This window comes from Salvelinus namaycush, chromosome 13, assembly GCF_016432855.1.
Source record: "Salvelinus namaycush isolate Seneca chromosome 13, SaNama_1.0, whole genome shotgun sequence".
Taxonomy (NCBI): Eukaryota; Metazoa; Chordata; class Actinopteri; order Salmoniformes; family Salmonidae; genus Salvelinus; species Salvelinus namaycush.
Window position 1 is genome coordinate 12,633,315 of NC_052319.1, and position 115,296 is coordinate 12,748,610.

General features: G+C 41.4%; 6 protein-coding genes, 1 non-coding gene and 3 pseudogenes across 8 annotated transcripts; 7 read left to right on the plus strand and 3 right to left on the minus strand.

The window, feature by feature from the left end:
- The first annotated feature begins 17,407 nt into the window (after positions 1-17,407).
- Positions 17,408-62,529, plus strand: LOC120057775 (collagen alpha-1(XXVIII) chain-like). The gene is made up of 35 exons (XM_039006245.1): positions 17,408-17,579; positions 18,765-19,336; positions 21,396-21,416; positions 21,549-21,608; positions 23,607-23,660; positions 23,869-23,913; positions 24,847-24,873; positions 24,969-25,013; positions 25,133-25,177; positions 26,060-26,113; positions 35,948-36,016; positions 36,101-36,169; positions 36,372-36,440; positions 43,293-43,361; positions 45,530-45,598; positions 48,815-48,883; positions 50,969-51,037; positions 52,341-52,412; positions 52,532-52,600; positions 52,690-52,761; positions 56,969-57,037; positions 57,195-57,263; positions 57,909-57,977; positions 58,101-58,169; positions 58,282-58,350; positions 59,750-59,818; positions 59,954-60,022; positions 60,114-60,194; positions 60,284-60,319; positions 60,415-60,451; positions 60,552-61,109; positions 61,335-61,636; positions 61,829-62,019; positions 62,227-62,432; positions 62,522-62,529. Exons 1-35 carry the CDS (start codon positions 17,408-17,410, stop codon positions 62,527-62,529), a joined length of 3,693 nt encoding a protein of 1,230 aa, XP_038862173.1.
- trnat-ugu lies at positions 49,493-49,565 on the minus strand. Its single transcript has one exon. It is a non-coding gene; the product is annotated as a tRNA-Thr (tRNA).
- A 4,712-nt stretch (positions 62,530-67,241) lies between the features above and the next one.
- On the plus strand, positions 67,242-69,611 carry LOC120057776 (annotated as a pseudogene).
- A 1,257-nt stretch (positions 69,612-70,868) lies between these two features.
- Positions 70,869-73,439, plus strand: LOC120057862 (kelch-like protein 41a). The gene is made up of 6 exons (XM_039006330.1): positions 70,869-71,969; positions 72,136-72,293; positions 72,389-72,496; positions 72,651-72,836; positions 72,917-73,063; positions 73,236-73,439. The coding sequence occupies exons 1-6, from the start codon at positions 70,869-70,871 to the stop codon at positions 73,345-73,347; spliced, it is 1,812 nt and encodes a 603-aa protein (XP_038862258.1). The 3' UTR covers positions 73,348-73,439.
- A 733-nt stretch (positions 73,440-74,172) lies between these two features.
- On the minus strand, positions 74,173-77,580 carry LOC120057777 (annotated as a pseudogene).
- Positions 77,581-80,150: 2,570 nt separating this feature from the next.
- Positions 80,151-85,258, plus strand: LOC120058240 (peptidyl-prolyl cis-trans isomerase G-like). Its single transcript, XM_039006760.1, has 13 exons — positions 80,151-80,260; positions 80,684-80,760; positions 80,876-80,950; positions 81,053-81,160; positions 81,258-81,302; positions 81,384-81,471; positions 81,629-81,658; positions 81,805-81,944; positions 82,087-82,276; positions 82,378-82,560; positions 82,653-82,734; positions 82,829-82,974; positions 83,207-85,258. Exons 2-13 carry the CDS (start codon positions 80,700-80,702, stop codon positions 84,240-84,242), a joined length of 2,184 nt encoding a protein of 727 aa, XP_038862688.1. The 5' UTR covers positions 80,151-80,260; positions 80,684-80,699; the 3' UTR covers positions 84,243-85,258.
- A 540-nt stretch (positions 85,259-85,798) lies between these two features.
- On the minus strand, positions 85,799-88,376 carry ccdc173 (coiled-coil domain containing 173). Its single transcript, XM_039006247.1, has 8 exons — positions 88,326-88,376; positions 87,898-88,071; positions 87,565-87,770; positions 87,235-87,391; positions 86,990-87,129; positions 86,650-86,839; positions 86,322-86,486; positions 85,799-86,152 (listed from the first exon to the last, which is right to left on the minus strand). The coding sequence occupies exons 1-8, from the start codon at positions 88,374-88,376 to the stop codon at positions 85,799-85,801; spliced, it is 1,437 nt and encodes a 478-aa protein (XP_038862175.1).
- Positions 88,377-90,134: 1,758 nt separating this feature from the next.
- Positions 90,135-96,251, plus strand: LOC120058241 (D-3-phosphoglycerate dehydrogenase-like). The gene is made up of 12 exons (XM_039006761.1): positions 90,135-90,365; positions 90,971-91,122; positions 91,257-91,322; positions 92,890-92,944; positions 93,120-93,218; positions 93,314-93,446; positions 93,529-93,677; positions 93,789-93,941; positions 94,699-94,837; positions 95,126-95,253; positions 95,378-95,594; positions 95,862-96,251. Exons 1-12 carry the CDS (start codon positions 90,228-90,230, stop codon positions 96,014-96,016), a joined length of 1,584 nt encoding a protein of 527 aa, XP_038862689.1. The 5' UTR covers positions 90,135-90,227; the 3' UTR covers positions 96,017-96,251.
- A 1,215-nt stretch (positions 96,252-97,466) lies between these two features.
- On the plus strand, positions 97,467-99,424 carry LOC120057779 (annotated as a pseudogene).
- Positions 99,425-100,109: 685 nt separating this feature from the next.
- LOC120057864 (lupus La protein homolog B-like) lies at positions 100,110-104,242 on the plus strand. Of its 2 annotated transcripts, none has more exons than XM_039006331.1 (12): positions 100,110-100,219; positions 101,441-101,504; positions 101,630-101,733; positions 101,862-102,036; positions 102,132-102,239; positions 102,322-102,425; positions 102,517-102,588; positions 102,668-102,710; positions 102,960-103,097; positions 103,191-103,374; positions 103,449-103,568; positions 103,702-104,242. In XM_039006331.1, the coding sequence occupies exons 2-12, from the start codon at positions 101,448-101,450 to the stop codon at positions 103,794-103,796; spliced, it is 1,200 nt and encodes a 399-aa protein (XP_038862259.1). In that variant the 5' UTR covers positions 100,110-100,219; positions 101,441-101,447; the 3' UTR covers positions 103,797-104,242. The 2 variants fall into 2 exon arrangements, with proteins under 2 accessions (XP_038862259.1, XP_038862260.1); XM_039006332.1 differs by having other exon boundaries at positions 100,113-100,198.
- Positions 104,243-115,296: the final 11,054 nt, after the last annotated feature.

Consider the following 115,296-nt stretch of genomic DNA (forward strand, 5'->3'; position numbering starts at 1 on the left):
CTCCCCCATTAGCTCAAAGGGTGCCTTTGTTACGAGGCAATGATCCCGAAGGTTTCAGCATCATCTGTAACATGGTAGGTAAGACAAACGGTGCATACAGTATCGGAGCACCACAGTGACACCACTGAAAGACATTTGGGTTTATCTCTGTACCCCTGAACAGACAGTTAGTAGTCTCATGCACCATGCCATTACGATCATTATACTCCGAATATGTAACATTTTTCAATATACGGTAGATATCAGAAGAAAACCATGGGTGTATTGACAACTCCAAGGATAATACTGAAAATAGTGATTAATTTTGTCTAAAATTTCATAAAACCATGATCCCTCGTTGCTTGACCCAGAAGTAGGATTGCATGTGTCTATGTCCACCAGCTAATCAACAAAACAACTTCTTTTTTTTAAAGAGCGAAAATATAATAAATAATAGGCATCACTGGACTTCAAGTTCAGAGAAAGGACACTCCTAAGAGAGGAAGGACACTCCTAAGACTTCCGAGCAACAATGGGGATGATCATAATCCCTGTATGCTATACATTAGGTTAACAGCTTTCAACAACCTTCGCCAAAAGGAAACCAATCTTCTGAGTCCTTCAAATGAAGCCAGTGTTTCCTGACAGTATCAGTTCTGGGAAAGGTGACTGGCAGACTAAAGTGGACTTTTAAATGAATGTGAGCTGCTCTTACATTCAACCATAGTCTTTTTTTAAAGTCATCGGAGTAACTAGTTTTCCTTCAGGAATAAATTGATAAATTGATTTTTAAAAGCCTAAATGCAATAACAATGGTCAAAATAGAGGCTATTAAGAGAAAGTGAAGAGAAAAGTGGCCAATATGATGCAAATATGCTATTAGGAATCTGTTGTCTAAGGATTGGTACTTTTTTGTTAGTGTCTTTGTTTTGACTGTTTTGTTTAGTTTGGTGTTTTCTTTTTGTTACTCTCTCTGACCATGTCTTTTCTAATTAGCCATCTTAAACCCACAGCAGGCGAGAACCCCACACTATCCACAGTGAAAAATAGCCCTACTACTGCCAAACAAAGAGGAGCAGCAGAGGAATTTTCATTAGAACGATGCCTTCCAATGCCTCAGACCCCACTGTGAAATCACAATGGAACAATGGAAGAGCCAGCAGGGCTGAAACCTCATAACTGGAAATGTCAACACGCCAAAGGGACTATGGAGATGGATAGCAGAATGCAGAATACAGTATAGCTTCCTACAAAAAAACTAAACCCCCCCCCCCCCCCCCCAACAAAATATTTTGTCCCTTCTCCAAAACATCTCTTTCCAATCATGTCGGGCCCCTGAAAGAGGTGTAGCCTCTTTTATCACTACCGCCTTGTTTTGGTACGTCCCCTCGCACTTTCTGAATGTGTGTCCAGAAAACGGCTGGCAGCGTGGAGCGCTGGATCCGTCCATCCTGTCAGAGCGAAGTGCTGCTGCTCCATTTCATATGGAAATCAATGCAATAGAATGCAGTCAACTGCTGAACAACTGACTTTGGCTCTTACTGCCTCATACAAAACAGAGAAAAGCCCAAGGGAGTTTGGCAGTGGCATAGGTCCAAAAGGAGGCGAGAAATAGTGTGTGAGGAATGAAGCTGTACTTCGTCGATTTTTTTTTTTATGTGTAAAGCTTACATTTGACTAGAAATATATAGGAAGCAGCAGAAATTGAGACGTTACACTGCATTACTGCGGGAGGTCAAATGTTTGGGTTCACTGCCTCTGACAGACTGTCACTCAACACAACATGAGCAATGAGTTAGCCTAAACATTGCACCCTATGCATCACATAATAGTCTGGGACCTGGGTTGAGAGCGCTGTATAATGAGAAAGGATTAGTCTTTCATTTAAGCCAACTGTGCTAACTTCTGTTCCCAACTTCTGTTCCCTAATAGAGCGTTACCGTTGTCCAAGGATTTAGGCCTAAACCGGAAAAGGGCACAGCATGTGTGAGGTTTAGTATGCACATGCTGGCCAGGTTTTTTTTTGCGCCATGTGAAATTTCAACATCAACCCACAAGTGTTTTTTGTGGTGACATGCTGTAACACAAATAAACTAAAAATAGGTTCAACTCAATTATTGAGAGAAACAAACTGAAAACACCTATTTGAGATAGTAGAAAATGTTAATAAGACAAGCCCAACTCCCATTGTACTATACAACGTGTGTACCAATAATTAGAAAAATCTTAAAAACCATGCATATGCAACAAATTATATACACTGTGCTGCAGAAGTATTGGGACAGCGACACATTTTTGTTGTAACACTGACACAGAACATCTTGTTGATCCTGGTTTACTTTGTATTCATTTTTTTCTAAATCTATCACGCATGTTTCTCATAAGACCCTGAATGACCAAGGCTGTTTGTGGCAAATGATTGAGGTTTGAAAGACACTGAAAGACACCCAATATTCATACAATTAACCAGCAAAAACATGTTTTCAACAGCCACAATCTGCATGCTAGCAAAAGATGGTCAACTAGCCATGACGGAGATTATTCAACCACCAAGTCCAGTTCCTTTGTTACCCATTACTGTAACATTAAATCACCCTACAAGTGTGTCACATTATCCATTATGCCGACACACACATTTTACAACACTTTCAAAGCCTCTTGATAATGAGCAACAAAAGATTGTCTGTCACACATTAAAAGATCATCAAGCTGACCCAACAGAAATTAGGCTCAATGGATTAGAGAAAGTAACCTGTCCTCCTGCACCAAAGCCCTTTTAGTGATTTCCTCTCAAACATGCTGAATGAATCTGGAATAAATCAACCATTCCTGCCTCACATTTCTAAGGAGCTCAACAGGTGCCAAACTGCAAAAGATGCAGGAAGTGCATGATGCTCTGTTGCTAGTCATGGAAATGCACTATTGAAATAGATGACTTTGATTACCTCTTGACTTGAATGCTTTTTTAAACCTATGAGGACACAAATCGTTGGTACATCATTGTTCATTTGTAAGGGACAAACCTGCTAATTGTTAACTTGACAATGCTGACAAAGCCCTGATTTGATTCAATATTATAATTAATTCAGACCAAGACAGCTCAGATCCTCAGCTTGCACATATTGTGTATTACAAAATGCCACTGGATCATTTAAATTGCTACTTTTGATTAAAATATTTGTGGCTTTTTTCATGTATTTTGTGTTACTTTCTTATTTTGTATTGTTTTGGAATGTAGACTATATAGGCCTAACTCAACACAGCTGGTAAAAATGAAGAATCTATTTAGCCTGGGATGTCTACATGTGAGGTTGCAAGGACATTCCCCTTGTTGTTTACATGCCCTCTTTTGCCCGTTGTTTGTTAGGTAGAAATGGTCGCTTTCATGCAGCAGCAGCTGCAGCGTAATTAGTTGCTTGATTCACACTAAGGAGCTTACATACTCAGGGTTGGGCAAAAAGAAAGCAGATTACAATTTCAGCAGTAGGCCTAGGGTATAACTAGGCCTACAAGAAAAACACAAGAGTATTTCAGATCTATCAAGCCGGGTATATGATTCGTTTTTACAAAATTTGAAAGAAAATGGGCTCTTAAATTACAGCTATCTCATTAGTTATAATTTTTATGGGTTGCGCACTAGGCAAGCTGTTGAGTTCCTCTTAGTATTTGTACCAGTAGCTATAGTCCACACAGATTGTCAGCAAATCACATGCCCGCGTCTGTTACCTAGCAACGGTAAAGCTCAGGCAAAAGTTATCCAAGAACTTCAAATCTGTCTGAGGGAGGCTTTTTGCGCAATACAGGCTTTAATAATGCTTTAGAGTAAAATAGTTTTGTTAAATAATTAAAATATTGTAAACTATATTAATAAATGATGTATTCATTGGTTTCCCCAAAAAATATTTGTAGGGCTGGGAAAATAACTGACCAAGGAGTTTATAGATTTGCCACAATCTGATTTTGTTTTAAAGAAATTGCACATCACTTTATTATAGGCCTACAAAGTGCCCAACAATTCCAATAGGCCACGCATTGCACACACATGGCTAACTTACATGGCTTGTTGTTCTGATAGATAGGCAAACAATCTAATATGGCAGGCAAACAATAATCTTGTTGACAATCAACATTTTAGTTGAATCATGTCCTCAAAAAACATTCCTCTTTAACTACAAATCAGCCACACTACCGCATAGATGTTATTGTCTAGGCAACAAGTGGCTGACATTTCCTTTTCGAAGGCAAATATACAGAAACATCTCATAGCAGGTTCACAATAAAGGCTGTGTTTAAATGAGTTTAGGAGACTCTTACCTTGTGAATGACACCGGAAAGTACACAAAATCAATATAATAAGAAGTTTTGAAAGCACTGCTCTCCACATTCTGATGCTGGGTCCCGGCTGTTCTGTCCAGCTCCTCATGAAGCCTGGCAGATGGAGGTGCTCTAGGGACTGGGATGCTGCTGCTTGCCTCTCTCTTTCTTGTCCCGCTAGTTGACAAAAAGGGGCGTGTACAAAGCCAGAAACCGTCACTCCCCCAACCCCTGCGCTCCAGATAAATCCCTTATTAAACCGCGCGCCCTGGAATCTGCATAATTTCTCTGACCGGACTGTCTCATCTGCGCGTGATTTCACATTGCGTTGTCCACCAGACAACTGATTGGTATTGTCAACGTTAGTAAAAGAGTAAAGCAGCATTGTGTTGTTTCGTTGTCTTACCAATTACTCTCGAAGTAAATCAAATTAACATAGATTAGCCTAAAAATAGCCTATTCACAAATAATTCCCAGCGGCAATCTTTTTTTTTTAATTGAAGGATTAAGACCTAGGTCCTAAATATGTATTTATTTACTGTTTATTTACTTTTTATTTTATTTCGTAGTCTATTAATTAACTCAGCAAGCAAACAAACAAATACAACTCACAACTGTTGCTCCTCTTTTACTAGGCTATTGTAGCTTATAGGTTTTATCCACATATATTTCACACCCAGTGAGTGATGCCAAAAATGTATTTAAAAAATCATTTGTCATAAGAGTAAAATAGATTAATCAATTATAGGCTACATTGTTGCCACATTTGCTAGGAGGCCGCATGTGTTATTCTTTGTTCTGACCGAAGGGGACTCAAAGTTATTCAACTTCTGGGTGACATTGGTGTGTTGGTACGGGGTCAAGGCTCAGTTACATGAGGGGCAGGATAAACATTCAATGCCAGGATCATAATAAAAGGCAAAAATCTGTCAAATGATAAGACATCGATTAATCAATAATTAATAGGCCTGTAAATTGGTTCACTATTTAATCCTGTGCATTATAACCAATTAATCACATAGGCCTATTTTATGTCTAAAAGCAAGGTTTCACACAATAATTCCATTGAATATCCCCAAATTATTTGTACTGAAATAAGTAGCCTACCGGTCCTTCCAGCCTTGCTCTTTCCCCCTTTTCCTGTGCATAAAAACCCTGTTTTGATGTGCTGCTTAGCACGCATAGGCAAGCCTTATAGGCTACATAGATGTTATTTATTGTTTTTGATTTCACAGAAGTGTGATTGACTTGGAGTTACATTGTGTTGTTTAAGTGTTCCCTTTATTTTTTTGAGCAGTGTATGTTGGATGCAAACCCACAGTGCAGGCATTTATGAGAGGCGCAGCCCCATCATGCGGTGCAGAAGAGGAAATTCCACCTGCTACGTGCCGCCTACAATTCCACCTGCAACATTTCCGAAATCCAATAATGTAAAGAAACATTCATTTTCAATAACTCTCGTGTGTTTATCCTAAAGGTAGACTCAGCGATATGACGTAGATGCAGAAAGTAAACAGATAGTGGGTCAATTTCCGCAACAACTAAGAGCGCTGAAGCGTGAGGCTTAACTGCTCCGCTGATTTGGTCGTCTGGCTACCAGCAGCATGAAGCGAACCCAAGCACATGCGCAGATAGTGTGTGTGACAGTGTGAGGGCGAAGTCTTGCATCTTGCTCATATCAATATCTGCGGAACTGCTCGTGGCAACATAATTACGCTTGCTGAGCCTGAACGGCGTTTTCACATATGCAATTTGGTACCCTGGTTTGATTTCCTGAAGCGTTTGTGCGAATTCTACAGAATACGTTTTGCTTTCACAAGACCCGTGATTCCCCTGGGAGTAGCAAGACCCACATTCTACACTCTATAAATTAGGGGTTCAACAAGGGTTCTTCTAAGATCCTCAGAGTTCTTCGAAGAATCTTATGGTTCTTGGCACTGAAAATGGTCCCCAAAATGTTCTTCCAAGAACCCCATAGGAGTTGGTGTCCATTGAGGAACCTCCTTAGTTGGTGGGGGTTCTTGCAGGAATCTAACTGCCCAACTGAAATATTTTGATTTGAAAGGACAGCAGGTCTACATTTAAATTGTTTTATGATGATACCATCTATCTTTTCATATGTGTGCAAATCCTTCTAAAACAGAAAATGGACACAATTCATGGATTTCAATTGTCAAAGAGGTAAGAATATGTAGGCTATAAGAATATGTTGAAGGCTAGCTGTATTGGGTTCAGATGACTGAACTGCTCACTTTTGTGTCTGTGTCTGCATATATACAGATGAGGAGGCATACAAAGGTATGTGCATTGGTATTGGTATGTTATGAAGATCACATTTACCAGCGTCCTCCCTTACCTCTTCAATGAATATCCCATAGGCCTCTACATTATGAACAAGGTATGTGTATGAAAACCATTATCAAATCTTTTTTTTCATTCACATTCACCACAACAACCAAGGTATGAATTCTGTCGTGTGCATGTTTTGTTAATCATCTGTATAATTACTATTTTTACGATTCACAGACTTAACCCTCCCTACACCTCTGATGAATATAACAGAAAACCTGTTCGATCACCATGCACTACAAAATCATTCTGGCTATGGAAACGGAGAACATCAACACATTAACATTAACACGCCAGAGAATATACCCATTGGACTTGTGGCTCTGCCGGGACTTTACCTCATATTTAGATTTTTTTATTCTGCTTTGCCACCAAAATCGTAACAAACACTGAGAACTAAAATATTGTGTTATTGTTGTTATTGTTATGCATATTAATAATAATAATAGGGCGGGAGATGGGGGATGGGGGGTAGTTCCAAAATTGACCCCAAAAGGTTTTTCGAGGACCCATTAAAATAACTATTTTATGGGGTTCTTCAAAGACCTTATAGGGGTTCCCCTGTAGTTTCTATTTGAAGAACCCCTAAAGGATACTCCAGAAACCTTTCATTTTAGATTGTACATGACATTAGCTAGCTAGCTTGTTTACAACAGGCAAAAAAGTTCCTGGTGACTTGTGCTGACAGGTCACAATACCTGGTACTCTGGTCATTTGCATTTCACACATGCTTTATTGCACAGATCATAAGAGGATATGTGAAAGCCCTTCTGAGTCTACTTTTAAAGTGGAACTGACAGCGTTTTAACTACTTTGCAGATATGAAACAAACAGACAATCATAATATACACAGCAAAAAAAGAAACGTCCTCTCACTGTCAACTGCATTTATTTTCAGCAAACTTAACATGTGTAAATATTTCTATGAACATAACAAGATTCAACAACTGAGACATAAACTGAACAAGTTCCACAGACATGTGACCAACAGAAATGGAATAATGTGTCCCTGAACAAAGGGAGGATCAAAATCAAAAGTAACAGTCAGTATCTGGTGTGGCCACCAGCTGCATTAAGTACTACAGTGCATTTTCTCCTCATGGACTGCACCAGATTTGCCAGTTCTTGCTGTGAGATGTTACCCCACTCTTCCACCAAGGCACCTGCAAGTTCCCGGACATTTCTGGGGGGAATGGCCCTAGCCCTCACCCTCCGATCCAACAGGTCCCAGACGTGCTCAATGGGATTGAGATCCAGGCTCTTCGCTGGCCATGGCAGAACACTGACATTCCTGTCTTGCAGGAAATCACGCACAGAACGAGCAGTATGGCTGGTGGCATTGTCATGCTGGAGGGTCATGTCAGGATGAGCCTGCAGGAAGGGTACCACATGAGGGAGGAGGATGTCTTCCCTGTAACGCACAGCGTTGAGATTGCCTGCAATGACAACAAGCTCAGTCCAATGATGCTGTGACACACCACCCCAGACCATGACGAACCCTCCACTTCCAAATCGGAATGGGAAACAGTGTTTAAACAGCATGGGAAACAGTGTTTTAACCCTTTACAATGAAGATCTGTGAAGTTATTGGGATTTTTACGAATTATCTTTGAAAGACAGGGTCCTGAAAAAGGTCTGTTTCTTTTTTTTTGCTGAGTATATCAGTCAAAAGTACCAAATTTCCAGTTTATGCTTCAAAATAACAGGTTTTAAAAATTGGTTCTATTTGACTCAAAATTCCAAGACATACAGTAAGGCATTGTTGGAGAATAGATGGATGCAGTTCAATGCATGACTAATATAATTCACCAATACATTTCTTGGTAGTCCCAAAAATATTGCTATCAGGTTGTAAATCACACATTGTTTGCTGCCTCCACCCATTTGGGATGCACTGTTTCAGTTTCAATTACTCAATATTTTTAACAAAAACGGACGACTGTAACTAAGGCTGGGAATGTCAATGGTGCAGCGGTCTAAGGCACTGCATTTCAGTGCTAGAGACGTCACTACAGACCCTGGTTCGATTCCAGGCTGTATCACAACTGGCCGTGATTGGGAGTCCCATAGGGCGGCGCACATTTGGCCCAGCGTTTTCCTGGTTAGGGTTTGTCCGTGGTAGGCTGTCATTGTAAATAAGAATTTGTTCTTAACTGACTTGCCTAGTTAATTAAATAAAGGTTTAAAAAAATGTAAACTAGCAGGTGTAATGATCACGAGTCAGTCATGACATGTCTAATAGGCATGTGTCAAACACAAGGAAGTAGTAAATGAGTTAACAGTTGAGTCATCTACTTTATTAAATTACAGCCTGATGCGCTCACATCATTTCACATCTGTGAATTCAACTTCAATTCTGCTGCTTTCGTGTGTCCTGTTTACAACAAGCAGCAGAGAGAAAGTGTACAGACACATGCTACAGTCCTAGCTAAGCTAATAAAATGTTGAAGTCTGGCTTTGGTTTTTAAAGCTTGACAATGAATAACCAAAAAACAAAACTTTCAACAAAACATCATGCAAAGGAGAATCATATAGGCCTGTTACAACAACATCTGAGCAGTAGCCGAGGCTGGCTACTCAACTACAATACATTTTGAATGCAAACAGCAATGCTGCATTCAACTGCACCGGTGACCCATGCAGTGCAAAAAATGAAAAATATCACGTTATAAGGAAGACCCAGATGCAGACAGTGTCGAATTAACAAACGTTTATTACTAGAACAGGGTGCAGGCAAAATGACAGGCAGCCAGAGGTCAGTAATCCAGATAAGAGTCCAAAGGGTACAGGGTCAGGGTCAGGGCAGGCAGAGGTCAATAATCCAGTGTGGTGGTACAAGGTACAGGACGGCAGGCAGGCTCAGGGTCAGAGCAGGCAGAATGGTCAAAACCGGGAAAACTAGAAAACAGGAACTAGAAACAGACAGGAGCAAGGGGGAAACCGCTTGTAGGCTTGACGAACAAAACGAACTAGCAACAGACAATGCTAACTCAAGAGAACTGGGTATTCAACAAAAATGTTATATACGGTAAAAGTAACATACCAAAACATTTATATGAACAGTGTCGTACAGTTCAGTGTGTCTGAGTGTCTGAGACACACAAGTGCAGAGAACTGTAGCTACAGATTGTTACACCAGATAATGTGATTTACCCAAAGATTTTTGCTGACATCTGGTTGAAAATTCTCTGTGCTACAGCAAAGAGTACCTATCCTGTAACTCCCAGTTATGGATACCAAAATTCTTTGGTTAAATCACATTATCTGGTGTGATCTGCAGCTTAGAGAACTGATGATTATCACATGATGGGAGAGGTGGTCATGAGGAAATTGCCATTCCAAAGAAACATACAGTAAGTTCAGGGAATACTTGTAAAGCTGTGGGAGGAGTGTTGTCGTGATCAAACTGCCATTCAGCTCCTCATGAGTCATCTGCTTGAAATCCAGCATAATGTCTAATCCTTCGAGATGGATACAGTTCACGAGATACAGTTCTACTACAATGACACACACGGGCAAAGGTATTATTATTCTGTATCTATAATTCACTCCAGGAAGAAGCCCAGGCACCACACAGTATTATTTGTAAAAAATAAAATATATATATATATATTCTATTGTACAGTTTGAACAACAGTTGAACCGTGCCAGCATAACATCAACATTAGGGTAGACTAGTTGAGCATGCATGCATGTGCACAGGCACATAGATTACATTTACAACAATATCTAGCTTAATAGAATTAAATATGGCAAAACCCTCAACCTTTCCACAGTGACCAGACCGTACAGATGAGCCTAGGTAGGTAGACAGACAGTATCTACCTACAGCCATGTCTATCAGGCATGCTTAGGCCAATATTTTTATAGTAAAACCAGCGTCAGTTTTAGAGATTTACAACAGTAAATTGTTGTATTATTTTTTCTCCTCACTGTTTGCTAGTAAACTTAGCTAACTAGCTTGTTGGATATGCAATACTTGTTATCTGTTTGGAATCCTTTCTTGCATCATGCCTATAATTTTGTGAGATTGAAACGCATCCACAGTCATAATCATAACCAATATCAACCCTCATCAATTATGTTACATAGCTAGTCAGTGTGCGAAACCCTGACCTGTCTTACTCCTGGGCAGTTATGTGCCATTTTTTAAAATAATTTTTTTACCCCCTTTCTCGTGGTATCCAATTGTTAGTAGTTACTGTCTTGTCTCATCGCTACAACTCCCGCACGGGCTTGGGAGAGACGAAGGTCGAGAGCCATGCGTCCTCCAAAACACAACCCAACCAAGCTGCTTCTTAACACAGCGCGCATCCAACCCGGAAGCCAGCCGCACCAATGTGTCAGAGGAAACACAGCCCGGCCCGCCACAGGAGTCGCTAGTACGCAATGAGACAAGGATTTCCCTACCGGCCAAACCCTCCCTAACCCGGACGACACTAGGCCAATTGTGTGTCACCCCATGGACCTCCCGGTCGCGACCGGCTGCGACAGAGCCTGGGTTCGAACCCAGAGTCTCTGGTGGCACAGCTAGCACTTCGATGCAGTGCCTTAGACCACTGCGCCACCCGGAAGGCCGGGGTGGTAATCATTTAGGCAGGTTACCTTCGCTTCTTTGGGCACAGGGACTATGGTGGTCTGCTTGAAACATGTAGGTATTACAGACTCGATCAGGGAGAAGTTGAAAATGTCAGTGAAGACACTTGCCAGTTGGTCAGCGCATGCTTTGAGTACACGTCCTGGAAATTCGTCGGGCCCCGCGGCTTTTTGAATGTTGACCTGTTTATAGGTCTTGCTCACACATCGGTTACCGAGAGAGTTATCACACAGTCGTCCAGAACAGCTGGTGCTCTCATGCATGCTTCAGTGTTGCTTGCCTCGAAGCGAGCATAAAAGGCATTAGCTCGTCTGGTAGGCTTGCAGGCTTTGTAGTCCGTAATAGTTTTCAACCACTGCAACATCTGACGAGCATCAGAGCCAGCGTAGTAGGATTCAATCTTAGTCCTGTATTGACACTTTGCTTGTTTGATGGTTTGTCAGAAGGCATAGCGGGATTTCTTATAAGCATCCGGATTAGTGTCCTGCTCCTTGAAAGCGGCAGCTCTAGCCTTTAGCTCGATGCGGTTATTGCCTCTACCTTACCTGTCACCTTTGACCCACTTCCATTTGCTTACTGCCCCAATAGATCCACAGACGATGCAATAGCCATCACACTGCACAGTGCCCTGTCGCATCTGGACAAGAGGAATACCTATGTAAGAATTCTGTTCATTGACTATAGCTCAGTATTCAACACCATAGTACCCTCCAAGCTCATCATTAAGCTCGAGGCCCTGAGTCTGAACGCCGCCCTGTGCAACTGGGTCCTGGACTTCCTGTCGGGCCGCCCCCAGGTGGTGAAGGTAGGTAACAACACCTCCACTTCGCTGATCCTCAACACTGGGGCCCCACAAGGGTGCGTGCTCAGCACCCTCCTGTACTCCCTGTTCACCCATGACTGCGTGGCCAAGCATGCCTCCAACTCAATCATCAAGTTTGCAGACAACACAGGCATGCTTGGCCACGCAGTCATGGGTGAACAGGGAGTACAGGAGGGGGCTGAGCACGCACCCTTGTGGGGCCCCAGTGTTGAGGATCAGCAACCCCATTCTCGAGCTAAACAGGCTCTTCAGAACTTACTAGTAATTCCCTCTCCCACAATCCGTACATTCACTATTGACTTTGCTGTTATTTCCTTTCAGTGAATTCTGATAGTTTATAGCATTTTCCTCTTACTGTGTAATGCTAAGAAAGAATTTCACTTTAACATGTGACAAATCTAATTGTGTTTTATTTTTAAGACTCCACCACGGTGACGTCAACCATTTCTCTGCTGCTCTGTGCTGCCTTTGCTCTGAGTGGTGCAGCAGGTAAGACAAACTGAAAACCAAGAACATACTCTGAATACTTCAGTATAGTAAATATATATATATTTTTTGTAATTCAGGTGATGAGGCCTACCCTTCACTTTATTTCTGCTAGTTCTTGTTTCAGTGAATTTGCTGGAGGACAACACTGAACAAACCTGTCTTTGTAAGTGCATAGTTGGTTTTGAATTTGGCCTGGTTACAATTCCACTATAGTTGCTGGAAAAGGCAATGTGAGAATCTAGAGCTGTGTTACATATGATGAAACATGTATTACTATGTAGATGCTTCTACTTATCAAAATAAGTGTGTGGGGGCAGTTTGTGAACAACATTTCTGTCTGTTCTTCCAGGGGCAGAGGAGAAGCTCATGGTGAGAAGGGCAGCAAGCAGACCATGCCCAGAAGACTGGTTACGATTTGGCTCACGCTGCTTCCTGTTTGTTGAGACTGAAAGGAACTGGCCTGATGCAGAGGTATCCTGCTTACCATCTACTGTGACTTAAACTAAACGGAAAGTTCAATTGAAATCCACTTGCTTATTTAGTTTGACTTTACCTTAAAGGTGCTTTTTCCCTTTATTTTTTACCGGTGCTTCATGTAAAACACCAAACTTGAAATTTCTATAAGCTTCGAATACTTTTGTGTGGAATCAGACCTCTTGTATATTGGGACCCACAGGACATGGGATAAGACGGACGCAATATCTGTAGGAGCATGTTTAAAAGAGCATTAGTTGCGATGACTAATATTTGATTGAGACCAGAAGACATTCTCAGACTGCTGACTAATACTTCCATTATGACACTACTTTGTCTCTGTCTACCTCTTTCTCTAGCTACATTGTGTGTCCCTCTGAGGAAACCTTGCATCTGTGCACAGCTGTGCAGATTACCAACATCTACAGGCTGTGGTGGCGAACATGAATAGTGATTTACCTGCTACCTGGATTGGAGAATATGAAGCTGTTCAGCTAGATGGGACAAAGGTACCAAATGTCATATTTGAGTAAATCAAATCAAGCTTTATATTTCAGACATGAATGAGATGTGCTTCACTTTTTTACGATGAAATTTAAAACAAATATTTACTACACGACACAGGATAAACAAAATAACAAACTGAGGCTGAAAAGGTGTGAAGTTCAGGTTCTCTGGCAGGCTATTCCAGAGGCTGGGGTCTTGGTAACTTTTTTATTTATTTTATTTATGAACTCGTATACCATTTCTCTCTGCGTACGGTTTGAAAGAAGGTCGTTTCTGGAGCCATTGCTAACTAGCATTTGCTCAATGACGAAGTCTACAGGAACAGCTAGCATGCTAAAGACCTAAATGGTATCTATGAGTTCATCTGACTCTTAGTAAGTAAGACTTAATTGCCTAAATCTAACATGATCCCTTTCAACAGATAAAGAGCAGTGGTGAATCCAAATGTGCCTCAAGCTTTTCAAATAGTTATAGTTTAAATGGTATCAAAGCTGTATACAAGCAACCAATTTAACTAGGCAAGTCAGCTAAGAACCAATTATTTACAATGACGGTCTACCGGGTAACAGTGGGTTAACTGCCTTGTTCAGGGGCAGAACGACAGATTTTTACCTTGTCAGCTCAGGGGTTCGATCCAGCAACCGTTCGGTTACTGGCCCAACACTCTAACCACTAGGCTACCTGCCGCCCCAGCATGTTAGTATTAAGTGAAATTCATTCCAGACCAGTCTGCAAGTTTTTAAAGTTGAATGGTTTTTCTAGGTCAAGTGGTGTAAGACTTAACATTCAAGACTATGGCCATTGAAATGCGTTGGGATTTATACAGATATGGTTATAATGTGAAAAGTATAGGTAGTATCAATGTTTTTTTCAAGCAACAGTGCCAGTCTGCACATTTAAGTTGTTGGTAGCTTTTATGGTTCAGAAGTTCTTGCTTCCTGCAAGCATACCAAATAACAATGTGAATGTGGGATTTCTTTGCTGCTGAGACTATTCTCCCCCACAGGACAGGCAATGGTCCTGGACTGATGGCTCCAAATTTGATTACCACAAGTGGAATAAGTCAAGTGGAATAAGACAACAGGCTGAGACAACCAAACGCCTGCCATTATTGGACAACGGCAATGTGTTGCCCAACTGTATGCTCTTGTAATATTAGTTCAGAGTAGAGAGAACAGGCTACCTCTGGTCTGGAATAGTGAGAGAATATAGGCAACCAAACTACCCCAAAATCAGTGAGTATAGGCTACCAAACTTCTGCCATTATTGTACAACAATGGGAATGTGTAGCCCAGGCTCTCCTGACATCGTCTACTCAAGTAATATCACTTATGCATGGAACCTTTTGGTATGGAGAAAAATCACTCCTCCCCAAAATGTGTGACTGATCGATAACAACATCAACATAATGACCTCTGATTGGTCCCTTCCTAATATCGTCATAACCCTGCTCTCTGATTGGTCCCTTCATAATGACATCATCATAACCATGCTCACTGATTGGTCCCTTCATAATGACGTTGTCATTACCCTGCTCTCGGATTCATATATGCTTACTAACAAGAGAAGTGACTCACTGCTCAGTCAGCTGTTTTAACATCTTGCCAGAGTTGGCACAGGTTTGTTCCTTAGGCATTTGAACTAAAAGAGCCAAAGGTCTCTTCATGTTCAAGATAAACAATGCATCGGATAGAATCAACAAGGTTTCACAAGCATATATTTAATATTATATACCGGTAAGATACATTGAAAGGGTTGTCATCTCAATCTTTCTCTCTTGTCAGTGCAAAGAAGGTTTGGGAGTAGAGTTAACCAAGCCATTATTCAGCGCAACATTCTTGAGTGTCAGTTCTCCTCTGATTACTTGCCGCCTGCAGGTCCGGAATAAAACGTCTCGTCACCCAGAGCACAGCTGGCGTAGAGCTGTATGATTCCCAACCAGTCTGCACAGGACCAGCCACCACTCGCACCATACCGGTACAAAGGTCAGGGGCCAGCCAGCAGCAGAGTGCAGTCAGATGGTAATCTCTTAAAAGGATTCCGGAAGATCAAGCAGCACTTCATCAGGTTAACAACTGCTTTTCTACCGTGATGATACCCGAGTTTAAAAAATTGTGCTCGAAATTGATCTGTTCGGCTCTTCGTGTTACTACCACTCTTGCTCACATTGTCACACAGAACTTAAAGCACACACAGACACACTATAAATAGTTCAATTCATGTCAGATGCATCAGATATAAATGTCTTGTGTGTCTGTCATTGAGGGATATCTTTGCTCCCAGGTATACACTTTTACAGCAGAATAGGAACCTTGTTTTGACTGTACAAAACATTAAGGACACCTGCTCTTTCCATGACATAGACTGAGCAGCTGAATCCAGGTGAAAGCTATGATCCCTTATTGATGTCACTTGTTAATTTCACTTCAATCAGTGTAGATGAAGGGGAAGGGACAGGTTAAAGAAGGATTTTTGAAAGAATGGTCCACCACCCAAATGACATCCAGCCAACTTGACACAAATGTGGAAAGCATTGGAGTCAACATGGGCCAGCACCATTGTGGAACGCTTTCGACACCTTGTAGAGTCCATGCCCCGACAAAGTGAGGCGGTTCTGAGGGCAAAAGCTGGGGGGGGGAGGGGGCTAAACACGTGTGTGTGTGTGTGTGTGTGTGTGTGTGTGTGTGTGTGTGTGTGTGTGTGTGTGTGTGTGTGTGTGTGTGTGTGTGTGTATAAATACATTTGGATTTGATTTGAAGTAACTATGATAAGCTGTTCCATGTATGGAAACTACTTGTAAACCTCTTGCGGACAAATGTAAGACTGATTGAGGCAGAGTCATTAACCCATCGATTACCACAGGACAAAAGCCTTCTCCACGCACAATGAGGAAGACCAGATGAGCCCAACGCACTAAACTCTGATCACATGACTACCACGGTAGGATCCTGTGGTATGTAAGAGGGAAAGTTTATTGGTCTTTAAGACAACAACACTTCCTCCCTTATCCATTTGCCTCTTATTAAGTCAAATACAGATGGTAGGGATGGAGTTAAATTTCAGGGATGAAAATAATAGATTTATTCGGGTTAGTAACACATATACACCACTCATAAAAATAATGACTTTACACAACCATATCAAAATATATTAGATGCTTGGAGGCATCTTTATAATCTCTACACAACCTGCACAACCATCTTTATAAAACCTACACAACCTCTACACAACAAAGTGCTGAAACCCAACCCCATTCTGCCCTTGCCCTGAGGGCCGAGCAGGAACCAGAGTCTTGGCGGGGTCTTGCGGGATCTGGTGTTCCCTCCTCTTTTATGAAGGAGGTGGGAGAGGCTCAGAGGCTCACAGACACACTGTGCCTCAGGATGGCTATCATTGTTTCTATTGCTGCTACACACTCAGGGAACTAACTGGAACCTTCCATCACTGCTGTTCTTCTCTCGCTACCTGCACAACCCCAGCATTTTGGAACATTGCACTTAGTGGAGCACAAGGATACCTGAATCTGCAGCACGCAAAAAAAGGCTTTGGATTGTGAGTCTACAAGTTTTGCTCAGTAAAAGGACAATCTGCCTATATGCATGTTAAAAATTTATAATAGAGGGAGGGTGTGTGATTTCAAAAAATTATTCAAAATGGAGGAGGGAGAAATTAACAAATCGTATGGTTTCAGATGAAAAACTAGTGCAATAGATTAATCTGAGGACTTGTTGTGCGCTAATCTTGTGCACAAATATCAATTTTCAAATACTCTACGCTGTTGACCAATCATGACGTCGTCATCGAACATGAAGTCATCATGTAGATTGTTCTTTAAATAAATAAACATTCCAAACATTATTATTGCAGGAGGGACAATGATGTTCCCTACAGTGACATGGCTCCTGTTTGTAGCAGGCCTGTTGGGTGTCTGGTCTCAGGACTACTATGAGGAGAGAACAATGAACAAGAGACCCAGAGGCAGGGGGGCCCAGCTGCGAGCTGCAGCCACAGCCACTGCACCTAACGGGCAAAAACATAATAGACAAGGTATGAGAAAAGACATCCTCTTTTTAATAGTACAGTTGCTCATTGCAAAAGTTGCTAATTTCAGACGGTGCTTAAACAGTGAGATCACAGATGTCTTATTATGTCTGTGACCATTTCTGTGACCATTATCCATCAATCCAATAGAAATCAGATTCCAGCTAAACAAGAGGTTGAGCATACATCATAAAATCAAATGTTAAAGTTTTTACATTTGGTTAACACAGGTACAGACAGTAGATAGATATCTATCTTATCAGTGGATGTCCTGTGGTATACTGTACCTGCTATATTCCCAAGGTGTTGATATCCTATGGCATTTTTTGAACATATGAACATGATTTAGCTTGGTCTTTCTGCCCTTGTGAGAGATGTAATATAAAGATAAAGGGTTGATTTCAGATAGGGTTTTTGGCTTCATAGACATTTTCACTTGACTGTCATAACTTTGAATGATTGCATTTCCATTTAAAAATGAGGCAAGATAGAAAACACACTTTAGTTGAAGTACACCTACAGGTAACTGCAAAAATAAAGGAAAAACCAACATAACGTGTCTTAGTAGGGCTTTGGGCCACCACGAGCCGCCAGAATAGCTTCAATGCACCTTCGCATAAATTCTATAAGTGTCTGGAACTCTATTGGAAGGATGCGTCACTATTTGTCCATGATAAATTCCATAATATGATGTTTTGTTGATGGTGGTGGAGAACGCTGTCTCAGGTAACACTCCAGAATCTCCCAAAACTGTTCAATTGGGTTGAGATCTGGTGACCTATTTATTTATTATATTTTTTTACATTTATTTCTATATATATATATATATATATATATACACACACTTTAAACCCCCTATGCTCCTTTGAGAACACTCTTTCAAAGTCACTGAAATTCTTCTTCTAGTCATGGTAGTCAAAATAATGGGCAACTGGGCATTTTTATACATGACCCTAAGCATGATGGGATGTTAATTGCTTAATTAACTCAAGAACCACACCTCTGTGGAAGCACCTGATTTCAATATACTTTGTATCCCTCGTTTACTCAAGTGTTTCCTTTATTATGTCAGTTACCTGTACGTAAGTACTTCATAACACATTCATAACACATTCATAACCCACAATGACATTTTTCAATAGAATGGCCTCTTGTCGCAATTGTGTGTCTGACAGCTCTGCACATGAACACTTTTAGATGAGGACTGCGGTCTGGAGCTTACTTTTCTGCTGGACAGCTCTGAGAGTGCCAAGGAGAACCATGAGCAGGAGAAGCACTTTGCCATGGATGTGGTAGACAGGCTCCAGGCTGTCCGTCTGCAGACCGGTCGCAGTCTGAGCTGGAAGGTGGCCCTGCTGCAGTACAGCAGTCACGTCATCATCGAGCAGACCTTTAAGCAGTGGAGAGGCACTGACAACTTCAAGTCCCACATCACCCCCATTTTATACATCGGTCACGGCACCTACACCACCTACGCCATCACCAACATGACTAAGATGTACCTGGAGGAGTCCAGCCCAGGCAGCATCAAGGTGGCCGTCCTACTCACTGACGGCATCTCCCACCCCAGGAACCCAGACATCTTCTCAGCTGCCGCCGACGCCAAGAACCAGGGGGTGAAGTTCTTCACGGTGGGCATCACCCGTGCAGCCAATGAGCCAGCCAACGTGGCCCAGCTCCGTCTGCTGGCCAGCTCTCCTGCTTCCCGATACCTCCACAATCTACAGGATACTGATATTGTGGAGAAAGTCCTCACGGAAATTGTGAGTACGATCTGCCTTGCATACATAGAAATAAACACACAAAAAAGGACAGCAAACCCTTTCACAACCCGCACACCAACAACTCCCGAGAGAGACAGAGAGAGAGAGCATGAGAGAGCGTTAGCAATAGAGAGAGAGGGAGGAAGTGGAGATGACAAGAGAAAGCAATGTAGGGAGAGAAAGAGAGAATGTGGGATGCAGTGCCTGCTCGGGGCGGCCATCGAACAGCAGCAAAGGCGCTACTTGGATTCTACTTTGAGTCACTGCTTAAGTTGAGGTCAGTGCTTCTCTCTGTGTGCGTCCCAAATGGCACCCTATTAGCCACATAGTGTACTACCTTTGAATAGAACCCCATGGGCCCTGATCACAAGTAGTGAACGATAAAGGGACTAGGGTGCCATTTGGGGGACAGCCTCTGGCAGAGCAGCATGTTAATTAGACTGAAGAGGTGGAAAAGGAGAAGGGGAGGGCTCAAAAACACAATATTGGGTGTAATAATGATGCAATGATACAGTTGTGATTTAGATGTAATCAAAGTTGAACTAGGGATATCTTGGATATTGTAACCAAAATCCTCTCAGGAAGGTTTTTTAAGTAGGATAAAGGCTGGAGCCTGAATGACTGACATTCCACAATTTGTAGCTATACAAATGCAAGACACTGTAGCAAGATAATAAATGGCTATCGATGACAGCCATGGATTTTGTCTTTTTTGTTCAATGAGCAGACAGCTAGCTGTCTTACATTTTTTCAATAGACTTGGCTTCTTACCATCTGCATGTTATGAGTGCATATCCCATGGGCTTTACTTTGAATCTGCTATGCCACAAGGTTTTTGTCCCAATAAGGGTAAACAGAGCCTCTTGTGGTCGCACCTTACATACCTATGAGTGGAAGCAGACAGGTTCTTTCAGTGATAATTTCAGTGATATTCTTAGCCTTCTTTTTATCATAACGTGGTTTACATTTGGCTCGTGGGTATTACAATGGAAAGTCTACTCACTGATTTCTTTCAAGTGGCAACATAGCAAAACAGAGCTTGGCACGAAACCATCATTCAGATAACCCCCCACAGTCACTTGTACTCACACAGCAGGCTTTTCAGAGTCCAGATGAGAGGATTAGAGGTTTAAATGGTGTGTGACGAGGGGAGGCAGAAATATGATACAATATGCTAGAGTTTACAAGTCCTGTCTTTGTAATCTACACTGAACAAAAATATAAACGCAACATGTAAAGTGTTGGTCCTATGTTTCGTGACCTGAAATAAAAGATCCCAGAAATGTTCCATATGCACAATAAGCTTATTTCTCTTAAATTCCAAGATAATCCATCCACCAGACAGGTTTGCATATCAAGAAGCTGATTTAAAGAGCATGATCATTACACAGGTGCACCTTAGGCTGGAGACAATTAAAGGCCACTCTAAAATGTGCATCTTTCTCACACAACTCGATGCCACAGATGTCTCAACTTTTGAGGGAGCGTGCAATTAGCATGCTGACTTCAGGAATGTCCACCAGAGCTGTTGCCAGAGAATTTAAGGTTAATTTCTCTACTATAAGCCACCTCCAACGTCGTTTTAGAAAATTTGGCAGTATGTCCAACCGGCCTCACAATCGCAGACCACGTGTAACCACGCCAGCCCAGGACCTCCACATCCGGCTTCTTCACCTGCGGGATCGTCTGAGACCAGCCAACCGGACAGCTGATGAAACTGAGGAGTATTTCTGTCTGTAATAAAGCCCTTTTGTGGGGAAAAACTAATTCTGATTGGCTGGGCCTGGTTCCCAAGTGGGTGGGCCTATACCCTCCCAGGCCCACCCATGGCTGCGCCCCTGCCCAGTCATATGAAATCCATAGATTAGGGCCTAATTTATTTATTTAAATTGTCTGATTTCCTTATTACTGTAACTCAGTAAAATCGTTGAAATGATTGCATGTTGTGTTTATATTTTTGTTCAGTATAGTTGTAAATGTACATGATTTCTGTTTGTATGTTTTGGATGGTGTATGATTGTCTCTAATGGTTGTCACTGTTTTATTTCTCTCTACCCAGACTGACCTGGCTGACAAGGGGGTAGGTACTATTACATTTTGATGCAATTGAAATGCTATCCTCATTCAACCAAATACATAATTAAGTTCAGGGACACTGCATGGTCATATACTGTACATGTTGATTCTGAAACCTTATCCTGCCTTTTTGAAGTGTCCCCTGGCCCAACGATGTGCCTGTGAGAAGGGCGAGAGAGGGCTCAGTGGTCCAACTGTAAGTACTTTCATTGTCCTTTCCAAACACTCCCCAATCACAAAACACTTCTCCTTTGAAATAAAATAAAGTTGTTTGTTCCTGAAGTGCTGAATTTTGTAAAGAGGAAGCTAACATAGTTCTGATATCAGAGGTAATTGCTTGGTTTAGTCGAAGTACCCCCTGTGGAGAGAGCAAGCTGTCTTTCTTACTTCTGAAAATACTCCAAATGCTGCAGGACAAAATAGATTGAGAAAAACAATGAATACTTTCTATAAACCTCAGTTGCTAATTTGCGTTGCCTGTCCCGACAAGTTATTGGACATTTCCCTTCCCACATAAGATGTCCCCCATGGAAACCAGGGGCAGCCTATGAAGGCCTTTACTCCCAATAAAAACAGGACCTTTGCCATCGTAAATAACACTTACTAGCTCCATTGTCAGCTAGTCAGAGATGGAGAATGTTGGAGGGGGCTTAAACTGTGACACTAGGTGCGTGATCTTCCACATCATCGGACCAGACTAGAGGCCCCTCTCTGGATGTATGACAGCCATGTTAATGTCAGGGTCCTCAGCGTCTGACAGTCTTGTGCTGACAGACAGTTGCATGATCATTAACCAGGGGCTTTCTCTACAGAGAGATTCCTTACATTCTTAAACTGAGACTTAAAGGCTCTCACAATTACTCTCTTTAGTTTAACGGCCACAAATCGACGATAAGCTGCGAATGGCAACCACCACACGCTGTCCAGGTGCCTGACCTCTCACCTTTTGGTCAAGCAGCAACATGTCCATCCTTGACATACACATACACACACACACACACACCCACAAACACAAAGCCACCCCCCTTGTGACCTCAGGTCCTTTTACCACCTGCAATGACCGAACAATGCCTCAGGGAAACTATGAACTTGATCTCCACTATAAAAAACCATCTAGACATTATCTCACATTTCTTTTAGACTAACATTTACTTTTCAACAGCTGAGATTTGTATAAACCTTGCTGTCTGTCTCTCCGACATATACAACCTTGTTTCAATATTCAAATTCGATCTCCTGCTGTCCAATAGTAATGAACGTGTTGGGACGAGACAGAAAGACAGGCAGCATTTCTCAGCCAGTCTAAATCATGATTCAGCTAGAATAATTGTTATAGATATATACAACAACAACAAAATTAATAAGGGTACAACGAAAAACGCAGCTAATTTGCAGTCTTTCCAGCTTCAGTTTGAAGTGATTGTGTTACAGTAACGTTAGCTGTGTTGTTGGCTAGCTCGTCTGAACGACAGTGTCCTGACGAGTGAGCACATTTTCTATGCCAGGGCGAAATCGCATCTCATCAGCTTATTGTTATGGATTTATCCAAATAAATGTCACTAGAAAACAGCTTAAGTAAATGCAGCTACTTTGCTGTTATTCTAGCTGCACTGTTTGACGTGACTGTAAGTTAGCCGTAGTTGGCTAGCTAGCAAGCAAGTATGGCAATGGAACATTTAGAATGAACGACTGAACAACTGGGTCGCGTCTCTAGATACAGAACAAAAAGACTGACCGACTGGGTAGCGTCCATACAGAACAAAAAGACTGAACGACTGGGTCGCATCTCTAGATACAGAACAAAAAGACTGACCGACTGGGTAGCGTCCATAGATACAGAACAAAAAGACTGAACGACTGGGTCGCATCTCTAGATACAGAGCAAAAAGACTGAACGACTAGGTTGCATCTCTAGCAACCCTAGATTTGTGTCAGGACTATATCTTGTGGAAGAATGAAATAATATGAAGAAATTAATCAAAATAACATTTAATATTAAAATGTAAATATGTTGGTAACCCATTGTATTAAAGTGACACCGTGCCAATATATCCTCCAAACACCATCCTCTTGGGCATTATCACTTAACTGACTCGCTGCAGATCATTTGCAATGGATAGTAGTGGCCTTCCGTCAAACCTGTTTTGTTTTAAAGTGAGTTAAATGAATCTCATGTTGTTCCTTCATTCCACAGGGGAAGAAGGGTCGCCCAGGAGATGATGGAGCCCCTGGTCTTAAAGGATTGAAGGTCTTTGATTTGTTATGATTATGTTGAATTATTTAATTAATGAACATACCTGTTGTGTTCCTGATGTCTCACTGAGATACAATATACAGCACATTTCCACTTACTTTGCTTGTATAGACATATATTCCTAATATGAGAAATCTAAATCAAATAGCTCCCGTGTGTACTGTGTAAATAATACAGATGCCCTGTTCTCCTTTCCTTTTAGGGAGAGGGAGGACTAAGTGGACTTCCAGGTCGGGACGGCGGAGAGGTGAGTGATACACTTAAACACGCAGTATTTTTTTAAATTACATTTTCTTATGCAGATATCCAGACATCTATAGATACAAATGTAGGATCTTAATTTGATCACCCTGTTGGAGGAGAAATGCCCTGCAATGCAGGAAATGTAAAATGTGTAGTGTATATGAGGTTTAAAAAGGCTTCTGAAGTTTGTAATATTCCCTTACGCAAAATGTATCAACCGCTACAAAAGTGTCAAAAAATTATAATCAGCACAATCATTCACATTTCCTGTTGCTGCAGCAACCTGGCTCAAATTAACATAATACAGCTGTATGTTGACTAAGCATTTATCAATGTACACTCAGTATACAAAACATTAAGAACTCCTGCTCTTTCCATGACATAGACTGACCAGGTGAATCCAGGTGAAAGCTATGAACCCTTATTGATGTCACTTGTTAAATCCATTTCAATCAGTGTAAATGAAGAGGAGGAGTAAGGTTAAAGAAAAGTTTTTCTAAGCCTTGAGACAATTGAGACATGGATTGTGTATGTGTGCCATTCAGAGGGTGAATGGGCAAGACAAAAGATTGAAGTGCCTTTGAACGGGGTATGGTAGTAGGTGCCAGGCGCACCAGGTTTGTGTCAAGAACTGCAAGGCTGCTGGATTTTTCACGCTTAACAGTTTCCCGTGTGTATCAAGGATGGTCCACCACCCAAAGGACATCCACCCAACTTCACACAACTATGGGAAGCATTGGAGTCAATATGGGCTAGCATCCCTGTGGAACGCTTTCAACACCTTGTAGAGTCTGTGCCCCGACAAATTGAAGCTGTTCTGAGGGCAAAAGGGTGGGATGCAACTCAATATTAGGAAGGTGTTCCTAGTCTTTGGTAAACTCAGTGTTTGTACCACTGTTGCTCACGTTCTAACCTATTATACTGTGTTTATTTGCAGGGAAAACCTGGTTACAAAGGAGAGATGGTATGTCATTCAAGTTGCCATTAATATTTCTGTTATTTTGAAGCTACAGTACATTCATTTCATATGACGTATTGCTTTCGATTTCCATTACACAGGGTGAGAGAGGCGAGTGTGGCATTCCAGGAATTAAAGGAGACAGGGTATGTATGAATAATCAAATTCGTCTGCTCTCTGTGTCATGCTTTTGTTCTATTGGTCGTATGACAGGCTGATTTATACAGTACCTTTCTTTACTGTTTCATTGACTGTCCACTCCCAGGGTCCTGAGGGTCCAATGGGCTCCAGAGGTGTCAGAGGTCTCCAGGTGGGTAGACAACAGCGACATGTACCTTGAAAATTCACATATTCAGATCAAAGCGTTATCCTTTTGTGAAACTCCTGTATAAACGCATACGTACTCACTCCGTTCTCCATTCCCGTCCCACGCACACACACAATGTAGTTGATAATGGCTGTAATCAACCTGGATTGGATTCAGGAGTAGACAGAACACAGTGAATGTAAATCCGGTACACTCCAAATAGTATGATATGCTATGTTTGGTATGGTATGTATTAATTTGTGGATGTCCATTTCGTATGCTTTGTTACAAAAATAATTTGCAAATTTGCAAAATGTATGATATGTTACGAATTCCAATTTGTTGTCACTAACGTTAGCTAAGTGGCTAGGTGTCTAATGCTAATGTCAGCTAGGTAGCTAACGTTAGCTAGGCTAAGGGTTAGGGTTAGGGGTTAGGTTTAAGGTTAGGTTTAAAGGGTTCAGGTTAGGGGGAAGGGTTAGCTAACATGCTAAGTAGTTGCAAAGTAGCTAAGAAATAGTAAGTACTTGCAAAGTTGCTAAAATGCTGAAGTTCAGTTGCTAGACTTTCGCGTTACACGCCTCCCCGTCCACTTGACCAACCACCCTACTTTTGTTTTTGCCTTAAGTAACCTTCTGTCTTATGTAACCATACCAAACCTAACATACAGTATCATACTAGTTTGAGTGTCCCAGATTTACCCTTACTATGTTACGTCTGGTCTATGAGACCAGGCTGCTGTAAACTCTTTAGCTCTTCCCAGTAATTTAGCATCAGTATCTGGGTAACCTTCACTTTATATCTAGATGTGAATGGTGTCCTCCAGCACAGTAGCAGCAGCAGCACATGTACCCTTGTTAAGGAGTGTTCTTTGTTCCTTCCCAGGGTATACCCGGACCACAGGGTGACATGGGACCTGAGGGCCCTCAAGGAAAGAAGGTTAGTAAGAAGACACTTCATACTTAACTCATCACACACATCTGCTGTCACCTGTACACTTCCTTTTACTATAACTTTAAAAGACAGATTCCTGACACCCATTCTACTACCTGGGAATTGAGGGGCATGTGTCAACCCTAAAAGGCACCCATGGAAGATATTGGCCCAGTGCCATTGTGCATTCACCTTCATTAGTTCAGCAGTGTGGGGATTAATGTTAGTTTTCACAACCATATACAGGTTTAGTTAATGGCAGGGGTCCTGTTTCTAAATATACACTAGGAACTGCCTAGAGCATTGTCAACTTCCTTACCAGTCCTTTATAGGGATTGTCAAGGCACTTAATAACAGCTATGAAAAGTAAAATGTTCTCTCTCCATGTGAGAACATGCAGGTGTCTGTTGGAAAGAGATAATATGAACAAAAGGGTAAACACTTAGAATGTCAAAGATATATTTTGCTCCCATAATATGAGTATGTTATCCTGTACGTGTTGAGTGTATGTATTGAGGTTTCTGGCAGATGAAATCTTAGCAGCAGAGTGGATAGGTCACATCATTTGCTAGTGCTGACAAGAAGTGACTTATCTCTTACTAATTGAATCAGCACCACCATCAAATACAATGTTTCAAAAGTGGATGAATTATGGAATAGCAATGTTTAAAGTCTACCATGTTATTAGGAATATGTTTTAAGTATGTAAGGTGTTGAGCATCTAAAAGAGCAGGTTGACGTTTATTGTCATGAGTCTTGTCCTGGAGGCAGAACTGATCGATTTTCACTAAATGGGCCAGCTGCAAAGTCAAAATTGGCTGTATTGCAAAAATGTATGAAAACACAAATGTGCTATTTGGTCTTCATTTAAGGTTAGGGTTAGGCATTAGGGTTAGCAATGTGTTTGGGGTTAAGGTTAGGGTTAGGCATTAGGGTTAGCAATGTGTTTGGGGTTAAGGTTAGGGTTAAGCATTACGGTTAGCAATGTGTTTGGGGTTAAGGTTAGGGTTAGGCATTAGGGTTAGCAATGTGTTTGGGGTTAAGGTTAGGGTTAGGCATTAGGGTTAGCAATGTGTTTGGGGTTAAGGTTAGGGTTAGGCATTACGGTTAGCAATGTGTTTGGGGTTAAGGTTAGGGTTAGGCATTAGGGTTAGCAATGTGTTTGGGGTTAAGGTTAGGGTTAGGCATTAGGGTTAGCAATGTGTTTGGGGTTAAGGTTAGGGTTAGGCATTAGGGTTAGCAATGTGGTTAGGGTTAAGGTTAGGGTTAGGCATTAGGGTTAGCAATGTGTTTGGGGTTAAGGTTAGGGTTAGGCATTAGGGTTAGCAATGTGTTTGGGGTTAAGGTTAGGGTTAGGCATTAGGGTTAGCAATGTGTTTGGGGTTAAGGTTAGGGTTAGGCATTAGGGTTAGCAATGTGTTTGGGGTTACGGTTAGGGTTAGGCATTAGGGTTAGCAATGTGTTTGGGGTTAAGGTTAGGGTTAGGCATTAGGGTTAGCAATGTGTTTGGGGTTAAGGTTAGGGTTAGGCATTAGGGTTAGCAATGTGTTTGGGGTTAAGGTTAGGGTTAGGCATTAGGGTTAGCAATGTGTTTGGGGTTAAGGTTAGGGTTAGGCATTAGGGTTAGCAATGTGGTTAGGGTTAAGGTTAGGGTTAGGCATTAGGGTTAGCAATGTGTTTGGGGTTAAGGTTAGGGTTAGGCATTAGGGTTAGCAATGTGTTTGGGGTTAAGGTTAGGGTTAGGCATTAGGGTTAGCAATGTGTTTGGGGTTAAGGTTAGGGTTAGGCATTAGGGTTAGCAATGTGTTTGGGGTTAAGGTTAGGGTTAGGCATTAGGGTTAGCAATGTGTTTGGGGTTAAGGTTAGGGTTAGGCATTAGGGTTAGCAATGTGTTTGGGGTTAAGGTTAGGGTTAGGCATTAGGGTTAGCAATGTGTTTGGGGTTAAGGTTAGGGTTAGGCATTAGGGTTAGCAATGTGTTTGGGGTTAAGGTTAGGGTTAGGTTTAAAATTGTATGACTTTGTGGCTGTGCTGTGCCAGCTAGTGACCATTCTGCAGAGCTGCCAGAAAGATTAATGACGGAAAATGCAAACCTGCTTTTTAAGAGGTCAAATGTGATTGTTCCGTTGGTATGGAGATATGCAATGAAAATTGTGAGATATCTGCCTTGCTTTGGGAAAACCACTTAGAAAGTTATCTCAGCTTTCTTCTTGACAGGCTCCACTTCTTTGCTATTTCTCATTTAGGATGAAATATCTCCTAAGTCATGAGTGAAGCTCATAATTACTGCAAACTCTGCAGTGAACCATTGCCTCCAGTAAAACAGCTCTTCATTGTTTTGAGACTGGGTGTTTTTGACTACTTTGAGTCGGAAACTCAACTGAGAAAATGCCTGGCTGTAGGATGTGTCCTGACTTGTTTTAATTTGTAGGGGCCAAATAGTTGCCCACTTTTCCATGTAAAGTGCAGTTCAGACAATAGCTCATCCACCAGTACTGTTTACACCACATTTCAACCGGAGTTGTAAACATTGAAATGAAGGTAAAAGTTCAATGTAAATAAATTGACTTAACCAAACTAACAGGTTGTTACATCAATCTAATTTCAACATAGTCATCAGAACTATGTATATGTTGAAAATGATTGAGTGGTTTAAATTGTAACATGTTAGATTTGATTAGACATTTTATTTGACATCGTTTCAATGTTGATAGTAAAATGGCATGTTTAAATCAATGGCGTTGTTTCAACATCATGCTATCAACCTAAATAAGAGGTATATTGAAATAAAACACGAAGCCATAGTCCAACGATTTCTGCCTGAGCAGTGATTCCTACTGGTATATGAGGGCTAATGCACTTTAATGAGAATAAGTCCACCATCCAGATGCCTACCTCTGTACCCTGCTTAGCAATCAAGCTGTGTTCGTTTCATCTGAGCTATCATTTCAACACATTTAGACATTGATTCCATACTCAGTTGCGTAGACTACCTAAATAACATTGAATAGTTGAAAGTCATTCGGAGTGAGGTTGCGTTTATGTAGGCTACATTGCCCAAATGTAGGCTACGTTGCCCAAATGATTTGCCAAACAAAGTACACCATAATTTCAACATGTAGCTAGATATACTATCATTCATCCATGGTTGATTGGATCTTTGAAAGTTTAGAAGTAGTTACCGTTAACCCTATAAATAGGATGCCAAATTCATGATATTAATAATACTGTACAGTTTTACCTTTATTGTCTTGTATATGCAGGATGGTTGGTTGATTTAAAATGTAATCTACAAGTTATTAATACAGTATGTTGGATTCACGTCTTCATCTCAACCAAACATTTAAGAATATGACTAAATCAAATAAAACTTTATTTGAAGTGTATTTAAAGTTTGATTTGATTTAGTGCTATTCTTTAACTTAGATTTTTGGTTGAGATGGAGACGTGAATCCAACATTTCAATCATTAATTGATTGAAACCAAATAGCAATATTTGAAGGAGAGATTATTCTGCTTGCGTAGTCGATATACTGTATATTATGAATAACATATATATAAAAGACAATATCCAAAGATAAAAGCTTATTATTCATATCATGAACTTGGAATCGTCTTTATAGAGCTAATGGTAATTACTTGCAAAGATCCAATTAATCATGGACGAATGATAGTATACCTAGCTTCAAGTTGAAATTATCCTTTGGGCAAGTTAGATGTCAATGTAGCCTAGATAAACCCAACCTCACTTCGAATTTACTTTCACATAAATGTGTAAGAAAAGTTAGTTACTTTCAACAATTCAATGTTATTTAGGTAGTCTACGCAAATGAGTATGGAAGCTGATTAATGTCTAAATGTGTTGAGATTATAGCTCAGCTGAATCGAACACAGCTTGTTTCCACAGTCAAGCAGGGTAAATAGAGGTAGGCATCTGGATGGTAGACTTGTTCTCACTGAAGTGCATTACGCCTCATATACCAGTAAAAGTCAGCGTTGTTCAGGCTAGCTTCACATTTTATTTCAATATATGGGGTCCGAAATTGTCACCCTTGATAAAGATGAGCAATTTTAACTGTATAAAATAATTCAAATACTGAGCTACAATATATTGCATGCTCAGAAAATTGGGAAATTATAATATTTTATACTAATACAATTGCTCAGAGAAATAGATTTTGATTAACAAGTAATGTTTTTTCTCTCAAAGGTAGGGGTCAAAATTATTATATAAATGAAGTAGTCAACAGTTTAGTATTTGGTCCCATATTCCTGGCACGCAATGACTACATCAAGCTTGTGACTACAAACTTGTTGGATGCATTTGCAGTTCGTTTTGGTTGTGTTTCAGTTTGTAGTTTTAGTTTGTACCTATTAGAAATAAATGGTGTATAATGTACAGTCATTTTGGAGTCACATTTATTGTAAATAAGAATAGAATATGTTTCTAAATACTTCTGCATTAATGTGGATGCTACCATGATTATGTGAATGAATTGTGGATAATGATGAGTGAGAAAGTTACATAGGGTCAAAGATCCTACCTCCAACTTCTTACCATTACCAATAACAGGGAATGATAGCATGTCTTGGGTGTATGATCTTTGACCCTTTGTAACTTTCTCACACATTCAGGATTATCCATTATCATGGTAGCATCCACATTCATGTAGAAGTGTTAAACATATTATATTCTAATTTACAATAAAAGTGACTCCAAAATAAAAAATACATTATTTACCATTTTTATTTCTATTTATTTATTCATATTTTTTGCTCAATCTAATTGGATGGGCTTGGCTCCAAAGTGGCAGGCGTGGGCCCCGTCTTTTTCAACATTGAACAAGGTCAAATAAAATATGTCTAATCAAATATGAAATCCAACATTTCCACCACCTAATATATTGAATATAGGATGACAAATATGAGTTTTCTTTATTTTCAACTCAATTTCAAAGTATACATAGTTCTGATGATTATGCTGAAATTAGATTGATGTAGCAACCTGTTAGTCAGGTTAAGTCAATGTATTTAAGTTGAACTTTTACCTTAATTTCAATGTTTACAACTCTGGTGGATGAGCTATTGTCTGAACTGCACTGTACATGGAAAAGTGGTCAACTTTTTGGCCCCTACAAATTTTTACAAAACTGGTTGAAATTAGATGAAAACAGTACTAGTATATTTACTTTTTTGTCTTTTCCACGTTGATTCCACGTCACAATACGTTGACAAATTACATTAAATCACTGTTGATTCAACCAGTGTGTGCCCAGTGGGTCTGCTTGATTTATAACACCTTTGAGTAATTACCTTTGAGATCAGAATTTCTGTTATGAGCTTTTTCTCATCAACTTCAAAAATAGTCTATGTGCAAGTATTTTCTGAGCAATACTAGGCTTTGTTTATAAGTAAAATTTAGGAAGAATATAATTCATATCATATCAATATATACAGTTGAAGTTGGAAGTTTACATACATCTTAGACAAATACATTTAAACTCGGTTTTTCACAATTCCTGACATTTAATCCTAGTAAAAATTACCTGTCTGTAACGTAACTCTAGTTCTTCCTCCTCCTCGGACGAGGAGAGGAGAGAGGGATCGGAAGACCAATGTGCAGCGAGGTATGTAGACATCATGAATTTATTAGACAAGACGAACACTGAACCGAACTATACTTGATAAATACAAAATAACAAACAGACAACGTAGACTGACCTGAACATGCAAACTACATAAAATGAAGAACGCACGAACAGGAAAGAACGAACGAACGAGACGAGACAGTACCGTGTGGTGCAATAAACACAGACACAGCGACAATCACCCACAAACAAACAGTGAGAACAGCCTACCTTAAATATGGTTCTCAATCAGAGGAACGTCAAACACCTGCCTCTAATTGAGAACCATATCAGGCACATTAAACCCAACATAGAAACACAACACATAGAATGCCCACCCAGCTCACGTCCTGACCAACAAAACAAAGGATTAACACAATAACTAGGGTCAGAACGTGACAGAACCCCCCCCCCCCCAAGGTGCGGACTGCGACCGCACCACCTAAACCTATAGGGGAGGGTTTGGGTGGGCATCTGTCCGCGGCGGCGGCTCTGGCGCAGGACGTGGACCCCACTTCACCCTTGTCTTTGTCCGCTTCTGTGGCCTCCTCAAAGTGGCGACCCTCGCCACCGACCTTGGACTGGGAACCCTAGACATGGGTCCCGCTGGACTTAGGGGCAGCCCCGGACTGAGGGACCGCTCCGGACTGGCTGGCTCTGGCGGATCCTGGCTGGCGGAAGGCTCTGGCGGATCCTGGCTGGCGGAAGGCTCTGGCGGATCCTGGCTGGCGGAAGGCTCTGGCGGATCCTGGCTGGCGGAAGGCTCTGGCGGATCCTGGCTGGCGGAAGGCTCTGGCGGATCCTGGCTGGCGGAAGGCGCTGGACGGCTCTGGCTGGTCCTGGCTGGACGGCTCTGGCTGGTCCTGGCTGGACGGCTCTGGCTGGTCCTGGCTGGACGGCTCTGGCTGGTCCTGGCTGGACGGCTCTGGCTGGTCCTGGCTGGACGGCTCTGGCTGGTCCTGGCTGGACGGCTCGGGACAGACGGGCAGCTCTGACGGCTCGGGACAGACGGGCACACCTGTAGGGAGGAGACGGAGAGACAGCCTGGTGCGTGGGGCTGCCACAGGACCCACCAGGCTGGAGAGACCTACAGGAGGCTTGATGTTAAAAGGCACCTGAAGGACCGGGCTGTGGGGGAGCACTGGAGCTCTGGTGCGCAGCCTTGGCACCACTCCCCCAGGCTGGAATACTACTCCAGCCCGTACCCTCCAGAGTGCAGGCACAGGTTGAACCGGGCTGTGGATGAGCACTGGAGATCTAGTGCCTACTACGCGCACCTCTCCCTTAAGCTCCACTCCCACATTTGCCCGGTACGAGCGGAGCGTAGGCATAGGACGCACTGCACCCTCCCAGCGCCCCGGAGACACAGCACGCAGAGCCGGCGCAGGATACCCTGGACCGAAACTGCGTACCGGAGACCAGACGCGCTGAGCAGGCACAATACGCCCCGGCTGGATGCCCACACTCACATGACACTTTCGGGGGGCTGCCCTATAGCGCACCGGGCTATGGGCACGCACTGGCGACACCGTGCGCTTAACCGCATAACACGGTGCCTGACCAGTGACGCGTTGCTTATAATAAGCACGAGGAGTGCGCTCAGGTCTGCTACCTGGCTTAGCCACACTCCTCTCCAGCCCCCCCCAAAAAAATTCTGGGGTTGCCTCTCGTACCTGTCGCGCTGCCGTGCTGCCTCCTCATATCGCCGCCGCTCAGCTTTCGCTTCCTCCAGCTCAGCTTTGGGGCGGCGATACTCCCCAGCCTGTGCCCAGGGTCCTTCTCCGTTCAAAATCTCCTCCCATGTCCAGGAGTCCTGAGATTTCTGCTGCTGCTGTCGCTGCCCTTTTCCCTGCTGCTTGATCCTAGTTTGGTGGGTGATTCTGTAACGTAACTCTAGTTCTTCCTCCTCCTCGGACGAGGAGAGGAGAGAGGGATCGGAAGACCAATGTGCAGCGAGGTATGTAGACATCATGAATTTATTAGACAAGACGAACACTGAACCGAACTATACTTGATAAATACAAAATAACAAACAGACAACGTAGACTGACCTGAACATGCAAACTACATAAAATGAAGAACACACGAACAGGAAAGAACGAACGAACGAACGAATGAGACGAGACAGTACCGTGTGGTGCAATAAACACAGACACAGCGACAATCACCCACAAACAAACAGTGAGAACAGCCTACCTTAAATATGGTTCTCAATCAGAGGAACGTCAAACACCTGCCTCTAATTGAGAACCATATCAGGCACATTAAACCCAAAATAGAAACACAACACATAGAATGCCCACCCAGCTCACGTCCTGACCAACAAAACAAAGGATTAACACAATAACTAGGGTCAGAACGTGACACTGTCTTAGGTCAGTTAGGATCACCATTTTATTTTAAGAATGTGAAATGTCAGAATAATAGTAGAGTGATTTATTTCTGCTTTTAATTCTTTCATCACATTCCCAGTGGGTCAGAAGTCTACATACACTCAATTAGTATTTGGTAGCATTGCCTTTAAATTGTTTAACTTGGGTCAAACGTTTCGGGTAGCCTTCCACAAGCTTCCCACAATACGTTGGGTGAATTTTGACCCATTCCTCCTGACAGAGCTGGTGTAACTGAGTCAGGTTTGTAGGCCTCCTTGCTCGCACACGCTTTTTCAGTTCTGTCCACAAATCTTCTATAGGATTAAATCATTTGTGGGCTTTGTGATGGTCACTCCAATACATTGACTTTGTTGTCCTTAAGCCATTTTGCCACAACTTTGGAAGTATGCTTGGGGTCATTGTCCATTTGTAAGACCCATTTGCGACCAAGCTTTAACTTCCTGACTGATGTCTTGAGATGTTGCTTCAATATATCCACCTAATTATCCTGCCTCATGATGCCATCTATTTTGTGAAGTGCACCAGAGACTCCTGCAGAAAAGCACCCCCACAACATGATGCTGCCACCCCCGTGCTTCACGGTTGGGATGGTGTTCTTCGGCTTGCAAGCCTTCCCATTTGGCCTCCTAACATAACGATGGTCATTATGGCCAAACAGTTCTATTTTTGTAGAACCAGAGGACATTTCTCCAAAAAGTACGATCTTTGTCCCCATGTGCAGTTGCAAACAGTAGTCTGTCTTTTTTATGGCTGTTTTGGAGCAGTGGCTTCTTCATTGCTGAGTGGCCTTTCAGGTTATGTCGATATAGGACTCATTTTACTGTGGATATAGATAATTTTGTACCTGTTCCTCCAACATCTTCACAAGGTCCTTTGCTGTTGTTCTGGGATTGATTTGCACTTTTCACACCAAAGTACGTTCATCTCAAAGGAGACAGAACGCGTCTCCTTCCTGAGTGGTATGACGGCTGTGTGGTCCCATGGTGTTTATACTTGCGTGCTATTGTTTGTACAGATGAACATGGTACCTTCAGGCGTTTGGAAATTGCTCCCAAGGATGAACCAGACTTGTGGAGGTCTACAATTCTTTTTCTGAGGTCTTGGCTGATTTCTTTAGATTTTCCCATGATGTCAAGCAAAGAGGCACAATTGGAAGGTAGGCCTTGAAATACATCCACAGGTACACCTCCAATTGACTCGAATGATGTCAATTAATTGTAAACTTCCGACTTCAACTGTATCTGAGTAAGATAGATCAAAGGGCAATGTTTCTGTGTGATGTCAATTAAATATAATCTGAATGTAAATGTAAAACAACATGATGTTAAAGGTTGTCTGATCTGCGTAGACAGAATTAGAGCTTTGGACTGCCCTTTTGCTGTAACCAATGACTGTATATATGAATGATCAAAGCCATCGATCATGTGACACCATTCATGTCTATGTGAAGATAAAATAGCGCACTGAAGCCAAATTAAGATGGTGTCTCATGGCGACATACAGTGACATGCCAGTTTGAGCTACACCAGGAAGTCACTTTGCAGGCTAGCTCAGTGTTGCCCCCTCTAATTGAGTAACTCAATCTGAACGCCGACCTGGGTACTGCAGACTGCCATTAGCAACAAAATTATCCTTAACTTATTTTGTGTGCGATTTTCAAATAATCGGTTCAAGGACATACATCTGGTGTATTAGAAGCAATTATTGGTGTCGTGATTGTCTTCGATAACCCACTCCCTTGTTCTTTACAGTGGATCTGTGTTAAGCTGCTAACTTTGTTTGTTGCTAACTTTTCTGTGTCTCTCGTGTTGGTTATCATAGGGTGACCGGGGTCTAACTGGGCCGCCTGGAATTCAGGGAGAAACTGGTATTGGACTTCCTGGACCAAAGGTACGTTTTTTTCTATTATTGCTTTTGTCTAACTAATTAATTGTTTTATGTTACCTGTTCCATCTCGCCATGTCTTCTTTCTAGGGTGATCTGGGATTCCAGGGAAGACTCGGCCCCCCTGGTCCGCCAGGGCTGGGTGAACATGGCCAGCCAGTGAGTGGACAGAAACTCTACTAGCATTTTACTGTAGCATACTGCATTACATAGTTTGGTTTCATTGACAACCAGACTGATTTTTTAAAACTTTGAGTAATACTGTATATCACAGTAGGAAACGTGAGCTGGGATGACAACTACCAAGGCAGTGTCATCTGACCCAATGTTGGAAAAATAATTATGCTGGTTTATTTTACAGGGGCCTCAAGGGCCACAAGGTGTTCAAGGGGAGAAAGGACCCCATGGCGAGGGGCTCCCTGGACCAAAGGTATGAATACAATAAAGAAATTATCTGGGTACAGCTGGAATCAAATCAAATTGTATTTGTCACATGCGCCGAGTACAACAGTATTTCACACCATTTTAAAGATACACTTCTTGTTAATCCCACCACAGTGTCCGATTTCAAAAAGGCTTTACAGCGAAAGTACCACAAACGATTATGTTAGGTCACCGCAAAATCACAGAAAAACACAGCCATTTTTCCAGCCAAAGACAGGAGTCACAAAAAGCAGAAATAGAGATAAAATGAATCACTAACCTTTGATGATCTTCATCAGATGACACTCATAGGACTTCATGTTACACAATACATATATGTTTTGTTCGATAATGTGCATATTTATATCCAAAAACCTCAGTTTACATTGGCGCCATGTTCAGAAATGCCTCCAAAATATCCGGAGAAATTGCAGAGCCACATCAAATAACAGAAATACTCATCATAAACTTTGATGAAAGATACATGTTTTACATAGAATTAAAGATACACTTGTTCTTAATGTAACCGCTGTGTCAGATTTCAAAAAGCTTTACGGCAAAAAGCACAAAATTCAATAATCTGAGAACAGCGTTCAGCCACAAAAGGAAGCCATACAGTTACCCGCCAAATTGTGCAGTCAACAAAACTCATAAATAGCATTATAAATCTTCACTTACCTTTGCTGATCTTTGTCGGAATGCACTCCCAGGACTCCCACTTCCACAAGAAATGTTTGTTTTGTCCAAATAGCTATTTTGTAAGCATGTTTGGTAAACAAATCCAAAGTCAGGAAGCGCGTTCACTAAAAGCAGACGAAATGTCAAAAACTTCCGTAACAGTCAGTAGAAACATGTCAAACGATGTATTGAATCAATCTTTAGGATGTTTTTAACATAAATCTTCAATAATGTTCCAACCGGAGAATTCCATTGTCTTCAGAAGTGCGATGGAACAGAGCTCCCTCTCATGTGAACGCGCATGGTCAGAGCATGGTCAGCTCATGATAGACCTTACTCATTCCCGTCTCCTTCGGCCCCACTTCACAGTAGAAGCATCAGACAAGGTTCTAAAGACTGTTGACATCTAGTGGAAGCCGTAGGAAGTGCAAACTGACACATATCCCACTGTGTATTCGATAGGTGATGAGTTTAAAACCTACAAACCTCAGATTTCCCACTTCCTGGTTGGATTTCTTTCTCAGGATTTTGCCTGCCATATGAGTTCTGTTATACTCACAGACATCATTCAAACAGTTTTAGAAACTTCAGAGTGTTTTCTATCCAATGCTAATAATAATATGCATATATTAGCAACTGGGACTGAGGAGCAGGCAGTTTACTCTGGGCACCTTTTCATCCAAGCTACTCAATACTGCCCCTGCAGCCATAAGTTAACCAACAATGTCGTTTTAAGAACATTTTACAAAATAAAAACATTTTTTTAAGTAACACAATAAAATAACAATAATGAGGCTATATACAGGGGTACCGGTACCGAGTCAATATGCGGATACAGGTTAGTCGAGGTAATTTGTACATGTAGGTAGGGGCAAAATGACTATGCATAGATAATAAACAGCGACTAGCATCAGTGTAAATAAAAAAGTGGTTGGTAAATGCAAATACTCCGGGTGGCCATTTGATGAATTGTTCAGCAGTCTTATGGCTTGGGGGTAGAAGCTGTTAAGGAGCCTTTTGGTCCTAGACTTGCGGTAGCAGAGAGAACAGTCTATGACTTGGGTGACTGGAGTCTTTGACAATTTTTGGGGCCTTCCTCTGACACCGCCTAGTATATAATGTAGGTCCTGGATGGCAGGAAGCTTGGCCCCAATGATGTACTGGGCTTTACGCACTACCTTCTGTAGGCAGTGATGCAACAAGATGCTCTCGATGGTGCAGCTGTAGAACTTTTTGAGGATCTGGGTCCCATGCCAAATCTTTTCAGACTCCTGAGGGGGAAAAGGCGTTGTCGTGTCCTCTTCTCGTCCTTCTTGGTGTGTTTGGACCATGATACTTTGTTGGTGATGTGGACAGCAGGGAACTTGAAACTCTCGACCCGCTCCACTACAGCCCGACGTGAATGGGGGCGTGTTCAGCCCTCGTTTTCCTGGCACCACACTGCTAGGTCTCTGACCTCCTCCCTACAGGCTGTCTCATCGTTGTCGGTGATCAGGCCTACCACCGTTGTGTCGTCAGCAAACTTAATGATGGTGTTGGAGTCGTGCTTGGCCACACAGTCGTGGGTGAACAAGGAGTACAGGAGGGGACTAAGCACGCACCCCTGAGGTGGCCCCCGTGTTGAGGATCAGCGTGGTAAATGTGTGGTTGCCTACCCTTACCACCTGGGGGGCTGCCCGTCAGGAAGTCCAGGATCCAGTTGCAGAGGGAGGTGTTAAGTCCCAGAGTCCTTAGCTTAATGATGAGCTTTGAGGGCACTATGGTGTTGAACACTGAGCTGTAGTCAATGAACAGCATTCTCACATAGATGTTGCTTTTGTCCAGGTGGGAGAGGGCAGTGTGGAGTGCGATTGAGATTGCATCTTCTGTGGATCTGTTGGGGCGGAATGCAAACTGGAGTGGGTCTAGGATTTCCGTGATGTTGATGTGAGCCAAGACCAGCCTTTCAAAGCACTTCATGGCTACCGACGTTATTCTAAATATATCTAATGTCCTTATTGCATGTTTGCAAACAATGAAATGCAATGTTTTGGGGTAAATCTTGAAGTTTTTTTTATAGTAAACTAGACTAGTTTAAATGAAAACTGATGTGTCTCTACAACCCCGTTAAATGATTCAACCCTGTCACCCTAGTCTCAACCCCGTCACATGACAATATTTGTTAAATAAAATGGCAAAGATGAATAAATATGAATTTTATGTTGTTTTCTGAGCTCAGTCTGAAATGTTAAAGACAATCCCAAAAAGATTAGATTTATGTTAAAATTCTGAATTGAAAGCACTTTTTTATTTAAATGATGAGCCTGCTGACACATAATGTGTCTATTTCAGGGTTTAATATAGCAAAAATCTGAGATTTTACATACATTTTATATTTATAATAATTTAATTGGTTTGGGGGACACATGAGCATTAGTTAAATGTTGATTTTATAACAAGTATCTTTTATAATCATAGTCAAGATAAATTGTCTCCATATCAGACAAAAATGGTTTAATACGTAGTTAATGTTGTGGGGTGTTCAGAAAATGCATTTAGTAAAAAAATATGTAATTCAAGAAAAATATTACAGCAGCCCAATAATGACACTTGAAACATGTGGGTGTTACAAACTCAGTCAGGGAGAGGTTGAAAATGTCAGTGAAGACACTTGCCAGTTGGTCAGCGCATGCTCAGAGTACACGTCCTGGTAATCTGTCTGGTCCCACGGCCTTGTGAATGTTTACCTGTTTAAAGGTCTTGCTCACATCGGCTACAGAGAGCGTGATCACACAATCGTCCGGAACAACTGGTGCTCTCATGCATGCTTCAGTGTTGCTTGCCTCGAAGCGAGCATAAAAGGCATTTAGCCCGTCTGGTAGGCTCGCGTCACTGGGCAGCTTGCGGCTGGGTTTCCCTTTGTAGTCTGTAGCAGTTTGCAAGCCCTGCCACATCTGACGAGCATCAGAGCCGGTGTAGTAGGATTCAATCTTAGTCCTGTATTGACACTTTGCCTGTTTGATAGTTTGTCTGATGGAATAGCGGGATTTCTTATTAGCTTCCAGATTAGTGTCCCGCTCCTTGAAAGCGGCAGCTCTAACCTTTAGCTCGGTGCGGATTTTGCCTGTAATCCATGCCTGCTGGTTGGGATATATACTTACTGTCACTGTGGGGATAACCCTTCCATTCTTTCTAGTGATATTTGTGTTAGCCCACAGCATCTTTTCTGGGATTACCAGTAGCAACAATGCTGGTAGCAACAATGCTGGAAGCAACATGTCCACCCTAAATAACTTAGCTTTAATACAATAATAGCAGAAACGGACGTAAACCTGCCATTAAACAGATGGCTTCTCAACCTCTTGATTCTACCAGTACCTGGGCTGTTGAAGATGCCCATCTGTTAGGCCATATTTGACATTGGAAACAGACAAGGCGTTACATACACATTAGGGTGGCAGCGTAGCCTAGTGGTTAGAGCGTTGGACTAGTAACCAAAAGGTTGCAAGATCAAATCCCCGAGCTGACAAGGTACAAATCTGTCGTTCTGCCCCTGAACAAGGCAGTTAACCCACTGTTCCAAGGCCGTCATTGAAAATAAGAATTTGATTCTTAACTGACTAGCCTAGTAAAATAAAAATAAATAAATGCACAACTCTCACTGGATTTCAGAGAGAAGAAATGTGTAATCTGACAGATTTTTCACTTATTTATTCTTCAACACATTGGCTGCATCTGTCAAATTCAGGCTCTGCCCTTCTCCAAAGCAGTCTGCTCAAGTGCTCAATCAAGTGTTACCATTCATGTTGCTGTGCATGAGCAAACCCTATAAAAACAATGTCATTACTCCAACTTGTGGAGTGACAGTGCATTCAGAAAGTATTCAGACCCCTTCCCTTTTCCACATTTTGTTACATTACAGCCTTATTCTAAAATGTATTAAATAATTTTTCATTCTACACAATAATGATAAAGCAAAAACAGGTTTTTAGAAACAGAAATACCTTATTTACGTAAGTATTCAGACCCTTTGCTATGAAACTGAGCTCAGGTGCATCCTGTTTCAATTGATCATCCTTGATGTTTCTACAACTTGATTGGAGTCCACCTGTGGTAAATTAAATTGATTGGACATGATTTGGAAAGGCACACACCTGTCTATATACTGTAAGGTCTCACAGTTGACAGTGCATGTCTGAGCAAAAACCAAGCCATGAGGTCGAAGGAATTATCTGTAGAGCTCCGAGACAGGATTGTATCGAGGAACAGATTTGGGGAATGTTACGGAAAAATGTCTGCTGCATTGAAAGTCCCCAAGAACAAAGTGGCCTCCATCATTCTTAAGTGGAAGAAGATTGGAACCACCAAGACTCTTCCTAGAGCTGGCTGCCCGGCAAACTGAGCAATCGGGGGAGAAGGGCCTTGGTCAGGGAGGTGACCAAGAACCCGATGGTAACTCTGACAGAGCTCCAGAGTTCCTCTGTGGAGATGGGAGAACCTTCCAGAAGGACAACCATCTCTGCAGCACTCCACCAATCAGGCCTTTATGATAGAGTGGCCAGACGGAAGCCACTCCTCAGTAAAAGGCACATGACAGCCAGCTTGGAGTTTGCCAAAAGGCACCTAAAGGACTCTCAGACCATGAGAAACAAGATTCTCTGGTCTGATGAAACCAAGATTGAACTCTTTGGCCTGAATGCAAAGCATCACCTCTGAAGGAAATCTGGCACCATCCCTAAGGTGAAGCATGGTGGTGGCAGCATCATGCTGTGGGGATGTTTTTCAGCGGCAAGGACTGGGAGACGAGTCAGGATTAAGGGAAAGATGAACGGAGCAAAGTACAGAGAGATCCTTGATGAAAACCTGCTTTAGAGCGCTCAGGACCTCAGACTGGGGCGGAGGTTCACCTTCCAATAGGACAACAACCCTAAGCACACAACCAAGACAACACAGGAGTGGCTTCGGGACAATTCTCTGAATGAGCTTGAGTGGCCCAGCCAGAGCCCGGACTTGAACCTGATCTAACATCTCTGGAGAGACCTGAAAATAGCTGTGCAGCGACGCTCCCCATCCAACCTGACAGAGCTTGAGAGGATCTGCAGAGAAGAATAGGAGAAAATCCCCATATACAGGTGTGCCAAGCTTGTAGTGTCATACCCAAGAAGACTCAAGGCTGTAATTACTGCCAAAAGTGCTTCAACAAAGTACTAGAGTCTGAATACTTTTGAAAATGTGAATTTGCAAAAAAAATCTAAAAACCTGTTTTTGCTTTGTCATTATGGGATATTGTGTGTAGATTGATGAGGGGGAAAACATTTTAAATCCATTTTAGAATAAGGCTGTAACGTAACAAAATGAGTAAAAGGTCAAGGAGTCTGAATACATTCCGAATGCACTGTATATAATATTTTATATGTAGACTGTTCAAACATTACATACACATGGAGAGGGCCTGGATTTACATGAGATTTAAGAATGGCAAGCAAGCACAAAATGGAACACATGAAAACATGACAGCACTTGGAGTTCATGACAGCACTTGGAGTTCATGACAGCACTTGGAGTTCATCATGGGTTTCATTTTAGTTATATTGTCATCATAACATGTAGAGACATGAGCATTAACACACTATAGTATGTAGTAAAGTTTTTCCTAATTCAAGTTAGAACCTGAAAGCAAATTACATAATGGCACTGTTGAGAGTTTGAGTGGTTGATGCACATGCATTTGGTAGTAGGCAGATCCTGAAAAAGGAGCGTAACACAGAAAATGTCCTGAGGCAACCAAACATCTGTCAGAACTGTGCCAGACCCATTGGCTCTTATGGGAAAGTACTCCACCCCAAAAAGGGTCAGGGCAGTTCTATAGGATGGGCCAACCCCCACAACAAGTAATATGTTATTGTCTGTGTGTCTGCATTTCATTATTTTCTGCTTAGTTTGAGAAGGGCAAGCAACACTCATCGGAGGGATAACATAAACAGATTCCAATATGAATTAAAGATTTGTGAATAACATAACTACACTCATATAGGACCATGTCATACTACTCACAAGACAGAGACCGGTGCTAACTTAACCCGCCCAGTCCTTACTACACTATTGACTGAGAACAATGAGGATAGTTCTGTGAATGTGTGAACCAGTGGGTGCTGGATGTGTGACGGGGAGAGAAGGGTGATGACTTGTCTTTGTTTTCCAGGGAGACCGGGGGCTGGATGGACCGAGGGGGCCTAGAGGACAAACGGGTGCAGGAATCAAAGGAGAAAAGGTGGGCTGTAAATACAGCAGTAATGAATGCCATCCACACAAACATGTCATGTCTACCCAACAAAATACCTAATGAAGTGCATAAACAAGACTGAATGTCCTAGTCAGCAGTTATATATATATATATATATATATATAGGTGTCTCCTTGGAATGCTCCATTGAGAACGAAAGGGTAGCTGGGAGGGTGTTAAATCTCAAGTTACTGTGGAAAAATTCAAAGTTGAAGGTGGGATTATTTTTGCACCACCTGTTGTAGGATTCAATAAACAACCATGTTATGATGTTAGAAGCAAAGGTTTTCAAGCACATTTATTGGTGGTTACAGAATTTAGCCCTCTGTAGTCAGAAACAAGATGTGTACTGCACATCGCATTTGAGGAAGGCACTCATGCAGATATTCAGCCTGGTGATTCTATTAGTACCAATGATCTTGACTTTAAGACATACAGTGGTTTGCGAAAGTATTCAACCCCCTTGGCATTTTTCCTATTTTGTTGTCTTAAAACCTGGAATTAAAATTGATTTTTGTGGGGTTTGTATCATTTGATATATACAACCAGCCTACCACTTTGAAGATGCAAAATATTTTTAATTGTGAAACAAACAAGAAATTAGACAAAAAAAACTGAACCTGAGCGTGCATAACTATTCACCCCCCACAAAGTCAATACTTTGTAGAGTCACCTTTTGCAGCAATTACAGCAGCAAGTCTCTTGGGGTATGTCTCTATAAGCTTGGCACATCTAGCCACTGGGATTTTTGCCCATTCTTCAAGGCAAAAGTGCTCCAGCTCCTTCAAATTGGATGGGTTCCGCTGGTGTACAGCAATCTTTCATCATATCACAGATTCTCAATTGGATTGAGGTCTGGGCTTTGACTAGGCCATTCCAATACATTTAAATGTTTCCCCTTAAACCACTGAAGTGTTGCTTTAGCAGTATGCTTAGGGTCATTGTCCTGCTGAAAGGTGAACCTCCGCCGCAGTCTCAAATCTCTGAAAGACTGAAACAGATTTCCCTCAAGAATTTCCCTGTATTTAGCGCCATCCTTCATTCCCTCAATTCTGACCAGTTTCCCAGTCTCTGCCGATTAAAAACATCCCCACAGCATGATGCTGCCACCATGCTTCACTGTGGGGATGGTGTTCTCGGGGTGATAAGAGGTGTTGGGTTTGTGCCAGACATAGCATTTTCCTTGATGGCCAAAAAGCTCAATTTTAATCTCATCTGACCAGAGTACCTTCTTCCATATGTTTGGGGAGTCTCCCACATGCCTTTTGGAGAACACCAAACGTGTTCGCTTATTTTTTTCTTTAAGCAATGGCTTTTTGTATGGCCACTCTTCTGTAAAGCCCAGCACTGTGGAGTGTACGGTTTAAAATGGTCCTATGGACAGATACTCCAATCTCCGCTGTGGAGCTTTGCAGCTTCTTCAGGGTTATCTTTGGTCTCTTTGTTGCCTCTCTGATTAATGCCCTCCTTGCCTGGTCCGTAAATGTTGGTGGGCGGCCCTCTCTCGGTTTGTTGTGGTGCCATATTCTTTCCATTTTTTAATAATGGATTTAATGGTGCTCCGTTCAAAGTTTCAGATATTTTTTATATATATATGTGTGTATATATATATATATATATATATATACTGAGATCATGTGACAGATCATGGGACAATTAGATTGCACACAGGTGGACTTTATTTAACTAATTATGTGACTTCTGAAGGTAATTGGTTGCACCAGATCTTATTCATGACCTTCATAGCAAAGGGAGTGAATACATATGCACACACCACTTTTCCATTTTTTATTTTTCACTTTTTTATTTGTTTTTATAAGTTCTTTTTTTCACTTCACCAATTTGGACTATTTTGTGTATGTCCATTACATGAAATCCAAATAAATTCTATTTAAATTACAGGTTGTAATGAAACAAAATAGGAAAAACGCCAAGGGGGGTGAATACTTTTGCGAGGCACTGTATCCCATTGGGCGCACACTGGTTGAATTAACATTGTTTCCATGTCATTTCAACAAAATTACATTGAACCAACGTGGAATAGACGTTGAATTGAAGTCTGTACCTAGTGGGATAGGCCAATATGCTCATAAAGGGTTAAATGCCAACCTTGTCCCCCAACCTAGACCCTCAACCCTTTCTATGTTTGATCTCAGGGTGAGTTCGGGCCTCCAGGTCATCCAGGACTTGTTGGACTTACAGGAGCGGGCATCCAGGGGGAGAAGGTAAATTGAGTGGCAAAAGTAACATACAGTTGAAGTTTACATACACTTAGGTTGGAGTCATTAAAACTCATTTTTCAACCACTCCACAAATTGTGGAGTTAACAAACTATAGTTTTGGCAAGTCGGTTAGGACATCTACTTTGTGCATGACACAAGTAATTTTTCCAACAATTGTTTACAGATTATTTCACTTATAATTCACTGTATCACAATTCCAGTGGGTCAGAAATGTACATACACTAAGTTGACTGTGCCTTTAAACAGCTTTGAAAATTCCAGAAAATGATGTCATGGATTTAGAAGCTTCTGATAGGCTAATTGACATCATTTGAGTCAATTGGAGGTGTACCTGTGGATGTATTTCAAGGCCTACCTTCAAACTCAGTGCCTCTTTGCTTGACATCATGGGAAAATCTAAAGAAATCAGCTAAGACCTCAAAAACAAAATTGCAGACCTCCACACGTCTGGTTCATCTTTGGGAGCAATTTCCAAATGCCTGAAGGTACCACGTTCATCTGTACAAACAATAGTACGCAAGTATAAACACCATGGGACCACGCAGCCGTCATACCGCTCAGGACGGAGACGCGTCCTGTCTCCTAGAGATGAACGCACTTTGGTGCAAAAAGTGCAAATCAATCCCAGAACAACAGCAAAGGACCTTGTGAAGATACTGGATGAAACCGGTACAAAAGTATTTATATCCACAGTAAAATGAGTCCTATATCGACCTAACCTGAAAGGCCACTCAGCAAGGAAGAAGCCACTGCTCCAAAACCGCCATAAAAAAAGCCAGACTATGCTTTGCAACTGCACATGGGGACAAAGATGGTACTGTTTGGAGAAATGTCCTCTGGTCTGACGAAACAAAAATAGAACTGTTTGGCCATAATGACCATCGTTATGTTTGGAGGAAAAAGGGGGATGCTTGCAAGCCGAAGAACCTCATCCCAACCACGAAGCATGGGGGTGGCAGCATCATGTTGTGGGGGTGCTTTGCTGCAGGAGGAACTGGTGCACTTCACAAAATAGATGGCATCATGAGGCAGGAAAATTATGTGGATATATTGAAGCAACATCTCAAGACATCAGTCAGGAAGTTAAAGCTTGGTTGCAAATGAGTCTTCCAAATGGACAATTACCCCAAGCATACTTCCAAAGTTGTGGCAAAATGGCTTAAGGACAACAAAGTCAAGGTATTGGAGTGGCCATCACAAAGCCCTGACCTCAATCCTATAGAAAATTTGTGTGCAGAACTGAAAAATCGTATGCGAGCAAACCTGACTTAGTTACACCAGCTCTGTCAGGAGGAATGGGCCAAAATTCACCCAACTTATTGTGGGAAGCTTGTGGAAGGCTACCTGAAACGTTTGACCCAAGTTAAACAATTTAAAGGCAATGCTACCAAATACTAATTGAGTGTATGTAGACTTCTGACCCACTGGGAATGTGATGAAAGAAATAAAAGCTGAAATAAATCATTCTCTCTACTATTATTCTGACATTTCACATTCTTAAAATAAAGTGGTGATGCTAACTGACCTAAGACAGGGAATTTTTACTAGGATTAAATGTCAGGAATTGTGAAAAACTGAGTTTAAATGTATTTGGCTAAGGTGTATGTAAACTTCCGACTTCAACTGTAATACTACACTTGCATGTACATCACATACAAACAGTCGCAATTTTAGCACGTACATTTTGGTGGGCCAAAACAATTGGGGGATGCATGCCAGCAAAGCCACTACACAACACAACACTAAACAATACATTAATTGCACTATAACGGTGACAAACGTTGCCCACAAACTGGTAGGGCTTACGTAAAGCTGTCCCAACAGCAGAGTCCCAACAGCAGCCCCAACACCTTACCACTACTACACCTGGCTATCAATGGAGCCTTGTCTGGCAGCGACACAGTTCATTCTGACTCATTTACTGCCTTTTAAGAAAATGTAGCTGATATGGCTGACTTGCTTAAACAAATCTGGTTACTACTGACAATTGAGATGTACAAACTATGGCATAAGTGACGACCAGAGGATAAGAGGCAAATCGTAATTTCGATTAAGACATTAATAAGCGAGCTAGGACGGACGTAGTCAATATAACTATTTGTTCAGCACTTTTGAAATGTACAGTGACTGAATTCAGAACATGGGCCATTCTTACAGTGTTGTCCCTGTACACCAAGTCAAAACCGTAGGATAAATAAAGGGGGCATTTAAGCAGACAATGAAAGCTCTTACAATATTCGATGATTACATTTCTCTAAGACAGGTTATAGTCTACATGTGCACCACCAAGTCAGAACAGTAGGCGAAATTAAGAGAGGAAAATAGACCGAATTATTAGGGTAAGGCTCATGGGCTACTAACCGCTTACTACACAACATACACTTTCTTAGCTCAAGAAAGCAAAAAAGAGACCATGTTTGTATGCGGCTTTATTAAAACTTCTTCTCGATCGGTGTCCCTTCCACGGGACGGTTGAGCTTACGTAGGCTAATGAAATTAGCATGAGGTTGTAAGTAACAAGAAAATTTCCCAGGTCATAGACATATCTGATATTGGCAGAAAGCTTAAATTCTTGTTAATCTAATTGCACTGTCCGATTTTAAAGTAGCTATTACAGTGAAATAATACCATACTATTGTTTGAGGAGAGTGCACAATTTTGAACATGAAAAGTTATTAATAAACAAATTAGGCACATTTGGGCAGTCTTGATACAAAATGTTGAACATAGATGCAATGGTTCATTGGATCAGTCTAAAACTTTGCACATACACTGCTGCCATCTAGTTACCAAAATCTAAATTGCACCTGGGCTGGAATAGTAGATTATGGCCTTTCTCTTGCATTTCAAAGATGATAGTACAAAAAAAATATGTTTTTCTTTGTATTATCTTATATCAGATCTATTGTGTTATATTCTCCTACATTCCTTTCACATTTCCACAAACGTCTAAGTGTTTCCTTTCAAATGGTACCAAGAATATGCATATCCTTGTTTCAGGGCCTGAGCTACAGGCAGTTAGACTTGTAAAAATGTGGGGCTCAAAACAGGTGGGACAAGTCGCCACCGCATATAAACACACACACACACACACACACACACACACACACACACACACACACACACACACACACACACACACACACACACACACACACACACACTCACACTGACGTAATTGTGATTGTTTTTCCTCAGGGAGTGGAGGGTCCCAGGGGTCCACCTGGCGGCAGAGGGCCACAAGGAGAGGGCTTACCTGGACCTAAGGTTGGTGTTACTCCTAGATAATATCAAATCAAATTGTATTTGTCAAATACAACAACCTTACAGTGAAATGCTTACTTAAAAGCCCTTAACCAACAATGCAGTTTTAAGAAAAATAAGTGTAAAGTAAAAAATAGATGAGTAAATAACAAATAATTAAAGAACAGCAGTAAAATAAGTAGCGAGGCTATATACTGGAGGTACCGGTACAGAGTCCATGTGCGGGGGCACAGGTTAGTCGAGGTAATTGAGGTAATATGTACATGTAGGTAGAGTTAAAGTGACTATGCATAGATAATAAACAGAGAGTAGCAGCAGTGTAAAAGAGGGGGGCAATGCAAATAGTCTTGGTAGCCATTTGATAAGCTGTTCAGGAGTCTTATGGCTTGGGGGTAGAAGCTGTTAAGAAGCCTTTTGGACCTAGACTTGGCGCTCCAGTACCAGTACGCAGAGAGAACAGTCTATGACTCGGGTGGCTGGAGTCTTTGACAATTTTTAGGGCCTTTCTCTGACACCGCCTGGTATTTACATTTACATTTAAGTCATTTAGCAGACGCTCTTATCCAGAGCGACTTACAAGTACATACATTCATACTTTTTTTTTTTTGTACTGGCCCCCCGTGGGAATCGAACCCACAACCCTGGCGGTACAAGCGCCATGCTCTACCAACTGAGCCACACGGGTATTGAGATCCTGGATGGCAGGAAGCTTAGCCCCAGTGATGTACTGGGCCGTACGCACTACCCTCTGTAGTGCCTTGAGGTCGGAGGCCGAGCAGTTGCCATACCAGGCAGTGATGCAACCTGTCAGGATGATCTCAATGGTGCAGCTGTAGAACTTTTTGAGGATCTGAGGACCCATGCCAAATCTTTTCAGTCTCCTGGGGGAGAATAGGCTTTGTCATGCCCTCTTCACGACTATCTTGGTGTGTTTGGACCATGATATTTTGTTGGTGATATGGACACCAAGGAACTTGAAGCTCTCAACCTGTTCCACTACAGCCCCATAGATGAGAATGGGGGCGTGCTCGGTCCTCCTTTTCCTGTAATCCACAATCATCTCTTGTCTTGATCACGTTGAGGGAGAGTTTGTTATCCTGACACCACACGGCCCGTCAGAAAGTCCAGGATCCAATTGCAGAGGGAGGTGTTTAGTCCCAGAGTCCTTAGCTTAGTGATGAGCTTTGAGGGCACTATGGTGTTGAACGCTGAGCTGTAGTCAATGAATAGCATTCTCACACAGATGTTCCTTTTGTCCAGGTGGGAAAGGGCAGTGTGGAGTGCAATAGAGATTGCATCATCTGTGGATCTGTTGGGGCGGTATGCAATTTGGAGCGGGTCTAGGTTTTCTGGGACAATGGTGTTGATGTGAGCCCAGACCAGCCTTTCAAAGCACTTCATGGCTACAGACGTAAGTGCTACGGGTCGGTAGTCATTTAGACAGGTTACCTTGGGGTTCTTGGGCACAGGGACTATGGTGGTCTGCTTGAAACATGTTAGCATTGCAGACTCAGTCAGGGACCGGTTGAAAATGTCAGTGAAGACACTTGCCAGTTGGTCAGCGCATGCTCAGTGTACACATCCTGGTAATCCGTCTGGCCCTGCGGCCTTGTGAAGGTTGACCTGTTTAAAGGGTCTTACTCACATCGGCTATGGAGAGTGTGATCACACAGTCGTCTTGAACAGCAGATGCTTTCATGCATGCTTCAGTGGTGCTTGTCTCGAAGCGAGCATAAAAGTAATTTAGCTCGACTGTTAGGCTTGTGTCACTGGGCAGGTCGCGGCTGTGCTTCCCTTTTAGTCTGTAATAGTTTGCAAGCCCTTCCACATCCGAAAAGCGTAGGAGCCGGTGTAGTACGATTCAATCTTAGTCTTGTATTGATGCTTTGCCTGTTTGATGGTTTGTCTGGGGGCATAGCGGGATTTCTTATAAGCTTCTGTGTTAGAGTCCCGCTCCTTGAAAGCGGCAGCTCTACCCTTTAGGTCAGTGAGGATGTTGCCTGTAATCCATGGCTTCTGGTTGGGTTATGTACGTACAGTCACTGTAGGGATTTCTTTAATCGCTACTTTCCATTATCTTACTTCCAGGGCGATCAAGGTTTACCAGGAGAGCTTGGAGTTACAGGGGAAAGAGGCGTTGGTGAGCCAGGGCCAAAGGTAAGACAAATACTTTATCCACCCTCTTCCAAATAGTAAAGATATGCCTCCTCAAATAAGCCTGGTGATCGGTCAGCAGCCAATTTATTAGGTACACCGACTGAACATTAGAATGGGCAAAAACTTGTGACCTAAGCAACTTTGGCAATATCTAGACTTGACAGTTCATGCTGCTTTAATATTCTGATCATAACGTTCTGATCATGGAATTCCGAACACGTCATGCGTGTACACCTGTGTTTACCGTGTCCACAGTGTGTCCGGATTCCCTTTTCCTGCACTATATTCAAATGCCAGTATGCATTCTACAAATGGTGGAATAGGGAAAATATGAAAATAACATAACAAAAATTGATGCCAGTAGCTAACTACTGTAGCTAACTAGCCAGCTAACCTCTGTATCTAGCCAGCAAGCAAGCAAATGGGTTAGCATAACTCTAGCCAAATAAGAAATTGTTTTTCTAAATATTAAATAGCTGGCTAGAATTTATGAGTCCAGCAAACACGTTCCTCACACACTAGGAATGTATTTCCTCCAACGTTATAATGAAAAGATCCCAAAACAGAAGTTTTCTGGAGACTTGTGGGAGGAGTGCTGATGATCTCGCCCACTGTATCCGCTTTCTGTAGCCTGATTGCGTCCGTCTTTTCAATGCAGTCTTTGAGCATAGTATGTTCGTCAGTGCCAGACGCGCCGGTTCCAGTATCTCAGAAACGGCCAGCCTCCTGGGCTTTTCACATGTGACAGTGTCTACGGTTTACTGTCGATGGTGCGACAAACAAAAAACATCCAGTCATTGGCAGTCCTGTGGGTGAAAACAGCTCGTTGATGAGAGGTCGAAGGAGAATGGCAAAAATCGTACAAACTAAGAATCGGGCCACAAACAGGCAAATAATGGTGCAGTACAACAGTGGTGTGCAGAATGGCTTTTCAGAACCCACAACTCATCGGTCCTTGTCACGGATGGTCTATTGCGACCACAGCAGGTTCCACTCCAATCAGCTAAAAACATGAAGAAGCGACTCCAGTGAGCAGAAGTGGAAAAACATTGCCTGGTCTGACCAATCCCGGTTCCTGTTGCGTCATGCTGTTGGCATAAGCAGCATGAGTCCATGACCCCATCCTGCCCAGTGTCAAAAATATAGGATGGTGTGGGGGATGTTTTCCTAGCACACGTTAGGTCCCTTGATAAAAAAATCAGGCTGTTCTGGAGGCAAAGGGAGTCAGACACCGTACTAGATGGGTGTACCTAATAAACTGACCACTGAGTGTATTTTAAAAAGCCATTTGTTTCTTTTTCAGGGTGAGCCTGGTGCATATGGCCTGGCTGGCTTACCTGGTCTTCCAGGAGAGGACGGGGCTCCAGGACAGAAGGTGTGTTATTTCACCTTTACACCACTTCTATAGATACAATATAGATCTATAGATACAGTATACCAGAACAAAAGGGAATGTGCCAATGTGAAAGGGTTTGTTTCTGCCCCCTCTGCTAGGGTGAGTTTGGTATCGCTGGCCTCAGAGGTTCTGAGGGTGCAGCAGGGATCGGCATCCAGGGCGAGAAGGTAGGTTTCACATCCTTACCCTTCTGTCATGCTAACCTGTAAGCACCAAGAGGGGGTCATGTAAATTCTGTGTGCTCCACCCCTCCCAGGGAGACCAGGGTCAGAGGGGCATCCGTGGATTACATGGACCTTCTGGCATAACCGGACCCTCAGGGGCAAAGGTGAGAATAACACAATAACACTGTCTGAGACCGAACACGGTCTGATCACGGTCTGATCACAGGGCAGGTGTATTGTTATTGTGACAACTGGGGTTTCATTCTGAGTTTGACAAATCTTCATTGTTCAACCAGTATAGTAATCTATTTTACAGATTGTATTTAGTAAACATATCTTAATTTTTTTAGTTTGAGTTCAACCAAAATACTCTAGATCAGGGCTCTCCAACCTTGTTTGTGGAGAGTTACCCTCCTGTAGATTTTCAATCCAACCCCAGTTGAAACGCAGCTGATTCAGCTTATCAACCAGCTAATTATTCGAATCAGCTGCGCTAGATAAGGGTTGCAGCGGAAAAACTTACAGGACGGTATCTCTTCAGGAACAGGGTTGGAGAGCCCTGCTCTAGATGATTACATAAATGGCCCGAACATCTCCACAGAAAGAGCGTGTACCCAAACGTGCTTCAGCCCAGCTTGAACAAAAAAGGGAATTAAGTGCTCAAGTGAGAGACTTAAATGTCCCAAAAAAATTCCTAACACTCTGACACTTCAATGGGTGACTATCTGAGAAAATAAAGTTAAAAGGAGCACCTTCTGTCTGCAATGAATTAATTGATGATAAATGTTTGTATGTCCTGTCAATAAATGCTCAGATCAATGCAGACAGAGTCCTTATTTGTTCTATATTTTCACCCGTTGAAGTGTCCTGGGGTATAAGGAATGTCTCTGAAGGCTGTAAGGAGTGCGTGGATAAATGGAGTGTACAATATACACTACCATTCAAAAGTATGGGGTCAATTAAAAATGTCCTTGTTTTTGAAAGAAAAGCACATTTTTGTCCATTAAAATAACATCAAATTGATCAGAAATACAGTGTAGACATTGTTCATGTTGTAAATGGCTATTGTAGCTGGAAACGGCTGATTTTTAATGGAATATCTGCAGTTGAAGTCAGAACTTTACATACACCTTAGCCAAATACATTTAAACTCTGTTTTTCACCATTCCTGACATTTAATCCTAGTAAAAATTCCCGTCTTAGGATCACCACTTTATTTTAAGAATGTAAAATGTCAGAATAATAGTAGAGAGAAGGATTTATTTCAGCTTTCATCACATTCCCAGTGGGTCAGAAGTCTACATACACTCAATTAGTATTTGGTAGCATTGCCTTTAAATTGTTTAACTTGGGTCAAACATTTCAGGTAGCCTTCCACAAGCTTCACACAATAACTTGAGTGAATTTTGGCCCATTCCTCCTGACAGAGCTGATGTAACGGAGTCATGTTTGTAGGCCTCCTTGCTCGCACACGCTTTTTCAGTTCTGCCCAAAAATGGGATTGAGGTCAGAGCTTTGTGATGGCCACTCCAATACCTTGACTTTGTTGTCCTTAAGCCATTTTGCCACAACTTTGGAAGTATGCTTGGGGTCATTGTCCATTTGGAAGACCCATTTGCAACCAAGCTTTAACTTCCTGACTGATGTCTTGAGATGTTGCTTCAATATATCCACACAATTTTCCTCTCCTCATGATGCCATCTATTTTGTGAAGTGCACCAGTCCCTCCTGCAGCAAAGCACCCCCACAACATGATGCTGCCACCCCCGTGCTTCGTGGTTGGGATGGTGTTCAGCTTGCAAGCATCCCCCTTTTTCCTCCAAACATAACGATGGTCATTATGGCCAAACAGTTCTATTTTTGTTTCATCAGACCAGAGGACATTTCTCCAAAAAGTACCATCTTTGTATCTTTTTTTTTTCTGAGGTCTTGGCTGATTTCTTTTGATTTTCCCATGATGTCAAGCAAAGAGGCACTGAGTTTGAAGGTAGGCCTTGAAGTACATCCACAGGTACACCTCCAATTGACTCAAATTATGTCAATTAGCCTATCAGAAGGTTCTAAAGCCATGGCATCATTTTATTTAATTTTCCAAACTTTTTAAAGGCACAGTCAACTTAGTGTATGTAAACTTCTGACCCACTGAAATTGTGATACAATGAGTTATAAGTGAAATCATCTGTCTGTAAACAATTGTTGGAAAAGTCCTAACCGACTTGCCAGAACCATAGTTTGTTAACAATAAATGTGTGGAGTGGTTGAAAAACGAGTTTTAATGACTCCAACCTAAGTGTATGTAAACTTCTGACTTCAACTGTACATAGGAGTCCCATTATCAGCAACCATCACTCCTGTGTTCCAATGGCACATTGTGTTAGCTAATCCAAGTTTATCATTTTAAAAGGCTAATTGATCATTAGAAAACCCTTTTGCAATTATGTTAGCACATCTGAAAACTGTTGTCCTGATTAAAGAAGCAATAAAACTGTCCGCCTTTTGGACTAGTTGAGTATCTGGAGCATCAGCATCCCGGAATTGCCTCTTCACTGTTGACGTTGAGACTGGTGTTTTGCGAGTACTATTTAATGAAGCTGCCATTTGAGGACTTGTGAGGCATCTGTTTCTCAAACTAGACACTCTAATGTACTTGTCCTCTTACTCAGTTGTGCACCGGGGCCTCCCACTCCTCTTTCTATTCTGGTTAGAGACAGTTTGTGCTGTTCTGTGAAGGGAATAGTACACAGCGTTGTACGAGATCAGCAGTTTCTTGGCAATTTCTCGCATGGAAAAGCCTTCATTTCTCAGAACAAGAATAGACTGACGAGTTTCAGAAGAAAGTGCTTTGTTTCTGGCCATTTGGAGCCTGTAATCGAACCCACAAATGCTGATGCTCCAGATACTCAACTTGTCTAAAGAAGGCCAGTTTTATTGCTTCTTTAATCAGGACAACAGTTTTCAGCTGTGCTAACATAACTGCAAAAAGGGTTTTCTAATGATCATTTAGCCTTTTAAAATGATAAACTTGGATTAGCTAACACAACGTGCCATTGGAACACAGGAGTGATGGTTGCTGACAATGGGCCTCTGTACGCCTATGTAGAGAATCCATAAAAAATCAGCCGTTTCCAGCTACAACAGTCATTTACAACATTAACAATGTCTACACTGTATTTCTGATCAATTTGATGTTATTTTAATGGACAAAAAATGTGCTTTTCTTTAAAAAACAAGGACATTTCTAAGTGACCCCAAACTTTTGAACGGTAGTGTATATACAAAAGTATGTGGACACCCCTTCAAATTAGTGGACACACCCGTTGCTGACAAGTGTATAAAATTGAGCACACAGCCATGCAATCTCCATAGACAAATATTGGCAGTAGAATGGCCTTACTGAAGAGCTCAGCGACTTTCAACGTGGCACCGTCATTGGATGCCACCTTTCCAACAAGTCAGTTGGTCAAATTTCTGCCCTGCTAGAGCTGCCCCGTTCAACTGTAAATGCTGTTATTTTGAAGTGTTAACGTCTAGGAGCAACAATGGCTCAGCCGTGAAGTGGTAGGCCACACAATCTCACAGAATGGGACCGCCGAGTGCTAAAGCAAGTAAAATTGTCTGTCCTCGGTTGCATCACTCACTACCGAGTTCCACACTGCCTCTGGAAGCAACGTCAGCACAAGAGCTGTTTGTCGGGAGCTTCATGAAATGGGTTTCCATGGCCGAGCAGACACACAACCCTAAGATCAGCATGTGCGATGCAAGGCGTCGACTGGAGTGGTGTAAAGCTTGCCACCATTGGACTCTGGAGCAGTGGAAACGTGTTCTCTGGAGTGATGAATTACGCTTCACCATCTGTCAGTCCAGCGAACTAATCTGGGTTTGGTGGATGCTGGGAGAATGCTACCAGCTCCAATGCATAGTGGCAACTGTAAAGTTTGGTGGAGGAGGAATAATGGTCTGGGGCTAGGCCCCTTAGTTCCAGTGATGGGAAAACTTAACGCTACAGCATACAATGACATTCTAGACGATTCTGAGCTTGCTGGTATGTTGAGATCGGTGTGGAAGAACTTGACTGGCATGCACAGAGCCCTGACCTCAACTCCATCGAACAGACCTATTCGCCCAACATCAGTCCCCGACCTCACTAATGCTCTTGTGGCTGAATGGAAGCAAGTCCCCGTAGCAATGTTCCAACTTCTAGTGGAAAGACTTCCCAGAAGAGTGGAGGCTGTTATAGCCGCAAATGGGGACCAACTCCATATTAATACCCATGATTTTGAAATGAGATGTTCGACGAGCAGGTGTCCACATGAGTTTGGTCATGTAGTATATCTAGAGTACAAGGGAAATTCTTGCCCCTTCTTCTTTCAGGGGGAGCCTGGCACACCGGGCCGACTGGGCATGTCAGGACTACCGGGACGGGCCATTGCAGGTCCTAAGGTAAGAAATACACATCTATTAACACCCTGTTTCTCTATGCTGTTCTTGTCAAGTAATGTACATAAGAAACACTGCTACACACAGGTCATTGCCATGCATCATCAGATCCTGGCTGATAAACAGCATTGTGATTTCCCTATCTCGCCCTCTGTCTCAGGGTGATCTAGGCCCTCCTGGTCCGTCTGGGCCTATTGGAGAGACAGGCTATGGGCTGCCTGGGCCGAAGGTAAGTGTTGCAGTTACCAATAAATAAATCACAAAAAACTGTGGTGAAAGTAACCATGAGACATACAGGTGTAGGATCTTTGATCACCCTGTTGTTGCAGGAAATAATAACGATGTGTGCTTATATTTGTCCTTTTTCACACATGTACAAGTGTGTATTAATACGCATGTGTGAATTAGAATGTGTTTTTTGCATATCCCAACTCTCCCTGAGACACCCTCTGAGAGTGGGGTCAGGGTCTGCCATTATCGACGGCGACACTGAAGCTATTAGGGTTAAGTGCCTTGCTTAAGGGCACATCAACAGATTTTTCACCTTGTCGGCTCAGGGATTCGAATTGGCGACCTTTCAGTTCCTGGCCCAAAGCTATAACCGCTAAGCGACCTGCCGCCCAAATGCAAACTTGTAGTGTAACCAAGGTTTAAAAAGGCTTCTAAAGTTTCTAGTTTCTACTTTAAAATGTCAGACTTGATTTGCCCTAACAAAAAAAATTATCAATCCCTACAAAAATGTCAATTAATTATAATCCACACAATAATTCACATTTCCTGTTGCTGCAGGATTATTTTCCTGCTGTTAGAAAAGTCTCAAATGAAGGTCCTACACCTGTATGATATGCTCATTGTTTGAATGATGTTTTACCAGGGCGACCGCGGTAATTCTGGTCCACCAGGTCAATTTGGGCCCAAAGGTGAAGGTTTCCCTGGACCAGTGGTGAGTAGTACCAACAAACCAACCTACAAACTCATGAATCTTCATGTCCTAATTGCAGATTGGTGCCGTTTAGTCAAACTCAGTCTCTCATGAAGTTTGGGCTGTCCCCTGTTCCTCGTTTAGGGTCCTCCAGGTCTTCCGGGTCTACAGGGAGAGCAGGGCCCTGAGGGCATAGGCATCCCAGGACCTAAGGTACTTGTTATTTATCTGGCCCTAAATCCTCTATGCATGTCAATCTGCTACAACCTAGTGCATGGGAATATGAAATGAGTATTGTTTGTGTTTGTAAATATGTCTGTCCCAGGGAGACATTGGCTTCAGAGGATTACCAGGTTTGCCAGGCCCAACGGGAGAGGGTGTGCAAGGACCACCGGTATGAAACTAATATTAACCTCTGACACAAATAGAGATTCCTTATGTAGACAGAGGTCACAGTCTGAGTGTAATGAGTGACATACACTATATATACAAAAGTATGTGGACACCCCTTCAAATTTGTGGATTCGGTTATTTCAGCCCCACCCGTTGCTGACAGGTGTATAAAATTGAGCACAAATCCATGAGATCTCTATAGACAAACATTGGCAGTACAATGGCCTTACTGAAGAGCTCAGTGACTTTCAACGTGGCACCGTCATAGCATGCCACCTTTCCAACAAGTCAGTAGGTCAAATTTCTGCCCTGCTAGAGCTGCCGCGGTCAACTGTAAGTGATGTTATTGTGAAGTGGAAACATCTAGGAGCAACAACGTCTCAGCCGCGAAGTGGTAGGCCACACAAGCTCACAGGACGGGACTGCCGAGTGCTGAAGCAGGCAGCTCGTAGAAATTGTCTGTCCTCGGTTGCAACACTCAATACCGAGTTCCACACTGCCTCTGGAAGCAACATCAGCACAAGAACTGTTTGTCAGGAGCTTCATGAAATCAGTTTCCGTGGTCGAGCAGCCGCACACAAGCCTAAGATCACCATGCACAATGCCAAGCGTCGACTTGAGTTGTGTAAAGCTCGCTGCCATTGGAGCAGTGGAAGCTTTCTCTGGAGTGATTAATAATTTTTCACCATCTGGCAGTCGGACGGACGAATCTGGGTTTGGCAGATGCTAGGAAAACGCAACCTGCCCAAATGCATAGTGCCAACTGTAAAGTTTGGTGAAGGAGGAATAATGGTATGGGGCTGTTTTTCATGGTTGGGGCTAGGCCCCTTAGTTCCAGTGAAGGGAAATCTTAACGCTACAGTATACAATGACGTTCTAGACGATTCTGTGCTTCCAACTTTGTGGCAACAGTTTGGGGAAGGCCCTTTCCTGTTTCAGCATGACAATGTCCCTGTGCACAAAGCGAGGTCCATACCGAGATCGGTGTGGAAGAACTTGGCTGGCCTGCACAGAGCCCTGAGCTCAACCCCATCGAAAAACCTTTGGGATGAATTGGAACCCCGACTGCGAGCCAGGCCTAATCGCCCAACATCAGTAATGCTCTTGTGGCTGAATGGAAGCAAGTCCCTGCAGCAATGTTACAACATCTAGTGGAAAGCCTTCCCAGAAGAGTGGAGGCTGTTATAGCAGCAAACGGGAAACCAACTCAATATTAATGCCGAGGATTTTGGAATGAGATGTTTGAAGAGCTGGTGTCCACATACTTTTGGTCATGTAGTGTACCTTATCACATATCAGTAGTCCAGCTGTGATGGCAATGCCCAACTTAGTCAACTTCACTGATTTGAGTCTGTAGTATGTCTGTCCCCTCCTATAACACTAGCATCATTGGTTTCCAGGGTAACATTGGAAGGCCAGGACCACTTGGTCCAACAGGGCCACCAGGAGAAGGTTTGCAGGGCCCCAAGGTATGTTAATTAACAAAGTACATTCCTGACCTATGACCTTCAGTGTGTTATAGCACTTTTCCAGGTATCTGACCTTTTTTTAAATGACCACCCTATGGGTCTTGTTTTGATTTATGGTTCATCTTTTGTTTTTAGGGTGGGCAGGGGTCTCAGGGTGTGACAGGGCCAAGGGGACCCTCAGGGGAAGGATTCCCAGGATCTAAGGTAAGATGTGTGCTTAACCTCATGGAACTCGTCTACTGATGAATGCAGTGACCTTGTCTCTCACAGCAGTCCTCCTGTCTCTTCACTCCAGGGTGACCGTGGCTTGCAGGGTGAGAGAGGAAATAAGGGCGGAAAGGGAGATCTGGGAGATCATGGAGTTCATGGAGAGTCTGTGAGTCTTGAATTGTGTCATATTTTACAACATTTCAAAGTCATGGTATATGATCAATCCATGAATTTAAATGTTTTCTTGTATCTCAGGGGAGACCAGGAATAAAGGGTGAAGCCGGCCTTACAGTAAGTTCACAAACTTTGCATACTACATCATTGATGCTGTGATATAGAACAAATATATAATAAATGAATGTAACTCACACTCCTATCACATCCAGAGAGAAGACATCATTAAATTGATCAAGGAAATCTGTGGTAAGACTGTTTAACAGTGATAGTAACAAATCCAAGATAAAACATGAAGCATAGATGAAATCATGTCAGTAGCTATTCAGCATCTCTCTCATGCTTTCAGGATGTGGAGTGAAGTGCAAGGAGATGCCAATGGAACTTGTATTCGTCATTGACAGCTCAGAGAGTGTTGGTCCGGAAAACTTTAAAATTATCAAGGACTTTGTCACAGCGTTGGTAGACCGTACCACTGTTGGACGTAACACCACCAGAATTGGACTGGTCCTGTACAGTCTGGATGTCAAACTGGAGTTCAACCTGGCACGCTACATGACCAAGCAGGATGTTAAGGAGGCCATCAGGAAAATGCCCTACATGGGTGAGGGCACTTACACTGGCACTGCCATCCGGAAGGCTACCCAAGAAGCCTTCTACAGTGCCCGTACTGGAGTCAGGAAGGTGGCCATTGTCATCACAGATGGAAAGACAGACAAACGAGAGCCTGTGAAGCTAGACATTGCTGTGAGGGAGGCCCATGCTGCCAACATTGAGATGTATGCCCTGGGGATTGTCAACACCTCAGATACAACCCAGGCCGAGTTCCTCCGTGAGCTCAATCTGATCGCCTCGGACCCTGACAATGAACATATGTACCTCATCGACGACTTCAACACTCTACCAGGTGACTAACACGCTCATACGTCTCACCTAGCTATCTTAAGATGAATGCACTAATTGTAAGTCGCTCTGGATAAGAGTGTCTGCTAAATGACAAAAACAAATATATGGAAAATGTGCATAGTATCACACATTACTATACATCAGCTTTGTATTATGTAATCACAACTGACTTAGAGTTTTCATACACTTTAACGGAGGTTGTCATTACTCTTCTTCTGTCTTTCAGCTCTGGAGTCAAAACTTGTTAGCCAGTTCTGTGAGGATGAGAATGGAGCCCTTGTGATGAATCGCATCGCTAATGGCTTTGGAACCAATGTGAACAATGGCTATGGGAACCACAGATATGTACCGGAAGCCTATGGGAATAACGGCCATGGGAATAACGGCTATGTGGACAGCAGCTATGGAAACACCTATCATGAGGATCCTATCCTAAATCCTAGTAGACGTACCAGTTCCCAGAGTTACATCAGAGGCCGTGGAGATACCTTTGCTCTGCCCCTCAACGCTGGACCACTCCCATTGCAGGTCCATGTAATCCTTTACAGGACAGATTTATATCATAAAAAGTAACTCTCCTTGGGTTTTTATAGAGGAGCAATTGAATGATTGCTTTGTAATAGTCATAGTCCTTGCTCTGTTCGTCAATTAATTCAAATTTGAGCAGTAAAGGCGTTGAGTAATTGTCTAACTAATCTATGTGTGTGTGCATTCATCCAGGTGGAGGAGGATGAGGAGGGTGAAGATTTAGACATAAGGACCCATGTGCGAGGAGGAATTGTGGCTGTAGTTAACAAGACAATATCCATCCTCCCTGCAAGGGAAAGCTCGCACTCCAACACAACTGTTTCATCATCATCAGGATCAGCATCATCATCCTCCGGAACATCGGGTTCAGCTTCATCCACCAGCTCAGGCCAATTTCGGCCGGTATCAATTCCTAATACTATTTTCCCCCAAGGTTAGGACCTCTCACTGCGACATGTTCACAACTAGATCAGAAGTCACATCATCTCTAAATACCGTATGAATTAGACAAAGAAACTGGGTCATTTCTGTCTGATATTCAATTATGTCTTAACTTTTCTAATGCACTGAATGTCATACTTCTCCTTCTATGTTGTTCTGTCAGAGTCTGTCCAGCTTGATTCCCGCTGTAAGCTGAGTTTGGACCAAGGCACCTGTCGAGAGTATAAAATCCGGTGGTATTATGACAAACAGGCCAATTCATGTGCACAGTTCTGGTATGGAGGCTGTGAAGGAAATGCCAACCGCTTTGAGACCGAGGATGAATGCAAGAAGATCTGTGTTCTATCTAGGACAGGTATGTCCCTCAGCTCGTGGTGATCTTAAGCCTCTGTGCTGTATTTTCTGGCATTCTTTTTGACGTGCTCTTCCCTCTATTTTCCACAGCTGGTTAAAACAGGCAGATGATCAATCAACTCATCTGTACAATATTCCATGGAAACCAACCAAAGTGGAGAAGACAATTTTAATATTTAACATGTAATAGTCTACTACTGTTTGATATCTAAATATATTTTAAAACAGGCATTTATCATTGGTGAAAAACTCCACTTTGCATCTCTCTCTGGGGAAAAAACTCCACTTTGCATCTCTCTCTCGCTCTCTCTCTCGTGCAAAGAATGAGGGACAGACCACTTCAAGATTTCATGAAGTTGCCTTCATTTTCAGATGTTTTACTATCTGAACAACACCTTCCTTAATGAACAAGTCTTTATGATGACTTTATTTGAGGTGCTATGGTATTTTACTACATTAGAAAAGTGGTCCTACCTTACTCTCGTTATTTTGCAGAATGAACTAATCCATTCAATGCCTCAATGTTACTCAACATTACCTTAGGGCTTAGGCTGTTCTGAACAGAGAGGATAGGTTCAAACCCAGCTTTTGTCATTTCAGGTTTACATGAGAAAACATCACACAATGTAAATTCTCAAACCACTGAGCCAAGCACATTATGCTGTTCCACACTGAAAATTGTCTTATAATATCGGAATAGAGAACTATAGAATACATCATTTTTTGTAGTATATGTTTTGAATTTTAAAAATGAATTAAGCTAACTAAATTAAGTAGGTGTGGTCATTATTTTTATTGTTTGTTTAATGATATTAATTATTCCATTTTGGCGATATAGGCCAGGTGGCAGGACTACAAGTGACAGTATGCAATTTACTAAGCATTTTTCTTCCAAAACGTGTTGGAAAATGTGATGATTGGAAATTGCACATCACTGTTGATGAAAAAACTAATTTGAAATAAATTACCACATTTTTTGTTGTTGACTGGTTTGATGATTGATGATTTTGTAATAAAACGTTGAATGTGGTGTGTGTTACTTTATTACTTCACTGTCAGATGAACAGGTGAAGTTGCCAAATTAACATACTACAATGAAATCCACCTGATGATACTGTATTTGCAGTGCTGATGCCACACAATGACCTAGAAAAGCATTATAAGGGGAACACGTGCTTGCTATCCAGTTTCCTTTTCTATATTGTACTATTACTTTCAGCTTTATATCAGAAGCATGGTAACGATTAACACTCTGTACGCAGGCACACTTCAAACTGCAAGACAGCTCATTTGCATATCCCCTTGACCTTCAACCTAGAGTGATTCTGATTAGCTGTTAAACACAAGGGAGTTATGGACTATGATTAAATGTGTATAGCTCCATATACTACAGTAACGACTTTAATGTAGTTTACGATTGCCACAAAATTCCTTACCTAAACTTATATTCACTTGCCTTGACACATTATACACTACTCGTCATGTGTCAAGACAGTACGCTCATACAAGGGGGATACAGTAGTAGCCAAGTACCTCAACTTCACGATGATGATTTCATCCACGGAATTGTGCGCAGACTTAGTACAGTAGTCTAGCTAGTTTTTTAAATGAACTTCAGACTCCGAGTCGCTAACCTTATGCAGTCAATACTTTAACAAATGTTAAGGCCTTGATACACTGGACATTTTGAGAGGCAATGTTGTCAGCAATGGTTGCTGCAACCATTTTACATTGAAATTGAGCACATTTTTATTATCTGGGGAATCTTAATCGGCAGCTCCATCTTCGGTGCGTTCGTAAATTCACTCTGCCTTGACACATGACGAGTAGTGTAATGAGTCAAGGCTGTACTTGCTTGTTTCGTCACACTGAAATTAGCCAAACTATTCGAATTTTAACAACCAGGAAATGGCGGAGAGATTTCTGCATAGCGCATCATTAAGACAACTGTACCGGCCACTCAGGAACATTCACTGTCTTTGTTAGCTAATATATTCCAGTACAGATGTGGCAGTCAACAGGCAACAACAAGCTATAGGAGATGAGTAAATAAATGGGTGAATTGAGTTAAGTTAATATATGCTGCATATGAAATCTAAATCATATGTCCATGTGCTCATTGCTCTAGTGTCTCACCCCACTCCTTTGCCAGCAATTGCTTGGCAATATTGCCTATTCTTCCTGTGAATTTCCGTCTATGCTTTTGGCGTGTTGATGCCATTCTCAGTTCGGAATGTGCATTCCACATCAGGGCTGACAACTTTTGAAAAAAGCTTGGCGTGAGATTTGCTATGTGAATTTCATTGCCCCCTGGCACAAACCCTAGACAGGGGACTGGGGGTCCACCCCCAGGAAGATTTTACTGTTTTAAAGCTAATTTCTTGCAATTCTTCATATTTTAACATGGCTTATGCCTATGACCTGTGTAAAAAAGGAGGTGCATTCAGGATGCTTTGAATATTAAATGAACACTCAAAATTCGACAGCTTTATTACTTTGAGATTTTGGGGGGATGAAATGTAAAGTATGCTAACATCTTTTTAAAATATTTTTTAGGAAGTATGACATTTTATTCAGGCAGCAATGAAATGAGATAGGGAGACAGGCAAATGCTAGAAACAGTGGGAAGGTCAGAAGCAGGGATTGATCTCTGTTCTCAGGTGGAAAGTTGTAGGCGACACGTGCCAGGGAGTGTTACCACTACAACAAATTGTAATATTAATGGTTGATGGCAGTCGGAAACCAAATCATATATTGCAGTCTGCTAGGGGGTTTATGTCTACTAGTTGAGTACGCTTGCCATCATCGTACTCTACACAGACAAAATATGATGTGTTTATGAGTTGTGAGTCCCTCTACTAAATACTAAAATGTCAACAATTATATCTGATTCCTGGAGCATTTAATATCCAACGCTTATTTGTATGACTTATTCAAAACTGTCTGTGAATGGCTGCAAAAATACATAGCCTATCAATCAAATTTATTTATAAAGCCCTTCTTCCATCAGCTAATGTCACAAAGTGCTGTACAGAAACCCAGCCTAAAACTCCAAACAGCAAGCAATGCTGATGTAGAAGCACGGTGGCTAGGAAAAACTCCCTAGAAAGGCCAGAACCTAGGAAGAAACCTAGAGAGGAACCAGGCTATGAGGGGTGGCCAGTCCTCTTCTCTCTGTGTCGGGTGGAGATTATAACAGAACATGGCCAAGATGTTCAAATGCTCATAGATGACCAGCAGGGTCAATATCTGATTTCAAATTGGGAAAAAGTAGAATAATATAATAAGTGTGGGGAATAACAGTTTTGTTCTTGCTGACAAGCACAGTAATTACCATATATTTTAGCCCATTGTTAAGAATGAGAATTGTTCCACTGATCAGACTAAATAAAGTAAATAGCTAATAAAATCTCCTGAAGACTACATGACATAAATCTACCCCTACACTCAACCCAAATTATTTTCTATTTATTGTCCCTCTAGAATCAAATTACACTTTTGGGTTCACAATCTCTTTGACAAAATTATTTGTCATAGTTACAAATCACGTCACCCTACCAAACTTCCCTGCTAAAACATACTCTAGTGCAGGTCTGTCTGTCTTCTGCCTTTTCGTTGTCACAGCCTAAATGGGGTGGGGGGGGGGGGGGGGGGGGGCAGACGTGACAGTACCGGTACAGAGTCAATGTGCGGGGGCACCGGTTAGTCGAGGTAATTGAGGTAATATGTACATGTAGGTAGAGTTATTAAAGTGACAATGCATAGATAATAACAGAGAGTAGCAACAGTGTTAAAGGGGGGATGGACAATGCAAATAGTATTGGTAGCCATTTGATTAGACGTTCAGGAGTCTTATGGCTTGGGGGTAGAAGCTGTTAAGAAGCCTCTTGGACCTAGACTTGGCGCTCCGGTACCGCTTGCCGTGCGGTAGCAGAGAGAACAGTCTATGACTAGGGTGGCTGGAGTCTTTGACAATTTTTATGGCCTTCCTCTGACACTGTCTGGTATAGAGGTTCTGCATGGCAGGAAGCTTGGCCCCAGTGATGTACTGGGCCGTACGCACTACCCTCTGTAGTGCCTTGAGGTCGGAGGCCGAGCAGTTGCCATACCAGGCAGTGATGCAACCAGTCAGGATGCTCTCAATGGTGCAGCTGTAGAACGTTTTGAGGATCTGAGGAACCATGCCAAATCTTTTCAGTCTCCTGAGGGAGAATAGGTTTTGTCGTTCCCTCTTCAAGACTGTCTTGGTGTGCTTGGACCATGTTACTTTGTTGGTAATGTGGACCCCAAGGAACTTGAAGCTCTCAACCTGCTCCACTACAGCCCCCTCGATGAGAATGGGGGCGTGCTTGGTCCTCCTTTTCCTGTAATCCACAATCATGTCCTTTGTCTTGATCACGTTGAGGGAGAGGTTGTTGTCCTGCCAGCTCTCTGACCTCCTTCCTATAGGCTGTCTCGTCGTTGTCGGTGATCAGGCCTACCACTGTTGTGTCATCGGCAAACTTTATGATGGTGTTGGAGTCGTGCCTGGCCGTGCAGTCATGAGTGAACAGGGAGTACAGGAGGGGACTGAGCACGCACCCCTAAGGGGCCGCTGTGTTGAGGTTCAGCGTGGCGGATGTGTTGTTACCTACCTCCCGCTCGCCACCAGGTCTGCGTCTCACCAAACGGCGTAGTTTAAGAACATTGTGGGTAGTGCTAAAAATATTGACGTTATATCTGAATTGCTACATCTTTATGTACCTTCACCATTGAGTCTCAATGAAACAGTAATGTAGGTTTCTCACTTATGGGTGGCACAAATTGGGATATGGGGGAGGGGAATGGGAAGGGTATATGCTAATTGAATACTGTAGTAAAAACTATTGTTTTTAAGTCAGTTATAAACAAATTCTTATTTACAATGATGGCCTACTCCGGCCAAACCCAGACGATGCTGGGCCAATTGTGCACCGCCCTATGCGGCTCCCGATCAAGGCCGGTTGTGATACAGCCCAGGATCGAACCCGGATCTGTAGTGATACCTCTAACACTGTGATGCAGTGCCTTAGACCGCTGCGCCACTCAGGATCCCTTACCTGCAGGGAGGCTCCTGGTAACAAATCTGAGGATCATCTGTCATTCTTTGGCTCTGCCAAGAGTCAATTTGTGTGTGTACACCTAGACCTAGCTACCTACATACATCTATTTCTCTTTCCTTGACATGGCTAGAGAGGAATCCACTCTGCAAAGGATAACCTTATTATTCTCATCTCAATGAATATACTGCCCTCTTTTGGATTTTTATGGTACCACAGTGGACCACAAAGATAATCATTAGTAATAGCAAGTATTGTTTCCCCAATTGAAAGAAAATCAAACAACACGGAGTGACATTGATGTTCTTTATGTTTCATAGCAGCTGGATACTACTCCATCATTGACATCACAACAAGGACAGCTAACTCTGTAAGTATATTGGTCTGTTTTTCAGAAATTGAGAGGCACTGTATATCGTGACAAAGTCTAACAATACAAGATTTGAGTCCATTTTCACCAATGTGGATCCAGGGAGTCCAAGACTATTTACATCGGTCATTGCTGTTCACAGATATTTATACCTAGAAAACGAGAAATTACACTTGTGAAAGTTGTGACACTTTTCCAGATTATGTCATGATATATAATTCAGTCAAGTTACTGCTGAGTTTAATTGAATGTCTCGTCAACTAATTGTCCATATCCCTCTGCTCTAGGGCTTATGAGACCTCTAAAATGTACCGTGACCTAAAGCTGGGAGGAGCTCTCATTCAAAATAAACAACTGAGGCTTTTGCCTCGAGAGGAAGTGTATGACAAAATCAACGGGGTAGGGAATTTATCCAGTGACCAGGTACAAATCAATTACTCTAGCTAGTTAATCCTTCAGGAAGTATTTGAAGTAAAAAAGTGTTTGATGCCTTTACAAGGAAACTAACTGTCCTGAATTGTATCTTGTAGGGTAATCTGGGGACCTTTTTCATCACTAATGTTCAGATTGTTTGGCATGCCAATATGAACGAGAGCTTCAACGTCAGCATTCCCTACCTTCAAATTGTAAGTGTCGTAAACAAATGAAGTAATCGAAAAACCAGCTGGCATGTCCGGCCTAACAAATTACCTTTTGAGGTATTGAAAGTGATCAACTATTTTCCTTATTGTCACCTCTCTTCCCTGTAGCTTTCCATCAGAATAAAAGACTCAACGTTTGGCCTAGCTTTAGTGATACAAAGCTCTCAGCAGGTAATTGGGATCATTTCAAATGTAACCGGTAGCATTTTACTTACTGTGTACCATAGAATTACATATAGAACTAGTAGTTTAAAAGCATATATGGTATATTTATGTAGTATCAGCTTTAAAAGATGACAGAAAATACAGAGAAAGTAACTTGGCTTTTGCATGCCATTTACTGTTGTGGCATACTCCTGAATACATATTTTTTTCTTTGTTTGGAGACTGGAGGATATGTGCTTTGATTTAAGATCGACCCGATGGTAAAAGCTTCAAGATGCAGTTAAAGAGATCAACTCACTCCATCTTTGGAGTGGACTATGAGATGGAGAAAAAGGTCATTCTATATTATACTGTACCACACTTTTTCTTATCCCAAAAACAGTTCCATGCGTTATGACTTTGCCATGTTTTAACAAGACATTGAATTATGAATTTGTGTGGCGTGATTCTCCTTCAACTTTTTTTCTCTCTCCCAACAACAATTCCAGCCTCAGCCACTGGAGGAGATGACGGTGGACCAGCCCCCTGATGATGTGGAAATTGAGCCCGATGAGCAGACTGATGCTTTCACTGTGTGTGCTTAGACTGTCATCCCTCCTCTGGGAATCCGTTATTTGTTTTCACACTCTGAAAATAGCAGGTTGCTAAGTCATGTTACACAACATACCGCAAACATGGCCTTATGTTGCCTAGTGCCTATCGTGTTTATACAGACTGAGGTGTACTTTGTCAAACAGTTTGAACACATAACCTCTTATTAATGCCATTGTCATAACTGATTTCTATTGTTTGCTTCTAAGGCTTACTTTTCTGATGGTAATAAGCAACAAGACCGGGAACCTATGTTTTCCGAGGAGCTGGGAATTGCAGTTGAGAAGTTGAAGGAGGGGTTCACACTTTGAGGACTGTGGGAAGTTATGGGCTAAAGCATGAACATTGATAGGCGAGTTAGGTGAATATAGTTCCTCAAATCCATCCTTTCTTTTACATGACACAATTGACACACTACAGTTTAAGTTTGAGTTAGAGTGGTATTTTTTACAGGGACAGTGCACATTAATCAACGTTTCAGTAAAAGTGTTGGTTTTAGCCAGACGGTTGTTTATAAGCATTTGTAAAAGTACAAAATATTTGTATATTTACTCATAGGTCTGATGTATATAATAAAGACGTAGACCTGATGCATGTATGGGCAACATGTAAGAAAAATAGTGTGCCATAAATAAATAAAAATCTACATAAGTGTAGTGTTTGTGTAAATGTTTATTTGTTCAATTAAATAGTAATTGTAAAAGAAAATAGTTGAATTGTGTTGTTGTTTAGATGTAATAATTAAACTATTTAAGTAAAGTAGGCAATTGTCTGACCTTTCTTAGTTTTGAGAATGTCTTAACTGGGGTTTTGAAATGAGTTGAAGACATAATCCAGTGGCATGTGGGGAAAACTGAGTCATTTGTTCTTTGGACAATGATCTAAAGGCTATTTACAAACGTGCCAGAGGAGATCATGTATTTTACAAATGGTTCATGAGGACAGACTGTTGTATCTGCAGCTGCTCATTGACCCTGCCTATGAGGAAGGTCAGTCCTTCGGAAATATACTCACATTTAATAATAAAACACGTTCAATGAGTCGCACACAAATAAATCCCCAAAGATTTTCAGGACTAAAAAGGATCATAGTAATTGATATAAATAAAGGTATAATAACAGCTTCAGGGTACTCTGAAGTTCACCATCTTTATTTGAAGTCTTATATACTATTTTACTCCAATCATGACAATCACTGGTAAAACATAAATCATTTTGTAAGTGATAAAGGGGAAAATCCTAATGATTCATACAGGATGTTGCACTTGTAATTGAGTTTGGGGATGTATGCTCCTCACTACACAGAACTGCACCAGTCACTTACAAATGCAGTGTGTGTGAAGTAGTCATATAACAATAACTGTTTGCCAACTACCACTGACAAGGGTCCACAGTTGTTTCTTTCACTCTGTGACAGCTGTGTGATGCGGCCAACCTGAATTCTTCCTCAATGGAGTGAGTGGCTATATTTAGAGGGCCGTAGTTATATTGAAGGGTCTTCAGACCTGGGGCTCTATACTGCTCAGTCCAGTCGGGACAGTGTGCCGAGAGCTGCATCCTCCACGTTCTTTGTCAAGTCACGTTTCTTTCAGCATGGATCCGAAAGCTGTAAGGGAAGATTTGCGCCTGTTTCAGAGCACCCTGCTCCAGGATGGCCTGAAAGAGCTACTGAACGAGAACAAGTTTATTGACTGCATTCTAAAAGTGGGAGACAGAAGCTTGCCGTGCCATAGACTTATTTTGGCAGCCTGTAGTCCTTATTTCCGAGAGCTTTACTTCTCAGGCGATGCTAAAGAAATGGATAAGGAGGTCGTTCTGGAGAATTTGGACCCCACAATCATGGAGATGATTGTGAATTACATGTATTCAGCAGAGATTGACATCACAGATGACAATGTGCAGGATATCTTTGCTGTGGCAAACCGTTTCCAGATCCCCTCAGTGTTCACAGTGTGTGCGAATTTCCTACAGAAGAAGCTGTCCCCGGGTAACTGTATGGCCATATTCAGAATGGCACTGGTGCTCAACTGCCCCAGACTGGCATTGGCAAGTCGAGACTACATTGCAGATCGTTTTGAAACCCTGGCCAAGGAGGAAGACTTCTTAGAGCTTGCCTCTCATGAGGTTTTTGCCATCATAGGAGCAGACTCTCTCAATGTAGAAAAAGAGGAGGTGGTGTTTGAATCCCTGATGAAATGGATTCGAAAAGACAAGGAGAACCGTGTCAAGACTCTAGAAGAGGCCTTTGACTGCATCCGTTTCCGTTTACTCCCAGAGAAGTACTTCAATGAGAAAGTGGAAAAGGATGACATCGTCATGGCTGACCCTGAGCTCCTCAAAAAAAACAAAGTGATCAAAGATGCCTTTGCTGGGAAACTCCCTGAGAATAAGACAGGAGAGTCAGGGAAGGATGCAGTCAATAGTAAAGAAGGAGAGGATAACAGGTTACCTGGTTACCTGAATGATATCAAGAGAATTGGTATGTATGCCAAAGATCTCGTCTTGATGATCAACGACACTGCTGCAGTGGCCTATGATGGCGTTGAGAATGAATGCTTCCTTGCTGCAATGACTGAGCAGATTCCACGCAACCATGTCAGCCTGACATCAAAGAAAAACGATCTCTTCATCCTGGGAGGCTTGTTTGTCGATGAAGAGGATAAAGACGCTCCATTACAATGCTACTTCTATCAGGTAATACGCTTTGCGTTTTCATTCGCCACAACTGATCGAACTTTAAAATCAACACTATTTGTAACACCATGACTTAGCAAGGGGATGATCTTTCACCACCAAACTTTTCTGTCATCGGAAATAGCTTGATTAATGTAACCTTCTAATATCTGGGTATTTTTTTCAGCTGGACATCCTTGCTGCTGATTGGATAGCTCTGCCCCCTATGCCCTCTCCCAGATGTCTGTTCAGTATGGGAGAATTTGACAATCTCATCTTTGCTGTAGCTGGTAAAGATCTACAGTCCAACGAATCTCTTGACTCTGTAATGTGCTATGATGTTGAGTAAGTAGGATGGGTTCATATTCCTATGCTTATTTCCTGTCACTACATGACTAAGGAGCCTGAAACACATTTGATCCTTTCTATCTGTTCCCTAGGAAGCTGAAATGGGCTGAGACCAAAAAGCTACCTCTGAAAATCCATGGTCATAGTGTTGTTTCCCAGAATGGGTTGGTGTACTGTATCGGAGGGAAGACGGATGACAAGTAAGCCTGCTCTTTATACAAAACACACCTTGTCATGTCTAATTGTTTGATACTTATACAGTAAAAGGCATGCAATAGTAGATGCATGATGTAAAATAAATTTGTGTCATTTTATAATCCTCATTGTGATGTTCCATCCTTGTTTTTATCAAAGCAAAGCCATCAATAAGATGTTTGCGTACAACCACAAGAAATCAGAGTGGAAGGAGGTGGCTGCAATGAAAATGGCAAGATCCATGTTTGGGGCAGTCGTTCACAATGGGAAGATTGTGGTGACTGGAGGGGTCAATGAAGAAGGTCTCACTTCTGCATCTGAAGCATATGACTTTGGAACCAACAAGTATGTGCCTTGACGTTGAAGTCTGTATGATTAGCAACAATGTAACAAAGCCATTCAATTAACAATGATCCCCATTCCAGGTGGGCGCCATTCACAGATTTCCCCCAGGAGAGGAGCTCAGTAAACCTAGTCAGTAGTGGAGGATTGCTGTATGCAGTTGGAGGCTTTACCATTGTGGCGACGGAGGACGACAAAGTTGCCCCAACGGAAATCATTGACATCTGGCAGTAAGTAAACTAGTACCCAAATTGAATCCAATCCCATGTACACTGCTGCCGTCTTTAGAGATTGGTCTATATTAAAAGCTCCTTGATAATGTCTAACGGTGAAATGGTGCCATTGCCACTATTGTTCTGTGCCAAAGGCATAACGTCAAACTTCTTTTTTCTCCTGTGGCAGGTATGAAGAGGATAAGAAAGAGTGGACCGGGATGCTCAAAGCGATGCGTTATGCCGCAGGGGCCTCCTGTGTGTCTATGCGTCTCAATGCAGCCAAAATGCCCAAATTGTGAACAACAACACAAGTACTGTACCATCTAAATGTAACATGGAGGACTGCAAAAACAATGTATTTAGATTGACTTTCATCCGGATCCTTCATGATTTGAACGCACCATAATATACTGAACAAAAACATAAAACACAACATGTAAAGTTTTGGTCCCATGTTTCATGAGCTGAAATAAAAGATCCCAAAAATGTTCCATACGCACAAAAAGCTGATTTCTCAAATGTTGTGCACAAATTTGTTTACATCCCTGTTAGTGAGCATTTCTCCTTTGCAAATATAATCCATCACCTGACAGGTGTGGCATATCAAGAAGCTGATTAAACAGCATGGTCATTACACAGGTGCACTGTGGACAATAAAAGGCCAGAATATAATGTGCAGTTTTGTGTATTCCAAGTCATGTGAAAACCATAGATAAGGGCCTAATGAATTTATATGAACTAACTCAGTGAAATCTTTTAAACCTGCCTGTCTTTGTAAAGAAACCGTTTGCACCCTACAGATTTTTTGTATTTTATTTATGTGGGACAGATTATTTGGATGTATCAAAACCCCCAAAACAATGCTATTTCTTATTACAAACATTCACTATTGTTTGACAAACGTTACACTTAATATGATACAATCTCTTGGCAGGAGGTGAGATAACTGCATGTCCACTCTAGGATTCGGAGTAGGCAATAAGGAGCACTTCATAAACATCTGATGCTTAACATCAATTGTCAATGATCTGCCTGCAAATATACATTTCCAAAGGCAGACTTTGTCTCTCACATCAGTAGCAAAAGCAATATAACACGTGTCAATGATTCAACATCTAGGTGCTTCAGGAAAGCTCAGTAACTATCTTCTTCCTAAGGTATTCCTTCCATGCATCCTATGTGGAAAGCTCCATAGAGTTCCATTCAAAATGAGGGATCTGTTTAAATGACATTACCATTAATCAGTGATGTAGAATGTTATATACATTAATTCCACTTTTGAGGACAGACATTTCACACACATACCTGGACAACATGGTATCCCAGAATCTCCAGATGTCTTTCTCATCATGGTTTCCCCTTTCATGTGACGAGACGGTTTGTAGAATGATTTGGAATCCAAGAAGTCCACAGCAACACTGAGTAAGTGAAAAAGGAAAAAAGTCCTTGTTCAGCACCTATGAAATCCCCTTCAATGTGTTTACCCATGATAACATACATCAGCAACACTTTTTCAACCAAAAGTTCTGAAATCAACCAATCAAGTTTCCTACTGTTGTGCCCCTGGAGGGACCTCACTCCTCTCCTTCCCTACAGAGTCAGAACCCCAGCGGACCTTCACATTGTCAGATATCTGCAGCTGGCTTTGCTCACTGTAGGTCACTGCCTGGTGGTGTCTGTCCAGAACACATTCAAAGTCTAGGGAGATCACAAGAAATACAGCTCACAACTAGAACAGGTGACACATTTGATTACCTTTTGAGTTTAACACCAATCCGCTCTGGACACCAGCCACACAGCCCGATTCAGCTCCGTGAGACGCAGGCGGATCCGCATGTTTTGGGCGTCAGGCAGGGCTACCACATAACAGAGAGGTTCTCTTATCCCATTAGCTTTATCTGAAAATGCCGTTTTCAGATAGTAGGGGATACAGGATGCTTGCTTTGTCTTCATTTGGATATTTATAATATAATTATATAACAAACTTTCTAACTGGAAATCCAGCTTGGCAAGGAAATCCACGTTGACGATTTCTCGAATCAGGTCCTCCGGGAAGAAATCAGCCACAGGCAGCAGATGGGCTCAAGTACCAGCAGATTGGGGTCAAAGAGACCTGGAGGAAGACGATCAATTAATTTGTCTGGTCCTTTTGATGAGTTCCAAATACAAAAATGTAACATAAACCACAATCACTTACTGATGAGGTATGAAGTGCTGAATGCAGATGTCAAACAGCTCATCCACCCTTGCTGGATCATAATTCAGTACAGCAAAGTGCAGCAAGGTGGCATAAAGTTGCTGAGTAGTGAACAGAAAAAAATTGTTCTGGTATGGACTCACATTCTATCCGTCTCTACATACATACAGGCAAAAGAACAGTATTCCCTGATGTGAAATAAAATGTAATGTCTCAAAGTACCTTGTTGATGTGCTCCATGGTCACGCTAGCTATGCGGTCCATTAATGGGATACAGAGGTGACTAGTCATGGTCAGAAAAAGGGCCATCTCGGGCACATTGGCCCAGATATCTGGTTCTCCAGCCTCCGGAGCGTAACCATGGTCTCCTCCAGCAGAATCTCCTCAAACCATTCCCCTGACATGTACTTGAGCTCCTCCAACACCAGGTCCAGGCGCTCAGCCTTGCGCAGGCGCTCATTCACGCAGCGGTTCAGTGTCTGCAGCAGACACACATACTTGCTGGGCGTGTTGTGTCGGTAGGACGGGTCATTGCGCACCCACTTAGCGACGGCCATTGCAAAGGTTCATTCAGATTACACTGGAGCAGCACTGCCTCCACCCATGAAATTACGCCTTCGTCGAGTCCAGGTGAAGGTAGCATGGTCACTTCATATGGGTAGACACTGTCCTGCACGTAGCTGTGAGAAAAAGTTGTATTAGCATACTTTGTATAGTATGCAATAAGAATGACCTGCCATACAGGATCATAGTGGGCAGAGATAGATCTTTAGAATAACCACTCACTGAACTAGAATGTTCCTTAATTTAGTGAAGAGCTCTGGACTCTGGTTATGCAGCAGGATCAGGGTTTGTGTGATCCTGGATATCTCAATGGGCTTGAAAACATGTAGGTTCTTGTGGACTACTGACACAATCCTGTAGAGAGATAACTTGCTTTAGTTGTATTGTCTAAATACAACTTTCAGACAAGGCTGTAACAAAGAATTAACTTACTTTGGAGAAGATGCAGGTTTCTACACTGAATCTCCCCCAGTGTCTCTGCCACAGCCAGGGCCTGCTGGCATTAAGCTCCTCTGCCTAAAGCAGTGTTGTACTCTCCAGCCTGAAAGAGAAGTACTTATCAATGAGTTAGTGTTCTGCCCTGCCATAGGGCCAAGAGAAACAAACAGCTTGGTGAAGGAGAAAGGGTCTGCGCTTGAGTTCACTAGTTCCATTAGCCTCTGTTTTGCAGCCAGGCTAAGTCACAGTTATTGAAATGGAGTGACTGGTAGAGGATCCTGCAGAGACATGTCCAGAATTATTTTTATGGAATATCAAGGACTTATAGATTACTGGAAGTGATTTTTTTTGTGTACCTCGCATCTTCAATTGTGGAGAGTTTTTGATTCAAAATGTCAGTGATCTGACCCATCAGAGGACTGTTCTGCAGATGTTGAGCACTTAGGCAGACAGCAAACTTGGACAGTGATGGCATCAAAATCTGCAAAACAGTGCATTTACATCTGTACACCAGCTCACACCCCCATGTTAACAGATAATGCTTCTGCTGTATTTAATGGAAAAATAAATTTTAAAAATGATTTACCTGTATAATCTAAGCCAAGCCTCTGAGACCAAATGATGAACAAGACAATCATATGGTTCCACATTGAGCCTTCAAAGATACAAGGTTGATGTGAAAACGTTTTTTAAAAACATTTCAGGACTGAGATATATACACTTACCCACCTAGCCAACATCTGTACCTGAGAACATTGTAGAGCATGTCCACCAACGTGAAATCATCCATGAGCTCAATTTTGTTCTCAGACAGCAACCGGAGAGTCATGAACTCAGGGTGGCTTTTAAAGAACTCACCCGTTCTCAGCATCTGTGGCTTCTCTCTCTGGAACTGCCAGAGCATGCCCATGGTACAGCCAACATGGTTCACAGTCAGCTTGGCCTCGTTCTTGCCCACCACCTCCAACACTTGGTCTTCACCTTAGCAGATGCAAAGCTGCTCTAGAACCTGGTCCCGGTTCACTGCACCCCCCCATGCAGAAACCTGAAAAGTAGAAGCTCCCAGTCACAGCTTGGAGCCGAAACAAGGCCATGGAAGCATAGTTCAAGTGAGAATGGAATGGAATGCCACATCTTCAGAAAGTAACTCCTGCCAAGGTCAGGCCCACATAACTTAGAATCCACAGGGAAGGAGAGATGCCTGCATATTCCTTATGTTCCTTTGGTGAAACATCTGTAGAATGAGAGCATCATGCAAAATATAGCAAAGATAAATACATATCTCCATAAAAAACAAATAATGTGAAATGAAGTACATACCTAAACCATTCATTCATGCATCCAGCAACAATGTCACAAACACAGCTGACTGACAGTGATGGTGTCCTTATTTATATCTAACCAGCATGCCTATACAGTATAATTATAATATTACAAAATAATATTCTTGGCAAATTCTTATCCCTCATCATTGGAAAATCATGGTTTTGATTTATAGCGGATTAAACGCAATGACACGATTTACGAGAGTTGAGAAGCCATTCGTGTGGGCGAACTAGAGCTCCGACGTCACCTCAAATTACGTTTTTATCAAAACCTACTGATTTCAGCACCCAAAGAATAGCCCGAAATTACACACGACATTGTTCTATCTACTTGCGGGCTATTCTTTCGGTGCTGAAAACATCCGTTTTTTTATATATATAAACACGTAATTTAATATGACGTTGGAGCTCCAATTCGCCCACACTATTCGCTCCCAACTTCATCGTAAATCATAGAGTTGAGTTTAGTCGGCTAGCCTTAGCAGTGACAATTATAAAGGCGTGTCATGCTATTCACGTAAGGACAGGACAATGTCAACGTCCGTCCTGTTACGAAAACATCTAGCCGTTTTTAAGCGTTACGCTTCGACCACACCGACAGTGTTTTTTGCGCAAAATAGTATGCAGCATCATCTGGAAATGTATGCAACAAAAGTTCAACATTCACCTTCTGAAACCATTTCTGTCAAGCCATTTACACATAGTTTCACACAGAACGAACTGCAACGCAATGCTGCAAGGCAAACGCAGCGTTTCATTGGAAATTAAAGTAATTATGGTGTACCAAAACGCAATGTCGGTGTGTTCAAAGTGTTGACTGGTGTAAATCTATTTTCGTTTCCGTTTGATCAAATTGTGAATTAGCATACATTTGCATAGTTTCATTAGGGAACACCTACTCTGTGAAATGCATGTGTGCAATAACTAAATTCGCCTTTGCACTCCTAATCAACGCAATTTTTGGCAAAGAGTAAAGACTGCAAAACTTAGTCCACTCTGTTCTTAAAAGATTTTAGTTTTGGGAACAGAAAACTGTATTGAGATCAAAGGTTTCGCCGATGAGAAAATTTGCAGAATTTAGGCCAAAACCATCTCATTCCAGCTTCTCTCACTGGGCTTCCCACTACCCCTCTCACTACCATGTGGTAATGAGTGGAAACACCAAACGAAAGCTTCACATTTATGCATCCGGTGAATTTTTTAAATGTAATTTTATTTATTTTATTGCAGAAAAAACAGTATACACACAAGAAGTATACAAACAAACAATGATAACATATGCTAAGGTACAACAGATTATACAAAGACTTAAAAGAAACACACATATTGATTGTTTTAACAGCTTTCTTATTCGAAGAATGTAGAATAGTCTTAATGTACTGCTCGAATTCCTTATAGAAAACACGGAAGAGTGTTTTTTTATTATTGTATTTACATTGATGAATATGACATTTTGCCATTTTCCCCCCCTTATTATAGTTAAGGAAACCGAGCAGCACATTCTTCCATAAAAAACAAAAGTCATCAAGAATATTAACAATTATAAAACTATTAATATCTTTCCATAATTTCTTTACATGTAGACAATGCTAAAATAAATGCTAAATTGTTTCTGGATGCTCAACACAAAAAGTACAGTTAATGTTCATGTATTTTTTGAGTTTCTTCAGGTAATGATTCGCAGGGTAATACTTATGGATCTTTCTGAAAGAGACCTCTTTGACCCTGTTAACAAGCAGGTATATGTGTGGTAATAACCAGACTTTTTCCCAACATATATTATTGGCAAATGTATTCCAGTAAGTTGTGACAAAAGGAATGGATACAATATCCCTTTGAAATAAAGCACCTTATATATCTGTTGTTCTGAGGGAGCAAGGAGAAACACATTTTTCCTATTGGAGAGTCAATTGGATTAAGTGAGGGTAAGTCTGTTACACCTCTAAACAACATGAGAGTTCCAGATGAAATAGCATCAAAGACTATGGCGAACTCTCTACTGGTAACAGGATATTGTAACGAGATAAACATTCCTCATAATTGAGTAACAATCATTCTGCATTAAAAAGTTAACTCGCCAGCAGGATATGATTATTGAACCAGTTCTTAAAAAATAAAGACTTGTTTCTATACAAAACATCCTTATTGTTCCAAATGAAATACCTATGTGGGGGGAAATTATGTTTATATATTAACGACCACGCTAAGAATACTTGTCTATGAAAAGCAGATCATTTTGTAGGAATCTTATCAATGTTATAGTTACAAAGTAACATAAAATTGAAGCCACTGCATCCGGTGAAATATCTGTTTAGTTGTTGTGTCTGTGAAATTTTACCGTAATCCATGATCAAGTCCCTCATACAATTACATGTAATCATTTTCTCCCCTAGTAGTCTATATTGTATGTACTCTACACAAGCAGCAGGTAAACAATAACTGAAGAAAAATGTTCGTTTTTTGTGTTATAAGCAATCATCATAACACCCAAAACCAGCCAGATGTACCAGTAGACTGTTCGCAGGCGTGAAATGTCGTCTTCTGCGCATCTTTTTACCCAAAATGCTTTGACGTTTCCCGTCGCGCCATCTTTAGAAAACATTGTGGAAGAAGCGGTAGCTAAATGAAACTCGATTTCACCTTGTGAGAATAACTACCGTGAGATATTGGCCAATTGAGCTAATTTGTGTAGGTCAACTCTATGATGTCTACGCTATTGTAAATTATGTCAATTTTAAATAACGTTGAATGAAAGGGAAGACTGAAATCTATCAAACAGTTAATAACGTTAGCGAGCTACTGCTGTTAGCTAGCAGGCCACAATCCGCATGAGCACAAGGAATTCCCTAGCAAGCTTGCTAGTTAGCGTGGACATTTCAGTTTGCATTGTGTTTACTCTAACTAAACATTAACGTTATTCATTCATGTTGATAAAGCTAACTAGTTTTTATTTCCTTTATCTTGCCCAGATTTTGCGCAGCCTGGTTTTTCTGCCAATTAATTGGCTAATACGCTATATTAGCCTGTAGAGATGGGTAGTATGGTTGTATTTGTAAACAACTAGCGGCCTACGCTAACTAGCTAACTAACAGCAAAAAAAACTTGTTTCAGCAATAGAAGTTTGATCATGGGAATCAAGGTTCAGCGTCCACGCTGCTTCTTTGACATTGGCATCAGTAACGTGCTGGGTAAGAAGGCTTAGGTTTTCATTTGGTCTAACCATCCCGTTTATCATATCTCTGAAATTTAGCTAGAGACGCTTTACTAAAATATGCACTGACATGAACATGGTTTATTTTGCAGTTGGCAGAGTTGTGGTAGAATTGTTTTCTGATGTCTGTCCCAAAACATGTGAGAACTTTCGATGCCTCTGCACAGGTAATTTACTTTTTCTTGCCTTGGTCTGACATTAGTGTACCATCTTTAGATTCTGTACATATTGTCATCTCTGTTTTGACTTAAACATTGCTTTCTGTGTAGGCGAGAAAGGAATTGGAAAAGGTACACAAAAACCTCTGCATTACAAAGGATGCCTATTCCACAGAATTGTGAAGGACTTCATGATTCAAGGAGGAGACTTCAGTGAAGGTATATGAAATATGCCTTAGCCTTAACCAAAGACAACAGTGGAAATGTTTTTTGTTGTTGATGATGTTCTAATATCTATATTCCTTCTGTAAATCAGGCAATGGAAAGGGAGGGGAATCTATCTATGGAGGATTCTTTGAAGGTAGGACTATTTTACAGATCATTTTGTTAAATATTCTAATCAAAACCATCCTAAAGAACTAATGTCATGTCTGTATCTCAGATGAAAGCTTCTCTGTCAAACATAACAAGGAGTACCTCCTGTCAATGGCAAACAGGGGCAAAGATACCAATGGATCACAGTTTTTCATGTAAGTCTATCAATGTTTACATTTTTAATTGGCGTTGCTAGAATCAGTTGGTCATTCATTCATTCACGAACCTAGCATCTTGAGTGAACCTAACTTACAAAAATATGTTTTACTCTCATTGTAATCTTCTGCTCCATTTTTTTTTATTGGTCTACAGAACAACAAAACCCACACCACACTTGGATGGGTAAGTATAACATTTGTACAAGTATTGCAACTTAGTTGACCATTTGTATCTGCTTGAATTGTCTTTTGATAATAAGAGCATGTTATATAAATGGTGATCTGTTCTTTGTTGTTATCACCTGTCATAACTTGCTTATTTTATTCTAGTGTACATGTGGTTTTTGGCCAAGTGATCTCTGGACAAGAGGTCGTTCAGACAATGGAGAGTCAAAAGACAGATGCCGGCAGTAGACCATACTCTGAGGTGAAAGTTATGAACTGTGGCGAGCTCATTCCAAAATCGAAAGGTTTGTAGGATTCCAAAAAATTTGGCAAGTTGTTTTAAGCTTGTTATTGCTTTAGATTGTAGGTCTTGGACTGTCTTATCGTCAGGATCAAAGCTTTTAAAGGTATCCTTAGCGCTCATTAAGTGTCCTCTACTATTTACAGCAAAAAAAGAAGAGAAGAGAAGACAAAAGGCCATCTCCAGTGGCAGCGACAGCTCAAGTGACTCTGACAGTTCTGATGCCTCTTCTGAATCTGCGAGTGACTCTGATAAAGAATCCAAGAAACGGAAGAAGAGGCACAAGAAAGAGTCCAAGAAGAAGGACAAGAAACAGAAGAAGAAAGATAAGAAAGGGTTTGTACTGAAAACTGTTTTAATGTGCTTCATAGCATGATAACTCCCACAACCACCTTCATTAAAGCATAGGTTTGAAGTCTGGTCTGTAATGTTTGTAGGTCTGAGCCCGGCAGTGGTGATGAGAAAGAGGAAGAGGTTACGTCTACGGTACGACCAGAGGAAATCCCTCCTATCCCAGAAAATAAGTTCCTTATGAGGAGAAGTCCTCAGCAGCAAAAAGAAGAGGCTGATGCTGGAAAGGAGAGGGAAAAGGCTAGGGAGAGGGAAAAGCCTAGGGAGAGGTGAGTTCATGGACAAGACAGAACAACATTTCATTCTGAATCTTTACAACTGGGAGCTATATTCATTTAGATACCTTTTTGTTTTGTTGCAGAATGTTTAATTGTCAGTCAGCATTTAAGAGGAGACTTCTGATGACAAGATCAGGCAGGACGATTAAAGGCAGAGGTCCAAGAGTAAGTGCACTATCAAACAAGTACAGTACTATCATACCATTTCTGCAAAACAAGGATCTAGAAAGTGAATGTCAATTTAATCTTTTACTTGCAGCGGTACCGAACTCCGTCACACTCCAGGTCAAGGTCAAGGGATCGTTTCCGACACAGCGAGACTCCTCCACACTGGCGCCAGGAGATGCAGCGTGTACAAAGGGCACCAAGAGCATCCAGTGGAGACCGCTGGATCAAGGGTGACAAGTAAGTCTTACCTTTTTTATTGTTAATATTTGGACGGTGAGTGCTGGACTGATAAGCTGATTTTACCTTTAACAGCCTGATCTAATTACATGGCTTCTCAAGTATTTCCTAATTTCTCCTATTGTCAAAAGGGATCATCAGCCAAGGGCCAGTTATTTAAGTTTTATTCAAAGAGTTAACTTGGATTCTGTGTTTGCTGTGGGGGTGACTTGTCTCTGTATTTTTGTTGTAGGGGTGACATGACAGAGGTCAGGAATGAGAGTGGCAAAGCTCCAAGAGGAAGAGGGAGGAAGACTTCTGAAACCAAGCATGAAAACACTGCTGAAAACTCCAGTCAAAACAGAGAGAAGGAGAAGAAAGGTCGCTCTCATAGATCCAAGAGCAAAGAAAAGGACCCTAATAAAACTGAAGACAAGCATAACAAACACAAGGCAAAGAAGGCCAAATCTCGAAGCTGCAGTAGGAGCAAAGAGAAAAGTTGTAGGTCCAAAAGCAGAGAGAGGGATCAGAAACATGGCAAAGGTGATGATAAGAGGGGCCGCTCAAGAAGCAAGGACAGAAACCTAAATAAAGAGAGAGCCACAGAGTCTGGAACTCAAGACTGTGATAGAAGTAAAGAATGCGCTAAACCCACTGAGGCTGACATTAAGAACAGAAAGGAGACAAAAGGAAGAAATGGTGAGAAGCTGAGGACAAAGTCTAGAAGCAAGGAGAGGAACTCTGGAAAGAACCGAAACCGATCTAACAGCAGAAGCAGGGACAGGGGGAGACGTGCCTCATCTCGAGACAAAGAGCAAGCACGGGACAGAGAGCGAGGTAGGGAGCGCAGTAAGAGCATGGAAAGACAGCACCACAGAGAGAGGGAGGACAAGAGGAGAGGTAGATCCAAAAGCAGAGAACGGACAAGGAGTCCAGACAAGAATAAGAGCAGGGACTCGCGTAGAGGCAGGCGCTCCAGGAGTAAGAGCAACAATAGAGACCATAGCAAAGACGGTTCATCTCATCAGAGGAAGAACAAAGACAGTGAAGACACTCACAGACGAAGGCGGTCCAAGAGCAGCAACTCGGAGAATAAAGGAAAGGACAGAAGTAGAAAGAGCCCCATCTCCAAGAAGAAAAGGGATGGCAGCCCAGAAAAGGAGTCCTCTCACAAGTCCAAAGATGCAGGGAAAAACCCTGAGCGGAATCAAAAGTCAAAGAGCCAAGAGAAGGATAAAAACCACAGCAAGAAAAAGAAGTACAGCTCCAGCTCAAGTTCTGATGACTGATTAGTCCACTAAATGTTCATTCCTGTCCATCCTTGAACATACAAATTAATGCGCTGATGCCTAATAATGTGTGAGGTTCTGCTGTAGACCTATTTTAGACACTTGTTAGATATCACAACAGACCCAATTCTGGAATATTTGTACAAATTAAGATTTCATAAGATTTGACAGCGGCTAAAAGCCATTTTATGTTTTAGTTATTTTTTTTCCGCCGTCAGACTAATTTGACAAATGTTGGGAATGTAATGTTTATTAATGGTCGAGTAAGGAAGTGACTGAACAGGTAAGTGTTGGAAGGAACATTTTTGTCAGGTTTTATTAAAAATGTTCTCTTTCAGTCTGGTCTCGTACTGAGGGGACGTATTTCCATTGTGATAATTATAATGGAAGGGATGAGTTTGTCTTTCTGGGCTATATGCCTGACTCAAGTAATATTACATGTATGACTAATCATATGGGTATTTTCAACATTTTGATTGTTTAAATTACCAACAGTCTCATTGTGTCAGAACATATTGTAAGTTCAACATATAAAATGGTTTTGTAAAAAAAAAGACCTTTCCTTTTTAGTATTTTCTCTGATATTTAAGTGGAGATGTCAGAGAAGGCTCAATTTGACTTGAAAGGCAGGTAAGAGTGCAGACATTTTGTGAAATGATTGGGGTGTTAGATGCGTATACCGTTTAGTTCTTTTTTTTTTACCTGTTTCAGGGAACCAGAACTTTTGTCTTGACCTCAGTCTCAAATTCGTTTTGTATAATTGTATCCATTTTTGTTTGTATTTTATGTTCAGATTTTCACCCATTACATCTTTCAAAATGTTTAAAATTCCTCACCAGAGCAATGTGTAAATACATTGCTGTGAAGTTCCATGTTAGTTCATACTAGGTGTTAAATTCCTGGGCATGACTTTCCTTTAAACTATAAATGAAAACCACTGGCTTTGTAAAAATGGTCCGAATTCAATATTCCCCAATGAACCATGTTTTAAAATAAAAGGATATGGTTAAAATGTTTGTTTTATTGCCTATAGATTGTTTATTATAATGTTTCACAGAAGAGTGACAACTGATACAATAGATATAAAGATAACATTGACACGTCACATTTTAATCTGGGTGAATCATATGTATTAAAATGAAACCGAACTATATATCCTGGTCCCAGATCTGTGCTTTAGCCAACTCTTGACTATCTTTGTCATGTAGGTACAGATCTAGGACCAGGCTTTTAATTATCAACATTGTTTCCCAATTTGTGCACTAGTTTTGATTGAATTGTGTGTATGTATATTATGTAAAATAACAAAACTAAAAATCTAATTTCAGAGACATTACATTTCGATATTTCTGAGATGAATCATCTTTGAGCGCTGAAAAGACTGCAATCATCCCACTAGGTCAGTCAAGAACTTGCCTATCAAGTGTGGGTTTTTTGAGTGAAATAAATTACAAAATGGGGGTATATCATAAATGCTTAGGAAATGCTGAATTCCATTGGTTTATTGTTTTTCTAATCATGCTTCACCTGACCATGTTACTCTTTTCAACAGACGTTTACCATGTGAATCCAAGTCTTTTCTTGGATTGCTGAATATCACATGTCTCATTCAGCTCTTTGACGTCCTGAGATCTACTGCCGACGTAATTGGGCATCTGGACACCAGTGTCATCTTGAACCAAGTAACTTGGTCTCACTCCTCCAAAGATGGGGCCAAGACCACCTCCAATTCCCTCCCTGGCAGCTTTGCAGAGTGGGTGAATATTTCTCTTGGCCTCGGTGGCTGTATCGATCACATTCTTTGCATACTGCTGGAACTGCTTCTCCTCCACAGCAATGAGCTCTGCATTTTTGGTCTCAAAGTCCTGTTGTTGCTTTCTTATGTGCTGTTCCTTGGCACGTCTTTCAGCCTAAACAGCAAGATTTCAAATGTTAAATGAAATCTTATGTTGCTTCATTAGAAGTGTTGCTGTTGCTGACACATTCCACTACGTGTCATTGTGAAAATAGTTGACATACCAAAAATGATCAAGAATTGTAATCATGGAAAGGCAAAGTGCAAATCAAATCCAAGCTTACCATTTGATGAATGTAGACGTTTTGTAAAGTTCTTCCATCCTCTTTCATTTTCAGTGCCTTCAGGTGTTGTTTTTCAATAAATATTCTGTCCGCTTCTTTCTTGGCATAAAGCATGTCAATGGCTCTCTCGTTGTGTTCTCTTTCCTTCTGCTCCTGTTCTTCTTTCTGAAGAAAAAAACGAAGCCAGTGTCATTGTGATAAGTCATTTTTTGTAACATATAGGCCGGCATATTCATTGATGAATATTAACTCTGAGTTTAATTTTGTGAGAATAATATTTTGAGCTCCCGATTGTCCCGTTGCTTGTGGTAGGGTGCACATGCTATACCATGGCTTCTCTGTGTGAGGCAATTGAGTTCAGCATAGCCATCCTCTTGTCATCTTTCTCCTTCTGCTGCTGTGCCTGTCTGGCATCCCGTTGAGCAATAGCCTTGGCGATGAGTTCCTCATTGTCCGTCTGCTCCTGCTGTTTTGCAGCCAGTGTTTTCATGATCCCCTCCCTGTGCATTTGGACCTCTCTTAGGAGGGAAAAAAAGGCTTATGTCCATGAGACTTCCAGAATTGTAAGACTCCTGTTGACTAGTGATGCCACAGCTATACTAATTTCTTATTGTGGGACTTCAAATGTTTTCTCGAACTGTTTACTTTCTCCTAATATGTCTACTTACCTGAACATCTCTTCCTCTTTGTCTTTCCTCAACTTCCCCATTTTCTGTTTTGCATTTGCAAAAAGCCTCCTGCGCTCCTCCTCCATCTCTTGCTTTTGTGCCTCTATTGCTCTAATGATATCTCTGTTAGAGAGATGCTCCTTTAAATACAAATGCAGGATTAATTAACACACCCCCATGAATCTTGTGCAATATTGCTCTAGTGAGTGTGACATTTGAACATTGATAACATCCAAATACCTTACCATGTGAGCTTTCATGGTATTTCTCTTCTGCTCCTCTTTCTTTTGCTCCTGCATGCATTGCTCCCACAGAAAAAGCTCTTTTAGTCGCTGGAGTTCCTCTGCCTCTTCCTTGTTTTCCAGTTTCTCCCGTTCTCTATTCATCTCATGTTCTTTTGCCCTAATAGGGGGAAGATACCATTCATCATACTAAACCATTGAGAGCATTCAGTCTATTCTATTTGGACTACATTTAAATTAATTTGACTCCATGGTAGAGTATATGGTAGTCTGTGGTATAGATATTCAATTTTGATAACTGCTGCCAGGTTGTTAGGTTTCAGTGAGACTTACTGCTGTTTTAAGTCTTCTGCTGTGGCCTGGCTGTCAAGCTTCCTCTGCAAAGCTTTCTGCTGCTCCTTTTGCAAAGCTTCATCCTCTCTACGCTTAATGATATCCATGATTTCCTTGTCCACATCTTTGGAGGTATCCTGCTTTCTCTGCTTCAGTTCTATCTGGGCCTCCCTTTCCTTCAGGACCTCTGTCAGCAAGAGTGCACTCTGGAAGAAATAACAATATTGCATTTATTCAATTTAACTCAGAAGTGCACATTATAAAGAACACAGCACGTCTTCAGATGAAAAAAATAATTGCAGAAGACAATTTTAACTTATAAGAAATACAAACATGAAATCCTTTCACACGATCAGTCTCGTAGTACTGTTGAGTTTTGGCCTTTTCAATAGCTTCTTTCCTCTTTTGCGCCTGATATTTAGCCTCCTCAATATCCATCTGTTTCTTCTCCTCTTCTTCAAGTTCCTCCCGAATCCTCTTTGCCTCCAGTTTCTTTTGTCTTTGTCCCTATGAAGTGAATGGCACATTTTACTCAAGTGGGTTGTGTAGAGGGATTGGGTTAAATGCAGAAGACACATTTCAGTTGAAGCTTAGAGTTGTACAACTCTCTAGGTATCCCCTTTACTTTTATTATTCTTTTGCCTAATGTTTTGTATGAGACTGTGATCCTGAGGCTGCCTGTGTGCACATGCACAGAGTAAGACATGTATAATAGATACCATTATGCATTATGGTGAAAACAAACTAACAAAGATACTTACAGCTATTGTGTTAGACCAGAATTTCACCACCTCCTTGGACCTCAGGTGCATAGCTTCTCGTTGTTTGGTTGCTTCCTTTAGACTCTCGTTGTATTTATTCCCTTGATTCAAACTACCTTGAATTCGGAGCCATTCGGCTTTGGGCAAAACAGTGACTTGTCGAAGATCTGGTGGTTGCATTGCTTTTGTCCCCTCAACTGCTAGCGCTGATAATAGGAGAAATGAAATGGAGAGAAAAAACAATGCTTACGGTATAACAATGTTATGCTGTGGTAGGTTATGCATAGATTTTGCGTAAACATTTTTACACCGAGCAAAATATGCAATATTAGCTACACTACAGTAACGTTACAAACCCATACATGCGTCAAGAGAGCAAATAAACGAATAGGCTATGCAAGTAGTCAAACACACTTGTTTTGCTGGACCCACTCCTTCGACCATACCGGACAACAGTCGCAGTTTCCATTTGGTCTGAATGTATTTTGGTTTCAATCGTATGAATCTAAAAAGAGCATTCAGAGCTCACAGAAAGTTGCATGGAACTTTTCTTGTCTCTAGACAGTTTTACAACGTCGTTGTGTAAAAAAATGTGCCTTTGACGGAATGTTTTCTGTAGAACTATATCCAGTAACGATGGACACATTTGTTGCAATGTATCCTAGCAACGCTTTGCGGCCCGAGACCAGTTGCGGAGAGCGGAGACCTGGGAACACACAGAGACCAATCAGAATACGAGTGATCGAAGAACCACTGTCAAGTAAAAAAAAATCCATTGTCTCCCACCAGATAGTGTCATTTCTACGCGGGAAAATAAAGCAAAGATTGTCTAGACGCAATACATGAATGGCTTTGGATTCTGAATTGTAGCCTACTCAGATGTTATTTGGTGTAATGTTATTCCGTTTGATTATTATTTCTTTGCTGTTGCAGCAAATGTTTTTCTTAACTTTTTAAAATTTGTTTTACATTTCACACATTTCTGTTGATGGATACATTGTATTTCATATGATTGCCTACATATCTAGCTATTTGAATTGTCTATACAGTACATGTATTCAATACAATACACAGACCACTAGATAAATAATTTCGGCTAAGTGCACAGATCGGCTAACTGCTTAGCCATAGAAAGACGGTAAAAGTAGGCGTGGTGTATCACACAAGAGCTTTATTCGAGGTAATGAACAGAGAAGGGCCTGTCATGTGATAGGCTTAACACATTCAAACACCCCAATTAGACTAGCACAGACTTTGAAAGCTGGCTCACTAAATTTGAACTCATATTCTTGAGAAATCAGCTACAATTTTATCACGTTTAGGAAGGGGAGGCTTGCACAGAAATTCAATTGTTCTTCAGTTTTGAATAACATTTTCATTTTAAACTCAGTCAGCAGAATTGTATCACTACTGTACAACATTGCCAGGTGATGATTGTATCGTATTTCTGGTCCGATAAGTTATATCAAAGTAATTTCTGTGGTTACAACAAAGACTGAAGATGAAGCGAGACATTTCACTCGCTGTTTAAATCTGGTTCATATAAATAAACTAAGCAGACCAGACCCAGCTGCTAATGCATTGGTGCCACCCCTTAAGCAAACAGGAACTGTGACAATTTTTTGAATGGTTAACGGCCTGAGTGGGACATCTTAATTTATCCACCATTGTTGTAGCCTATCTATGCTTCTCTATCTATGGCCTCTCCTTGTTGTTTCAGCATCCACGTCAGAAACTGGAGATGAGAAGAGGCGGGTTTACTTTGAATGGGGCAGTCCTTATCCGAAATGTTCATTCAAAACCAACTGAATTGAGAACTTTTCAGTGTCTGTCCACCAGCAGCTTACGTAAAGGTTCACTCATCCATCTGGGAAATTGTCCGCAGCTGTTGAGAACAGCAAAATGGCCCCAATATCCATTAAACGCATTTTAATCAGTGAAACTGTTGATCCTTGTTGTAAGAAGATCCTGCAAGAAAATGGAATCCAAGTTACGGAGAAGCAAAACATGAGTAAGGATGACTTGATTGCAGAGATCAAGGTAGGGGTTTACATATTTTCCTAATTTTGCATCCATTACATTTTTGTTGCACGATGTCTATCTAAAATGTGCAACAAAACCATTTCACAGTTGGTATCAAACATAATACGGAAAAAGTATATCGCGTTTGGTCATTGGTTGAATAACCGCGTGTCTCTGAAGTAACACGCAACGATTTCTGCGTTTCAGAAAACAGTATATTATTTAAATCAGTTGCAGTTTAGATGATAAAAGCAAGGTCTTGTTTGTGCGTTCCTATCCTCTGGTGTCGATCATTAGTACCGCCTTCTTGGGAATCTGATGCAACTGCGCCAGAGATTTACAGATTTCCCTCGATTGGCCGATTTTAACACCAGGATCACATTTAGACCAGGGCTTTTTATTTTCTCTACCTAGTACTTGCAAAAGTTGGACTATACATCAATTACACCAGCCCAAAGGCTGTTAATCTAATGACACCATGTAATAACCAAATCAATAATTTCATTGAGTTTGATGCATGCGCAAATTACAACTATAAGGTCATTACTAACTTCTTCAAACTACTCCAATGAACAACAGATGATTGTCATGCAAGTCATTTTGTCTGTTCATTCCCTCTCCAGGACTATGATGGCCTTGTCGTTAGATCTACAACAAAGGTGACAGCTGATGTCATCAATGCTACTGGTAACCTCCAAATCATTGGAAGAGCTGGGACGGGTGTTGACAACGTGGATGTAGATGCTGCCACTAAAAAGGGCATCATTGTTATGAAGTAAGTGTAATTTGAAATAAGTTATGAGTTTATGCATCGGTGTATAGTTTCAATGCAGTTCTGTTTTAAATCAAATCACCACAGATCTGGCTTTTCCCTAAACATTAGACTATGGTGTGAATTATATTTTCTAGTACACCAAGTGGCAACACTATCAGTGCTGCAGAGCTGACATGTACCCTTTTGATGAGCCTCTCAAGGTAAGACACTACAACAGATAAACAGAATACCTCTGCATATTTCATTGCTTTGCACGATACAGAAAGTATCCTGACCCCTTGACTTCTTCCACATTTTGTTACGTATTATTCTAAAATGTAGCATTTTTATCTACACACAATACCACAAAATGACAGCGAAAACAGGTTTAGACATTTTTGCTAATGTATTAAAAATTTTAAAAAACATATTATTTACGTAAGTATTCAGACCCTCTGCTATGAGACTTAATTGAGCTCAGGTGCATCCTGTTTCCATTGATAATCCTTGATGTTTCTTCAACTTGATTGGAGTCCACCTGTGGTAAATTCAACTGATTAGACATAATTTGGAAAGTCACATACCTGTCCTAGATAAAGGTCCCACAGTTGACAGTGCATGTCAGATCAAAAACCAAGCCATAAGGTCAAAGGAATTGTCCGTAGAGCTCAGAGACCTGTCGTGGCACACATCTGGGTACCAAAAAATGGCTGCAGCATTGAAGGTCCCCAAGAACAGTGGCCTCAATCATTCTTAAATGGAAGAAGTTTAGAACCACCAAGACTCTTCCTAGAGCTGACTGCCTGGCCAAACTGAACAATTGGGGGAGAAGGGCCTTGGTCAGGGAGCGGACCAAGTACCTGATGGTCACTCTGACAGTGCTCTAGAGTTCTTCTGTGAAGATGAGAGAACCTTCCAGAAGGACAACCATCTCTGCAGCACTCCACCAATCAGGCCTTTACGGTAGTGGCCAGACGGAAGGCAAATGACAGCCTGCTTGGAATTTGCCAAAAGGCACCTGAAGACTCTGACCACGAGAAACAAGATTCTCTGGTCTGATATAACCAAGATTGCACTATTTTGCCTGAATGCCAAGCGTCTCGTTTGGAGGAAACCTGGCACCATCCCTACGGTGAAGCACGGTGGTGGTAGCATCATGCTGTGGGGATGTTTTTCAGCGGCAGGGACTAGGAGACTAGTCCGGTTCGAGGGAAAGATGAGCGGCGCAAAGTACAGAGTTCCTTGATGAAAATCTGCTCAGGACCTCAGACTGGGGCAAAGGCTCACCTTCTAACAGGACAATGACCCTAAGCACACAGCCAAGACAACGCAGGAGTGGCTTTGGGACAAGTGGCCCAGCCAGAGCCCGGACCTGAACCCAATCTAAAATCTCTGGCGAGACCTGAAAATGGCTGTACAGCCAACCTGACAGAGCTTGAGAGGATCTGCAGAGAAGAATGGAAGAAACTCTCCAAATACAGGTGTGCCAAGCTTGTTGCATCATAACCAAGACTCAAGGCTGTAATCGCTGCCAAAGTTGCTTCAACAAAGTACTGTGTAAAGGGTCTGAATACTTATTTAAATGTGATATTGATGTTTAAATTTAACAAATTTGTTAGTATTGTGTGTAGATTGAGGGATTATTTTTTTCTATCCATGTAAGAATAAAGCTGTAACGTAACAATGTGGAAGAAGTCAAGAGGTCTGAATACTTTCCGAATGCACTGTCCTTCTCATACTTTTACAGAAAAGTTTGATTAACTCCATTCAAAATCATTATCTTCCTAGACATGTGCCACAAGCAGCCATGTCCATGAAGGCAGGGAACTGGGATCGTAAAAAGGTAGAATATTTTGGCTTCCCTCATTAGGAGTTTCATTTTGACACACAAAGCAATTACTGTCGCGTGGTCTACCCCAGTGTTCAGCCATTCATCACTAATCAAATCTGATCTTTAAATCTGTGGAGTCTCACGCTCCTCAGGGACCTGGATCAAAGTTGTGTTAATGATTTCGCAGTTCATGGGTGCAGAGATGTACGGCAAAATACTTGGAATAGTTGGACTTGGAAGAATTGGAAAGGAAGTTGCCACCAGAATGCAGTCCTTTGGCATGAAGGTCAGTTCAAAATCCTGTGAAAAGCAGAAACAATCTTTCAAAGCTGCCTACTGTAGTATTATCGTCTACATACTAACTGAATTTGCTTTCGACAGACCATCGGCTATGATCCAATCACTCCTCCTGAGGTGACTGCTACCTGGGGGGTGGAGCAGATGTCCCTGGAACAGCTGTGGCCCCAGTGTGATTACATCACCGTCCACACGCCCCTCATGCCTTCTACAGCTGGTGAGTTTTACAGAAGGGTCATGGTTGTAGTACTGGAGGGTGAAAAGCGCTTTTCCACTTGAGGTAAAGTTGTTTCTCCTAGGACTACTGAACGACACCTCATTTGCTAAGTGCAAGAAAGGTGTAAAGGTCGTGAACTGTGCACGCGGGGGCATCATCGATGAGGATGCTCTCCTCAGAGCTTTGGAGTCTGGACAGTGTGGAGGGGCTGGCCTCGATGTTTTTGTTGAGGCAAGAATATCACATCACTTAAACCACCCAAACATTAAGTTCCATTTTGGTATTACTTGTCTACCCCTGTATTGACATTCACGAACATCATGGTATTCCCTCCTTTCCCAGGAACCCCCAGAGAACCGTGCCCTGGTGAACCATCCCAATGTGATCAGCTGTCCTCACCTGGGAGCCAGTACAAAGGAGGCCCAGGCACGCTGTGGACAGGACATCGCTCTGCAGATTGTGGACATGGTGATGGGCAAGGGCCTGGTTGGAGCAGTGAGTATAAGGGCACAGGGAGAAACCCAGATGCAGACACGGGAGGCAGATGGTTCGAGTCTCTGATATTTATTGTAATCTAAGGGGCAGGCAAGAGAATGGTCGTGGACAGGTAAAAGATCATAAGGTCAGAGTTCAGGAGGTACAGAGTGGCAGGCATGCTCGAGGTCAGGGCAGGCAGTATAGTCAGACAGGCGGGTTCAGAGTCGAGGCAGGCAAGGGTAAAAAAAACGTGAGGACTAGCAAAAGAGCGACTCGAAAGAGCACGGAAAAACACGCTGCTTGACCGGAATAAATACCCAGGGACTAATGGGGGGGGGGGGGGGGGAGTGACACCTGGAGTTGGGTGCAGACAAAGACGGGTGAAACAGATCAGGGCGTGACAGTGAGTTCTTGACTTTTATATTACAGTCAAGCAAATGCCTATTGGTGACCGATTTGTAATGGGTTCTTTCTTTGATGGTTTCACTGTTGCAATAGTTAAAAAAAACAATGCTTTCAGACCTTTAACAATGTAACCCTCAACTGTTCAAAGTATTGTGATGGTTTCATTGCAAGAATGTATATTCAATATTGAGTCATACTTGGCAACACAATTTGTTTTCTACATGAAGTGTTGTAAAACCGGTTGCCTTAATTGTGAAATTTAATGGGGAAAAACAATGCAGCTCAATACAATAGATCTTGATTATCTTTCCAAAATGAAGCACAAACCACATTTGATTGGTCACATTACATGTGGTGTGTGTGTGCACAGGTGAATGCCCAGGTTTTGGCAAGCACATTCTCCCCTGAGTCTCACCAGTGGATCAAACTAGGAGAGGCCATAGGAGTTGTGCTGAAATCATGCACCACCTCTAAACAGCCCTTCAGCCAAGTCCAAATCACAACTCAAGGTAAGCACTGCAAGGCATTAGACTGTCCTTATATCCTTCAATTGCTTAATTTTTCCTGAAACTGCTGAACAGGCTTGATAGATTAAGATTTTGTTGAAAAGCCTGTCAACATTTGATAACCAGTCTTCTCAGATCAGTGATTGGAAGGGAAAGGAGACTTTGGAAGCCATTCTGGCATACAGGTATTAGGGGCAGGTTGTGTTGTGCTCTTTGGTTTGTCTCCCTCTTGTGGTATAATCTTGTATATCAAACTGAACATGGTTTCTTTTTGTTATTATCACAAACTAGGAGACTGCTTGAAAGGTTCCTCTGGTTACATGACTTCAGCAGTAATGGTTGGATTACTTACTGATGTGTCCAAGAGTTGCCCCAACCTGGTCAATTCACTGACCCTGGCCAAGGAATCTGGAATCATGGTAAAATGGCCCCCATTGACACTTGGCTAAAGGTCATATTCTGTTAATAACTTGAGTAATTTATTAATGTTGTCTTGAGTAACATAAGATTATTTATCAGAGATTGACTGTTTTTAAATCTCAGGTAACCAGAAATCACAGTGAGGGTCTGACTCAAGGTGCATGTGAGGTTGAGATCTCTGTCAACGGCTCCAGCTACAGAGCTACTGGTTCAGTCCAGGGAGGCGCACTAGTCTTGTTGGAGCTGAACCACAGCGTGTTCCGACAGCCTGTCTCTCTCAGTGGCAACCTGCTGTTCTTAAAGGCTGCGGCTTCTCCTCAGCTCATGCCCTCCGTAACCGGTGAGAAAATAATTTGACATTGTTACCTCACGATTGACTTATCGACATCATAGGAGCTATAATCTCTCTATGCAGCGCCAGGTATAGCCCTTTTTTGCTACTTGAATGATACATTTTTTCTTAACCCATACTTTTTCTGCCTTTTCACATCAGGATGTGTTTACACTGAACTAGCACTTGACAGCAAGCTTCTCTCCAGCTGTAAATGTCAGATGACCAGAATAACTTAATTTATTTTAAACTGGCTGTCTCCCACTCTTTCCTCAGGTTTGCTGGCCACGGCAGGAGTGGAAATGGAGTCATTCAGTGCCCCTGCAGCTCGTAGTGGAGATCAGTGGTATTGTGTGGGGTTATCCTCTCTATTGGGGGACCTTGGTGCTTTAAAACCTTTAGTGAAAGAAGTAGTACAGCTCTCTGTGTAAATGGCGGTGATAGCATTGTTACAATGCTGAGGGACCAGTAGAGCATTCCTATGTCTAAAAGTCTAACCACTGATTACTTAATGAATCAAAATGGTTTCTTGGCTTTTTAACATTGCAATACTTGTTTTACAACACAAACACTTAGAAGTTACTAAAAATGCACCTCTGTCATTTCTATTGTAGAGATGCTGGCTATATGTAGCGTTTAATAAAAGTGTTACATTATTACACTGGTTTATATTTTGTTGTATTCTCTATTTGCCTGTTTTTGGTAAATGTTCTCAATGTAAACACACCAGGAGGAGGGTAGCTGAAATGGGGAAACAAAAAACAACTCCTCTCAACTCGCCAATAAACTCTAATGCATTTGCTGTGCATCCTAGGTTTCTATGGTGACTAGTCTATTACTAGTATTTGGTATTCCCTTGGGTGCAATAAAGATAACATCTGCTATGTTATTGACTACCAGCCTCTTAGTAATTTAGATTTAAAAAATATATATTTAATACATTTTAAACCGTGAAGGTCGAAGTCAAATTTCCATCACTTAGATGATTCTAAGTTGCAGTGAGGTTGTAAACCACAATCGGTGTTAGTCAAGGTTTGACGTCGAGCTTGTTCATGGCACCACACTACAGTCTCGTGTTAGACTATGCAATCTAAATCCATATTCGGCTAAAACTGCCATGGCAACGAAAGGGACTGAATGGGAAGTGGTTCCTTGCAGTGGGGGAATTCCTCAATTAAATTTAAATAGGCTGCCAACCATATCGTTGTTTGGTTCACTTGTGGTATTGGAGTCTCCTTGTGCGCATCGATGCTGTCTAGGCTCATTCTCCGTGGTAGGAGAATGCGTGTCCAGGAAATAACTGGAATGCTAATAAACTAAAGCCGTCTGCTTGGCTTTATTATATGGGAAGCTGACTGGAGTAATATGGAGCAGGATAACAGACAGCGACTAATTATACACAAGGAGAGAGAGAAAAAAATCGGACAGGTGTGCTGCCACCGTCCTGAGCTAATTTAAGGTAACTGTCTGCGAGTCCTTGTCAGAGCGCTCAAACAAAAACACTGCGAGCGCCGGTTTAGTACAGAACGTGCCATTATATGGTGGCGTGAACGAGGGACTGTTGCGTTGAAGATTAATGATTGGAATCAAGTGATTTAGGAATAGGAAGTTGTGCTGCTGAATATGATATACTTAATTTCCCGTCCTCGTAGCCTACTCATGCGTGGATAGATATAAATAGCCCTAATGTTTTAGCCTATGTCTGTAATAGTGTGACTGTACAGATGAACGCCCATATATATATATATATATAAGCTGTTTAACCTTAATGCTGCAAGACTTTTTTCCCCAAATGTTCTCGTCAGGCTTGTTGAATTAACGGGACACCAGAAATAAACACCCCAGAAAGTAAATGCTAGACATTATCTTCATTTTCTAGCCATGTCTGACAGAGGAAAATAAAGCTACATTTATGATTTTTGCGGCATCCCCCAGCCGAATGAGCTATTGAATGCGCTGAAAGAATTCTACATAGGTGACATTCACACAGATCACCCTACAATGTGCCACAGGACAAGTCTCTCACTGTCACAAGGCAGCTTTGTCAGCTCACCTCTCTTATTTTAAAGTCATGTTCACAGCTGACATGAAGGCACGGTCAAACAACCTCTTCAAACTGACTGGGATTGATTATGAACTTGAGTGCTTTGGTGAACTACATATACACTTCCAGGGTGAGCATCCCTGAGACAAATGTACAGAGCCTGCTGGAGGCAGCAAACCTACAGTTAAACTCTGAAGACTGCTTGCAAGGACTTCCTTATACGCTTCCTGGATGTGGACAACTGCCTGGGAATGCACTCTTTTGCTGTGCTGCACATCTGCCCTGAGTGGGAGGCACGAAGGGTAATGCTCATACAACAGGAGGAGTTCTTAGAGGTGGACTACGACAGGCTGAGTTCAGTCAACGTATGGAACGATGAAGTTCTCCTAGATGCTGTGGTCAAATGGCTCACCCATGACTTTCTTAACCGTGTTGATCACATTCAGGGCCTACTCTGTTGTATCCATCTTGAGCTGGATGAGATGCACTTCAAGACTGCCCTGGATGGACAGAGACTGTGCTTACTAGGCAATGAGGGAAAAGTAAGGTCATTTATTGTCCACGCTTTGAAGACCAACTGCAAAGAGACTTCAACAAGCAGGAAAAAACTGTCAAGGATGTATGTTAGAGGGAACTATTGACATCTACTCTAAAGTCCACATATGGGATCCAATAAGCAACATATGGGTGCAAGGAAAATATATGACTGACCAGATGAGAGCTATATTTGTGACAGGGTTATAAAACAGACTATTGAAGCCCTCGACACAGTTTGAATTTATAATGTGATTTCGATAAGTGCACAGAGGGATGCCCCATGATCACTGCCAGATACTACCACTGTTCTGTTGCTTGACATGGCTGTATCTATGCTATAGGAGGGTACAGAGGGGGAGCTATACAACTTGAGACTGAATTCTATGACCCCTTAAAAAATAAATGATTCCCTACAGCCAACATGATTCAAAGTATGAAAACATAAATAGAACAACTATACAGAAAGGAGTTTGTTACAATGAGAAGACTCCTAGGCAAACATGTAAGCCTGTGTTGCTCTATTGCACTGTCATTGTGTCTTGAATTTGTCCATTTTACATGGTTGTCTGGGCCACTGATTCTCAGCCATTGACCTGTAAATAATGATTTAAGGTTTTCTGCACATTCAAATAACCTGAAAAATATTTCACTGAGTACTAATGAAATCATTATTGTTTTGTCATATGTTCCGCTGTTCACTCTTCATGATAAAAGGCTTCCTCTTTGAAAGGTGTAGGAAATGCCACTGCTTGTGTCATAAATGGCACAATATTTGTGACCGGGGGCCACTATGGATGCAGAGGAGGCAGCACCTATGAAAAAATCGGGCCATTGTCACAATAACTCCTCATCCAGCTATGACACATTTCAAAGGAAGTGGACATATATTTTCATTTGTATGGAATATATTTAGTCAGGAAACTGTACTTGGGAGGACAGACTAGGATGAGATCCAGAGAGAGATGAGTGGAGGCAGTTGTCAATGATGGAGAGGATGGAGTGTGGTGCTGTAGTGATCAATGGCTACATCTATGTGACTGGGGGATATTCCTATTCAAAGGGGACTTATCTGCAGAGCATTGAGAAGTTTGACCCTGAGCTGGACACCTGGGAGGTTGTGGGAAACCTCCCCAGCCCAGCAAGCACACACGGCTGCATTTGGATTTACAGTGTGTTGTGTCTTTCAATGTACTTTTACAACAAACCTCAACTAAATACCATGGATGCAAGTCCTTTGTGCCATACTGATCATGTGTGACAGGTGCTAAGAATCTTTATACAAAAAGTTACATTATTTAGAGCATCTTTATAACCATTTGGCCAAAAACAAATGTTCAGTGACAAATGACTGCTGCTGGTTTAATATTACAAAAAAAGCACATCATTTTCAATCCACTTACATTGAATGGCTTCTAACACACTGGTTCTCATGCACTTTAACACTACCATTTGTGTACTTTTATACTGGTTAACCTGATAAAGCACTGATATGCACAAATGCACCGTTTTAAACAAATCTCTACACTTGAAGCACAAATGTCACCAGGTGGGTATCAACCTTACATCTGAATCTTAGGGTTTGGGGTATGCACAATTAATCAGTTTGCAAATGTGGAGACATCGGATTCTGAATGTTAAAAAAAAGAATGAACTAAAACAACTGTTTTGTGGCTGATTGATGCGCTTCATGCACCTGATTTTACTTGATAAATGTAACGTCCATCTACAAGATGATGCACATAGATGTGGTGGTTGTATGTTCATTGATTTTGTAGAGTGTGATGTGTGAATTCTGCCTACTGTCCAAATATTTTCTAACAAATCAATTAACACGTGTAAATAAAAATACAATATTTACCAAAACCTTTGACCGTAAGGTACTTCCGCAGCAGTCAGGTGGCGCTGTAGCCCTGGTTGCAGTGCAGAAAGCAATTTGTTTTGGCCCTCAATGTTCTCCGTAGAACGTGCTTGCTTGCCAACGTGATTTAGCAGATGTGGTAGAAAGTCTTCTGGAGAACCAGTATCTCTGCAGGTAGTAGATCAATTTATCACAGTAAGTAAATCTGTTACAATTTAACAGCTGTAGATATTCATATACAATGTGTTGTATTTGGTAAAGAACCGTCCTATCTTGTATTTTTGAGGCCTGTGGAGAAAATAAGCAGTTGATCGCTAGCAAGCTAACGAGGTAGCACACAGTTCATGTAGCCAGAGAGGAAGAGGCGAAGCGAGATAATTTACTCTGCCCAAAATCGGTCCACGAAAATAAGACAACGAAGTGAGGAATTTTTGTGTGGTCAATAAATGTCGAATTTGGTCAACAACAAATTTAATGGCTAATTTATTACGCGAGGCATATTTGATAAAATAGAAGTTTCGTAATGGTTAGGTTGTTAATAATCCACTGATCTAAGTGGTCGCACGTGGCATTTCGGCAACTTTGAAAAACGACCTTATATTGGAGGCGTGTGAACAACAGGCAGAAATATCTGCCCTCGTTGGCTAGAATGGACCCAGCTGATCTCGCCGCCTCGCCTGCATCCCATATTTGAGGACATGTATTTCCATTGTTAGAATTGTCACTCGACTATCTTGTCCATGTAAGAACATCTTTGATGTAACTACGCGTTGGCCTCACTGTAAACTGCATCATGGTGTAAACTGCCCTTTTAGGTCATGTACTTGTTTGAATTGAGGCTGTTACTGTAACTACTAGTAAACGAAAATACTTCATACAGTATGGGCATTATATAATGCTAGCTAGCTTGGTAGGCTGGGTAACATGACTGTCTTTAGCCAGGAGTGAAAACGTGGGTAACGCTTCGATCACACCGACAATGTTAATGCATTTTGGCACACCAGAATTACATTAATTTTCAACGAAACGCTACGTTTACGTGCAGTGCGTTGGGCGTGGTGCGTATGTTGGATTTATCGAACGTATGCGTCAAACTGTATGCGTAGACGGCTTGACAGAAATGGTAGCAGAAGGTGAATGTTGAACTTTTGTTGCGTACATAACTGACTTGCCTAGTTAAATAAAAATACATATCCAGATGATGCTGCGTACTATTTCTCGCAAAAAAACTGCCGATGTGTTCGAAGCTTAATTAAGCAAAAGCTTTTCTCAATGCATACGTCTTGCGCATGCATGTCCGTTGTGTAATTAGCTGACATGCCTAGTACTTGTATTTAAAGCATTTCCCTTTTGGTTAGTGTTGCTTATTGATTTGTCACATTTTGATCTAATAATTGTGTGACTTATTTTTTTCAGACACATCATGGCAGAAGATCAAGCAGTGTCTGAACTTGAGAAGAAGGTGGCACGACAGATTGAGGTATATTGTCATAGCAAAATGTATTCTACTGTAGCTGTATAACCAAAGATGGTGGTATTATACTGACAGCTAACCTGGATAATGCTGGTCAACCCTGATTGACATGTTTTTCTTTATCTTCAAAGTACTACTTTGGTGATCACAACCTTCCAAGAGACAAGTTCCTCAAAGAACAGTTGCAGCTCGATGATGGCTGGGTGACCCTGGAGACCATCCTGAAGTTTAACAGGTTTGTGCAATTTACTTTTATTTGCTCAATTGGAATTTGGGACTTAATTCAGCCTACATTGTTATTTTTTATTTTTTTTAGATTAGTTGCTTGCTTATAACATGATTCCTAACTCTCCCCTCTTTCAGACTGAAATGCTTGACAACCGATCCCAACGTAATTGTTGAGTCTCTGAAAAAATCCAAGTCTGGCCTTTTGGAAATGAGTGAGGATAAAACAAAAATCAGGAGAATTTCAAGCAAGCCTTTACCAGAACTGAATGACGAGTACAAAGATGCCCTCAAACACAAATCTGTGTACATTGTAAGTTGGGGTTTCCAATATTTGAGATGCCACTGATTGAGATCTTACAGCTGTTTTGGAGCCGAACATGTCAAACATGTTCTATGATCTCCCAGAAAGGTTTTCCATTGGAGACAACGCTTGATGAGATTGAGGGGTGGCTGAAAGGGAAAGGCGTCATAGAAAACATTCAGATGAGACGGAACTTGCAAAAGAAGTTCAAGGTAATGTGGCAGGAGATATTTTTTCCCAGTTAAGATTGAACTTTTTGTAATAATAACACACAGCATCTCCATCCATTTTCAGGGCTCAGTGTTCCTGACTTTCGACACTGAAGAAGTATCAAAGCAGTTCCTTGAACGCACAGACACCAAATCATTCAAAGAAAATGAAATGATTGTACTCTCAAGGTATGTGGAGGCTTAGCTACCATTGCCAAGTCTCTAAGATGACCTATTGATACTGGTGAAAAATGAATATTAACTCTGCTCTTGTTTTCAGAGAGGACTACCATGCAAAGAAAGCAGAGGATAGAAAACAGTTCAAAGCGGAGTCGAAGGCTAAAGCTAAACAGTGAGCACATTACTGACACTTAATAATGTTCTTTTTGTCTTATGGTAAAGTAAATTGTGCAAAATTAACTGTTTTATAGAGACAAGGACGAAAAACAAAAACATGCAGAGGAAGAGGAAATGGTAAGATCTCTGGAAGTGCAATACTAAATCATTGTATGTTTTGAAGGGGGTCGTCTTCATTAGGACTAAACATTTTGAAACTGGCGTCTGTTCTTATTGGGCTAGTTTGTGTAGTACCCACTCCAATTCAAGATGATTTTCTCCTGTTTGTTCCTATTGAACAGGACCTTTTGTGTGTTGTTTTTCTTCCCTAAACAGGGAGGTTTAAAGTTGCTCACTAGTGGTGCTCTGCTTTATTTTGCATTGTAGAAATCTCTGGACGAGCAGACCGGATGCCTGCTGAAGTTTTCAGGCAACCTTGACAGTGTTTCAAGAGAGGACTTTCACGAGGTGTTCTCAGGTCATGGTCAAATCAAATGGATTGATTTCATCAGGGGTGCCAAAGAGGCAAGAATTGCAATGTAATAAACTATTTGAACCACCCTTAAGTTACACAAATGAAATTGTCATAGGAAATAATGATCAATTATTATTTTAAAGGGTACCATCTTGTTCAGAGTGAGTGCTAAGGAAGCTTTTGATAAGGCCAAAGAAGCAAATGGAGGAAACTTGAAAATTAAAGACAAAGATGTTACGTGGGAGGTGGTGGAGGGAGATGCTGAGAGGGAAACTCTGAAAAAGATAATTGAAGACCAACAGGAATCTCTCAAACAAAGAGGCAGAGGTAACTGATTTCAAAGGGGGGGGGGTAATATTTCTTGTCTGGTCTGATGGAACATTTCCTTTCGCTCTTTACAGGTGGCCGAAAATCAGGTGGGAGAGGGGGGAGAGGAGGACGAAGGGACAGGGGTGGACGTGATGGCAAATCACACTACCAAGGCAGAAAGACCAAATTTGATGATGGTGATAATGATGATGGTAAGAGTTATGTTAATCATGCAATATCAGGATTCTGGTGAGACAAATGTCTCTACCAATCTTCAATGAGAAAATAAACATTGGAACAATTTAGTATCTAATATTTTCCTTTTAACTTCCATTTCTCTAATAGCACCTCCTAGTCCAAAGAAGCGAGCACTGGAAGAAGCGGGCAAAGATGCTGATGCTCCAGCTGCAAAGGTTGTCAAAACTCAGAATGGTTCTTAGAAATGATATGTACTGCACATGTCAATGTAATATTGTATTTGAAAAGAAACTAACTGAAAACAGAACAACTTTATTCCATTCCAGTGGAGGCTTCATGAGAACTGTAGAAAGTCCACCTTGATGTCAACTTAGAAAACAATTTATAATGCAAGATTGGAAACGGTAAATTTCTACCCTGAACAATTTTTTTTTAATGGGTTTGTCTTATTTAATATGGATTTAATTTGTTGACTGCGTCTGAACATATAATTTCAACAGGAGCGTATTATGCTTGTTAGTCACCTCCATACAAAGACGTGCATGTCATTAGAAAGTTGTTCATCATTGCCATTAAATTTTTCCTCAATTATTTTAATCGTGTATACTGTTGAATCCTAAAGCCCAGATCTTGTTCCTTTCTAATTTGCTTTTGTGAATAGCCAATAAAATTTGATTTTTAAAAGTTAGATTCTCGGGCCTATTTTCAAAGCGCTTGGCGTCAGACTAATTTAGACTTTTGTCAACATTACCCCTTAACGATTTCGATTTTGGAACTTGTAGGATGCTGGCAAGTCATATCTTAGCTCTGTCAAGGAGAGAAACACGGGCAGGATTGATTTGTGTACTTGTTCGGCATTTGTTACCTGCTATTACTTCCAAGTTTTACTCCTCCGTCACTTGCTTTCTTCTGTATGTGCTGAAATTCGGCAAAAAGAGAGATTGGACAACCACTTATGACAGAAGTTGATGGAGTAATACACCACGATTGAGTGTTCTGACAACTTACATCTCGTGTTGTTTTGTGACAGTAATATACTGCTGTCATTGCCATAGTTAAAGCGGTCCTCAAACTGCATGTCCATAACTTTTTTTTATTTTCGAGAAAGCGATCAAGGTTTCTCTACTTTTTTTGTTTAATTTGAAGTGAAAACTTGCCTTGGTTGTGTTTGGTACCAAAAGGGGATTCATTATCACAGTGTCATATTCCTTGGCATATCCATGGGCTCTCAGGAAATGCATGTACACTGGATCAGGTCTTAGAATATCTCCAGTGTATTGTCAATGTCAAACCCAACACACAAACTAAGAACAAGGCAAGTGGTTAGATAATACTCCAGTATAACTTTTCTTCAGTTTTATTTTCTTACCCTGCATCAAGCATTGCTGCACCAATGTTAAGAACTCAGCATCCCAAATCTGCAACCAATTTGCCCTTGATGTCATGTGGATTGTATAAAGCATATTTTATTTTTTATTTAACTAGGCATGTCAGTTAAGAACAACCTTATTTACAATGACGGCCTGGCAAAAGGAAGGCCTGCGGGGATGGGGTCCTGGGATAAAAAAATATATGAATACAGGACAAAACTACATAAAGAGAGACCTAAGATGACAGCATAGCAAGGCAGCAACACAACATAGCAGCACAAAACATGGTACAAACATTATTGGTCACAGTCAACAGCACAAAGGTCAAGAAGGTAGAGGCAACAATGCAGCCACAACTGTCATTAAGAGTGTCCGATTGAGTCTTTTAAATGAAGAGATTGAGAACTGTCCAGTTTGTGTTTGTTGCAGCTCGTTCCAGTCTCTAGCTGCAGCGAATTGAAAAGAGGAGCGACCCAGGGATGTGTGTGCTTTGGGGACCTTTAACAGAATGTGACTGGCAGAACGGGTGTACATGCTTAAAGGAGAAATGTAAATTACTTTAAAGTTAGACAAAGCAATTTCAATTCCAACAAAATTCCAATCTAAGAATTGGAATGCCAACAAATTGGGAAGAGCCAGTAGTGGAGGTTTTGGCAGATCTAAACGTAATGCCGATATGGATGCCTCTGAATTTGACGTTACAGCTTGGCTAATGGGAAAATGCTGCCATACAGTGGATTCGGAAAGTATTCAGACCCCTTTTCCCACATTTTGTTACAGCCTTATTTTAAAATTAATTCAATTCTTTTTCCCCCCTCAATCTACCCCATAATGACAAAGCAAAAATAGGCACATTTATTACAAATTAAAAACCTAAATATTACATTTACATAAGTATTCAGACCCTTTACTCAGTACTTTGTTGAAGCACCTTTGGCAGCGATTACAGCCTGGAGTCTTGGTTATGATGCAACAAGCTTAGCACACATGTATTTGGGGAGTTTCTCCCATTCTTCTCTGCAGATCCTCAAGTTCTGTCAGGTTGGATGAAGAGCGACGCTGCACAGCTATTTTCAGATCTCTCCAGAGATGTTCGATCAGGTTCAAGTCCGGGCTCTGGCTAGGCCACTCAAGGACATTCAGAGACTTGTCCCGAAGCCACTCCTGCGTTGTCTTGGCTGTGTGCTTAGGGTCGTTGTCCTATTGGAAGGTGAACCTAAGCCCCAGTCTGAGGTCCTGAGCGCTCTGGAGCAAGATTATCAAAGATCTCTACTTTGCGCCATTCATCTTTACCTCGATCCTGACTAGTCTCCCAGTCGCTGCCGCTGAAAAACAACCCCACAGCATAATGCTGCTACTAACATGCTTCCCTGTAGGGATGGTGCCAGGTTTCCTCCAGATATGACGCTTGGCATTCAGGCCAAAGAGTTCAATTTTGGTTTCATCAGACCATAGACTCTTGTTTCTCATGGTCAAAGTCCTTTAGGTGCCTTTTGGCAAACTCCAAGCGGGCTGTCTTACCTTTTACTGAGGGGTGGCTTCCGTCTGGCCACTCTACCATAAAGGCCTGATTGGTGAAGTGCTGCTTAAATGGTTGTCCTTCTGGAAGGTTCTCCCATTTCCACAGAGGAGCTCTGTCAGGGTGACCATCGGGTTCTTGGTCACTTTTCTGACCAAGGCCCTTCTCCCCGATTGCTCAGTTTGGCCGAGCGGCCAGCTCTAGGAAGAGCCTCGGTGGTTCCAAACTTCTTCCATTTAAGTATGATGGAGGTGACTGTTCTTGGGAACCTTCAATGCTGCAGACATTTTTTGGTACCCTTCCCCAGATCTGTGTCTCATCACAATCCTGTCTACGGACAATTCCTTCGACCTCATGGCTTGGTATTTGCTCTGACAGGTGTATGCCTTTCCAAATCATGTCCAATCAATTGAATTGACCACAGGTGGATTCCAATCAAGTTGTAGAAACATCTCGAGAATGATCAATGGAAACAGGATGCACCTGAGCTAAATTGAGTCTCATAGCAAAGAATCTGAATACTTAAACAGAAATATCTTATTTACTTATTATTTTGTATACATTTGCAAAAATGTCTATACCTGTTTTTGCTTTGTCATTACAGGGTGTGTGTTTGAGATTTTCTATTTAATACATTTTAGAATAAGGCTAATGTAACAAAATGTGGAAAAAGTCAAGGGGCCTTAATACTTTCTGAATGTACTGTATAGTTTCTACTAACCTGGGTCTTACTTTCTTTGTCCTCGATTGGGGAAAAAGTGTATTTTAAATGTCTGTCCAGTTGCAGGTTGTTTAATCTCACTTTGGCAGAATGTGTGAAGACTGATAATCTGCCAGGATTGAATGGAATGTGTGAGATACGTGCAGCATTAGTTCTGTTTTGGGGGTTTTCGTCACTGGTTATATGAACATATCAGGGTGAAGGCAGGGATTTAAGTTCTTTGCGTGTGTGCACCCATGGATCTCTAACACAGAGGATAATCACGCAGCTGACCAAATTACATGAGATTTTACTTCTGGGTTAACAGATCACAGGTGGTTCTACAAAAAAATGAATTCAGAAAGATTAAATACACAATTTGTATCGAGTGAAATGCCTCTTGCATGTGTGTAGACAAAAGAAAGCGAGCGAGAGGTTTTTCTCAGCCCAAAATCCATCCACAGAAATAAGACCAAAAAGTGAGGAAATGTTGTATGGAGGTCAATAGCTAGGTTTCCATCCAATTGGCGACAGATTTCCATGTGAATATTCAAAAATCTGCATTAAAAGGTGCCAAACTGTGAAAATCATGTTTTTCATCAAATTGGTTGTTATTTTGATGAAACCAGTTCATAGTAGGTTGACCCAGGTATGAAAAATGACAAACTGGTACATTGACATAGTTGATCATAAAGTTACTGGTTCCTCCCTCCGGTTAAGAGCATTGGGCCAGTAACCAAAAAGTTGCTGGTTCGAATCCCCGAGCAGACTAGGTGAAATCTGTTTGTGCAAAGCACTTAACCCGAATTGCTCCTGTAAGTTGCTCTGGATAAGATTGCTAAATTAGTAAAATGTAATGTAAAAAGCTTGGATTCAGGAGGCAGGCATTACTTCTGGCTTTATGCTATGTCACGTAAAGCCGAACATTTTATACACCAATGGTAGCGTCTTATAAGCTTAACTACACTGAACAAAAATGTGTTGGTTTCATGGGCTGAAATAAAAGATACTAGAAATGTTCCATACACGCAAAAAGCTTTGCAAATTTGGTGCACAAATTTGTTTACATCCCTGTTAGTGAACATTTCTCCTTTGCCTAGACAATCCATCCACCTGACAGGTGTGGCATATCAAGAAGCTGATTACACAGGTGCACCTTGTGCTGGGGACAATTTAAGATCCCTAAAATGTGCAGTTGTCACAAAACACAATGCCACAGATGTCTCAAGTTGAGGGAGAGTGCAATTGGCATTCTCTACCATAAGCCACCTCTGTCCTTTTAGAGAATTTGGCAGTATGTCTAAACAGACTCACAACCGCAGACCATGTGTATGGCGTCATGTGGGCGAGAGGTTTTTGATGTCAATGTTGTGAACAGAGTGCCCATGGTGGTGGTGGAGTTATGGTATGGGCAGGCATAAGCTACGGACAACGAACATAGGTGCATTTTATCGATGGCAATTTTAATGCATATAGATACCATGACGCGATCCTGAGGCCCATTGTCGTGCCATTCATCCGCTGCCATCAACTAATGTTTCAGCATGATAATGCACAGCCTTCTGTCTCAAGGATCTGTACACAATTCCTGGAAGTTGAAAATGTCCCAGTTCGACGTGTACGACAGCGTATTCCAGTTCCCGCCAATAAATAATTAATGATAGACATTTTAGGAAATGTAACATCTACTCTGTCTGCACAGCTTCCCAGGCAACCACTGCAGCAGAAATGTTGCGATACAAAATCAGCTATCCCAAGGTAAAGAAGGGGGGGGGGGTATGCTGTGAAGACAGACCCAACATACTGTAGGTCATAGTTATTCATTTCAGTCACACAAATTCCAATTAAACATTGGAAAGTTTCACAAAACGGTGCACGACCAAATATAACATATTTTGAATTGAGTACTTAAACACATTGTAGAATAAGTAGATCACTACATCAACAAATGTGATAGCATCATAACTCAGAACAGTAAATAAAAGGAAATTCAATTCACTACCCATTTAAAATATTTCCCTTTTCAAAAACATTACAGGCTACATACATCTCCTCTTCAATGAGGTCAGCATTGATCCAGAGCCGTATGTGGGGAAGCTGTGCGAGCTGTCCATCCCAGGACCCCTGTCTTTCTTGTGTAAGGCCTGACAAGGAGGCCATAGCTGGATTTGTCTCCCGCTTCAATCTTGGCAGTGACTGAAGCTAAGTGGGTGACTGAGGCTTGCTTGTTTGAAGCGGGGTAAATGGGTACGCCTCCTCTCCCGCTCCCCATCAATCTCTGTAGTTGGTTGCATTTCCTAAAGCCTAAGTAATTCACTTTTACTTCATATGATATAGAATTTTTTTACTTTGGTATTGTTTTTTTTCTTCAAGCATTCGGACAGGAGATGAGTGCAAATGTGTATTGCTGCTGTTTGATATTAAATCTAATTTTATTGGTCACATACACATGGTTAGCAGATGTTATTGCGAATGTAGCGAAATCCTTGTGCAAAGTTTCCTAAGGACTAGAAGCGAGGCAGCCCTCTCTGTCGGCGCCATATCCAACAGTCTATGATCATCTCTGTTGACCATGAGAGCATTTTGCAGAGAAAATGAGGTGAGGCATACTATTTATGCTCGGTATATGTGGCCCATTGTTTACTTTGTTACCTGGCAATGACCACAAGGGTGTTTCAAAGAGCTGTCAGTCAAGGCAAGCTCATGAATATAAGTTTCCCACCCACTCAGCCTGTTCTTTCAGGCTTCCTGATAGTTAGATTTCTTCAATTCTGAGCATTTTAATAGTGTAAAAATATTAAGGGTTATGTTTTGGTCATTTAAAAGCTATTTTTACTTGGGAAACAGGATGACTGCGCGGGACCTTTAAAAACAATATGCCCATTTTCCCACCAGAGATGTTTCCATCAAATTGACCTGTTGCAGGAAAAAGGCTGTGCATGATGAGTAGGGCACATAAATAACTTTTGCCGTTAAATTCCAATGTACCGAATAAAACATACAAGTTAAATGGATTTCCATCGCATTTAACTCTGATGGTTTTGTCCCCAAAAATGTTTTTGCGTTATAGCGAATGTGGTTTTGGCAAGTGCGCTCTGCCAACAACTTGCAGATACAGTGCAGGTAGGATAGCCTACATGAGGTTATTATGGACAAAAGAGCAAGATCATTTTTATCTGTCAAACAGTAGCCAAGCATCGATCATCACTTCTGGAGAATAAGACCCTCTATATTTATTGGAAAGGAGCATCAGTCGCATGCACTTCCACCACCTTGTGAAGTTTATAACTTAGTTTATCTGTAGGCTAATAAACTGCATGCTTTCCCGAGTCATAGCGGGAGGACCACACAACATACCATTGCGTGACTCCAAGTTTACTTCGATATGTTTATTATATCAATATTTTCACAAGAAAATGGGTTTCCATCACCATTTCTCACCACTCATTTTACCGACAAAAAGATCCCACCTTGTCTAGCATATTTTGTTTTGTCGACATTTGGAAAGTTTACATACCATTGCATACCAAATTTGCTGTTTCCGTCAGGCCTGTTATGACATTTTTTAATGTCCAATCATTCCTATAGAGGACTGGTTTTCTGAGTGCCAATATGACCAACCGGTGGCTTCAAAGCCTGTCGTTGGCCAATACGTAGCATCAGCAATCCAGGGTTTATATATAAATATATATATAAAAATTGGTTAAAATGCCATCTCATGTGGGAGATGTATGTAGATTTATGGTGCTTTCAATACAACTGGTGCTGCGTTCAAAACAACTGGGAACTCTGAAAAATATGACGTGAAATCATGACATCAGGTCAGAAATGGGAGCTCTGTAGAGACCCGAGTTGGATGATCATTCAAATAAAAATTCCCAGTTGTTTTTAACGCACTGAATTTGGAAGTAGTAGATTTCCCCAGTTCAGTTGTTTAGAACTGAGCATGAGAAAAAAAACTACGTAAAATCGTGACGTCAGTGATATACAGGTATGAAAGTCGGAGCTCTAGAAATATGCCCGAGTTCCAAGTCGGTGCTCACCCTCCCCCCGAGTTCCCAGGTAATGATGTTGATGTGACGTCATATGGCTGGCTGAGTCTATCTTTTAACTTTAACAAACACACATTTGTAATGGCATAGCTTTAGTGGGCCACCTGTAATGATTAATGTGGAGCGGTCATACCTGCAATGGGAGGGCTGGTTGGAAATTGTTCAAGAAGAATCTTGGGTTGTTCAATGGAAACTTTCTAACTCTGTTTCATATTGGCTGGATAGCAAACGTTGACCTGCTAGGCAGCTAACTACAGACACTCAATGTCGATAACCCTATCCGAACGTCAAAAGCTAACAAGCGTAGCTTGCACTCGATATCTTATTTTTATTTTCATCAACACAAAACAGAACAGCCAGAGGGATTACACAAAGAAAGAAAAAAAATTACAAATCCACATTATATCAATGCAAATACAGACATGTAGCGAATAAATTTTGTTTTGTATACGTTTTAATGATTCTAAATCGTTTTCCAAAACAGATCAAATTAAGAAAAGGGGATTTTACTTCATGAATTGATTTGTGTATGACATTTTTTAATAATAAAATAGAGATTTATGACATACTCACGTTCAATTGTGGAATCAGTGTAGTAAAATAATATGTCAAACTTTGATATTTCAATGGTTGTATGCATTTTGTTGCCAAGATATAGTTTTACATCAGTCCAGAACACTTCACTATGTAAACAATGACAGAAGTGTTAAATAAAATGTTAAATTGATTTAATTTCTAGTTCACAAAAACTGCATTCGCTGGTAACATCAGGTATATATTTAGAAATCAAGCTATTACATGGATAGAATCTATGGATAATCTTAAAGAAGATCTCCTTTACTTTATTGGTCACCATGAACTTGTGTAGAGTGAGCCAAGCATGGCGCCAGTTTACATCAAAATATGAAGCTCAACAAAATATCACAGAGGGAATAGACTTCCTGTAGAAAATATCCCTTAATAAACGATTCTTGAATTTATTTTCTAGTAAACTTATGCCATTCACCTGGATATCGCTAACAATTGGAGATATTCCAAAATATGCATTATTCTGAGGTAAAGATTTTATCCTACCAGGTATAGCTTTTATAACAGTGTCATATTCCTTGCTTGAAACCTCAAAATTGTATATTTTCATAAATTCTCTCTGTGTAAATATATTCCCACTAATACTAACTAATTGGCTGACAAGGACAATGTTTTTTGAGAACCAGTTACAGTAAAATAACATCTTGTTTCTATGTAATATCGAACCATTATTCCATATAAAACATTTGAGGTGAAAAGTTGTGTTTATACAGCAAAGCCCAGCACATTAAAGCCTGCTTGTGAAAAGCTGCCAATTTCACAGGAAGTTTACCAACAATATAGGGACATTGTAGTAAAAAATTAAGCCCTCCGAGCTTCTGAAAAACAAAATGAGGTATAAAATTCCAGAAAATATGAAGATTTTTTAAGCACCTTTTAACCCAGTTGACTTTTGTTATCTGATTAAAGAGAGTGAAGTCTAAGACATTTAGACCGCCATCACAAACCCTGTTGGTGATAACATCTCTTTTAATCTTATTTGACTTGTTTTTCCATTTGAAGTTATACAATAGCCTATCTAAGGTACAGCAAGTGGATTTGGGAATATCAATAGATGAAAAAAGATAGGATGCACAAAATAGCCCCTCAGCTTTGAAGACTTAAATCCCTCCCTAACCATGAGGATATTTTTTGTTGTTGACAGATTCAGTTACAGAGTTCAAATTAAAGTCATTCACAGCCTTAAGAATTCTGGTGATCTTTACACCAGATCTTTACAGTAATTTTTTCAGAGATGTTACAATCTGCTGGATTGACAGCTTCTTTCAGAACAAACATCACACATTTGGAAAGATTTAATACCAAACCTGAGATTTTGGAGAACTGCTTCACAATATCCTATGTTAATCTAGCTTGTGACACATTTTTCAAAAAAAGTGAGGTGTCATCCACCAGTTGGGATATCTTGATCTCTCTGGCATGGAATGCCTTCAAATTGACTTGAAAAACGAATGAGCCTCAGATTTGAGATACTAACAAATTTAAAAAAAAAAAAAGGTGAGATTGGACAACCTTGTCGTATTCCTTTGTAAACGTTAATCCTTGAGGATGTTCCATGACAGAGTTTGATACAGCTATTGCCACCATTATACAGAGTACTAATAGCATCAACAACAAAAAAATGACCAAACTTCAAAAGCTTAAGACAATCAAAGATAGAATTGTGACTTAAGGTATCAAATTCTTTCTGAAAATCCAAAAATAAGATAACAGGGAAGTCATCCAATAGATCACAATACTCAACCAAGTCTAACACCAGCCTCAGGTTATTAGATATATGGCGCCCGTTCATAAACCCTGATTGACATTCACCAAGCAGATCCTTCAAGCAAGACTTTTCGCAAAGATTAAGGCTATAATTTTGTAGTCGTTATTTAGGAGTGTGATTGGACGGCAATTATCAATATTTAAGAGATCCTTGTGTGGTTTAGGTTAAAGAGTAATAACCCCTTGCTTCAGAGAGGCAAGCCTCAAAAGGTTATATATAGCCTCAAAAGGTTTCAAGTAAAAATGGTGCCATTTCTTCAGAGGTTTTGTAAAATTCAGAGGTTAATCCATCACAACCTGGAGATTTGTTATTTTTTCATTGAGCAACCCCATATTGGATGTCCATAATGGATAAATCTTGACAACAAGACCGATTGAATTCTTCACTAACCGAGTTAACATCCTCTATAGAATCAAGGAGATCCTTAGAGTCACTCAAATTGTTATCTAAGGAGTAAAGATTCTCATAAAACTTAGTGGTAAAGTCTGATAACTCTATCCTTTTATTTATTTAACTAGGCAAGTCTGTTAAGAACAATTTCCTATTTACAATGACGGCCTAGGAACAGTGGGCTTAACTGCCTTGTTCAGGGGCAAAACGGCAGATTTTTACCTTGTCAGCTCGGGGATTCGATCTTGCAACCTTTCGGTTACTGGCCCAATGCTCAAACCACTAGGCTACCTGCCGTCCCAGTGGTAACCCCATCCTCAGTGGTAATCCCATTAATCTTAAATTTCCGAAATGTGTTGAGTTCCCCTCTCCTCTTTTCCGAATTTAAAAAAAGTATCTACTGTTCTTTTCGCCTTTTTCACGCTATTGTTTTCTGGATTTTATGAAGGCTCCTCTAGCCTTTTCCTCATAAAATGTATCTAGTTGATTCTGTAAATCATTCAATTTAGCTTTCTCATTAAGATCAAGATGCTCAATCTCTGTGATATCCGCAATTGTCTTGAGTTCAGCTACCTCACATCTCCTTCTTAAAGAAAGACGTTTTCCATAAGTAATACAGGCTGAGCGGATTTGAAATTTCAGCAGTTCTCAATATTTCCCATATTCTGCATTAGATGTAGCTAAACTCCAGTAAACAGAAATTAGATTCTTAATCACATTTTTTAAATCATTATGCAATAACAATGAGTTATTTAATTTCCAATAACCACCAGAGTATTTCTTACCATTACTGCACATTCTTATAGTCAGCCATATGACTTCATGATCCGTCAGGACTGCTGGCAGTATTTTTACATCTACAGTGCTGGGTTCAAGACTAGAGGTCGACCGAATCAGGGCCGATTTCAAGTTTTCATAACAATCGGTAATCATCATTTTAGGATGCCGATTGCGGCCGATTACATTGCATTCCACGAGGAAACTGCGTGGCAGGCTGACCACCTGTTACACGAGTACAGCAAGGAGCCAAGGTAAATTGCTAGCTAGCATTAAACTTATCTTGTAAAAAACAATCAATCTTCACATAACCACTAGTTAACTACACATGGTTGATGATATTACTAGGTTAACTATCTTGTCCTGCATTGCATATAATCAATGTGGTGCTTGTTAATTTATCATCGAATCACAGCCTACTTCGCCAAACGGGTGATTTTAACAAAAGCTCATTCGTGAAAAAAGCAATCGTTGCACTAATGTACCTAACCATAAACATCAATGCCTTTCTTAAAATGAATACACAGCAGTATATTTTTTTAAACCTGCATATTTAGTTAAAAGAAATTCATGTTAGC

Excerpts from the sequence above, each read along its gene's own strand:
- LOC120057775 (XM_039006245.1), top strand. The coding sequence starts at position 17,408 with ATGATGTTCCCTACAGTGACATGGCTCCTGTTTGTAGCAGGCCTGTTG. Across the intron at positions 36,441-43,292 it reads AGGGGCTCCCTGGACCAAAG|GGAGACCGGGGGCTGGATGG; the intron begins GTATGAATACAA and ends TTTGTTTTCCAG. Across the intron at positions 58,170-58,281 it reads TAGGCATCCCAGGACCTAAG|GGAGACATTGGCTTCAGAGG; the intron begins GTACTTGTTATT and ends TGTCTGTCCCAG.
- LOC120057862 (XM_039006330.1), top strand. The coding sequence starts at position 70,869 with ATGGATCCGAAAGCTGTAAGGGAAGATTTGCGCCTGTTTCAGAGCACC. Across the intron at positions 71,970-72,135 it reads TACAATGCTACTTCTATCAG|CTGGACATCCTTGCTGCTGA; the intron begins GTAATACGCTTT and ends TATTTTTTTCAG. Across the intron at positions 72,497-72,650 it reads GGAGGGAAGACGGATGACAA|CAAAGCCATCAATAAGATGT; the intron begins GTAAGCCTGCTC and ends TTTTTATCAAAG.
- LOC120058240 (XM_039006760.1), top strand. The coding sequence starts at position 80,700 with ATGGGAATCAAGGTTCAGCGTCCACGCTGCTTCTTTGACATTGGCATC. Across the intron at positions 80,761-80,875 it reads TGGCATCAGTAACGTGCTGG|TTGGCAGAGTTGTGGTAGAA; the intron begins GTAAGAAGGCTT and ends TTTATTTTGCAG. Across the intron at positions 81,659-81,804 it reads CCCACACCACACTTGGATGG|TGTACATGTGGTTTTTGGCC; the intron begins GTAAGTATAACA and ends ATTTTATTCTAG.
- ccdc173 (XM_039006247.1), bottom strand. The coding sequence starts at position 88,376 with ATGCACCTGAGGTCCAAGGAGGTGGTGAAATTCTGGTCTAACACAATA. Across the intron at positions 87,771-87,897 it reads ATCGTGTGAAAGGATTTCAT|AGTGCACTCTTGCTGACAGA; the intron begins GTTTGTATTTCT and ends TATTTCTTCCAG. Across the intron at positions 87,130-87,234 it reads ATACCATGAAAGCTCACATG|GAGCATCTCTCTAACAGAGA; the intron begins GTAAGGTATTTG and ends TTGTATTTAAAG.
- LOC120058241 (XM_039006761.1), top strand. The coding sequence starts at position 90,228 with ATGGCCCCAATATCCATTAAACGCATTTTAATCAGTGAAACTGTTGAT. Across the intron at positions 93,447-93,528 it reads CCTCATGCCTTCTACAGCTG|GACTACTGAACGACACCTCA; the intron begins GTGAGTTTTACA and ends TGTTTCTCCTAG. Across the intron at positions 93,942-94,698 it reads GCAAGGGCCTGGTTGGAGCA|GTGAATGCCCAGGTTTTGGC; the intron begins GTGAGTATAAGG and ends GTGTGTGCACAG.
- LOC120057864 (XM_039006331.1), top strand. The coding sequence starts at position 101,448 with ATGGCAGAAGATCAAGCAGTGTCTGAACTTGAGAAGAAGGTGGCACGA. Across the intron at positions 102,037-102,131 it reads AACACAAATCTGTGTACATT|AAAGGTTTTCCATTGGAGAC; the intron begins GTAAGTTGGGGT and ends ATGATCTCCCAG. Across the intron at positions 102,240-102,321 it reads ACTTGCAAAAGAAGTTCAAG|GGCTCAGTGTTCCTGACTTT; the intron begins GTAATGTGGCAG and ends ATCCATTTTCAG.